The sequence below is a fragment of the Myotis myotis genome, unplaced genomic scaffold (assembly GCF_014108235.1).
Source record: "Myotis myotis isolate mMyoMyo1 unplaced genomic scaffold, mMyoMyo1.p scaffold_m19_p_6, whole genome shotgun sequence".
Classification (NCBI taxonomy): Eukaryota; Metazoa; Chordata; class Mammalia; order Chiroptera; family Vespertilionidae; genus Myotis; species Myotis myotis.
Genome location: NW_023416368.1, coordinates 2,830,001 through 2,944,287, shown reverse-complemented (window position 1 = coordinate 2,944,287; position 114,287 = coordinate 2,830,001). Strand labels below are relative to the sequence as shown.

The window sequence follows — 114,287 nt, the reverse complement described above, 5'->3', positions numbered from 1 at the left end:
ATCCCGGAAACGGCTGTCTGGCTTTGGGGCTCCTTAAAAATGTACACTCCCAAGTGACCTTTATCCAAGTTATCAACACACCACAAAACAGGAGCGACCTCAGGGAAATCTTAGCCAAGAGGCACCTCCATGCCTAGAAGCTGCAAGCCTGCCGCAGGCAAACACGAGGTGCCTCTCTGCCTGGTCTCAGGTGACGCTGCTAGGGTTCCCGGTGTGAGAAAGGGTTATTCTAAAGGTGAGCTTGATGTTGCAACTTTCACTGTAGGGCCTCCATTAAAATTTCATGTCAAGTGGGAGGAAAGGAAGGCGAGAAAAGAAATCAAATTTTTCTCCCGACCAAAATGATTCTACAAAATGCAGCAATGCTAACAGCACATCATCAACTCAGCAAGGCCTCGAGCAGGTGGAGGGCCCGACGTCACAAACACCCGCTTCCAGGAGATGGTCAGCCAGCCCGGGAGACAGCGTCCAGGACAGGAGCCCTTCGGATGGGTGATGGTGTGTAAGGGACTTTATGTTACATCTTTACGGTCTAATCTGACATTTATGCAGGTAATGATCGTGTTCTCCCCGAAACGGTCTCCCGATCCTGAACGGCTTTCAAGCACAATTTAAAACACGCTCAGAAATGTCCTTCCACGTCACCAGCTTTCCACGAGTTTCAGTCCCACTCGCTGAAGTCGGTCAGGACACAGAAACCAGGGCAGGAACCTCGTGGCTGCACTGTTCGCATCAGGCAGACTGGAAAGAAATCCTAGGACAACTTGTAAAGGAATCTCACTATTTTTATTGTGCAGCTTGTACCTTAACCGCGGCATAATGGCTTTGCTGCTTCAGAAGCCTGCACAGCCGAGGTGCCGGCGCTGCGGCAGGTCCGCGGAGGTCCGGGGTGCGCTCTGTCTGCTCGGGCAGTGCGGCGCCGAGTGGCCGGGAAACGCGCTGCCATCGCTGGGAGTACTTCGGGCCGCGCTGTGGACAGGACCGAATGCCGGCCAGAGCCTCGCCCCTCCAGAAGAGCCCTCGGTGCGCCCGCAGAGATGCCCATTCCTGACCGCAAGCCGCATGGCAGTCCTGCCCGCCCAGGCTCTCCTCTGCGGCACTGGCCTCTGTGGCTGTTGGTGGCCCTGGGCCCGCCTCCCAGCCAGTCCCTCACCAGGGCCGCCTCGACACCACAGGACACCCCAGCAAAACACTCCTCCGCAGGAGCAAAGAACAGATCCACAGTCTGGCCCCGAGCCGCCGTGGAAGCCGAATTTCTTCTTAATGATTCTTTCAAATATGCAAGCACTTTGGTGCCACTGTGAAGCCAGGCCTCACTCGGGTCACTTTTCATTTCCAATGATAATGTCTCATTTTGTAAATTTCCATGAACATCACCCGCAGGCTGCTTCGCCCAGGAAGGGACGCCTGGTGGGCGAGGGCTCTCCTGTGTTCGAAGGCTACACGGTCGCTTGGCCGAGTCCCCTGGCGGCACTTTCGCGAGGCAGGTGCCCAGAGTCCCTGTCCCGTCCCTCATGCTGCGTTTCTGCGGCGGGGGCCCCAGGACACGCCTGTGCCAGTCGGTGGAAGGTCGTCAATGGATCTCGATATGAACCTGGAACAGACAACCACATTGAAGTGTCACAGTGACGAGGAGTCCAGAGAGTCACACACAGCTATTTCCTAACAAACAGGAAGGCCTCTCGTACACGAGCCCTGCCTTTGATGGAAAACAGGACGACAACCTGCCAATGAAAGATTACGAGAAGAACAGCACTGCATTCACATAGCTTCCGAACGGCACTTTAAACATAACCCTGGGTTTGTTTTTGCACAGCAGCAGTTGTGTGTGTTGGTTTAATAAAGTGCCCTCCCTGTACCAGGATGGAACTGGACGAGGCCATGGCGCCGCCAAGGCCTTCCCTGCAGGGCCCCAATGAGATGACGCTCAGAGCTCCGCTGGGACGAGCCACTCCAAGGAGCGGAGGCGACTTTACTTTTGGGTCCGGTGTTGACCAAGCCCTCCCACTGCTGCGACACGGACAAAGCCCACGAGCGAACAGTCGAGAAGCAACACCACAAGCACCCAATTCAGAGATAAGGCTGTCCCTGCGAGAGAAGCGGCTGCAGTGAGAGGGGCCGGCTATGGGCACGGAGCAACCGAGGCAGGAAGCTAACGAACCCTGGGAACCAGGAGCCTCTTTGGGCTGTGAGGCTGCCTCCGTGTGCGAATGGTTTAGAAACGGAAGGAGAGCACAGTGAGAAGAAAACAGCCTCTTGTGGAGGCCGGAGTGGAAGGCACAGGCTAAGGATGGGAGCCAAGCGGGAAGGACAGCCACTGGCACCAGGAGCCTGGACGGCCTCTGCAGCGGGTGGGGAGACACAGGGTCCCTGCCGCGTGCTAGGTTGCGGTTAAGATGAATTACTCTGGCGGCAGTGCGGTGGGTAGACGGGAAAGGAACCGCATGAGGCCAATCGGGAGGCTATGCCAACAGCGCAGGGAAAACGACGGCGTAGGGCTGTGAGAGCAACGAGGAGAGAAAGTATTTCTTTCAAGGTAGTGGCTGACCCGACGTAGAAGAGGATGAGATAACCCAGAGGTTTCTTCTGACTTTCAATTCTGGGTCACGAGGGGCCATTAACTGAGAGTGGGGAGGTGTTCAGATAGGGACACACCGAGAGCTGGACTGGGGCTTCGCTGAGCACCTAGATTAAGAGACCTCATCTTCCCCTAGCAGGGTGGCCCAGTGGATAGAGTGTCGGCCTAAGGACCAAAGGGTCCCGGTTCGATTCCGGTCAAGGGCACGTAACTTGTTTGCAAGCTCCTCCCTGGCACAGGCCCTGGTCAGGGCTCGTGCAAGAGACAACCAATCAATGAGTTTCTCTCACGTCAATGTTTCTCTCTGTCTTTCCCTCTCTCTTCCACTCTCCCTAAAAATCAATGGAAAAATATCTTCAGGTGAGGATTAACAAAAATAAATAAATAACTACATACATCCTATCTTATTCTATATAATAAAAGGCTAATATGCAAATCAACCGAACGGTGGAACGACCAGTCATTATAACATACACTGACCACCAGGGGGCAGACGCTCAATGCAGGAGCTGCCCCCTGGTGGTTAGTGCGCTCCCCCAGGGGGAGCACTGCCCAGCCAGAAGCCAGCTCAAGGCTGGTGGTGCCTCCACAGCAGCGCTAAGAATGTCCGACTCCTTGGCGGGCCTAAGCTATCAGTGGACAAACCCTTAGGGCTCCTGGACTGCGAGAGGGCACAGGCCGGGCTGAGGGGGAATACCTCCCCCACAGTGCACAAATCTCGTGCACCAGGCCTCTAATAAATATATAATAAAATAAAGACCTCATCTCAGAGATGTCAGAGCTGGAGGATGGCACTCTGAGGCCAGCCTTGGGAAGCGGTATTGGACATGGACAGAACATGGTCATGCTGAGGGCACATGGCCAGGATCTCCGAGACCTAAAGACCATACAGACCAGGGCCACCAGGGAGGGAGACGCCAACTGCACTGAGTGATCGAAAAGAGAGGTTTTACATACATGTGTTCCCTGCACAAACAGCTTAGTGAGCTCCAGGTAAACCTCGAAAACTACACACAACCTTCCAGCCGTCATGGGGTGACCCCACCTCAAGGAGCATGGGAGACTATATCAGAACATCTCTGCCTAGTTCATTTCCATCTCACCCCCTTTTGACTTTTCCTATGCTTTATAATACATGCCATATTTTGGTAGAGCAAAATACATAGTTTATAAATAGTATATGTAAATAGGGTGTCCCCCAAAAAAGTATACACACCTAAATTGATGTTTCTTTTCAGATTTAACCCACTGGAATTACTAATGGGAGCCAGAGTGTATTTACATTTTTTGGAACACATTGTAACAGCTGACAGCTCAATTTTGAAAATGAGACATATTTTAACAAGCACTGCCTTTAACATTATGCAAAGTGTGTGTATACATTTCTTGGGGACACCCTATATAAATCTGTGGGGCATGCACAAAACTTTCTGCTAGCAGTGTGACCATTACTCTATATACAACTGGAAAATATAAAGCAATATACAAATGTAAGGTGCAATCTTTTTTAAGTTGAGATATAAATGACATAACATTCATTAGCTTCAGGTGTACAACATTCTGTATCTGTATATATTGCAAAATGATCACCATAATCAACATACATCACTGTAGTTATAGGTGTGTTTTTTTTGTTCTTGTGATGAGAACTTTTAAGAGGTGCAATCTTTTTTATTTTAATATATTTTTATTGATTTCAGAGAGGAAGGGAAAAGGAGAGAGCGCCATCGATCAGCTGACTCCTGCATGCCTCCCACTGGGGATCGAACCCGAAATTAGGGCATGTGCCCTGACCGGTGACCTCTTAATGCATGGGACGACACTCAACCACTGAGCAACACCAGCCAGGGCAAGAGGTGCAATTCTTTTTATTGTTTTAAATATATTTTTATTGATGTCAGAGAGGAAGGGAGAGAGAGACAGAGATAGAAACATCCATGATGAGCCGAAACCGGTTTGGCTCAGTGGATAGAGCGTCGGCCTGCGGACTGAAAGGTCCCAGGTTCGATTCCGGTCAAGGGCATGTACCTGGGTTGTGGGCACTTCCCCAGTGGGGGATGTGCAGGAGGCAGCTGATCGATGTTTCTCTCTCATCGATGTTTCTGACTATCTCTCTCTCTTCCTCTCTGTAAAAAATCAATAAAAAATATATTAAAAAAAAAAAAAAAGAAAGAAACATCCATGATGAGAGAGAATCATTGATTGGCTGCCTCCTGCACGCCCCCTATGGGGATCAAGCCCACAACCCAAGCATGTGCTCTTGACCAGAATCAAACCCGGGCCCCTTCAGTTTGTAGGCTGACTCTCTATCCACTGAGCCAAACCGGCTAGGGCAGGAGGTGCAATTCTTGTAAGTGTGAATTCTGTCTACAACTCAAAACAATATTTTCAAAATTTATCAAGTCAAATATAATTAACTTCTCTTGACAGACTCTCTCAAATTAACTTCCAAAGTATATTATGTCAAATCTTACATTTAGTTTACTAATTTGAAATACACTAAGACTGAACATTTTCCTGAAATGGAAGCATTCTCTAATATGCCTTTAATACATTTTAATATAGGTTTAAAAAATTCTTAAGAAAAGCAGGTCATTTAATATGGGCCAACTCCCAGGAAAATTAGTTTCTAACCACTTCTATTATGTCCTTGTACAAGGACTTAGTACTGTTCAGAAGATGAAATATTCCCAGAATTGTGTTAAAATGTTTTAAATAAGGCACCATTCCTTGAATCAATAAAGTAATGATGTATTTAATAAGGATAGAATAAATTTTTTGCTTTAGATCTTCTAGTTCTTCAGTAAGTTCAGTTATAAACTATGCACTTAATTCTATTAACAAAAGCTTCAGCTCAGTGAAGACATTTGGCTTTGAGCCCTCCACCAGCCAGCTCTTCTGACATTAGGCTGTTACACACACTACTTCTACCTTGAGAGACACGAATAACTTTCATACAATTTCCAGACAAGTCATTTGTAAAGCATTTTTTTGTGTTTATTTCACTATATTACACATATGTTGGTACATCGTGTTGTAGTAAGTAAAGCACACATGATCATGTAATGAACTCTCCTTGGCCCCAGCTATGCCATCATCTCTCACTCCCGTGTTACGCCTATCTATATATATAAAAGCCTAAGCAACCGAACGACCAGTCGACTGGTCGCTATGATGTGCACTGACCACCAGAAGGTAGACGCTCAATGCAGGAGCTGCACCCTGGTGGTCAGTAAGCTCCCACAGCCAACCTCCTATAGCCCCGATCAGCCCTGATCGCCGGCCAGACCTAGGGACCCCACCTGTGCACGAATTCGTGCACCAGGCCTCTAGTAACATAATAAGCAGCATAAATCATGGCACACAAACTTATCCCCCAAAACTGAGCCACTAGAATGAAGGGAGGAGTCTATTTTAAAGCTCAAGACAGTATGATTCAGGAAAATAAAGTGCTGGACTGTGAGGAGACTCCTGAACTAGTTCTCTCCCCCTCCTCCTCCCCCAAAATATATGGCAAAGGTTGAAAATGGAGCCACAGAAGCTGGAGTGGGTGAGGCGCACAGAAATCAAGACCGTCTGGTGTGTCCTGGATCCTCAGTGCAGCCATGAGAAGTCACCTTCCACAAAAATCCCTGCCAGCTAGAGGCAGTGGCCGCTGGTGACAATAGGCTGACCCACTTAGGCAGTTGCTGCCCTCTTGGACTGCCGTCACCTTCCTTTCCCTGACCTGAGCTATTAATGGCCTCAGGAACCTGATGGTCTGGATACTAAAAATATCCTGGCCTCGAAGCTTCTGAAATCCAGCCGGCAAGGCTGCTCCCAAAGGGGCCTGGGAGGAGGCACGGCCACACGACAGGGGCTGCTCAGCCAGGTCGGTGACAACGGGCTCGGAGCAGGGTCCCGCCTGTGATGGTGCGCAAACACACAGCAAGACCATCCCCGCCTCCTCAGCTTTCAGGCGTGACCATCATTCATTCACCTTAACACCCTTGAGCTCATGACTGAATGATCAGACCAGGGTGTGGCTGAACCGGATTCCTCCAACTGCTCCCAGCTTCGGGGCGAAGCAGGAAGGACTCTGTCCTGTCTACAGCAAGCTGAATCATGACCACAGGAAGCACTGCAGCACCGATTCCTGCCGCTCTAGACACTCAGCATCACACCGGCCCTCGAGGAGCCAGCTGTGCAGCCTCCTGAGCCACCACCCCGTTCCTCATTCTATCACCTGCTGCCAAAGGTACACGGCTCACACCTCCGAGGCCAGCTGGGGACTCCGGGCCACGCCCTTACCTCCAAACGTGGAGGACTCAGTGTGTGAAAGAGCACCCGCATCTTTTCTGACCGGCACCCCAGAGCATCCAATAAACAGCAGTGATTGTGGCCACCCCGAGTGCTAGGGAGGAGTGACAGATGCTGCTGAGGGGATCTGTAAGGCAGAGGACAGAGAGGTGACCACTGGATGAGGACATGGACGTGTCCGCCTTTTCGTGGGTAACTGGCCATCTGTAGCCGTTAATAGCTCAGGTTAGGGAAGGGAAAGTGAGAACTGTCTTTTCAAATCCTTTGCCGGTGTTTGAATTGGATTGTTTTCATTGTTGTTGAGCTGAGTTCTTTCTATATCCTGGATGTTAATTCTTATCAGATATATTGTTTGCAAATACTTTTTCCCATCTGTGAGTTGTCTTTTTCACTCTCTTGATAGTGTCCTTCGATGCACAAACATTTTTAATTTTGATGAAGTCTAATTTTTTTGTTGTTGCCTCTGCTTTTGGCAAGAAATCACTGCCAAATTCAGTATCATGCTTTCCCCCTATGTTTTCTTCCAGAAGAGTTTTACAGTTTTGGTTCTTACTGTTAGGTCTTTAATGCATTTTGAGTAAATTTTTATATAAGGTATAAGGTTAGGGCCCACTTTAAACTTGTTTTGCTTTTTAAAAAGTATGTATATATTTTTTATTGATTTAACAAAGGAAGGAAGAGGGAGAGAGATAGAAACATCAATAATGAGAGAAAATCATTGACCAGCTGCCGCCTGCACGCCTCACACTAGGGATTGAGCCCACAACCCAGGCATGTGCCCTGACCAGGAATTGAACCGTGACCTCCTGGTTCATAAGTAGACGCTCAACCACTGAACCACGCTGGCTGTGCTAAACGTGCTTTTCTTTACATATGGTGGATGTTTTAACATAAGCACATAATGATCTAACTCATACACTCTAATATCTGTCTGCACTTGTAAGACTTTAAAACCTGCCCTGACCGGGTAGCTCAGTTGGTTAGTGTTGTCCCGGCACACCAAAGTTGTAGGTTCGATCCCCGGTCAAGGCACATACAATAATCGACCAATGAATGCATAAATAAGTGGAACAACAAATCCATGTTTCTCTCTCTCTCTCTAAAATCAATTAAAAAACCCCAAACTTGTGCAGCTGGTGTGGCTCAGTGGTTGAGTGTCTACTATGAACCAGGAGGTCAGGGTTCAATTCCCAGTCAGGGCACATGCCTGGTTGCAGGCTCAATCCCCAGTGTGGGGCATGCAGGAGGCAGCCGATCAATGATTCTCTCTCATCATTGATGTTTCTATCGCTCTCTCCCCCACTTCCTTCCTCTCTGAAATCAATAAAAATATTATTTAAAAATAAATAAGCTTGAGTCAAGGATACAGGTGTTCACTGTAGCCCTCTTTCAAATGTTACAAGGTTGGAAGTGTTTCAGTTTATGAACTGTGCTTAAAGCATTCAGTTGACAGAAAAGATTCCATAGTATTTCTATGCTTCCTATACGTTTGGTATTTATCATCCCAAAGTATATAATTGTTCACTATCTCAGAAGCCAGAACAAACTATGTTTAACGGAGCTCCTGCTTTTGACTTGGTCGATTAAGCTTCTGTAAAGCTTTTAAGCTTTTATAATGTTTTCTTAATCGTCTATAATTTCCCCCAGTTCTCTTCTAGAAACCTGATGGAAATCGAGCAACAGAATAAAATTCATGTCAGACTGCAACTGACCCTGGGACGAGGGTTTGGGATCTTTACTAATTTTTGAAGTTGTTCAGTCCTCAGGTCATTTCATCAGAGTGGAAGCCAAAGTCCTTCAGTGCCTATAAGACACCACGTGAGCTTCCCCTAAACTTCAGTCTGAATCTCCTGCCACTTTTTAAAAAAACATATCTGTATTGGTTTCAGAGAGAAAGGGAGAGGAAGAGAGAGCTAGAAACATTGATCAGCTGCCTCCTGCACACCCCCCTACTGGGGATTGAACCTGAAACCCAGGCATGTGCCCTGACCGGGATTCAAACTATGACCTCCTCGTTCATATGTCGACACTAAACCACTGAGCAACACGATGCGGGTTCCTGCCACCTTCTTCCTCAATGGCCAACTGCCTACTGTTCCGGAACACGAGGCTTGCGCCAGCTAGAGGGCCTTCTCTGTGAAAGCGCAGTACCCTTCTAACCCTGACATTTCTGAGGCTAAGAGCCTCACCTCCTTCAAAGTTTTGCTCAAATGCCATCTTATCAATGAGGCTCCCTCTGACTGCTTCCCCATCCTCACCTGCCTTCCTGGACTATTTTCCTGACTAGAATGAATGAATGTGGTTTTCAAGTGATAGGTGAGCACTGAAACACATGAGCTATGGACTCAGACAGTCATTCAGAAAAAGAAGATATGAGGAGCAGTTAGAAACAGAATGAGAAGAGGGAGGGGCCGAAGGAAGGGGCGCAGGCCTGGTGAGCACAGGGCAGGGCGGCTGACGGTGGCATCGTAGGAGCACAAGGACACTTGACAATGCAGTTTGACAGCTATCATCAACCTCCACGTGCCTTCTGCTCTCCAACTGTTCCTCTTTATTCCCTCTCTTTTAGTAGTTTTAAGAATCTGGGTGAGCTGAGGCTAAGACACTTGATTCTTCCTGCAGGCCACATAACTGAGGTGTCGGCAGGGCTGATCAATTACCATAGGCTCTCAGTACAGTTTCCTACCTTGCCTTTACTACACTTAGTAGTTCGTATGAGTTCTCAGTTTTTTTACTGCCATGTATTTCAGATTCTGTACAAGTAAGCAGGATGCTAATGGCTCTAGACTAAGGCTGCTTACACACCGTATTGCAAGATCTTAACCCTTCCCGGTTTATAAGACCTTTTGCAACTGTTTTCTCGTTTAATCATCTTTCACAGTAAAGAGATGTCAACCTCCTTAAAATGTGCCGCTGCCCTCCAAATGAGTTGGGGGTTCTAAGTGAACATGGGGGAATGGAGTCCTTTGTTCCTTGTTGCTTGCAAAACAGATCCCAGCGCCCGGGGAACGGAGAGGACGGGTGCGGTGTTCTGAGTGAAAGGAAAGCGGTGAGCCAGGGCTGTCCCCTTTCCTCAGGTTCTATTTTCTGTTGCACTTCCCTTTAGCAGAGGCCAGAACAACTAAACCCTCAAATCAGGGACGTTAGTGATTTTCCGCAAATGAACAGAAACCCTAAACCTGCAGGGGAATTTAAAGTAGCAGATGTAGCTATTACAGTCAAAAAGAGACACCCCACTCCCACCGTCCCCCTCAGTACGTGACATGGCTGCTGCTGCACTTGATCAAACCGAGATCACACCTAAAATCCCCACCCTGTTCTTAGCCCTTCCCCAGGTCCCTGGCCACCACCTCGTGTGCACCCCCACCCCCACTCACCCCTGACCCGATGACAAAGGCCCACGGTGGACTCGGAGAGCGTTCAGCTCCCACGATTCACTAAAGCTGTGCGGCACCTGGACTATTACGTGGCCTCAAGTCCACCAAGTGACCTCCGATGGGCTTTGGGGACTGGTGCACCGAGCTCTCCTGACTGCCCACACCCCTGGAACCGAGCCAATCTCCCTCCTTCGAAACGCACTTACCCTCAATCATTAGCCTGTCGGTTCCTAGTTATGAAATGTGTACTGGAATAACCTTTGCAGATTATTTCCCTGCCCTACAAACAATGAGAGATTTGGATCCCTTATTGCATCTGAAACAAACAAGCCTGCAGCACTCTTGCAATGAAGAGCAAGATCCCATCAACAGGGTTGGTGATCACCAAGGTCCTCTCTGAGACGGGAACTGAAGAGGGAAAAGGTGCCAGCACTCAACAAGCCGGGAAGGAGCACTCGAGGTGGCAAAAAACTGCCAACGTCCTGGGGCCGGTGCGGGCCTGGTGCAGCCAGATGGTAGATGGTAGATGGCAAAGTGTGAAAAAGAACAGTAAGCAAGAAACAAGCTAGGTGATCGTCTAGAAAGAGGAAGCGAAGTCAGACCTGCATTCTGTGTGCAATGCAAAGTTCTGTGTGGGTTGTTTTTGTTTTTTTCTGTGAAGAATGACATGACCTTCCACCTGGAGGAACACAGACGGGAGGCGGAGTGATCGTCCAGGTGAGTGGCCACGGCGGCCCGGACTAGGCAGGTGGTCATAAACATACGGGCACGAGAGAGAAAGGTGACTTTTTTAATGGTACAAAACTAATTCTCAGCATCATGTACCGAGTTTTCTTTTACAGTCACGTATGACAACACACTTAGAAAGGAGTAATTCTCCATCTGACGACTTCTCCTCCCACTAGAACAGTGGTTCTCAACCTTGGCTGCACATTAGAATCACCTGGGGATCGTTTTAAAATCCTGATTTCTGGGCCTCATTCCCCCGCCCCCCCACCTCTCCGCGGGCCCGCGCCGCGGCAGCAGGCCCTTAGCCGAGGCCAGCGCTCCAGCCCCCACCCCCCCCGCCCGCACCCGCCCCCCGCCTGTTTGCAGAACGGGGACAACAATGCCCGCAGCGGGGCTTCCTCCCGCGGGTGGCAGGAGAAAGGCACGGCGCTAGGCACGCACTCCGCCGCATGCAGACCCGCAGCCGCGACGGCATCTCCGTCGCCCCGGGCGAGGGGGCGGACCGGCGCGCGGGGAGGGTCGGGGGCGAGGGGCCGGCGGGCGCGGCTCACCCACCTGCAGGCGGACGTTGAGCATCATGGAAGCCACGATGTAGAGGTAGGGGAAGTTGATGCGCAGCCGCCAGGCCAGGTCGAAGAAGATGAGCAGCGTGCGGGTCAGCCCCTTGCAGAAGACCCCATAGGAGCGGGCGGCGGCCGAGCGCGAGAGGCGGACAGCCAGGCCCGACAGAGCCGCCGCCATATAGACCCCGCGCCCGCCGCCGGCCCGCCGCGCACTGCCCGGCCGCGAACCCGAGCCGCCCGGCGCTCGGAAGCCCGCCGCCCGCCCTCGAACAGGCCCCGCGTCGCCCCCGGGCCTCCGCCCCGGCCGCTGGCCCGCGCTCGGCGCGCTGAGGGAGCGAGGGAGGCGGCGGCGAGGCGGCCGGCGGGCGGGCCGCGGGGAGGGGAGTCCGCGCGTCACCCTGTGGGAAGCGCCACCGGGAGACACCGCCCGCTCCGGGCCCGGCCGCCCCGCCTGACGTCACAATGCCCTGCCGCGCCTGCGCGCCACGGCCCCGCCCCCGGCCCCGCCCCCGGTCACCTTCCCGCAGGTGAGACGCGCATGCGCGGGCGGTGTCTCCGGGAGGGCGGCTGGTGCGCTGGCTGCGGCCGCCCCCTACTGGTGAGCCAGAGAATAAAAACAAAGGGAGGCGGGGACGCGTGAACTGGAATGGGAGAGGCACACAACCTGAACGCACTTAATGCCCTGTACGCTTAAAAAAGCACTAGAAGGGTAAATTTTGTGTTAGGTACGTCTTCACACAGCTATAAAAAGCAAACTAAGCGAAGCTTCTTGGGGCCAACGGACAGAACATTCGCCCCCCGTAGATCGCTTGTGGTCCCAGCCATTCCTGTTCAGTGTCCATTATATAAAGTTTGATTTTTCATCATTTTGATATTAGTTAAAGCCCCTGATGTGAAAAGTAAAAATATTGAAACTTCCAAAACGTCTGCTGTTCTGGGTCTTTGGGGAAGGGGTTGACAGTGAGTTTTTACATTCCAACTTAAGCACATAGGTTCCTAGCAAAGGTTTGTGTGGTGTGAAGGTAGATACCTTCCTTCTAGTTTCAGACAAAGTATTTTATGTCATTACTTCTGCCTACCCACGAGGAAGTCTGGGAATTTGGTACAGGAGGGACAAACGAGTTTCACTGATAATGAAATGCAAGTCTTAAGTCCGTTAAGGTGGCAAGAACAGAAAGCAAGTGTGAAAATGGATTTAAATGTCAAAATCCTTTGCCCCAAAATAAGTTTGCAATAATTTTTAAAAGTCATTTTAAAATTCTCTACCCTGAAATGAATTCACATTCAAAATCATTTTCTTAAAATCTTCATTTTATTCTTCTATAATCTATTCAGCATTATTGTTTCTCTTTTATCTTTTCTTTTTCTTTTTTTAAATATATTTTTATTGATTTCAGAGAGGAAGGAAGAGGGAGAGAGATAGAGACATCAATGATGAGAAACACCGATTGGCTGCTTTCTGCACGTCCCCCACTGGTGACCAAACCCACACAACCTGGGCATGTGCCCATGACCGGAACCGAACCCGGGACCCTTCAGTTCTCAGGCCAACGCTCTATCCACTGAGCCAAACCAGCCAGTGCTCTTTTTTCTTTTTTATGTATATTTTTATTGATTTCAGAGAGGAAGGGAGTGGGAGAGAGATATAGAAACATCAATGATGAGAGAAAGTCATGGATCAGCTGCCTTCTGCACACCCCCTACTGGGGATGGAGCCTGCAACCCGGGCATGTGCCCCTGACTGGACTCGAACCAGGGACCCTTCAGTCCTCAGGCCTATGCTCTATTCATTGGGCTACATCTACATTAGATGTCTAATGTATAAAAGAATTGTCCTCTTTAATGCTCAGCCATCCTATATTTCCTATCCATTGTATTTCAGGTCAAGACCATCTTAAATAAATATTTTAGAGTTTTTAGCCTTGGATTAGTTTTATTACTAAAGAAATATTTTTCAAAGGATTTGCACAAACTTTTAGTTTCCCTTATTTTTTAGCCTTATATTTTCCCACATGTGTTGTTGACACTGAAAAGCTCACTTCCCCTTTCTTGTGAGCTATTTTTGCCTTTCAGTGCACAGTGGATCCTGTCTTTGAGGACTGCAGAGCACATGCTGCTGAACTATTTATTATTTTTTCAAGCTACCCTTCCAAAAAAGCAAAATGAAAACTTCTTTATACAGTTTTTTAAAAAATATATTTGTATTGATTTCAGAGAGGAAGGGAGAGGGAGAGAGACAGAAACATCAATGATGAGAGAGAATCACTGATCAGCTGCTTCCTGCACGCCTCCCACTAGGGATCGAGCCTGCAACCCAGGCACGTGCCTCATGGTTCATAGGTCGATGCTCAACCACTAAGCCACACCATCCGGGCCTTTATACAGTTTTTAGGAAAATAATTGAAACATTTTAATGCCTAGAGTCTTCACGGAAAAATTGCCCCAATCAGTCTAACAATGAATAAACATGTTTGGAGATCAGCTAAATTTATTCTGAAGCCTGTAAAGCTTTTCACAGTGGAGAACTGGCTGTCCTATTTATTAGAATTATGCTGAGAGACCAGATGGGCTGTGGCAATGTGAGGTGTGTGTGTGTGTGTGTGTGTGTGTGTGTTCCCTGGCTACTCATTCCTTTGTCTCTAAATGCCATTGAGGCCATGAGGCATTTTTAACAAGCCGTTTAAGTGCCATGAACAATGACAAACAAAATTCCACAAAACTAAACTGAGCAAGGTGAGAAGCCTGTTGTAATTAGACATAGTGAGAGATCAAAGAGAACACAAAGGAAAGCGAACAAGATTTCCGGTTTAATATACAATCAAGGTTAACTAGTTCCAAGCTATTGAGTAAGCTGGTGAATCGGTCTAACCCTATCCGCTTCATGTAACATTTAACTCAGCCCCTCAACTTTCTGGCCTCTCTGGGAAGACCTTCTGCTAATTATAATTTGAAAAACTAACGGGCAGAACTAATTATAAGTCAGCGTGAAAAGTATGTCCCTACAGGGAGGAGAAAAGAGGTTGAGGCAAATAGGGAAATTTATTCACCTTTGACCAACAGGATCCAGGGGATTTGCCTACCATCATCTCTCCTGTGATCCGAGCCACAAAATGAATGAATGAATGAATGAATGAATGAATGAATGAATGAATGAATGAAAAGCCTTTTTCCTTTCAGGTTAACCCAGTAAGAAAAGCACGGGGAAGCCAGGTTCCAGTTCGTCAACTTCTCAGCTGGGTCTGTAAAATGAGGACCGGGACCCCCTCTTGCAGAGTTTTTGTGAGAAATAAGGGAGAGCAGGTCTGCACAGCATCCCGCACAGTCCCAGGTGGAGACGGCGCCCAGGAGGTGGTCGCTATTTTCCCAAGAGGAGCCCTCGAGCCCTTCGAATGCACGTTTCATGGAACCATTAATCATCGTTATAATTAATAATCTTTCACTGTGGACCACAAGCAACCCAAAGAATGAGACAACTTGATTATGCTGCTGGAAGAGAGGATGGACACAGTGATCCCGAATGTTGGTCAGAAGTTATTTATATGCCTTCGCTCATTCCCGTGGAGGCTTGGAAGGGTGGGGTGGATCTAAACAGGCGAGCTCAGTTTCCATTTTGAGAAAACGCAAGTTTCCAGTCTCCCACCCAAGGGCTCTTTCCAGGCACCTGGCGCGTTGTTTCAACAGATCAAGGTCAATGGGCGTCCTTGACACATTTACCAGTATGGGGTCGTTCTTACTGAAAGGAGTAAGGGGACAAAAAGTATGTATTGAAAGACATGCATACACATACACACATATATAGACACATACATATAGGTGCAAATATATATATTCATAGGGTCGTGGGGGTCTTTTGTTTGTTTTTTCTTTAAATAAAAGGATAAACCATAAATTTGTTTTAAAGTGGTTACAGGTAGTGAGGGAAGGAATGGGGTCAAGGATATAGACATAGAAACTATACTTCTCTATTTATAGAAGAATTTGAGTTTGGAGCCATGTAAATGTTTTACATATAAAACAAAATTTAAATCCCTAAAACCCCAAAGCCAAATGGAACCGATGAACCTGTATATCCAATCAGTGAGTAACACTCCGAGAGGAACCAGTCCAGGGAAAAGCTCAGCTGTGACTTAACTGTACAAGAAAGCCTGCAACACACATCTAAACTGTTCTCAGGGGTCACATTGTTGGTGGCGGCATAGGTGGTGGTATTCTGAAATATCTGTGTGTGTGTTCTGTAATGAGTATGACGTTGGTGTTATTGAAAAGGAGTTTTGGCACGGGAGAAAGGATTTTCCCTATAAGCTCGATGAAGTTAAACAAAAACGCTATCATCCTGAATTGTAATTGTAATTGTGGCATGAATTTATATGTATTTATCTTAAAAATATATGAGTGCGTGTGTATTTTCCAGTTCTATTCACTGAGAAGGCCTCGCTATGTGGGCCAACCTAATAGCTGTGAGCACCCCCAGAGCCCAGTGGAATCTCCAAATACCATTTCCCACGGAAAGGCAGAGAGCCCAACTGGGGCAGACAACATACAAGGTGAGCCTTGAACTTGTAGAGACGTTCTCATAGACTGAGTCCAAGAGACTCCGGAGCCAACTTCGAGAGGTTCCCACTGGCCAAAACTGAGACCATTTGAGCACCAGTAAGGAAAATGACTACAGTGGAATGAAACATAGCAAATATGGGCAAGTCCCTGAGTTTATTATGGTATTTTTAGTAGGTTCCTAGTGCTTCCATCATAAATTAACACAAACCAGATTAAAACAACAGAAATGTATTTTCTCAACGCTCTGGAAGCTACACGTACAAAATCAAGGTGTTGGCAGGACCACGCCCACTCCGAAGGCCATGTCCACTCTCCGAGAGAACCCTTCCTTGCCTTTCCCAGCGTCCAGCGGCTGCCAGCACTCCTCGGCGTCCCTTGGTCTGCAGCTGCGTCACTCCAATTTGCCTCTGTCTGCACATGGCCCCCTCGGTGTGCGTACCTGTGTGTCCTCTTCTCTGCCTGTAAGGACACCCGCTAGCCATTGGATTGAGGGCCCATCCTATTCCAGCATGACCTCGTCTTAACTAACTACATCTCCAAAGACCCTCTTTCCAAACAAAGTCACACTCTGAGGTTCCAGGTGGATACGGCTTTTCTGGAACACTATTCAACCCAGTACAGTACTCATTTCCTAAACCAAACAAAGAAAACCACCTCCCTGGGCACCTTTGGAAAATGCTTGGAGACAAACTCATTTTTGTAAAATAGTAAATAAAGGGGGGAAATGAAATATATATCCTATATTACTTGAATGAATTTGTACTAGAGGTAAGCAAGTAGTTGATAAGGGTATGTTTCTTTTTGCAGAGGGGCCCAGCCAGTGTGGCTCAGTGGTTGAGCATGGAACTATAAACCAGGAGATGAGGTTTGATTCCTGGTCAGGGCACATGCACAGGCTGTGGGCTCCATTGCCAGTGGGGGTTGTGCAGGAGGCAGCTGATCAATGATTCTCTCTCATCATGGATGTTTCTGTCTCTCTCGCCCACTCCCTTCCTCTCTGAAATCTATATATATATGATGTAAAACAGGGATGCTAGATTCAGAATACCACCATTTTGTAGCCCTTAATGAATTAATGAGTCTAGCCATGATCATCAATGACTGTTAACGTCACAGAATGAAACAACTAGGCATGTAACTCCGGATGAAATATAATTGGGGGGAGAAACTGAACCTGGATCTATCAGGCCTGTATATGTAATTACAGAGGAACATCCTGGACATCCACAATGATGCAGCCAGCAAAATCAAGATTGTGAAACTAAAAAAAAAAAATACTTAAAAAAAAAAGAGAGTGAAAGGGAACTGATACATTGTAAAAGAGACTGGAGACATTTACCTACATTTAAATGGCAACTGTAGACAAGGGGGTGGGAACTGGTCATTCTCCATGACGCTTTGTTATTTATTGTTGTTTTACACACCTTTAAACTTGGGAGTCATTTCTTACCCAGTAATAGGTGAAGATTTAAAAAGATACCAGAATCCCTTTAGGCTGGACCATGGAGGGCTCAGACCTTTGAGCAATGAAGTTGTGAGTGAAGAAATTAACTGACTTAGATGCTGGCCAAAGGCGAGGGGATGTCAGAAAGGGTAGTGAGAAGGGGAAGCGATGAATGTGGCCACAGGCTTGTGACTGGAAATGGGGAATGTACATAGTATCCATCTGCGTTGTCTTGCTTGCATATCATATTATTGTTATTTAAAATCTTTTAGATCTCTTTTCTTATCCTTTTCCTCATTAAAAAAAAAAAAATTTAAGTATTTTTATTGATGTCAGAGAGGAAGGGAGAGGGAGAGCAAGACAGAAACATCAATGATGAGAGAGAACCATTGACCGGCTGCCTCCTGCACGCCCCACACTGGGGATGGAGCCCTCAACCCGGGCCTGTGCCCTGATCGGGAATCAAACTGCAACCTCTTGGTTCACAGGTCAACACTCAACCACTGAGCATTGGCCAATGAACGGCCGGGCGTTTTCCTCCTTTTTAGTGTCAGAATTGAGTTGGCGCCAGTTAAACTTCGGTTTGGTCCTCGGCTCGCAAACATTGAGGTGGGGCTGAAGGAAGCCGCCCTGGACTTGGAGCCACGGCAGCACCTGGACCTGCTTCTGTGTCTGTCTCCTGAGGACGGTGCCTGTGTTCTCGCTGAGTGTGAGATGATGACGGTTACCCTATGATGGATGGGAACATTAAAAATACTAAGTGTGTGCATGTGAGTACCAGGCAGCCAGATGGCATGTGGTGGGTGTGGCAGGACCTGATCATTGTCCTTTGGGGTCCACTCTTCTCTTCCTTAGAGGGGTCATAGAATCTTCAGCAGGGCCTATATTTCCCAACCTGCATGCAGCTTTATGATCAGGTGACTAAGTTCCGGCCAATGGGATGCAAGAAGTGTTTCACCCCCTTTGCTGCCTTTCACCTTGGTTTCTGCGTCCTGTGCTTGGAACTTGCATGTGCTCCTGGAGCGCCATCCTGGAACATTAGGAAGCAGCTGGGCCCTGAGACTCTCCGGGTAACAAGAGCATACTGGCCCGAATTCCTTGCCTCTGGATTTTGACGCAGGAGGGGGAGATCAACTGATCTTGTTTAAGCCGCTGTCACTTAGGTCTCTGTCATGCGCACTGAGCCTAATCCTGATGAATTCAGCAGATAGCCTTTGGTTTTGCCTGCCCAGCCACAACTTCCCATTCTTTCGGGGGGACTTCCTCTACCCCGTTCCTGTGGTTCTGGTGGGCTGTGAGTCACCGGGCTCCTCCCTCCCTTTTTCCCCAACAGGATGGGTAGCTAACCAAACCGTACCAACCAGAATCCCCCTCCCTGTGCCAAGAAGGGAAACCTGAGTGGGGTGGCATCCTCAGGCAGGTGGGTCTGAGTTCATGTGACATCAGTGTCCCAGCGTGGGCTGGGCCCTCTCGTTTCTGAGTCCTCTTTACTCCGCTTCTCCTTTGATTCTGTGAGCTCACCAGTGTTCTTCACATTCCTCTCTCTCTCCCCCGAATCCAGAGGAGCTTTCCGTCCCCGTCAACCCGAGAACCACAGCGGAGGATGCCCCATCAGCATGCCCTTCGCCTTCCCATCCTTTCACCTCTGATTTTGGGGTGTCCCCCCCGGAATCCCTGATACTCCTTAGTTACCATGTTTCCATAACAGATCACCCCATAACCTAGTAAACGTATACATGCCGTCAAACAACAATTGTTTTGTTATCATCCCTCTGTTCCGGGGCTTGAGTGGGCTCGGCTAACGTGCGTCTCACGGGGGACGCTCGGGTTTTTGCATTCGGACGGCGGCTAGGGCTGCTGTCGTCTGGAAGGCTTCCTGAATTTTCCAGCACAGCCAACGGGACGTCCAACAGCTCAACTCAATTCTGACACTAACTACCCGGAGTTACCGTCAGAGTCCACAGGCTCATGCGCTCAGTCCCACAAGAGGGCCCCACTTCAGAGGCCAGCCACGAGTCATGGGGCCACTCAGGCTCTGGCAGCCTGGCTGTAAATTCAGGGGCTCCCTCAACCCCGGTTCAGGTTTGATAATTCACTGGAATGACTTACAGACTTAGGAAACCACCATACTTAGGACTACTGGTTTGTTATAAATGAACAGCCAGGTGAATAGGATACAATGGAATATTATTTAGCCTTAAGAAAGAAGGGAATGCCACCATTTGTGATACAGGTGCTGAGCGAAATAAGCTAGACACAGAGGGCAAATACTACATGACGACGCTTATATGATGTGGTTGAAAGGGGCCACATGCTGACCTGACAAGCTCAGGGGAGGCCTGCGTGGAGGTCTTGTAAACTCAGAGACCTAAAGTCACCACAAAGGATGGTCTGAAATGAAACTTTAACTAAAAGCAGTTATGCCCTAGCCAGCTTGGCTCAGTGGATAGAGCATCAGCCTGGGGACTGAAGGGTCCCAGGTTCAATTTCAGCCAAGGGCACATGCCTGGGTTGTGGGCTCAATCCCCAGTAAGGGGGTGTACAGGAGGCAGTGGATCCATGACTTTCTCTCATCATTGCTGTTTCTCTCTCTCCTTCTCCCTTCCTCTCTGAAATCAATAAAGAAATATATTTAAAAATAAAAATAGCCAAAATCGGTTTGGCTCGGTGGATAGAGCGTCAGCCTGCGGACTGAAAGGTCCCAGGTTCGATTCCGGTCAAGGGCATGTACCTGGGTTGTGGGCACATCCCCAGTGGGGGATGTGCAGGAGGCAGCTGATCGATGTTTCTCTCTCATCGATGTTTCTAACTCTCTATCTCTCTCCCTTCCTCACTGTAAAAAAAGTCAATAAAATATATTAAAAAAAATAATAAAACAATAAAAAAATAAAAATAAATAAAAGCAGTTATGGTGGGCAGTTATGTCCTAGGCCAGTATCTTCACTGACAAGGTCAACCTTTACCCTAACTGAGCCTATCTGTCTCTTTGCATCTATGATAACATACCCTTGAACTGTCTGGGTAACTTGTAACTTTCCTTTTTATGGACCCCCTGGGGCACAACGAAATGTGTTGGGCGCCAGGACAGAGACCATAAATTCCTTCATTGTTATCATGTGAATTGTCATCTCGCTATCTGGTTAAAAACTCAGTCTCGCAGGGGAGGCGACTTTCAGTCTCAGCTCTGCTTGAGGCTGCGTTACTTTGGTCAGTCTCTGGGCCATAATTTTCTCTGGACAAGAAGGCAGATTGGAGACACTAAGGCAGTGGTTCTCAACCTTGGCTCTACATTAGAATCACCTGGGAATCTTTTCAAAATCCTGATTTCTGGGCCTCATCCTCTAGAAATTCTGTTTCTTTGTTATGGGGTCAGGCCACAACATGAGTACCAAAGAAATAGAATTTCCGGAGGATGAGGCCCAGAAATCAGGATTTTAAAAAGATTCCCAGGTGATTCTAATGTGCAGCCAAGGTTGAGAACCACTGGCTAACCGCTATGCCGTACACCTGAAACTAATACAAAATAATACTGAATGTCAATTGTACTTGAAAAAATTTAAAAATGAAATTTTAAAAAACTGGAAAAAAATTTAAAACAACGAAGTATTAAAACACACACACACACACAAAGTGAAGGAGGCAGGAGGAAACTTTTGGGAGTGATGGGTATGCTCGTGACATAGATCGCGATAATGGCTTCCCCAGTGTACACTTATCTCCACACTCACCTCGTATCCATGACGTATGGACAGCTTTGGGCCCTGCCGGTAGCTCAGTTGGTTAGAGCGTTGTCTGGTTACGCTGAGGTCCTGGGTGCCATCCCCATCAGGATGCAACCAGTGAATGCATAAGTAAGCAGAACAACAAAGTGATGCTTCTCTCTCTTTTTTTTATGTCAGTTATACTTCAATCAATGCTGAAAAGACAAGGTCCGAGGTTGGGGAGAATGAGAATTAGAATTAGAGCTCCATGCCCTCTCTCTGTGAATTCTGGGCACACGGCCCTACCAGGACTAATGTTTACCAACCCGGAAGTTCCTGCAGCCTCACTGTTTCAGGGTTTTCCTATGGAGTTCCGTTTCACAGGTGGATTGATTAAATCACCGGTCACCTGGTTGACCTTCATCCTGTCTCTCTCCCCGAGGTGGGGGTTGGGGCGTGCTGCTGAAGGTTCCAGCCCTCATTTATCTGGCAACCGGCTTCCACCCTGAAGCTATTAGGGACCCGTATGAGTCACCTCATTAGCATAAACTCAGGTACAGTTGAAAAGGTCGTCTTGTCTTTGAGTCATATAAGACACTCCTATCACTCAGGAACTCCCAGGGGTATTAGGAGCTCCCTGCCGTGCCCGGACCTGGGGACAAAGACCAAGTATATTTCTTATTACCCTGCACTTCCTCGCTCCAGACTCCGGCAATTGAAGCTGGCTGTTGGCTGGCCCTCAGCTAGGCTGTCATTCAGAGCACCTGTATGTGGTCTTGTCACGTGGCCTGCCTTCCTCCCAACTTGATGACTAGGCTCCAATAGCAAGCTGCCAGGAGACCCCAGGTAGACCCCTGGCATACCAAGGCCCTACACACTTCTGCCCTAGACACAGTCCCGCCCAGCTGCAAGGGAAGGGACCACAGAGCTCATTTCTCAATGGGAGGATAGTCAATACCACTTTGTAGGAAGGACAGGTAGGATAGGAGACCTCGTTGGTTGTGGCCAACTTGGAAAATACCATTTGCCATGACTAGAGAAACCCAATCAATACCCGGCCTTCGCTCCAGGCCAAAGACCAGGTCCTCCTTTGGGCCAGTCTGAGTTATTTCACTTCTCTCTTCCAAACCAGGAATTGTTTGTTTTTGTGACAGCACTTGTGGCCTTACTATCCTGGAAGCTCCTTGAGGGCATGGACCAGCTCTTTCAAATTTTACAAGGAAGGAATGAATACATGGAGTAGTTAGTGTAGTGACTAAGACCGCAGGCTCTGGCATCAAACTACTTTCATTCAAAGTGCCATTTGCCAGAGACCTGACCTTTTGCAAGTTACTAAAAAGAGTGCAAAATAACCTATGTAGTACTTTAATCTATAAAAAAAAGAGTGCAAACTATCTCAATAATTTTACATTGATTACATGTTAAAATGAAAATATTCAGCTATCTTGAGTTTCATAAAACTTATTAGAATTAATCACATTATTCCAAACTCATCAAGTTGTACAGCTTTCTGTATGTCTATCACACCTCCATAAATTGGTTTGGAAAAATTAGTTGTGCCCTAGCAGGTTTGGCTCAGTGGATAGAGCATTGGCCTGTGGACTGAAAGGTCCCGGGCTGGATTCCAGGTAAGGTCCCAGGGCACATGCCCGGGTTGTGGGCTTGATCCCCAGTAGGGAGGCGTGCAGGAGGCAGCCCATCAATGATTTTCTCTCATCACTGATGTTTTTATCTTTCCCTCTCCTTGCTTCTCTGAAATCAATAAAAAATATATATATTTTAAAAATTAGTTGCATTTGTTTCCTTTTCCTTTTTTTTTTTTAATGCTGTGACTGGGACATTCTGTGTGGCCTGCATTATTTTTATTATTAATTTGCTTGTGTTATATTCTATCGGACATTTCCTGGTGTGACACACCACCCCCGCAAACTTTAGCAAACAAAGGAGCACGCAGCAGCTGGCTTTGGGTCTGGAGGGTGTGAGGTAATCTAACATCTCTCCTGCCTGATTCTGGGCACGACTCTCGACTCTTGCTGTCCAGACTCCAGCGACAAAACTGGTGGATCCGCAGGCTGGGGCCCAAGCCCACAGCCCGCCTTTGGGTCAGACTCACACACTGATGGTGCTAGGCTCTCTGTAGCTTCTTCTATCCTAAGCCCTTCCTTGTTTCATTGTACCCAGCTTTGGTAAACATATCCTCAAAATAAAAACATAAACATAAATAAAAATAAAGGTGCTTCTTTAAAAAAAAAAATAGGGCACGATTCATGTCTTCGAATCTTTGATTCAAAATGTTTTGTTTTACTTTTTCAGACTTTAAAGTTGGAAATACATCTGGATTCTTTAAAAAGAAAGAAAGAAGAGGTACTTCCCTAATCGTCTCAGGGTTCTTTCTCCCGTTATCACATCCCTGCCCGGCCACCTGCTGAGCGGGTCACCCTGAGGGTCGTAGCCGGGAGCAGGCCAGGTGTGGTTTATGGCTACAGAGGCTCGAGGTGGGCTGGTCCTACGAGGGTCGCCCTGGGCGGAGGAGAAGCCTTCCCCTCGGCTGCCGGGCCTCCCATTTCTGCCTCTTTTGGTTTATTTCCTCCTCCTGGAGGAGCCCCTGTGCCGGTAGCTTCCTGGGATACGGGGTGTGGGAGGTAAAACCGTTTTGAGAACTGACGTGGCTGAAATGTCCTCATTTTACCCGCCCACTTGATCAATGCTTTGGCAGTTACTGGTTGAAAATCAGTTTTGTTCAGAATCGTGAAGGCGTGGCTCCACTTTCTACTTTCTGTTTCCTTATGACTGTTCTTTCTGTGGAGCTTGTAGGATCTTATCGGGCCTGGCCTGCTGTTTCACAATGCGGGGTTGGGGATTGGGGGTTCGGGGGCTCAGTGCGTTTCCTTCCCTGCGCTGGCACTTTCCCGCCGCGAACTCCTGCCCTCCGCACCCACCGGGAAGTCTCCTCCTCTGCAGCCCCGTTGTTCTTTCTTTTCTGTTACAGGATCTTACTAAGAGGGCTGGTTCTCTCTCTCTCCAGGACTCCCAGGTCTCCTGAGAGGTTTCCTCACCGTGAGGTTCCAGCCTTTCTGGTTTTTTGTTTGGTTTTGCTAGCTTGCTTTGAATCTCTGAGTTCTTCTTTTTTAAATCATCTGAATGTTTCTTTTTTTAAAGTAGTGCTCCCTTCTTATTCCTGATGAATTATCAATGAAGCTATCAACAGCCTTACAAATAGTTTCCTTCTCCCTAAAGTATTTTTGTTTTTCCTCAAATTTCCTCTGTGTGTGTGTGTGTGTGTGTTATTTGATTTCGAGCTCCCATTCTGGACGCTTGGCTCATATAACCTTTAATCTATGTCTGCTGCCAATCGGAGGTGGGAAACTAAAAGTTAATGGGAAGCTCTAGGGGAGTTAGGAGGCTTTGTGGAGACTTTTCCCATGTTTGCTTGCTTTTTTTAAAAAAATATATTTCTATTGATTTCAGAGAGGAAAGGAGAGGAAGAGAGAGACAGAAACATCAATGATGAGAGGGAATCATTGATTGGCTGCCTCCTGCACGCCCCACACTAGGGATCGAGCCTGAAACCTGAGCGTGTGCCCTTGACCGGAATGGAACCCAGGACCCTTCAGTCCGCAGGCCGACGCTCTATCCCCTGAGCCAAACCAGCCCAGGACTCTCCCCATGTCGGTATCTGTTCCTGAGTAGAGCCCTCCAGGCTTCCTCCTCCTACTCTGAGGACAACTGCCTGAGGGAGGGGTTGGAGAGGTTCAGGACTCAGCCCAGGCTACGCAGTACTCCCTGGGTTTCCCTGCCTGGAGGGAACCTGCAGTCTTCTGCAGGGCAAGGGCAAGGGGAAGGAGAAGGGGGAGGCGGCCCCCTTGCCTGGTCCATGCTAGGAAGCCATGTGCACTGCCTGCTGCTGCTTCTCAGCTTCATCCCATCTCCCTCATCCCACTCTCCGTGCCCCCAGTCCCATAGGTGCCCGGGGCTGCGTCCCCAGCAAACGGTGTTGATCAGCTTTTCCCACGGCTGGTCTAGGTGGCTACATCAGTGTCCATCAGTCTGACCCCTCATTCCAGCTTCTGATATCTCTTGTCTTTTGTTCTATAATTTCTGTTCTAGGATTATGGGGCCTTTAAAAAAGAGATCCTTTTCCTGAAATTCTAGTGGTGCTTTGGGTTGAAGTGAAATTAGATACTTGCATGTAATTCCATCATGTTAACCTGGAAATGAATACTATATGTCCATTTACCTAGTAAGCATCTCCCCCACCAGAATGTAGGTTTTCTGTAGAATGATGGCAAGGTTTCGGTTCATTTCACGCTTCTAACACCTAGACAGGGATCGGAACATAATAACTGATTGACCTTGAATGAGGGACATGATTGCATACACAAAAGGCACTTGAGAAATAACTATATAGCACATGCAGAATTACACAGGGCCTCATATTTAGTTTTAACTATTTTGGACCATCTGTTGCCATGGAGAACATTACAAACAGACACTCAAAGCCAAACTTGGAGAAGTTTTAAATGAACTTGTTTTAAATGAAAGCTAATTTCCATATGTGGGTTGTACATTACTTTTGTTATTTTATGATAACGATCCAAACTCTTATATGGTGGGCGTTACTTTTGCTATTTTATAATAACGATCCAATCTCTTATATGGTGGGCATTCATCTTATCAATCTAGAGAAATAATGATCTGAGTGTGGCTGTGCCACGTATTGGCTCAAAAACTCATGTCCTGTCCAAAGACAGCCCATCCTCAAGGTGGTCTATAACCCAGCTGGCGGTTATCTCTGGATCTAAACCTGGAGCAACCCACATGCCTGGCTCTCCCAGTGTCACATCTGAGGACTCTAACGTCCAGGATTTTGTTCTCAGTGGAAAATTCCTTTCTTCTTGCTCCAAGACCCACCATAAACCTACCCAGACCCATCTCTCAACTCTTATCCCTCTGGGGAAAGCCCTTTTATTAGCGTGAATATAGTTTTTTGCCTCGTGATAAGCACTATATTTGTACCCCACTTACAGCACTTACCAGTGGGCCTGGTATCCTGGCAACGAGGTCGCTATCTGGTTCATTTGCTGTCCAGGCATAACACGCAGGCAGCCCTCAAATGTTTGTGCACTTGAATTAAATTACTGACCGGAGGCCCACACTTTTATTCGCTTCTGTCCTAAGGACATGGGGGTAATTACACTTAGTGGTTTAAGTTTGCCATAGATGTACTGGACATTTTTATCAGCTCTTGACATTTTACCTCCTTTTCAAGGGAGATCTTTATGAACAGAGCAAAAAGGAGATGTCCTCTGCCCTGGGAACATGTTTATTGTGAAATAATTACAAGACAAAAATGCTTAAAACAACTTGTGGAGAAAAGATCTGATTTCAAAAAACCACTATAGCCCTAGCTGGTTTGGCTCAGTGGATAGAGCGTCGGACTGCAGACTGAAGGGTCCCAGGTTCGATTCCAGTCAAGGGCACATGCCTGGGTTGTGGGCTCAATCCTGAGATGGGGGCATGCAGGAGGCAGCCGATCAATGATTCTCTCTCATCATTGATGTTTTTCTCTCCCTCTCCCTTCCTCTCTGAAATCAATAAAAATATTTTTTAAAAAAACAACCACTACAATACTGAGTAATAGTGAGTTATAGAAAGATGAGGCCTAAAACATGAAAATAGTAACTCCCCTTGAGGGTTCAGTCTCACACAGGGTTCGAAGGAGTGTGAACTTTGCACGGGGCAATGCAACAACTTGTAGCAAAGCTTTAAAAACATTCTCCCTGCCCTAACTGGTTTGGCTCAGTGGATAGAGCTGTGGCCTGCAGACTGAAGGGTCCCAGGTTCGATTCCAGACAAGGGCATGTACCTTGGTTGCGGGCACATCCCCAGCAGGGGATGTGCAGGAGGCAGCTGACTGATGTTTCTCATCAATGTTTCTAACTCTCTATCCCTCTCCCTTCTTCTCTGTAAAAAATCAATAAAATATATTTAAAAAAAATTCTCCCCTACTAACCCAGGAACTCCATTTTTGGGAACATAGATTAAAGAAGGAAACTTAATGCCCTGGCGGTTGCTCAGTGGTTAGAGCATCAGCCTGAGCACCAAAGGCTCACAGGTTCAATTCCTAGTCAAGGGCCTTACCTAGGTTTCGGGTTCCCTCCCACCCTGGTCAGTCAGTCAGGGTGTCCGGGAGGCAACCAATTGATGTGTCTCTCTCACATTGATGCTTCTCTCTCTCTCCCTCCCTCCCTTCCATTCTCTCTAAAAAGCAATGGGAAAAATATCCTCTGGTGAGGAGTTAACAAAAATAAATAAATAAATAAATAAATAAATAAATAAATAAATAAATACTATACAGATTCTTGCACATTTTCAGCCCAGCTCTGTTTAGCAAATGGGGCCAACTCAACTGTCCGGTGATAGAGGAGTGGCTAAGTTAAGGTGCATATGCATAACAGAATGAACAGTAAGCAGCCATTAAATAGGGTCTAATGATGATTCAGTATGACTTGTTTAAAACATGCTCATTATGTATATAAAAATAATAACTGAGCAGAAATACACCAAACTGCCCTGGTTGGTTTGGCTCCGTGGGTAGAGCCTCGGCCTGGGGACTGAAAGGTCCCCGGTTCGATTCTGGTCAAGGGCACATGCCCGAGTTGTGGGCTCAATCCCCGGTAGGGGGCGTGCAAGAGGCAGCCAATCAACCATTCTCATTGATGTTTCTATTGCTCCCTCTCCCTCTCTGAAAGCAATAAAAATATATTTAAAAAATATATACCAAACTATTGGCACTTGAATGGTCTGCTAACAGCACATTATCTCCAGGACTTGGTACAAAATGACAAGAGAAAAAAAATCCGAGATGTTCTGAATTAAATTACGGAGGGCCCGGCTGGTGTGTGGCTCAGTGATTGAAGTTGACCTACGAACCAGGAGGTCACAGTTGGATCCCCCGGCAGGTGCCCTGAGCTTTCGGTCCCCAGTGTGGGGCGTGCAGGAGGCAGCCAGTCAATGATTCTCTCTCATCATTGATGTTTCTCTCTCTCTCCCCCTCCCCCTTCCTCTTTGAAATTAATAAAAATTCCTTTTTAAAAAACTTACGGAGGGCTGAGTGAAAGGGCCAGCCAGGCTGTTAATAGCTGGGAGCCAGCTAGCGAGATTGGTCCCATTCCCGAGTGTGGGTGGGAACTTGGGATGGACGTCAGGTGGCTTTTCCGCCATTATCCAGGGAGGGAGCAGCCAGGTGCCATCAAACCCCCGGAGCTCCCGCTTCTTGTTTCCATGTGCACTTTCCGGACTGGCACCCACCACCCGTCTCAGGGAGCAAACACTTCCTGCAGACACTGCGCCTCCCCTACCCGCTTATCTGTAGCCAGTGCAAACTCTTTTAAAAAATATATTTTTAATTCATTTCAGAGAGGAAAGGAGAAGGCGAGAAAGAAACATCAATGATGAGAGAGAATCATGGATCGGCTGCCTCCTGCACCCGGGATGGAGCCCACAACCCGGGCACGTGCCCTGACCCGGAATCCAAGTGACCTGGGTCACAGGTCAGCCTGCAACCCCTGAGCCAGGCCGGCCGGGCCCATGTAAATTCTTCCACAACCTACATCTTTCTTCCCCAAACTGTTTCCATGAAAGAGCTGGTCAGCTCCAGGACTTCAAGTTGCCTTTTCCTCCCTCCTCCGGGCGCTGCTGCAGGTGGTTAGACTCCTCGCCCAGGCCCCGTCTTCTTTTCCCGCCGGAAATGGCCCCATAAGCCGTGCTTTTCCAAATACCTTCAGCCGTGGACGTTAGCATTTCTGTTCAACAAAAGCACAGGACAGTAAGATGCTCAACGCATTAAAAATCATCGAAAACGCATACGCAGGGGGACAAAGTTCAGCACCTTTTCGGTTGAACGAACCTATAATGTTTGAATAATGGTGCGATGTACGGTCTTCTTTATGATTTTGAGTTCCGAATTTTCTAGAAGGTGTTCCCATCACTTAAGTTACAGCTAACACACAGGATGGACAGACCGACGCCCTTCTGCAGGCCTCGAACAGGAGTGGGTCGGGGATAAAGAGACTGCCCTCCAAGCTGCTCTCCAGGCCCGATCCTGGCCTTCCGGGGCGGGGCAGGACCACGACCTCAGCGCGCAAAGATGGCGACCTGCGCGCCCCGCCCTCCGCCCCTGGCGCCCGGCCGGAGCCGAGCTCGCCCGAGCGGGCCCGAGCGTGCTCGGCCCGTGCCCGAGCGCTGCCGAACGTCGCCGAGTGCGCCCGAAGCCGAGAGGAGCTCCGGGAGCGCGCGGGCGGGAACGCCCCGCCCCTAGCCTGGGAGCGCCGGCGCCGGCGCGGGGAGGGACGGCCGGATATGAGTGGAGCGGCCATTTCCTGTTTCTCTGCAGTTTTCCCCAGCTTTGGGTGGTGGCCGCTGCTGGGCTTCGGCTTCCCGTTGGAGGAGGGCGAGGCGGCGTGGACAGCGGCCCCGGCACCCCACGCCCCGCCGCCTGCAGCCGCGCGCCCGCCCGCCCGCCGCGCCTCGAGCCCGCCGCTTCCCTCCTCAGCCCCCGGCCGCCGCTGCCGCGGCCCCCCGAGCGGCCCAGATGCAGGCCATCAAGTGTGTGGTGGTGGGAGACGGGTGAGTGCGCGGGCCGGGCCGCGGGTGGGAGCCGGGGGCAGGGGGCCGGGGGCCGGGGTGGGACGGGGCGGGCGCGCGCGGGGCCAGGGCTCCGGCCTCTCGGGGCGCGGGCCGCCCCCCTGCCCGGGACCCCGCGGCGCGGGCCTGGCTCCGGCCCTGTTCTCTCTCCGGTGGGGGAGGGAGTCGCCGACGGCGGCCGGAGGGAAAAGTGAACTCCACCCTCCGCTGTCTCCCCGCGCCCGCTGACCGCCCGGCCTCCGCCTCGCAGGCTGTGGGGGAGCTGATGGCCTTTCCTAGAAAGGGGCGCCGGCTTGGCTTCTCCACGAACCCCGTGGCCCCCTTGCGAGCCTCCGCGCGGCCCGGCGGTCGGTCCGTCGGTCACCACCGACGGGTACTGCCCGGCTGGTTTGGGGGACCCGAAACTGATTTACCGGGGTGTGCACTTCCGCCGCTTGGAGGGTTTGAGAAATGACTGCTTTTGCTCTTGGCGTGGAGAAACTTTTCCGATCCTGTCCGCGAGGAGCTGGGTGTGATGAAAACGGTTGTGTGTGTGGTTTTGTTTTTCCCGAGTGTGGTGTGGTCAGGACAAGACGGGCATTGGCCCCGGCTCCTTGCCTTGGGTTGGGGTGTAGCAGAGCCGCTGCCCCGGGGCGGGGGGGCCCGGGCTCCAGGCTTGGCTTGGCTTGGCTTTGCTTTCCTGTGGTGGTCACGGGCCTGGAACACAAGGCTTGTGTGATGCAGCCCTTGCCTCCCGTCGAGACAAGAACCCCAGTGTGATCCGAGCACAGGCGCGCGTCTCGGCGTCGGCCGAGCGGCGGGGCGCGGGCGGGGGAGCCGCGAGCTGGACGGCCGGCCCGGCTCGTCCAGCGCGGGACGCGCGGCGGGTTCCCGCTCGGACCCGGGCGGAATCGAAGGAAGCTGCTGGCCTCGCTCTTCCCCTCGATGGCGGCGCCCCCGGCTCGTCAGCAGGGCTGGGGCCGCCTGCTTTGCTGCCCCTCCGTGGGGCTAGCAGTTCCCGGCGCATTTCGTTGGAAATGGTTTCTCTGAGTTTAAAAAAAAGAAGTCCAATCGCCGGCGTCTGATTATAGTACCGCAGCGTGTAACATTCCCACTGGAAAATGTTGAAAACTACACCATAAGCTCGGCAGACAGGTTTCGTTGATTCCTTACAGAGTAAGTAGATCTGCTGTTGGCAGAGGACTTGTTGGATGCCTGGTTGGGGGTCGGTCGGTCCTTCAGACCCCGCCCCCCCCCCCTTAGGGGGAAGCCCCGGAGCGATCACTCATCCCCCAGGGCGGCCTCCGGGGGCAGTTGTGCGGGTTAAACCAGGTGCTGGGTGTTAAGCGCCTCCCAGATGCTCCGCACGGGCCCGCTGCTGCGGTCGCCGTTTCTCATGGCCCGGCGCCGCTGGGCTCTGGGCAGCGAGTGTTGGGCCTAAGACACAGATCCTAGCCTTGAGTTTTTGAGTTTTTTGAAAACTGCGTTTGACATGGATGTGGACGGGGGCCAAGTGATCGTGCAAGTGAAATGCACCTTCACAAAAAAACCTGAAGCTGTGTCTATTATTTAGCGGACAGCACGTGGGGAATATGACTTCCGAACAAAACTTAGATGCCAGTTTCCCATACCAAAAGTTATTTTCCTGCTTTTACCCAAATGAAATGTGTTCCTGGTGATAAAGCTGGAACGTTCTTTTATTCACAAATCGGTAAAGCTTTAAGTGTGGGCCTGCGTTTCACGGAGCTAAGGAGTCACTGAAGGTGTGGGATTTCAGGCAGTGAAGGCAAACAGGTGCCGCACATTTCAAGCTTCCTCACTTTCAGTATGTTCTTGGCGATTCTGGTTAGAAGCTGTGTCATAACCATGGGGTTTTTGTTTGTTTTTATTTTTATTTCCAGTGTTTAATTGGGTGTGCATGTAGACGTGACGTCGCTTTGGGTTCATTAAGTCCTATGTCATGACCATTTTATAACTTGGGTGAATTAACCCATATTCTTCTAACAGATTATTTCCTATATTGTGATTTTTAATTGCATTGACTCTAAACTATGAGATAAAATTTGATACGTTTTTATTAGAAGGCAGTCCTTCCTGAACACAGGGCCTGTCACTTTTATTTGGGGCACCTCTGCCCTAAGATGTTCGCTCAGCTTTACTTCTGTAAGACGGCATCTCACATTCAGATATTTACAAACCATTTTCAATAGTGTTGTGTTGGCTGTGGTTGACTAGAAGTCGGAGTGAACGACTTGAAGCCCTCATTTCACTCATTATACAAACTGGTGTCCAGATTGGGCCAGTAGCCTCTTCAGCCCAGCCTCTAATTTAGATATTGCTGCCCAGGGATTTTTTTTTTTTAATTGAGCATGAAAAATTCATGTATGTATCATGCCTCCCATGGAATCATCTTTTTCTTTTTAAGCTTCATGGAGTTAAGTATTTCGTTTTGAGGCATAGGGTGCCATGTGTTTGACCTGTTGTAGAGATGTTTGAAATCCTCACTGACTTCCAAATTCAGGTTTAGTATACGACTGATCTTGGTTGGTAAAATGACACATAATGCCTTTTTTTTTTTTTTTTTTTTGATGTGTCATCCTTTATTATAGCCATAGCTTATTCAGTCATTCTCCTATTGGATGATTAGGTCGTATATGATTAATTTTCTTTCTTTTGTGAACTAATTTTTTAAGTTGGATTTATTGGGGCGATGGTTAATGAAATACAGGTGTTCAACTCTATAATACATCATCTGTATATTACATTGTGTGTTCAGCCTCCCCCCAGCCCCACTTTTTTCTTCTGGTAATCACCATACTGTTGCTTGTGACTGAGTTTTTTGTTTTTTTTAAATATATTTTTATTGATTTCAGAGAGGAAGGGAGAGGGAGAGAGAGATAGAAACATCTATGATGAGAGAGACTCATTGATCGACTGCCTCCTGCACACCCCCACACTGGGTTTGAGCCCGAAACCCAGGCATGTGCCCTGACTGGGAATCAAACTATGACCTCTTGGTTCATAGGTTGATGCTCAACCACTGAACCACACTGGCTGAGCTGAGTTCTTTTAGTTTTAATTTTGAATTTTTTATTCTGCTTAATCCTTTTACTTTTTTCACCCAGCTTCCCAATAGCCCTCCCCTCTGACTGCTATTTCAAATTATAATCTCAGTAAAAATTTTATTTAGTGGAGGAGGGTCAGGAATCCATTTTTAAAAACCTTTAACCCACCCTTTATGATGTTCTGTCTTTGCATTAATCATCTACTGTTTTGGTACTTAACTGCTTTTCACCTCTGCATCGCCAGTAGCTCCGTCTGACTGTGGTCTTCCTAGAAAGGAGATGCTTTGTCAGGAACCCTGCTACCGGTTCCTGATCGGCAGTTAACAGATGTCATCAGAAGGAATATTATTCCTCCAGCATCTTTAATAGGGAACAATTCCAAACATATAGAAAAGTTGAAAGAATTGTCCAATGAACCACATGTATACATGGATACCCACCACTTGGATTCTGTAATCAACATTTTGCTGTTTGCTTTGTCACATGTCTTCCCATTATTGGAGGGAATGTTTAAAGATGACTTAATAGAGAAGTTGATTTTGAAGGAGACTGACTGAGGGTGATAGACAGTTAGATATAAATTCTTGTTTTGAGTGTAGCTGGTGTGGCTCAGTGGATTGAGCATTGTCCCCTGCACCAGGAGGTGTCACGGGTTCTATTCCCAGTCAGGGCACATGCTGGGCTTGCAGGCTCCATACCTGGTAGGGGGGATGCAGGAGGCAGCTGATTGATGTTTATCTCTCATCGATGTTTCTAAAATCAAAAACATATTTTTAAAAATTCTTGTTTGAACTCTATCTTCTGTTGACTCAAGTAACCCCAGGGTTAGGCTTGGTGGTTCTGGAAGGGCGGTCTGAGTAAAGGCTGCTTCAGACTTGAACTCTGCTATAGGTAGTGTCTTCAGCTTTGAATGTTCTAGAAACTACACAGAATATGATTTTTTTGAAGCCTCCAATGGTGATAATTGGTGGCTTTCTATAAGTTGGTTGTGATGTCTTGTTAATAGCAGAACATCAGAGTTTCTGTTTGGGTTTTGTGTTTTTGTATCATGAAATGACTATTAATTCATACATTTTCTGAACATATTCTGTGCATAGTTATGCATTTACTGAAGGCTTACTGTTAGAGTCCTCATTCCCATTTCCCAGTGCAAGTTGAGGCCTTTCAATTCAGGGTCTTTAAATTTTTTTTATCTACCTGGATACCTTACTTTTTTTTTTTTTTTAATATGAAGAAATTGCTGATGTTTCTAGATTATTGATCATTAAAAAAAAAGTTTTGGCCCTGGCCAGTGTACTCAGTGATTAGAGCGTCGGCCCGTGCATGAAAGGGTCTCAGGTTCGATAGATACCAGGGTTGCAGACTCAATCCCTATCCCTGGTCAGGGTGAGTTCTGGAGGCAATCAATTGATGTGTCTCTCTCACATCCATGTTTCTCACTCCCCCCCCCCCCCCCCACTTCCTGGTAATAAGTGGGAAAAAATACTCTCTTGTGAAAGTTCTGGTTTATAGATTTCAGGAATTAACACTGAAATTTGTCCAAAATATGTTTAAGTAAAGTTTCCTTAAATTCTAATGGAAAAATGAACATAATAGGAACAAGTTACTGGGTTTAATCTTAATTTCTCTTAGATGGGGCAGGAGCACAGGTAGGTTAAGAAAGTGCTCATGTGAAAGTCCTTCCAGTAGACTCACGTTCACTTTCTAGAGTTTAATCTTTCAAAGATTAAAAAGAGGTTGAACTGAGCAGTTAACACATAAAATTGGAAATTCCAAAGCAAATAGTAACTTCCTGAAATTCTGCAGCAGCGTCTGTCCGGGCTGTGACCAAGTACGGCTCCATCTTCCTGTGGGGAAAGCCAGTGTTGACTTTGGCTTTGGGCATTTATTTGTGGATGTGTTTAAAAGGAGTGAATAAATACACTAATAGGAGGTAAATAACTGTTTCCTTTTTCTTTTTATCTGTTTTAAAAAATTAAGTAAGTATTTAAATAAAAGGTTGGACATGTACTTATTTAAAAAGTTATAATTTCATAATTTAATGATTATCTTATAGAATGCAGATTTGTAGCAAATAACTGATTGCTAATAAAACTTCAGTCAACATCAGGTTATGTCCTTACCTTGAATTCCTTTATAGTTCAACCTTTCAAAAGATACTGTCTCAGCTGAAGACAAAGTTTCAGGAAAAGAAAGTTCAGAGTGCTTAAAGCACAGTTGGCCATCTTTACAGTAATGGCTCTGTTCCTCAGATATAGAGAAGAGACAGGCCAGGATCGATCTATCTATCTATCTATCTATCTATATTATTCATTCTCCACAGAGAGGAAGGGAGAGGGATAGTTAGAAACATCGATGAGAGAGAAACATCAATCAGTTGCCTCCTGCACACTCCCCACTGGGGATGTGCCCACAACTAAGGCACATGCCCTTGACCAGAATCGAACCTGGGACCCTTCAGTCCGCAGACCGATGCTCCATCCACTGAGCCAAACCGTCCGGGGCAGGCCAGGATCTTAAAGGAAGTGCTAGTACATTTTAACAGGGAAGTAAAATTTTATTTTTAGAATATATTTTTTATTGATTTTTAGTGAGGAAGGGAGAGTGTAGAGAGCGCCTGGGAAGGCACATGAGTTAATTATCTGCTGAGTCCACTGGTGTCGGCAGAGCCATGTCCTGGAAGACATACCGTGTCAGAGGCAGGTATGTTGTCAGCCTGACCCTTAGCTCAGGTGCCAGGGGTGGGTTTCATTATCTAAGTTCAGCCAGGCGCAAGGAACGGACGCAATTATCCAGGCTCAGCCAGGAGTGACAATTACAAAGAAGCCACAAGAATGAAGAATTGCAGCTTGATCTTTAACCATGATTTCACATAATTTCCTTTGTTTTAAACGCTAGTAAAACTTCCTGAAATTGCACTGTATGTAATAAACGCGCTGCACCAGCTCTGGGTCCATCAGAGGGCAGTGTCCCACCGGGTCCCAGCTTTCCCTACTGTCTCTTTCTTTTTCTCAATCCCCAGCCGCCCCTACTCAGGAACTCGTCTGCTCTCTAGCCCTGCTGGTCGCAGTAGAGAGAGAGCTTATAGGAGAGGGAGAGAGACATTGATTGTCTGCCTCCTACACGCCCCCTATGGGGATTGAGCCCGCAACCCAGGCATGTGCCCTGACTGGGAATCGAACCTGCAACCTTTCTGTGTACAGGACGACACCCAACAAACTGAGCCACATGGGCAAAGATGAAAGTTAAAATCTTTTTTTTTTTTTTATATATATATTTTATTGACTTTTTACAGAGCGGAAGGGAGAGAGATAGAGAGTTGGAAACATCGATGGGAGAGAAACATCGATCAGCTGCCTCCTGCACATCTCCTACTGGGGATGTGCCCACAACCAAGGTACATGCCCTTGACTGGAATCGAACCCGGGACCTTTCAGTCCACAGGCCGACGCTCTATCCACTGAGCCAAACCGGTTTCGGTGAAAGTTAAAATCTTAATAGCTGCTTATCCTGGTCAGTAAGTGACAATAACTATGAACATTTTTGCACAACATTTGTAATTTTGAAAAGAGGTTCATTTATCACAGCCTTAGACTCCGCTCTCTGCCTCAGCTGCCACATCCAACCCATGGCCGAGCCATGCTTGTCCTCCCTCAAGTCTAGGCAGCTCCTGAAATGCCCCCTCTTCACCCTGAAAGCCCCTCCTAGTCCAGATTACCAGGGGTAGTTACTGGAATAGAGCAGCTGCTGCTACTTCCTTATTTTCCTGCTTCTGGGCCCCAGCTTCCTCAGTCTTCTCTCCAAGCGCGTTCCAGAGTCTTCTAAAAATGCAAATCTAATGGTTTCTTGGCAACTAAAAAACCTCTATGACTTCCCAAGTAGGATAAAGTCCATGTTCCTAGCAAGAAGTTATTCTGGGCTTCCTTTAGTTCTGGGTCTCCTCTTATGCTGTTGCTTTTGTCTAGAATATTCCTCCCTATTGTGTCCCTCCTTCCCCTAAGTCTCCGCATACACTGCAGCCTCCTCTAACTGCCCCCCAAGACTAGGTTAGATCTCTTGCTGTTTCCAGAGCATCTTTGATAACACGTGTTGCACCTATAATTTTTTGTCATGACTGTATTCTTCATTTTTTAATTAGCTGCATAAATTCCATGGGGTCTTATTTGTTGCAGCACCGAATACACTTCCTGGCATAGCACACAATTTGTTGGTATAGGTTGAAATTGAATTAAGTAATGCTCACAATAGTTTTGTGATGGAGTGGTAGTTTTGCATCCATATTACAGTTGAGAAAACTGGAGGCATAAGGAAGTTGAAACTTACCCCAAAATTCCAGCCAGTAAGTGATAGAGTTGGCCATGGGTGGGTCTCAAATCCAGGGCAATGACTTCAAATCTTAGGCTCCTGCTCCTACAGGTTTATTTTGACATGCTAAGCTTTTAACAAATGTATGGCCAGTGAGTCATCTCTGTTTAGAAAGCCTTTAGGAGTTGGAAGCTACCTCCTGATGATATAATGTTTGACTCTGTGAGGTCTTTAGGGTGGGGAGTTCCAACTTTTGTTAAGCCCTACGTAATGTTACAAGTGAAACAAGTATTGGCACGACTGGATGGGCCTGTAATCGGGCCTGGTTGAGAGGTTTTTTGCCTTAAACTAAGAGTGCAGGGAAAATAGAAAAGCACCTAACTTCGTATGGTGATTCCTAATTTATACTAGTTGAGGTTGGACAGCAGATCTTACAACTCAGAATGCCATGTGTTCTCATGGTCAGCCTGCTGAGGACGGCAGGGAGGTGGGCATTTGCTAAACTATTAGGAGGCCAGGGACATGGGCTCTAGAAACCCTGAAGACATCCTATGAATGTACAAATTTGGCTAACAGTGCAGTAACTTTAAATTTTAGGTGATGTTCTCTTGAAAAAAATTTTTTTCAATTATTGGGAGACTTCCAGTCCCAGACTTCTGCTTGATGCACTGTACCTGTTACCAGCTCGGAGGTCTTCCTTCTGTGGAGTCTTTCTGCAGAGTCTCTTGCTTACTCCTCCCTGCAGCTGCTGGGAAGTTTACTCCAGCATCCCTGAGCTATTAATTAGTGTCTGGCTTATACTGTGTTAGCTGCTCTAAAAGCTTGTGGTGATGTGTGAGGACAGGGGGTGGGGAGGTGGCAGTGAATACAGATGAGTTGAAGTGAGAATAGTTCTGTGTGGTGGTTATGACTAAGCACTCTGTTAAGAGAGCAGTCATTGCTGATTGCCTGAGGGAGGCTTTAGGAAGGTGGTGGAATTTGAGCTGCCACTCAGAGGCAGCAAAGTCTATTACTTAGCAACAGATTAGAAGTTGCAGAGGAAAGCTGTGTTTGCAGATTAGTGTCATAAAAATAATGAAGATTCTTGGATGAAATATTCTCCAGATGGTCACCGTAAAGAATTTCAATTTTAAGATAGTGTTTCTCTTGAACCTTATTTAAGAGCTGTTTCCTGCCGAAACCGGTTTGGCTCAGTGGATAGAGCGTCGGCCTGCGGACTGAAAGGTCCCGGGTTCGATTCCGGTCAAGGGCATGTACCTTGGTTGTGGGCACATCCCCAGTGGGGAGTGTGCAGGAGGCAGCTGGTCGATGTTTCTCTCTCATCGATGTTTCTAACTCTCTATCTCTCTCCTTTCCTCTCTGTAAAAACTCAATAAAAATATATTAAAAAAAAAAAAAGCTGTTTCCTGACTATGAGTGCTGATATCGCGTACCTCACCAGAATGTGAAGGCTCCAACTCTGCCTTTCTGAAAAATTCTAGTTTGTTTACTTTAAATTTCAGGATAAAAATACATGTGTAATGTTAAATAAAAGGTTATAGAAACAGTTTTCTTTAATGCTAAGTACTGGTGTATACGCCTTGATTTTTCTATAAGTTATTTTAACAGAATAATGAAAACTAGGATTACATTCATGTTAACCAAGCAACTTACACCTTTTTTTTTCTCTCTCTCTCTAGAGCTGTAGGTAAAACTTGCCTGCTGATCAGTTATACTACCAATGCATTTCCCGGAGAATATATCCCCACTGTGTAAGTATTTAAGTTAAACTGGACATTAACTCATCTGTGATGTTTGCAGACACCTTTGATCTTTGTTTTGCTATTTACATGAACAGACATGATTGCTTTTCCTTTCAGACATTCACCAAAGTCTAGGTAAAAAAAAAATACTTAATAAAATGTAAAGTTTCGACACAGTGATGAAACACACAGCTTTCCTAATTGATTTTTAGACATTTAGGAAATACAAGAAATTTAAACTAACTGAAGTATGGAGGCTGGGTAATGTACGTTTCAGATAAATTTGGCCCTCTGGGCTCTGTGTGCAGGCTGACATACTCCGTTATGTTGTAATTGGCCTTTTCTGGCAAGTTCTCCGCTGGTTACATGTCACTGTTGAGTTAAGGGGCCTTGGAATTTAAACCAGGGTGTGTTTGGGGGTGAGCGTACAGGAGGGTGGAATTGGCTACTGGGCTGCTCATTCCCTGTTGGCAGCAGAATTGGGTGGAGATGGCGAAGTGCTTTTCTGCTGACGGGGTTACTAGGGAGCCCCACGTGCCTGCCCGGCCTCGCAGCACCTCCCTGTGGTCACGCTGAGCTCTGCTTTCCCGGCTTCCCTCCTGGGGGAGAGGAAGCACCTCCAGGGCCATCTCCGCGAGCGCAGCGCTCTCACTTAGGTGCTCCCTGACGTGTTTTGTTGCATATTTTAATGTCAGTGGAACTTATGGTAGGGACTGTCCTTATCCGCAAATGTAGATAGAGCTGAGTCGCTAACAGCTGGTAGGACTTGGAACTGCTATAGCTGATGAACCCTGGTCAGTTTTTTGGCTTTACACACAGTGCTGTGTTAAACATCATGCATGTGTGTTTGTGCACATGTGGAATTGTACCAAATTTTAAATTTTCATAGGCACTACCCATTTGCCGTCTCAAAGGCTATCACTTTGACCAGCTGTGATGGAAACAGGCCCTTAGTACATGTTGTGGTCCTCATAAATTGAAAAAGTTACCTCACCATTTGCATTTCTGATCATCAATGAGGTTAAAATCTTTTGAATGTTTACTGTCCATAGTCTTCTGTGAATTGCCTGTTGAAATTTTTGCTTATTTTTCTACTGAAATTTTTTCTTACCGGTGGTACTTCTGCATATAAGAAATATTAATCCCTGTCTCTTCATTTGTCTTTTAACTTTGTTACGGTGTCTCCTATGAGTGATGCAAAAATATTTAGGGTGTATTTTTAATGTTTATTTATTGATTGATTTTTAGAGGAAGCAACATACACACACACACACACACACCCCGATTTGTTGTCCCGCTTACTTATTCATTCATTTATTGCTTCTCTTAGGTGACCTGACCAGAGATTGAACAAGCAACCTTGGCATATTGGGATGACACCCTAACTAACTGAGCTACCCAGCCAGGGCCTAGAATGTATTTTTTATTTTAGTATGGGGCGGACGGCGGGGGTGGGGAAGTCACCATTCAGTGAATAATCTCTCCTTTTCTCATGAGGCAGAATTAGTACACATCAGACCTTCTATGAAAGCTAGTTTGGTCACTAAATTTTTTAGACCACATTAGCACTTTAGACCTTGACTTTGCTGCCCCAGTGTAGTAAGACCTTAAGTTCTAGTCTTCAAAGTATGTAAAGATGAATTCTGGAGTTCTATTGTTTCTATTTGGTACCTGCCCTGGTTTGAATTTCAATGCCAGGTTTTTATTTAATGAACTACTTACTCTATGATACTCGTAATTGCCGACCTTATTTTCCCCTGTTAGCCTGTAGGCTTTTTGGTCTTCCTTCTGTAGTTAACCAGTTTTTGTGTAGCAACTTCAAAGTAATTTAAACATGTGTAGTCCAGTACATTCACTTTGAAAACGTTATTCGATGGCTTCTCAGAACCCCTCTGCACGCCGGTTGCGGGCATGGATGATCAAGACTTGACTCAGCCCCAGCCTGCACGGCAGGTCTGTGGAGGCACAGCCCCCGCCCCAGCCCCGCCGTGTGCCGTCTTGTCAAGAGTGAGTCAGATGTCTGTGAAAAACTCAGCAGCGGGATTTGAAAGAGGGACCAGGTTCACACTCTATTTCTTCCCGGAGAGGAAGTATTCTCTTTAGTAAAGGCAAAGCTTTTTTATTGCTGACAGTAACTTCTTTCAGTTAAATTTGTAGCGTTCCTTTGTTTCGCAGGCATTTTCCCAAGCTGTGCATTATTTCCCTCACACTCCACCCTGTGTTCCCTCCGCTTCTTAGCTCACAGGTGTCTCCTTGTGCCTGCAGGAAGGGCATCTGCTGGCCTGGCGGCCTCCAGGCCCCCTCCTGGCCTTCTCAGCACCACTTCCTCTGGGACCCCAGCTGGGACAGCGACTTGGGTCCTGGACCTGGGCCTTATGCTCCAAGATTAGAGACTAACAATTTTTTCTCCATATTTTACAGCTTTGACAACTATTCTGCCAATGTTATGGTAGATGGAAAACCGGTGAATCTGGGCTTATGGGATACTGCTGGACAAGAAGATTATGACAGATTACGTCCCCTCTCCTATCCGCAGACAGTAAGGACCACAAGTGATTTTTTTCTTTTTTAAGATTTTTATTTGATTTTTAGAGAGAGGAAGGGAGAGGGAGAGAGCCACTTACTTGTCTTTAAATACACAAGTATCTTACTTGCATCATTTGCTTATCTTGTTACATTTTGTTCTTCCTTTTACAAGTGCATTTTAAAACAATCTTGGAAGCTTAGTGACTAACTGACAAACATGGTATAGAGGCAGTTGAACAGATTCCTTGGGTTCAAACCCTGCTCTCCCTCTTGCTGTGTAACCGGGGGCAGTGTTCTTCATCTCTGGTCTTTACCTCTTTCCTCGGAGGATTAGAGGAGTCAGTATCGTAAAGCATATGGAACAGTCCCAGGCACATCACAGCCGCTCCAGTGAGGCTGCTATTAGGCACCCCCTCCTTCTCGTGCGGGTCTGGAGACCTCAGTTCAAGTCATCCATTCTCCTAGCAAGCCAGATGGTCAGAGGGGTCAAGGGTCAGGGTCAGGGAGCCATCTGGAGAAGGAGGCTTTGATCTTTTGATTGGTTTATCCTTTGCTTGCTTTAACCATCACTTTTCCTTAGTGGTTAGTGTGGGTAAAAAGAACTAATCTGCTCCAGTCTACTCACATCTTGCTTTTTGTTTTTAAATGAACTTCCTGTTTAGTGGTGATAGTGTTAAAATTCTGAATACTGCTTTTTCCATGCAACAGTCATCGTCTCTTTGTTTCCCGCTGGAGAAATTGCCAAATACTGTTTCTTTGAGCTGTAGATTTTTGCTGATTGTTCTTGAGCTGGATTTTGGTAACAGACCAAAACTATAAAATGGAAGTTTGAATTGCATGATGCATGATTTCTTAGTTATCTACAACTAAAAATTAACAAAGTATTAAAAACCAGCCAAATCACCAAATGGTTTGGATTCTTCAATATGTTTAGGAATCTGTTCTATACCAGTGGGTGCTTAATAATTCTAGATTTTAAATGGGTTTGCAAACATACTGAGCTAGGAGTGTCCTGACCCACTGGACACATCTGGAAGGGTGGGCAGGGTGTCACTCTGCCTCCTGTGACTCAGGGTAGGGTGTGGTCTTTTTCTCAGAGAGTCACGGTGTGTCAAAGGTGACTTGGCAAGATTTCCGCTTTGTGTGCTAAAGAACACATAGATAGCAACAGATGGAATCAGGCTGCAGGGAGTTGGCTGAAATCCGAGGGGGCGCCGTCCTTCTGAGGGAGGGCTGGGACCTAAACCTTTTATGTCTCATTCCCTCGGAGGGGAAGAACTGTTTCCTATCAAATGCTTGGACAGCTGAAGGAGTAGGATGTGACTCTTGCCCTCAAGTAGCTCACAGATACCGTGTAATGTCGTGCGCCGTGTGTTGCACGGAGCGGGTGAGGGGCGGTACGTGGGAGCAGAGGGGGAGCGCCCCGCCAGCAGGCAGACACGCCCGCCTGGACTCCTTGCAGGTGAGGAAGGACGGCAGCCCTGGCGGCCGAGGGCGGGTCCGCGTGGAGGTGCCACCGCCTGGAAAGCCTCCTTCCTGTGAGCTGTACTGCGCTGTCAGGAGGAGCAGGCCTTGGACGGTCCAGGCTGGCACCTGGGTTCTTGTTGGTGCTAACGGAGCACAGTCTCCCGTTGTTGGCTCCTTGGCCTACAGGCCTATTCCTGTCGCTCATCCGTGCCCGCTCAGACCCACTCGGAAATGATCTTAGCTGTGGCGTCCTAATGAGCTGTTCTCTTTCCTGAGGCCACTGATGCCGGCACCTTCTCTGTTGGTCGCTCTGTGTAGCCAAGTTCAGTCTGCAAACCGTTGGGTTCTACTTTGTTCTCCAAAAGATGGTGAGCAAGTAGTCATCATTTTCAGTATAACTTGCTCTTCAAGTTTTTATTTTTTTCTAAACTAAGTAATCCTTAGGCTTTTCTCCCCTTCAATAAATTATCTTTACATTCTCCTTAAAAGTATTTTGTAACTTCTGCATATTCCCCTCACCTGGTATGCTCAGAATAGAGGTGGGATCATATAGCACTCAAGCCCAGTGTCTCACCTTGTGTCCACGCACCTGCATTTGCCTACCTGCCTGTTCCAGTATTTAGTGGTGTGAGTGGGAATAGGTGTGTCTTATCAGAGTCACAGGGCCCAACCCTGTGTGGGTCACCCAGGTGTGTCATGGCAGTGTTTGGGTTTTCTGTATGTGCCCTGACTTGAAAAGGGTTTATAAGTCCTGGCTAGAGTACTGCCACGTGAGATACAAAGAAGAGCCATGGTGTGGAGCTGAGCTGTTGTGATTTTCAAACGGCTTCGAGCTTGGCTAGGTTGGCTGTTGTGTCCTCCAGCCAGAGTCACTGGCACAGCTGTGGGTGGACACAGTGAGGCGGTCACTGTCCTGAGGGACACGCACACCTCGGGGACTGGGATGAGAGTTGGGCAAGGGCTCAGGGAAGCGGGCTCTGCTCTGGCTTGGATTCTGGCAAGAAGCAGGGTAGCTTTGTTGGGGATTTATTAAATTTATTAGAAGGTGAGGATGAAGTCAGGCTGGAGATGTGGGCTGGCAGTTCCTCTCCTCGGTGGGAGAGGGGACGTCAGGGGCTGTGATTTGCAGTCACCTCCTGTGCTTGTGCTTAGACACAATTGGGAAGTGAGTGGCCTTCATTTCCTTTGCGTTTGGCCTCCGGTTCAGCATGGCCGCACACCGACCGTGTCTGACGGCGGCGCTCTGGGTGATGCTTTATGCCGCACAAACTTGCCGTGGCGGGGCCGTGGGCGCCGGGCCTGCTCTCAGGCGGGGCTCCTCTGCTCTGCGTGTGGATGTGCCTGGTATTTTCCTGGTGCATAGAATGCCTGTGTTAAAAACAATACTCCAAGCTTGCAAGTAAAAACCAGGTGGAAAGCATTTGGAAGAGACTGAAGTGAGAGAGAGAAATTACAGTGCTTTGGAGCAGTGAGAGTCAGCCACCCAGAGGCCTGCCCACCTTGTTTTGTGGCTTATACCACTGACCGGGGGGAGGCAACAGGAGAAACTGCTGTGATGCTGACCAGTGAGGACGGGGTTAGCAGCACAGGGGTGGTCAAGTCACCGAGCGCCTCTGGGCCCGGCCGTGTGGTCAGAAGCCCTGTGATGTAAAGAAAGTAATGGTCAAGTCCAGCGGAAAGGTGGCCTGTGACCCAGGACAGCGCAGGTGGAATACAGAGGCTGCAGGACACACAGGTGACCTGTGAGGAAGGGAGAGTGTCGTGTGGCCGCGCCACAGGTGGCTGTGCTGAGGAGCTGCATGTCACAGGGACAGGCTTGTCACAGGGATGGGCCGTGAGAACATTGGGCATCAGGGTGGAGAGCAAAGGTCTGAACAGCCGGTGCCAGCACATGCGTCTCAGAAGCAGGCGAAGGAGTCCGCGAAGCCAGTCAGGCTGGGGAGGAACAGGCAGATGGTGTGACGGGAGCGTAGGTTGGAAAACATCTTTCTTCATCAAAAAAGATGTTCTTAAAAATGGAACAGGGCACGGTAGATGTGGGCGGAGGATATCTTGAAACTGCATTTTCGTGCCAGTCCCCAGGAGTCCCTGTGTCACAGTGGAGATCTGGCGTCACGCCAAGTCCTGGGGAGGACAGATCTTCACAAATAGCCACAGATGAAAGCAGGGGCTGACGGAAACTTTAATGGTCTCTTCAAACTGGAAATGAGAGCTCGAATGAGATGAAAGGAAAATCATTCCCTTCTCCGCCCGTCTGGAGAGTGCCAGGCTCTGTGTTGCTGGAAGAGCAAGCCTCTCCATTGGTATTGGGGCAAAGGAGGGGATGGGAAGCATTGTAATAAACACCCGAATGCTGTCACCCTGTCCAGATCCGTGGGGGCCGGGGGTTGAAGGTCTCTGTGCAGCAAGCTGTTCCCAGAGTCCGGCCCCAGCCCCATTCCCGGAAAGCCTTCCCCCCAGAGGCCTGTCCACAGATGGGGCTGCCCGAATGCTCCAGCCTCAGCCGGCCGTCTCATGAGTGGGACGGAGCCCTTTGAAAGGTGTGCCTGTCGCTGATGGATGCCAGTGGCAGGAAGGACACATTTAACACTTCCCTGCAGAGCACGGGCTTCCTGGCACATTGTCCATGTGCTGCCGTGGGGAGAAGGCGCGCCGTCTCCTCCCCGTGTTTGCCTGCCCTCTGGCTTCACCTGCCCCTCCCCCAGGTTGGTCAGCTGTGGCTCTGGCATCAGACCTGTTAGACCAGCAGTCGCTGACCCGTGCGTGGTCCGTCAGTTGGCGACCGTTGTATTAGACCATCGGCTGCTGTTAGCTCAAAACCTTGGGAGGGTGGAGACAGTTCTGATGAGGTATAAGTAGCAGGCTGTGTTGATTTTATTTTCCTCCATTTTTACTAAACTCAAACAAAGTTCTCATGCATTACTAGGTTGGAGAAACGTACGGTAAGGATATAACCTCCAGGGGCAAAGACAAGCCGATTGCCGTATGTAAAACTTTCAGTCGACTTCAGTTTCAGCTCTCTCTCCTCTCCTTTCTTAGTTTTCCTAGGATTTCCTCTTCAGCCTCACGTTTCTTGGGTCTGCTTGAACCGGGCTTCGCATAGGGTGTGACCCTTTACCCCTAGCTTGAATGGAAGCAGTCCTCCCGAGTGGAAGGGGAGGCTCTCCCCAGGCTGGTGGAGATGGAGACGGGGCTCCGCCAGGAACCCCACTGCGGGCCCAGAGCTCAGCCGGGTGAGACTAACCAGGGCTGCCAGGGCCTTCTGCTGGTGTCCTGGTGCGTGGTGTCCTGGGCCGGGGTGCGGCTGTGCGGGTGGTGAACTAACCCACTCTGCTTTGTCGTGTCATCAGCTGCGGTGATTCTTGGACAAGCTTGTGCATGTGCTGGCATAAAAATGTTGTTCATAAAAAGCTGTTTGTGGGGTGTTTCTTTCCCTTTCAGGTACAAGATAGCGGCTGGATGATTGAAAGTGTTAGCTTGGGACTCGGGAATTTCACCAAGTAACAGAATTGCCTCTTTCCAGGAAAATGTTTTATAAATTAGCGTTTTAGAAACTCGGTATTTTTTAATTCGAGTAAGTATTTAGACTTTTTACACAATGCAGGACGGGAGGAAAGCCCACATGCTTCACTTGTAGCCCCACGTTTTTCAGGCATTTCTTCTGCACCTACCCCGCCCGGGCACAAGCTTTCTGGAGGCCGCGTGCAGGCGTGGGGAGCTCCGACTCTCACACGCTCGGCCGGCCTCCCTCGTGGGAATGTGCTCAGTTAGCAAGGGCTGGAGCCCAGCGACCAGCTGAGGGTGTTTATGCTTACCACGCAGGCGCGGAGCTTCCTGAGAAGCATGCGCTTGTAGGTAATGCTTTGAGAAACTGGCCAGGTTTTACGGAATATTCTAGTGGTGCCTTGACACTTGATTTTGTCCCCGTTAGTCTCCCAGTGGGAGTTGGGAGTGATGGAAAGAGGCCTCCCAGGCTCTGACCTGATGCCTCCACAGCCTCAATAATGGGTGGCATGTTTCGCCTCCGCTCCCCTTCTCCCCGTGGCCGGTGCTTCAGCAGGGCCTTGTTTGGGAGCCGTCTGCCAGAAGCCAAGGTGTATCCAGGGAGCTTGCTCTCGACACAGGCTGCGGGGGTACAGTACGTGCCCCTGGTCCAACGGCTCGTCCCCAGCAGCATTTAGAAAGCAGAGTGCGTTCGTCACTGCGGGACCATCTTCTAAACGCCACCTGTGTTTCCTTTTTATAGGACGTCTTCTTAATTTGCTTCTCTCTTGTGAGTCCTGCGTCATTTGAGAATGTTCGTGCAAAGGTAAGTGGGGTTTTTTTTAGAAAACCTATTTTGTTACATAATGTCACTCTCAGGAAGAAACTTTAAGACATAAAATACCATTCACTGATTGACATTTTCAGTTACTTAAATTGGGTTTAGTAATTCTGTTAAAGCGCACCAGCAGTGTTCTAAGTGTCTGACTGCAGTGCCTGGAGTTGTAGCTTCCGGCTGACTCAGAGTGCTGAGTGCAACGTCCAAGAGTGAAGCCCAGCGCCGCCCCCACCCCTGCACCTCTCAGACCCGGCGAGAAGCACCCTTGCCGGGGCCCCTCAAGGCTCAGTGGGTGATGGCAGCGGAGCCGAGACCTTGGTTCAGATCTCTATTCTCATCCCTGAGTATATATACAGGGCAGGCAAAGTAGGTTGACAGTTGTGAGTACACTAAATACTGTTTGTTATTAATTATTACATTACTTATTTGTATTACATCTGTCAACGTACTTTGCCCACCCCTGTATGGAGTATTTTCTGAGATGACCTAAGAACTTGACTCGTCTTACTAAAAACGAAGTGGGTTTAGGGGGAACCATCCCTGTCTCTTCCCCTCTCTCTTGCTGATGAGTAGTGCCTGCCCGGTAGGGCCGCGAGTTGACCATGCTTACTGTGGGTTTAATCTTGGAGTCCTGCTTGCTGTCAGATATCCAAGGCAGTCCCCTGGTCCAGGCCGCCCTGGTCCTCGAAGGAGTGAGTGGAATGTGAGCACAGCTGGGAGCAGGTGGCTTCTGCGTGAAGGCTGTCGGGACACAGTGACTCAAGGGCAGGTGGCATTTTGGCCACTGAGTATATGACTTAGGTGAAGGACGCTCAAAAAGGAGGGTCATAACTCTCGTCCTTTCTTCCCATCCAGTGGTACCCTGAAGTTCGACACCATTGTCCCAACACTCCCATCATCCTGGTGGGGACCAAGCTTGATCTTAGGGATGATAAAGACACGATTGAGAAACTGAAGGAGAAGAAGCTGACACCCATCACCTACCCGCAGGGTTTAGCCATGGCCAAGGAGATCGGTATGAGCAGCTGCGTTTCTCGTGTTTGCTTTGTACGTGCTTTCGTTTTCCTGATGGAGACTGAAGTGCAGCCTGGGAAGTGGAGCGTGTGCTCCTCCAGCTCAGGGACTGGCTGACTGTTGGGGAACCAGTTAGGTGACCCCGCCCATAGTGTTGAGGAGAAGCAGTGGGGTTAGGGGTTGCTGTGCTGTGTCTTGGGGGGCGGCCTCCCCTTGTTCTGATCAGAACCGTGGCCGAGTGGCTGTAAGAGGCTGTGTCTCTCGGCAGGTGCTGTAAAATACCTGGAGTGCTCAGCTCTCACACAGCGAGGCCTCAAGACAGTGTTCGATGAAGCTATCCGAGCCGTTCTCTGCCCGCCGCCCGTCAAGAAGAGGAAGAGAAAATGCCTGCTGTTGTAAATGTCTGGGCCTCGCCCCGTGCCCTGGCCCTGCGAACCTTTGTATGCTTTGCTCAAAAAACGATGGAGCCTTCGCACTCAATGCCAAGTTTTTGTTACAAATTAGCTTTTCCATAAAACCATTTTGAACCAATCAGTAATTTTTAGGTTTTATTTAAATAAGTGTAAGGATTCAAACTTTCACATTCTATTAAAATTTAGCCCTAAAATGACAAGCTTTCTTAAAGCCTTATTTTTCAAAAGCCCCTATTTTTGCTCAGATAAAGAGTTGCCAAAATTCCTTGTGAACTAAGTTGCATTGTTGTGCTAAGAACACTAAGCACTAAACTGTTCAAAGGCCTTTGTCTTGGAGAAGACTAGCTTCTGAAGTTAGGGAAGGCAGGCACTTGCTAATGAGTCTCACACGCAGCAGCCTCCTTTACGAAATGTTGCCATTCATAATTTATCAACCCACGCTCCTTACCTAACATTGTACTGTATATCAACTCAACTCTTCGGATTGATCTTTATTTCGTAGTGAGATTTTTAAAAATTAGTATATTAGCTTTTGCTGGATCGTGAGCAGACCCTTCCTCACGTGTTCCTCTGATGAAGTATTCTGCTCTCACGGGCACACTGGGGTGGAGTGTAGGGAACACTTGATGTGATCAAAGGATGAAGACAGTATTTGACAAAATATGAAGTGGAGATTAATTTACACTACATTGTACGCGTAACAAACTGAATAAGTGTCTTGGGTAAGATTTGAAAAAGGTTAGTTTCTGTCAAATGCAGTTGATGGTGAAAGTTGGTATTAATCAGTAAGTGTTTTCTTAAGATTTTACTTTTTCTTTAAACTTGTAATCCCTCCCACAATTGGGCATTTAATTCATCTTGGAACTGGTCATTCCCATAGTTGCTAACTTAGTGCTTTTCTTATAGACCCCTTCTCAATGAGCAATATGCCTCCTTGTATAAAATCTTTCTTGATAATGCATTAGTTTTTCTGTAGGTTAGTCAAAGTGCATTCCTGTTTTCACGTTCTTTTATTCAAAGCTAGTAAGTGCTTTCCTTAGTTTTCTAGAAACTAGATGTAAAAATCACGTGTTGCATCTCTACAGTTTTTTAAGTATTTTAGATATTCTTAAACTACGAGCCTTCTTACCACCACTGTCTTGCCAGACCCCAGCACTGTACCTTGGCCGCGGCTGGCCCCTCCGCCTCCCTGTGTGGACACGCTTCCTGTTGCTCTGCCTAACCATGTTCCTTTGGGTGGGAGGTTGTGACCTTGTGCTTGTGCTAACGACGTTCTGTATAGCTTACCCACTGGCAAGAACACAAATTGGACCTTTCAACCACTAGAACAACATTTTTTAAATTGACATTTGCAGACTTGTGGAGTGTTTTTACATTGATCTTTGCTAATGCGGTTAGCAGTATGTTTGCATGTATGACTTAATAAATCCTTGAATCCTATGAGTGGTCATACTTGAGTTCTTGAGAGCTCGGGGAACGACCCCCTGGCGTGTCCGTTTTCACTTGCCTTTAAATTCCTAGGCTGTGGAAGACCTTCATTTTCAATCCCCTTTTCATGCGGGGACAGGGAGGGCCCTCCAGCAGAGACGAGACATGGGTGAGTCAGCAGATGGGGGTGGTTGGTTTCGGACCTATGAGATACTCCCGTGATGCCCACCGTGGGGCACCCGTGTGCGCACTGCATGTGCATCTCAGGCCAGGGCTCTGGGCTGAAATGAGATGCTGGGATCACAGTTGGCACGGTGGTGGGGCAGAAACACTGCCTTCAAGACCCTGTCTGGAGCCTGGAGCTGTGCCATCAGTAGTTAACACTGGAATCCGGTTCCTGGATATTCTTGTTTATTGCTTTGGAAGACTTTTATTTTTGAGTTTCTTTTTAACCAAAGATAAATATGCTGTTTAAAGGCCAAATAGTTCTAGAAGCTTGCTACAGAAATAGCCGTCTTCCCCTTTTATACCCTCCCCAGAGGCAACTACTTTGAGTACTTTTAACAGATTTTTTATATTTGCCTTCACAATCTAAGTCCTTCTAAATGCTTTCTTTTTTTGTTCACCAGATTACCGGCTTATTAGAGAAGGCTATGCCTCAGCCAGACGGAGGAGATGCATGGGACGAGGTATGGGGAGAGAGTTCGGGGTTCCCATGCCTCCTTCCAGGGCCACTCTCCCCAAATAGCTACATGTTCACCAGCCCGGAAGCTCTCAGGACCATCCTCTGGGTTTTTATGGAGGCCTCATCGCACGGCAGGACTGATAAAACCCTCTCCGGAGGTCAGCCTAAATCCTGTGCTTTTGTTGGTGGTTGAATTCTTCCGTTTCAGCCATTACCAGCGACATTCCCACCGTGGGAGATCTGAGGGCTTTGTTTCCAGCTATACCTCCGGCCCAGCACCTTTCCCATTCCCTCAGTATTGTTATTGTGGTTGGTGCTCATTATTTAGTGTCTGTATTATTACTGTGTAAATATAGCTGAGCCTCCTGTATGTGCCTTGACTGGGAATTGAACCGGTGACCTCTTGGTGCATGGGACAATGCTCAAGCAGCTGAGCCACACCAGTCAGGGCAAGCTTGTTTTTTTGTTGTTAATCCTCACCTGAGGGTACTTTTCCATTGCTTTTTAGGGAGAGTGGAAGAGAGAGGAAAAGACAAAGAGAAACACATCGATTGGTTGCCTCCTGCACAAGCCCGGGCCAGGGAGGAGTCTAATACCAAGGTACATGCCCTTGACCGGAATTGAACCCAGGACCCTTTGGTCTGCAGGCTGATGCTCTACCCACTGAGCCAAACGAGCTAGGGTCAGGCTTATGCTTTTTAAAGAAATCCCTCTACCGTCATTTTATGGGCTTTGTGGGTTGGAGTGAAATCAGATGTCCATGCAATCTTCAGTCTAGCCACAGGGCCAAGAAGACTCCATTTTGTTACAGTGGACAGAAAAAAAACTTGAAGGATGATTGCTTAAAGCCACCTGGGAAAACAGCCGTGGAAGCGTCCAGTAGGCGAGCACATCATTGTACACACACCAGTGACAGTGTAAGCGCTTTATTAATGCCCTGGCCGACTCCGAGAGCCAGCGGGATGTTCACATCAACTGGGTTGATGAAACAAGGTGAGCGAGTAAACAAGGAAGGGCTGTGGCCGTGGGGCAGGAGCTGTCTCCCCTCACTTTCCTGACCTGGTTTTGTCTTGATTCCCAACAGGAGCTCAGGGCTAATCCTTAGTCCTTAGTGCCACCAGGAGTAAACCCCAGTCTCTACCCTCCCAGCTGAGAACTGTGTGTAGCCAGGAGAACCTGTTTGCTAAATAAACTGCACACCTGTGTGCCCAGCTCAGGCTCCTCTGAACAGGGACAAGACCCTGCCAGTGGGAAGTGGCGGGGGTGGGGGTATAGACCAGACCTGGCTGCCCAAGTCCCACGCTGTCCTGGGCCATTCTCAGGTGGAATCCGCAGGTCCCGGGGACAGGCTCCTGCGAAGCTTTGTGCATGTTCAGCCTGCTGTGCTGATCATCTGATAAAGTGGTATCTCAGACCGTTCAGTCATTAGACTCGTTCAGTGCCTGTCAAACTCCTACCATTGCATTGGCATCATGGGATTCACTTGGATGTGAAGTCTAAGAATAACGGTCCGCGTCTGCAGTCCTGGAAATCTCCAGTAGCTGTGGTCACACCACGTCCCCATTACGCAGAGCCTCCTGGGGTGGGACAGGAAATGCAGGCATCCCTGTTGGACACCCTGTCCAAGGCTCTGATCAGGACGTCCGGCATGTGGTCTGTGAGCATCTTTCCGCCGATGAGTATTTCACTGAATTCTGATTCATGTGCCCACTTTGCAGTATACTGAGCAGTGTAACAGGAACACCTGAAAAAGACAGGACTCAATTGGCAAAGCATCACTTCGAGTTAAACTCCACAGACGTGTTTCATTATGGATGGTGTGTGGACTGAGCCAGGTCAGGGTCCCAGCCCCCAGCTCACCTCCCTGAAGGACCCTCTTCTTCCAGGTGGATGATCCTGCCAGGAGGGTAGAGAGGGGGGTACTTGGTGGGGGACCCTAAGGGGGAGTCGTTGGGTCTGTATCCTGGGGACTTGTGTGTCAGCAGGCTCTGCTCCCCGAGAAGTGGCAGTGTCAGGTCTCTGTGGTCGTCCCCGTCCAGCTCTGTTGGAAGGTCATCGGGGCTCCCTCCAAACAGCCCATACCAGCAGCCGTGCAGCAGAATCTTGTACTAGAGGGCGAGACCGAGAAGCAGCAGCACTGTTACTCCAGGCTTCACGGCCCGGAGCTGGGGGAGGTGGCAGCAGCTCTCGGAGCGCGGACAGATGCCTCGCTGCCTATTAGTCGGATCTTAGGAGTGGAGGCCAGTGGGCCCAAACTCAGGTGTCTCTTAGGCAAAGAAGCCATCATATAGAAGCAATATTTAAAAACCAAATCATGCAGATTTTGAGGCAAAATTATCCTTCTTTTCAGGTAACTCTGCAAACCAGTTTTACTCTTCCCTCAAAAATGTTAGATACGAATAGTTTTAAATTGGGGGTGGGGAATAGCTAATAAGGAGAAAGTTTATTTTAAATTCTTAGTATTTTTTCTGATTAGCAACAAAAAAATGTCAGAAAACAAAGGTTAAAGGGAGATTAAAAATTTTTTCATCGAACCTCATATCTGTTATTTATATCCTGTTTGTTTTTTAACGTTTCAATACATCATGGATAGCTTTCGCTATTGGTAAATATAAGCTCACATCACCATTCTTTTTTTTTTTTTTTTTTTTTTTTAATCCTCACTAGAGGATACTTTTCCCATTGCTTTTCAGAGCGAGTGGGAGGGAGAGAGGCATAGACTGGTTGCCTCACACATGTGCCCCAACCTGGGGTGGGAAGCGAACCCACAACCCAGGTATGTATGTGCCCTTGACTGGAAATTGAACCCACAGCCCTTTGGTGTGCAGGCCGGTGCTCTAACCACTGAGCTCATCAGCTAGTGCTCATGTCACCATTCTTAAAGGCTGCCTAATATTCCACAGGACAGTCCTACCGTTGTGCCATAAATTCTAGCTGGTAGCCTTGTTTTCTGAGCTTTGGGACCAAAGGCATCAGGATATCGTGGGTCACAAGAAGGGCTAAGAAGTACAACAGCAAATCACAACGAAGTCTGAGAAGTCTGCCCAGGGTAGCGTCACCTGCACTGGCTGAGGCTTCGAATTTAGAAACATCCTCCCCAGGTCACACAGGCACACATTACCTTGGGCTTGTTACAATGGGCAATCAGCCGCAAGATTTTCTTCTTCAAATCCTCCATGTTGGTCACACTTAGCCTGTTTATCGAAAGATGAGATTGATGCTCAGTACTCAGTCTTTTCAGCTACCCCAACCCCAGACGAAGCACCAGCGGACTGACCTGGGAACCACATCCTTGCCCACGACAAGTGACACAGTGAAGTCCTTAGAGTATTCATAAAGGGATTTGCTGAAATTTCAAAAAAAAAGAAAAAATAACGTTTCCCTTCTCTACCCTAACTCGAAAAGATGATACGCACCCACACGTTCGGTGCAGCACTAGTTACAGTAGCCACGACACGGAGACAACTGAAGTGTCCACTGACAAATAAAAATAGTGAAATTTTGCCACTTGATAAAATATGGATAGGCCTGGGGGCATTGTATTAGGTGGAATAATTCAGACAGAAAGACAACTACCACATGACCTCACTTATATGTGGAATCTAAAAAACAAGTTCACAGAGAACAGACTGATGGTGGCCCGGGGCGGGGTTGGTGGCAGAGGTGGGCAAAATGCATGAAGAGACTCAAAGGGTAGAAACATCTATGTAATAACAGCCTAAGCGACCATTACAGCAGAATAACCAGAACAACCAGTCGCTATGATGCGCACTGACCATCGGGGTAGACGCCCAATGCAGGAGCTGCTCCCTGGCAGGCAGTGCACTCCCATGGGCGCTCAGCCAGAAGCTGGGCTCACAGCTGGTGAGTGCAGCAGCAGTGGCAGGAGCCTTTTCCACCTCTGCAGCAGCGCTAAGTGAGCCACGTGGTAAGGAGCAGCAAGCAGGCGAGCAATAAGAAGTGAGGGCTCCCCGATGCGAGAGGGGACAGTTTGGGTTGAGGGATGTCTCCCCCCACCCCCACCTCTGTGCACAAATTTCATGCACTGGGCCTCTAGTCCAGTTTTAAACAAGTCCACTATAGTTAACACTGTATTGCATATTTGAAAGTTGCTAACAGTAATCAAAGTTGTCATCACAAGAAAAAAATGCATGGTAACAGATGTTAACTAGACACCGTGGAGATTATTTTGCAATATATGTAAATACTGGATCATTGTGTTGTGTGCCTGAAATGAATAAAATATTGCATGCCATTTGGCATTACATCGTTTAGGAAATCAAAGCCATGGTCAGACAGACCTATGAAAGGCTATGTAGGCCCTGCTGCGGTGGCTCAGTGGTTGAGCATCAACCTATGAACCAGGAGGTCACATTCGATTCCCAGTCAGGGCACATGCCTAGGTTGTGGGCTCCATCCTTGATTGTGTAGGAGGCAGCGATCAATGATTCTCATCATTGATGTTTCCATCTCTCTCAAATCAATAAAACTTTTTTTTTAAAAGAAAGGCTAGTCTTTCTTCAACTAAATAGTATTTGAAAACACTTCTGAGAACGAAAAATTAAATCACCAACAAAAGACCAGTCTTAACTCCATGACTTATGCGTAGCGCCTTGTTACACTCATGAAAATGAAGCAGTACCTCAGCAGCCCCCTGGGCGGCGAGAAGGCGTAGCACCGGACGTGGGGGTAGGCGCCTCTGAGCATCAAGGCCAGCAGGGCTGCAGCGCCCGCTCCCAGGCTGTGCCCTATAATGACCAGCCGGTATTCCTAAAGGACAGAAGAATGAGGTGAGGCCACAGAACCAAACAGCTAATGACGGAAAATGAAAGAAAAGGAAAAGGACAATCTCACAGGAGCGACGCTGAAGGCCTGGCTCAGAATCCCATCGGTGACGAGGCGTCGGTACAAGTACTTGGCAGCTTGAGAAATCCCCTGAAAACAGAGGCGGCAGCTAGTGATGGCCAGGCAGGGCCGGCTCCGTCGCGACAGGGTGCTTTGCACTTGCTTGTGACCCTGCCCCAGCGAGAGCAGCGTCTCGGACAGTGGCCGTGCCCACTGCTCTTGTATTCCTGGCACCAGGTGCGGAGGTGGGCACGTGAACAAGCGGGTGACATCAGGAACCTCTTGCCTTATCGGTGGGTATTTCTATGGCATTTTCTGTAGCTGCGTAGTGTTTGCAATGTGGATGTACCAGTCTAGTCTGGTCAAGTCCCTGTGGTTGGTCAGATTTAGATCATGAATGACAGGTTTCAAAATGGCATTAAAGTTCTGAATCAGTGACACTGATTAAGTGTCCACTGTTCCTGCAAAGGCAAAACTTAGACCATCAGAAGTGAATTTTAGGGAGGTCAGGCTTTGATTTAATTTTAAAAAATAAAATGTAAAACTTCCTAATAAATACAGCTACCTCACCGCGTCTTGAAAAGCAAGCAGCTCCGACGGGGAGACAATGCTCCCACAGACAGGCCGGCCGCCGCCTCGTAAGGAGAAGCCTGGGGAAGGCTGATAGCACTTGCTGACAAACCACCCGGCCCCCTTCCCCCAACAAGTACGAGTGCAGTCAGCTTCCTCCTCGCTTACGGGGCACCTGTCATGTGTCTGGTTCTGGGCAGTCAGAGCCAAACCACTGGGCCACACCTGCTGCTGGTGTCTCCCGGGCACATGCCTCACAGACAAGGTGCCAAGGGTGTTTGAGGCGCAGAGCTTCCCACTCCAGTTACTGTGGGCAGTGCCAGAGCCAACGCTGGCACAGACGAGCCAAGAGCGGAGGGCAGGTCGTGCCTTGTGCCTGGAGCAGTTGTCTTCCCACCAGAGGGGAAGGGCTGCCGCCAGAGGAGCCGGAGCCGGAGGCCTCAGGTAGTAACAGCCAGGCCCAAGTGCCACAGCTGTGGTCACACGGCCTTGACTGTAGGCGAGTCCTGCGGGAACCAAGCCGCAGCCAAGCCCAGACTCTGGCTTAAACTTTCTTCATACACACCCAACGGTGCTTCAACTAGACTCTCATGAATCAGGGCACAAACAAATAGCCAAGGGTTAAAGGAAAGTAATTCACACTCCCAGCACCACCCAGCTCTAATGGTGACAGACGAAAGCCTCCACTGCCCCCTTACTGACCGCCGTCCAGCCGGCGGCCACACTCCTGCTGGAACACGTATCTGTAAAAGCCAGGCATCTGGTTTTTAAAATGATGACTACTGAAGCGTGTGAAACAGCACAAGCCCACTGCCCTGCACCCCTGACATCCTGGTATCGTTTCGAACTCCCCTCAAGTGTTAAAACCCTCTGCTTCGCAGCCTCACTTGTCACCAGGGAAACGCACATGGAACCACGTGAGAGGCCACCACACCCACAGGAGGTGGCCACAACAGAACAAGAAGCGCAGAGGTGGAGAAACAGGAACTCCCACACATTGCTGGTGGGTGTAAAATAGTGCATCTTTTGGAAAACTGTTCAGGTTCCTCAAAAAGTTAAATACCCAGCAATCCCACTTCTGACCTACACCCAAAAGAAAAAGCCGGGACTTGAGCAGACCCCTGTACATCCACGGGCACAGCAACATTACTGTAGTCAGATGCCCATCTCTGAATAAATGGATGAGCCAGAGGAGTATCTGTATGTGCAGTGGAATATTATTCGGCCTTGAAAAGGAAAGGAATTCTGGCACATGCTACAGTGTGGACGGACCCTGAAAACATGGTGCACAGGGAAACAAACCCGTCATGAAAGGAACAACGATTCCTCTGACAGGAGGTCCCAAGAGCAACCAAATTCATAGACAGTGGATGGTGGGGGCCAGGGGCTGGGGGAGGGGCGTTGGGACTCAGTGGCACCAGGGTTGATGGGATGACGAGAAGTTCGGGCCATAGAGGGGTGATGGCCACAGCGCTCTGAACGTCTAATGCACTGAACGACGCTTCCAGACAGTTCAAATGAAAAGTGACATCTGGGCATCAAAAGCTTCAGGGCCGCGGACAAGCCTGGCGGCAGCTGCACAAGAAGCATACACTACAGTGAGGTGCCCACCCTGAGAGAGCACCCCTCTGAGGACAAGGGAGGACTCCCACACTCATCCCAGGAACTGGGGGGCTCCTGGCAAGTCACCCCTGGCTCTGAGCCTGCCTCTTACAAATACTGTCCCGCCAGCCGCTGACAGGCTGCCCAGAGAACCTGCACTGTGAGCACAAAAGCACCCACTGTGCGCAGCCCCTGGCGTGAGCAGCTGTTAGGCGGTTAACAGGAGACTCAGAGTTGGGAAGTCCTGACCCTCCACCTGAACAGAACCTTCCAGAGCAGACCCCGGGCTTCTACCTTATGTGCCAAGCAGTCCTGCACCTCACACCCCAGGTCCAGGTTCTCGCTCTCCGCCGACAGGTCTGTGAGGATGTCCTGTAAGGGCGTGGGGAGAGGGGCGTCAGCTGGGGTGTCGCACTGTCAGGCTGGGCGGCGGGTCCCTGAGGGACAGTGGGGACAGCAGTCCCCTGGGTCAAAAGCAGGTGGTGGGCCTGGCTCAGGAGTGCCCAGCAATGGACACGTCAAGGGAATCAGGCAGAGAGGGGGCCTGTGTGAGGCGGGTGTGTCCCTAGGACCCAGGGAGCCCAACCACTGGGCGAGGGGCCCCACATCTGCATGTCCCATGCTGCACAGGTGACCGACCGAGGCTGCGGGGCTCGGAGCTGAGGGCCCCTGAGCTCCCGGCGCCCAGGAGCTGGAAAGGCAGCTGGGTCAGGTCGGAAAGCACCAGCGAGCTGTAACCAGAAACATGAACTTCGCTGGGGCTTCCCGAGAAGGAGGGGAGGTCTGACCAGGTCCTGGAGAGAGGGTCTGAGGACAGCACTCAGGACAGAGTGGGACGGTGAGAGACTAGAGGCAGGGACCACGGTGGGACACCATGCCGCAGCCCAGGAGGCCTGGGCCAGAGACGAGGGCCGTGCGCTGGGAACGTAGAGGAGATGGGCAGAGACGCCCGGCAGAAAGTGAGGAGACGCTGCAGGCCAGCGGGAGGACACCACGTTGTTAGTAGAAAGGGGGGTCCACGGGAAGCAGGCGGAGGAGGGAAGGCTCTGGACTCTGGGCCACGTCCTGGCCACCAGCCGAGCTGCAAGCCGCGCCCCAAGAGCCGGGCAGAGGGCAGAGGAAGGGGCTGGGGTTCTGGAGTCTCCTGCGTTCAGTGCATTTTCTGGGCCAGCAGAGCAGACGCGGGCCAGGCAATGAGGCAGAACGGCCAAGAGACCAACAAAGGGAGAGGTTGCCCGCGTGTCCACAGGGCAGAGGTCGGCACGGCCGGATGCTGGGGCTGGGGACAAAGGGAGGTTCTCGCAGCTCCCACATCCGAACAGGAACTCAGGGCCGCAAGGGCGTGCGGACAGTGTGTGCAACTTGGGCCAGTGCTGCTGAGCCGACTGTCCCATGCTGGCGTTGGGAGTAGACATTTCGAGGGGTCACCAGGTTGGGGGCCAGGCCAGGCACACCAGGGGAGCCAAGCAGGCATGCCTGCAGGAGCTCCTCGCGCGGGGACCCACCCACTGGTGTCCGTTTCTGAATTTCTCAACGAAAAGGAACTAACTTGGTCTGTTTGTCAAAGGGAGTATTTCACAAGCCGGGACTCGCTTCCCCTTTTCCCTCCCGGGGTTTTCCTGTCCGAGGGGAACAGGACTGCTGCTCCTGGGGTGTCACTGCGGGGCTCCCGGCATCCGCGCCCCTTGTTCCCGGGCCTCAGGCCGGCTCCTCACCTGCAGAGACATGGTTCCCCGCACAGCCACCACCACGCTCTCCTTCTTGTGATCCAGAACCACCAGGAAGGGCAGCTCGTAGACCTGCGGGAGGCCAGGCATGAGGCCCACACCGCCCCCCCCTGCCCCCCCGCGCCCCCCGGCCCCGCCCAATGCTGTTCTGGATGCAGAAGCTTTTGTGAACCTGCGGTTGCTCCGGTGAACCAGCTCCCGTTTCCTTCCCCGCCTCTGACCCGCCATGTGCTGCCTGGTGTGGGGCCTCCCTCCTGCAGCCCGGCACCAGCTCCGCACTAACCAACTAGAGGGCGTCTCTCTGGGCCTGGCCCGACAGCTGCTGTTCGCCAATGACTTCAGCTGCCCGGGCGGGAGGGGGACGCCTCGGCGGGCAGGACAGAGCCCCCCTCCCTGACGTGCGAGCAGATAGAGGTCTGGGCCAGGCAAGCCTCCCTTTCGCCAACACCAAGCACAGGTGAAGCTGGGACTCTGGCCCCTGCCAGGACACAGGGCGCGCCCAGTCCTCTGGGTCTGCTGCTGCTGCTTCCCGAGGAGACCAGCCTGACCCCGGGCTGGAGTGCAGACACAGCGCCGGCTCGCACGGCATCGGCCAATGACAGCAATACTGTGAGGACGGCCCTGGCTTACAGTGTCTGGAGCAAGCAGGACAGACAGACTGCCGTCTTTATTTCCCTGGTTCCCAGGAGAGGAACACGCCGACCCGGGGGCTCCTGAGCTGCGTCCCACTGCCAGGGACTCGGAGTTCCCTGACCCTGTGGCCTGGACCCCCGGGGGTTGGAAAGCTCCAGGAGACCCTATACGGCAGCACACCTGAGAGCCACCGCACTGGACCACACGACGGTCACCTGCAGAGCTGCGAGCCACAGCAAGTGCAGGTCACAGAAGCTGGCAGAGCAGGCTTCTGCAGAGTCCCCAATGTCCAGGGCTCCCGGTCCCCTCTGACTGCACGCCACCACTGTGGTTGGGCTGAGGCCCAGAAACCAGGGTTAACTAGCTCCAGACACCGCACAGGACTAACCCACTCACTGCTGTTCACTGACCGGTGGGTCGGTCGACACAGCAGAGCTCTGCTGAAGGCTTCCTGCTCCACCTCAGGCTAACCCTGTGTGGGCTTTAGGGGCTCAAAAGCCCCTGAAACGACATGAAAAACCTGGGAAGAGTGTGCGGTAGGGGCGTCTACACACATTTTTTTGGGGGGGGGGGAATCCTATATAATAAAAGCCTAATATGCTAAGTGTCTGACCATTTGTTTGACTGTTCGACCAGTTGCTATGACGTGCACTAACCACCAGGGGGCAGATGCTCTGACTGGTAGGTTAGCTTGCTGCTGGGGTCTGGGTGAGATGGACTGGGTGAGATGGGCTGAGCACGCCCTGGAGCCCTCCCGTGGTCCCTCCCCAGACCTGATCATGCACTGGTGGGGTCCCTTGGCCTGGCCTGCGCCCCCTCGCAATCCAGGACCCCTCTGGGGATGTCAAAGAGCTGGTTTCAGCCCAATCCCCACAGGCCAGGCCAAGGACCCCATGGTGCACGAATCTGTGCACCGAGCCTCTAGTAATTTATAACTTCCATCAGCATTCAGAGGGCTCTGGACCCTGAGATGCTGTGCACTCTACCTTGTCGTGGAAGCTTATGTGAATGAAGTCCCTGTGCTGCAGCCCTGTCATCCGCAGGATGGAGCCAAAATGGCAGTGGAGCTGATCGCCTCCAACCACGTCATACTCTGTTGTCCTGCTTCTGCAACTAAAAACACAGACAACCTGAGCCACTCCCCAAGGGGTCTCAACCCGTCTTGTTTTTCGAGCAAACTCGAGGACCAAAGTTTACAATTTTCAGGACTGTTTGACGAACGTAGAATGGCCCTTAGGAAGTAATATATTTTTGCCTAGCCAGCTCAGCTCAGTGGTTGAGTGTCAACCTGTGAACCAGGAGATCACGATTCGATTCTGGGTCAGGGCACAGGCCCGGGTTTCAGGCTCGATCCCCAGTGTGGGGCGTGCAGGAGGCAGCCGATCCATGATTCTCTCTCATCATTGATAATTCTATCTCCCTCTCTCTTCCTCTCTGAAATCAATAAAAATATATTTTTAAAAATGTCATTGGGACAATTGGAAAAATCTGAATACAAGTTGTAAATGAGCTAATGATGAATGGTAAATTTTCTGAGTTTTATCACTGCACTAAAGTTACATAAAAGAATGCTCTTGTTCTTAGGAAATCCAGGCAGAGGTACCTGGAGATGAAGGGACGTGGTGTCTGCAACTGTATCTCCAATGCTCAGGGAAACCATGCAGAGCCACAGCACACGTGACAAAAATGAGTGCAACTGGTGGCTCCCATCACCGACCCGGCAACTCAGTGCTGCTCTTGCAGTTTTCAAAGATTTCAAAACAGAAAGCTTTTTTAAAGGGAAGGAAGGTTATTTTTAGAAAACAACGTATGGGAGCCTCAGCGACATCGAGGAGGGTGGAGGTCACCCCTGCCGACCTACCAGTCACCCCCGATCCTGCACAGCCCCGTGAACGGGTTTCTGTAAATGTAGAGGGGCCAGCCGTAGGCAGCGGCTGCGATCGGCATGTAATGGCGGCAGTTCTCTAGCTCTGCGTCCAGGTCATCTTTCTACAGGAGGAGAGAAGCAGCTGTTGGTTTAGGGGCCCCACTCCAGAGGTCCACACACTGACTCCTCCCCTTCCTCGCCGAGGCCGTCCACAGGGAGAACAGCCCTTAAATGCGGCCGGAGCCGGGCCCTCATTTTATAGGAAGACAGCAAGCGCAGTGCAGCGGACAGCAAAGCCCCTGAGGCCTTTCCTGGCGCCGGTGCAAGGGGCCATCGACTTCCTGCCCGATGCAGGCGAAGACCCGCGGAGTTTCACGCCACTGGGACCAACCAGCTGAGAACTAGGTGCCGGATGAGGTGCCGAGAAACCATGTGTTTACGTGGGAAGTTCTCTTTCAAAAGCATAAAATCCGCGGCAGGAAAACTCTCATCAGGCAAAGCTGAGCGGTTCCTGCTCCCCAGGCCCAGAACAGAGAGCAACACGTAACCCAGGGGAGTCAGGCCCCAGCCCAGGAGGAATGTGTGCAATGCAGGCTCACGGCCAACTTCCCAGCAGAGAATGCTTCCAAATGACAGGGGACGCGCAGGGACCGGCAATGGCTCCCTCTACCTGCCTCCAGGTGACTAGGAGCTGCCGCACCTGACAGGTGCCAAGTCACAAGCAGCACAAGGCACAGGTCTGACTCCCAGCCAAATGCTGGGACTGCTGCTGGCTAGGTTTTTGTGTGTTTTGTTTTTTAAAAAGGGTTACCAATGGGTGTCAGTGTCATAACTACCACCCAGCAGGCGTGGGCTCACCTGGGAGGGCCCTGGGGAATGGCTGACCACCTCCGTCGGCGCCTGGTTTCTCCTGACACTGTCCTGCTGCTGGTGGAGGAGGGTGAGGCCCGCCACGAGGTCACTGGGCACCAGGTCTGTGTCCTGGTCGGGAGCCACAGGGCCTGTCAGAAAGCTCAGCAGGATGGCCTGTGAGTTCCTCACACCCAGTTCCCACGGTCCCCACGCACACAAACACACACAGCACAGTCACATGTAAAAAGGTGCTTTAAAAAGTGTTTCCTCCCGGGACTCCTCCTATATGTGAGCTCAGTGCTTTATTCTCCTGCCCTCGGACAACTCTGCTGGAGAACATAAGTAGTGTGTGGTTCTCTCTCCGTTTTAAAATGTCTCTTCAAGTGACTTTGCTATTTTTAATCTACTTCCCATCATTGATGAAGGGGGAGTAAGTGGGTAGATCTGCCACTTTTGCAGTGACGGTCAATGTTAGCCCAGGGTTAAACTCTCAAAGCTGAAGATGCTGCTTTTGTGGCAGGTCCGTGGGAGGGGTGTATGCGAATGGACTGACACCTCCCAGGTACAGCAGCCTCAGGAAGAGCCGTCCACTGGGGAAGCAGCAGAGTGGTCTAAGCCCGCCCTTCCCCGAGGGCCGGGAGCAGGAGGGACCCACCAGGCGCTGGCCCCTCAGCTCTCAGCTCTGCCCGTGATGCAGGCACCGCCTCCTCTAAGAAGACCTGATCCTCTCCTTCCTCCCTCCACCTGTCTCAGACGAGGCTGGAGCACTCCTCTCAGATGACTTAGGGGACACACTTCTGATCCCCACACAGAGGCTGGACAGGGCCGTCAGCCCACACGGAGAGCCGAGAAAAGGCCCCAGGCGTGCGATGTCAAGAGAACTCTCCCTGACGTGGTCTCAGGAGTGAACATAAGAGCAGCTTATCGGATCTTTTTATGAAAAGACACTCATTAAGTGTGAAAGCAAAACGAACATATCCAAGACACTGAGAAACCAGTCCCGGGTGGTGACACCCTTCCTTTGGAAGCAGAAAAACCGATGTTTGTACCACGCTGTACAGAGCGAGAAGCCAGTGTCCCCTGGTGTCTGCTCAGACCAGCTGGCTGAGGGGGTAAAAAGCAATTGGCAAGTCACTCGCAACAAGTGAAGGCCCTTAAAAACGTATTCAGTTCATTAAAAACTAATTCAAAATCTTGACAGAGTCACGAACAGGTGTCAACACCAGGAGCGCTGACCAGAGGCAGGTCTGCACACGCAGGGCCCCCGGCTGGCGCCGAGTCCTCTGTCCTCGCTCCAGGGAGCAGTGCCCCCCGCCCCCATCGCCTCCAGTGCCCATTTGTGTGTGCGCGGGGGTGGGGGGCCCAAGTGCAGAGCACTCGTCTTAACGTCAGGAGCACCGGCTCCCCAGGGGCCGGGCCGAGCCTGCGGCTTACGGAGAAGTAGGTGGAGAAGAGCTCCGCGGTGCTGGAGAAGGCCATGTGGGCCTGGTCGTCCCGCTCCACGCAGCAGCACAGCAGCTTCATCCTCTTTTCCCACACGCTCGTCGCCGCTGTCTTGAGGCCCCCGACGAACTGGCTGGCCTCGGGGTTAAACGCGAGGGAGGGGCCCGCAGAGGAGTATCGCGCCACCTTCCCCCCCAGCGGGTCGAAGACAACCATGATGATGACCACCGTGAAGCCGATGATAACCCAGCTGCAAAACAGAGAGGACCAGGCAATGAGGGCCCCCAGCAGCTCGGCCAGAACCTGCTGAGGAAGTTCCTGACGAGGCCCAGGAAGATCAGAGCCGACAGTGAAGACCACAAAGGAAAAAGGGGCTGCTGTGGGCAGAGGTGCAGCCCCGACCAGGACCCGCCCTTACTCCTCAGGGCCTCAGGGTTCCTCTCGGTAAAACCAAAAGAATTCTGCCAAAGCGCCGCACTGACAGGCCTTTTGTTCGGTGTTTAAATGGTTGCAGGCTGTCCCCACGCACAAGGCTCGGTTCCCAACGCGCTCTACCGGAGATGGCCCTGAGGGGCTCTGCTGCCCCCGGTGGCGAGGCCAGGAAAGGCACCGTCAGCACGGCTGTCCACTCCTTATTTATAACACAAGGGATAAAGCAAGACCCTTCACAACATTTTAGCCTGGGAAATGCAGCAGTCTTATTCGAGTGCATTACACTCTGGGTAATGTGTTTCTTCTCATCCTGCCTTTAGTGCCTGCCCCGTTTCGGCCTTCAGACTCTTCCTTCTTGTATGAGAAGGGAGGGTATAGAAAAATGAGAACCGGTAAGAAAGAAAACTCCATCAATAGACGCATAAGCCCGGCTGGTGTGGCTCAGGGGTTGAGCGTCGACTTATAAACCAGGAGGTCATGGTTCGATTCCCGATCAGGGCACATGCCCGGGTTGCCGGCACATACCCAGGGTGGGGCATGCAGGAGGCAGCCAATCACTGATGCTTCTCTCTCCCTCCCTTCATCTCTGAAATCAATAAAAATCGATTTTAAAACTGCATAATGGAAGATGAACTGTTTCTCGTGTATAAACAGGTGCCTCTGAATGTTTACCATTTCCTCAACACGGTCGTTTCTAGCCGTTTGGGAGCCGGAGTGACGCCAGGCTGTCTGCAGTCACTCAGGAAAGTCTGCTGACCTACGTCTCACATGCACTGTGACAAGAAGCTGGAGATGACAGGAGCGCTCACCTGACGACGACGGTCGCGATGATGGCGCTCACCACTACCTTGTCGCACTGGGTGCCCTCTGCTACCCACATGGCCCCCAGGGAGGCCCAGACGATCTCGGGCAGAAAGAGCGCCAGGCGGATGTACAGCAGCGTAGACATGGACTTCCGTGGCCCAGGGTTGCAAATGGTTCCTAAGACAGAAGACACTCAAGCTGGTCACCTGCTCCCTCGGAGATGCAGGGCTTCCTTTCTACAGCAGCACAGGCGGCAGAGCATCCACACTGCGCGCGCACCCCCACCTGCTGTTTCTATTCGTAACTGATCAATGCCTGAGATTGAGAGCACGTGACAACGTAAGGGGGGGACGTGACAGGCAGAGGCAGCCTCAGGTTCGCTTCTGAGACTCACCAGAGTTTAAGAACGCTTCGGGGTCCTAACCAGGGTCCAAATTGGGATACTTCTGAGAGCAGAAGGTGCTGTTGATACTTATGCTGGGACGAGTGTAAACAGAACGATTCCAGGCAAACACAGCTAAGCAGTCCCCGCGTTCTGACAGACAAGAAACAGCTGCACCTGTACCACCTCTCGGAGCCTCCGTGGCCACAGGCACCATCGGCGCTTTATTCTTTATCAAGATGACTGAGAAGCCACCAACCCAGCTACAGATGACAAACCTGAGGCTCTGAGCTTGACGCTACTTTCTAAAATATAACCCGTGACTATGACCCTGGCTCTCTGCCCCCCTTCTGGGAAGAAGGAATTCCGATGTTAGAGACCACGCAGAGAAGCCTGGCATTTGGACACATTTTTACGGAGTTTGTGAAACACATCCAAGCATCAATAGAGGCCTGCGTGCATCATCAATCCTCTCCCTTTGAGAAAATGTTACAATAAACACTAATTTAAGTGCCATCAAAATACCATATGATTAAAACAAATACAATAAATCTAAATTCTAAAGAATGATTTGGTAAGGAAATCACTTTTAAAATCCAAAAATTATCTTCCATTAGAATGATTTATGTAGAGTCACATTTTATTTTATTTTAAATATGTTTTTATTGATTTCCGAGAGGAAGAAAGATGGAGAGAGGAAAAGAAACACCAATGATGACAGAGAATCACTGATCGGCTGCCTCCTGCACGCCCCTACTGGGGATCAAGCCCGCAACCCGGGCATGTGCCCTGACCAGGAACCATGACCTCTTGGTTCATCGGTCGATGCTCAACCACTGAGCCACACCAGCCGGGCTAAAGTCACCTTTAATATATTAGGCTCCATCGGGTCTCATTTTGGGCACAAAGACCAATCTTACAAGGGAACTGGATCGGCATCTCTCCGAGGGGCGGTGGATGCAGCATGAAAAAATCAGTTCTGTATTTGGAGCCTGATACTGTAGAACAACAGCCGATCGCCGAGGAGAAAACAGGAAGTTAGTATCTGCACACACCCACGGCTTCCAGGGAACTGGGGTCCCAAATAAGGGAGTAGTGCCTGACACCCAGCAGCCCCAGATCTGCAAGGCAACCTGTGGCTGCTGCGCGAATAAAACAAATCCATGAACAAGGAACCAGTAAATGGAGTTCTGGTTAAGGTTCCAGAAAAGCAATGAGACACTGAGAAAGTCCCCTGTAGTCATGCCTGCCCAGAAAAACATCTTTATCTTACTGAGATGTTTATTTTCTTCTCAAGAAAAAGCATAGCTGGTGTGGCCCTGGCTGCTGCAGAGGCCGCGTGAGGCAATGCCTCGAGAGGCAACGCGTCATGGTTAACAAGAAAGCTACGCCCCTGAATGTTATGTCCCCAGCAGTCTTGGTGAAGTGACCCTATCACCCTTCACAGGCACAAATCTTTGGATTCAACACGGCTACCCCCTGTAGCAGTCTTCTCTGGCACGAGGTAAGCAATGAGCTTTGGAGATGCAAACGCAGAGATGCTCAATGTCCGAGAATCAAAGTCAGACACAGTGAATGGCAGAACTCTTCCATTGAGGGTGTCCTATCAAAAACGTGGTAGTCAAGCCCGGCCGGTGTGGCTCAGTGGTTGAGCATCAACCCATGAACCAGGAGGTCACGGTTCGATTCCTGGTCAGGGCACAGGCCTGGGTTGTGGGCTCCATCCGCAGTGGGGGGCGTGCAGGAGGCAGCTGATCAATGATTCTCTCTCATCATTGATGTTTCTATCTCTCTCTCCCTCTCCCTTCCTTTCTGAAATCAATAAAAATACATTAAAAATATATATACCTAAACTTTACAATTTGTAAAACACCTGCTTTTGTGGAGGTAATGCAGGTAAAGGTACAAAGTGCAAACAGTTCAAATAGGTATAAAGTACCTGCCTCCACCGATGGTCCGAAGTCAGTGAACTTCCTGAAAGTGAACCAGGGACTTGCGTAGCCTCCCAGAACCCGCAGGTGAACAAGACATGAGTGTATCCATCCGCGTTAGGAAACAGCAGCAAACACATTGTATGCGGGAAACGTGTTTATACGTTTTACGTATTTATACATTCTACCAGTGTAGTAGAGCGCGGACACGTATTAATACGTTTTTTATAGACTAGCGGTAGAATGCGGGTAACGTATAAATACGTGAACTAAAGTTATGTAATTTTACTGAACGTTGCTATTTGCGCAAAAAATTAGCAAAAATGGCCTGCGCCACCTGCTAGCGCGCGATAAAAACTACCCACAAACAATGTGTTAACACAACGTCCTGTCCCTTAGCCGAGTGGAGACTTCCCTTATGTCCGAGCCGTTCTCAGCCTTCCCATCAGGTGCACAGCAGACACACAGACACGGACTACCCTTTACCTGCCCGGGGCCCCGCCAGGCAGAGCGTGTTCCGACCTTTCGTCCCTGTGAACGACCTGCAGTGACCATCCCCACAGGCACCTGCGCCTTTACGTACAGGAAGGCACAGACACACACAGCCAGACTGGGTTTCCAAGAGGTTCAGCCAAACGACATCCCACCAGCACAATGAGCTGCAGGCCTCGCCCACGCCAGGTTTTATCCACGCGAACTTTTCTTCTGTGATGGAGGCTGAACGATGTAAGAGTTACTTATGTTTACTTAACTGTTCATGATCTTTGCCCATGTTCCTACCAACTACTGGTCTTTTCCTTGTCACAAAAGCGCTTATAATGAAAGAATCTGTCCTTTTTTGTTGTTGTTTGTTTGTTTGTTTTTGTTTTTATTGATTTTTTACAGAGAGGAAGAGAGAGGAATAGAGAGTTAGAAACATCGATCAGCTGCCTCCTGCACCAAGGTACATGCCCTTGACCGGAATTGAACCTGGGACCCTTCAGTCCACAGGCCGAAGCTCTATCCACTGAGCCAAACCAGTCAGGGCTCATTTGTCCTTTTTTTAAAAATTTCTGTGTGGTATGTTTCACTAAAGTTACATATTTATACTACGGCATATGATGGTAATAATCTGGAACAAATTGGCAACTGAACTAGCATGTTTTTATAAAATACACACTGTTTTCAGCTCAGCTGTGATGTTTCTCAACACAAGTACCAGAAAATCCAACTCAAGGAGGCTACAAACCAGGAAGTTTGTACTGCGGACGGGCATCGTGCGCCCTGCCCTCCCGACCACGCTGCCTCCCCACTGCGCTGTCCTTCCTGGGTGCTGGCTCATCCCTGGCCTGACCGCAGAAGGAATGCAGTAGCTCATCCATGCACAGCATCATCCAGTAGGGGTGACAGTCCTAGGGGACAAGGAAGGGCTTCTCCAGAAATTCCCAGTAAATTCCCCAAATGTCATGACCCCAATCAGGTCACATGTCAATTCCTGAAGCAATCACTGACACATGGACATCGTTCCTGAGCCGGGCAGAGGGCCAGGCTCTGTGACACGCCCACTGGATGTGCAGGGGCGGGGGGATGTCCTGAATGAAACTGGGTTTTGTCTGGAGGAGGCTGCTGGGTAGGCGACCCTCCCATGATGTGACGGTGCCGTTGTGCCAGTGCCTAGGAGGGGCCGGGGGAGATGAGGCCATTCATCACCGGGGTGTGAATGGGCCCTGACTCCCCAAGAACTACCCGAAGGAAAACATTTCTGGGGAAAAAACTTATATTTATTGCTTTAAATCTGAACTCATGATTACAGCTGTAAACATGGTGTATTAATCAGAGTGTGACCTGAACAGAAAGGGCAAAGCGGTTAGGTAATGGTATCTGAAATGAGAACAATCTCAATACTTCATCGCCCAGAAATGCTGGCTCACTGACTTCATGGTGCCGCTCGAGCCAGTGCACACACTCACTCAGCTCCTCCTCTCCAGCTCAGCACCACGGACAGCCAGGCGCGGACTGACAGCCAGGCGCGGACTGACAGCCAGGCGCGGACTGCTGGCCATAGGACCAGCCTGCTTTGAGGCACCGCACGCTTCCGTCCTCTGAGCCCTATTTTCTGCCGCCTGCCCCCGGCAGCGGGCACATGCCATGCTTCCTGGTCACCCAAACCCCAAGACTTTCCCCGTGAAACACGCTGCCACTAACACTTCTCTCCGTGTCCTCATCGTGAACTACCATTTTGTAAGTTTCAATCTATCATTCCAAAATGCCAGTATCTCGCCACTGTGTTAGCTACGCCTCCCGGTTTCACCATCTGCAAGCTGCAAGCATCCTGATGCAAGCAGAGATAAAACCTGGGCGACGAGCAGTTTACTGACGCCCCAGAGCACTCGGCTCCTCCTGTGCCCGGAGCAATGGACAGGGGAGGTTTCCACCACCTCAGCCGAGTGTCTGTCTGCCGCGAACGGTGACAGGGAGGGGGAAGCTATCATTAAGAATAGATGTGACTCATTAATGAGAGGACAAATACCCCAATTTAAAATTGGACAAAGCATCTAAATAGCGTTTCTCCAAAAATGATAGCAGATGGTCAATAAGCATCTGAAGACATGCTCACTATCGTTCCTCATCAGGGATGCACATCAAAACCAGTGAGGTACTATTTCACACCCACCAGGATGGCGATGACCAGGAGGCACATAGCTCTGGCTGGTGTGGCTCAGTTTGTTGGCGCGTCACCCCATGGACCAACAGGTCACTGGTTCCATTCCCAGGCAGGACACTTGCCCAGGTTTGGGGCTCCATACCTGGGGGGGGGAGGGGGGTCCCAGTAGAGGTACATGAGGGAGGTAACCTATGGACGTTTTCCTCTCTCATTGATGTTTCTCTTTCTCTCTCTCAAAATCAATAAAAACTTTTTTTAAAAAAATAAGTCATATAAGAACAAGTGTTGAAAATTGGAACCTTACAAACTGCTGGTGGGAAAGAAAAGTGGTGCAGGTGCTGGGAAAACAGCCCGGCAGTTCTCAGCAGCAATCCCACCCTCGGCACATGCCCAGGAGAACTCCCAGTCAACTCCCTGAACGGCATGGCCCAACGTCTACACAAAAACATGTTTGTGAGTGTTCACCGCAGCATTATCTGCAACAGCCAAAAAATGGGAACCAGCCAATGTTGCTGCCTGAGGAATGGATCAGTAAAATGAGGTATATCCATACCAGGTAATAGTACTCAGCCACGAAAAGGAATGAAGTACTGACACCCGCTACAGCCGGGTGTGTGCCCTGATGGGAACTGAACCTGCGCCTTCCCGTGTACAGGACCGCGCCCCCCGGCCACACAGGCGGCTTTCTTACCTCTCATGCTGACGCACACGATGGCCAGCATGGTACACACGATCACCGCCAGGAGGACCAGGAGCACGACCATGTAATTGCCGAGCAGCACCCCCCGAGCACAGTCCAGCTTCCCTCGGTACCGGAGATACAAGGCCAGGATGCCAAGCCACCTGTCGAGGAACAAGGAGGGTCAGAGGTCCATCCAAGGAGCTGCTTTGCCGAACACGATAGAAAGAAATAAAGGAGTGGGTCGTTCCCGTAAACGGGGTGAGGTTCGCCCTGAAACACAACGTTCACCAATAAACGATCTACAAAGTCAACCAAGCCTATGACTTTTTAAAATGAGTTTTATACTTCCCCTGCTTACACGACTTCTTTTTCTGTGCCGGCTGTAAGGCATGACAGGCTTTTACAGCCGTAAGCAAGCAAATATCACGGCTCAGAAACACACAACTGGTAAACCAACACACTGCGTGCGTGCGAAATTATTAACAAGAGAAATGTTACTTCTGTGGATCAACAGGAAACGGATACGCACACACTGTAAGCTCCTGTGTCTAATACAAAAGGCTAAGCGGGAAGACAGCAAACCTGCAGAGGCGCTGGTGGTGAACACTGATGAACGTGAAAGGAGAACACTGTGGACTCACCAATGTTCTGCCATTCAGGGCACCACAACGCAAGGTGGCACTGAGCGACTGCCACTGGGGCTATCGCGGCAGAGGGCACCGCCCGCCGGGCAAGAACACGGTGTTAGGATTCAAGCCCAAGGATTCCAGTCCCAGTGGAAACGGACGGGTCACTTCCTATGCTTGTCAGTTCTGTGATAGGATGACCCCGTGTCTAGAGAAAGTGGGAACTGAACTCCGAAAGGCTTAGCTTTGAAAACTATAAAACTACGCAGTAGCAGGTCCCAACGTTTTGTGTTTTTCTTTCTTTCCCCTCGAGAATCTACGTTTTTAAAAAAATAACAACGGTATTATTATTCCTTGCTCAGACCCTCTGAGAACAGCCCTCAGGGCTCCGATCCACTTCCTCCCGATCCCACGCAGGAAAGACAAGGGAGGCTCCGCCAAGCCTGTCTGCAGGCGGCGGAACGCGGCCACGGGGCTCAGGGAGGCGCTGAGCCGTGCAATTGCGCATCTCACGGGGCAGGTGCGCCTCGAGGTGCTGGGCGTGCCCGCGCGGCGTGCGGGGAGGATGCAGGGTGCAGGCGGCCCCCTCGGATCGAGGAAGCAGATCCCCAGGCCATGGCTTTCGGGAGGCGAGGGCGTCCCGGCGGCTCTCGGCCAGGGCTCGCGCCGCAGGGGCCGGGGGGCTGGGGGGCTGCAGGTGCCCCGCAGCGCCAGTACCCACCTGGCGCCCCGGCACGCCTACCTCCTCCGCCCGCAGTTTGGCGGCTGTAAAATGGGGGGAATAACAGCACCTCCCTCCGCGGGCGGTGGGGAGGACTAGACCAGGGAACGCACGGCACACCCTGGGCACCGGGGACCTGCCGACACGGACACGGCCTCTCCTCCCGGACGGCGCGCCAGCCCCGACCCCCGCCCGCCCTCTGCCTCCGCGGCGGAGCCCGGCGCCCTCACCACAGCACCCGCAGGAACAGCTCGAACAGCCCCGGGAAGAACAAGTCGTCGCTGGCGATGGCCCAGCGCCGGCCGAAGAGCACCATGCCGGCCATGGCGAAGGTCGCGCCGCCCGGCCCCGGACAGCCCGCCGCGCCGGTCACCACTCTGTGCCCCACGCCCTCCCGGCTTCACAACTAAACTGACCACGACTCGGCGCAGGCGCACGGGAGCCAGGCCGGGCGCATGCGCACGGGGAGGCCGAGCCGGGCGCGCGCGGCGGGGAACCTCTGCGCCTGCGCAGTGCGCTGATCCGGAAGATGCCGGCCGACTCCAGGGCAGGTGTGCTGGCGGGTGAAGTCCGTCCTGCTCATACTTTCTAGGTAAGGACTCCGCCGGCCCGGAGGGATCGGCTCGGAGACCCTGGGCGGTTAATGCGGATCTAGGCTCATCCCGGGCCCGCAGGGCTCCAGGCCTGTGGCGCCGTTGCCCGCTCTGTGCATCCCGCGGGCGGGAGGAGGGGACAGGTGGCCCTTCTCGAGTTGAGGACCTGGAACCACCTGGCAGCTGGGGGCGGGGGGCGGGGGCAGAGCCTCCCGGGCAGTCCGGCTCAGCGCCTCGGGTCCTGACCGTCTCAGCACCTCCACTCTCCTCCTCCCGGGTCCGAGCCCCTGCATCTGGAGCCCGGCCTGGACGCACACTCCCTTCCTTCTGCCCTGCCTCCCCCGCAGCGACCCTGTCGCACCGTCGGACCGAGCCCATCCTCCGCTTGGATCCTGCAGGGCTTCGCTTTGTGTGTTAAATGGGCGCCGACCCCCAGCCCGAGGCCTTTCCCTAGTATCGCACATCACACGTCTGTGAGTGTTTACCGTCTCCCCGAGGTGGGGTTACTCCTCTCTCCCGCCATCACCCCACTACCTGCCTCCTGGTATCCCTCCCTGAAACTCGTTCTCGCCCGAGGGCTTCTTACATTCTCTGTCTCCTCTGCCTGGGATGCTCCTCCCGCAGGCATTTCCATGTCACTTCATTCAGGCTCCTGTCGCTGCCTCAGACAGCCCTCCCCGCCTCCCTCTCTCAACAGCACACCCAGGTCCCATTCCCTCCCCACGCCTCGGCTTTCTTCATAGCACTTTGCCACTCCCTGTCTTTCATGTTTATTCCCTCCCTCCTCCCACCCTCCAGTGTCTGTGGTATGAGCATGGGGCACCCTGTCCATTGCTCTTCACATAATGGAACACATTGAATATTCCATAAATGAATAAACAGACTTATTAAAGCTTTCCGAGTAGTAAGTTCTTTCAGGGTTCTTCTAAAGGGCATAATTTCAGGGCTAAAAATAATATTGAAATTGTACTGATGGTTGTCAGAATGATTCAGGGAATTGTAAACAGGGAAGTTACGAGATTTTTATAGAAAAAAGCCATTCATCCATTCACAAAATTAATATTTACTGGGCACTTGATTAAACAATGAGAGGTCAGGGAAGGTATCCCTGAAGAAGATATTGAAATAAGATCTGAAGGAAAAGTAGGAATTGCACGGGTCCTCAAACTACGGCCCGCGGGCCACATGCAAATACAAATATTGTATTTGTTCCCGTTTTGTTTTTTTACTTCAAAATAAGATATGTGCAGTGTGCATAGGAATTTGTTCATAGTGTTTTTTTTAAACTATAGTCCGGCCCTCCAACAGTCTGAGGGACAGTGAACTGGCCCCCTATTTAAAAAGTTTGAGGACCCCTGAATTAAGGTGAGAGAGTGATTCAGAAGTTAGAAGGTTACACCTGTGATCACACATATTCTTAAATATAATTGTTCCCTTTTGAAAACAGGATTTGTAAGGCTTAGCAATAAGCTAATGCTTCTACATAAACTTTTGTTAGTAGATGCACATGTGAAAAGCATATTATTCCCTTATTTTAAACACAGGTTTTTCAATTTCCTGCTATTAAAAACAGATATTTTAGCCCTAGCTGGTTTGGCTCAGTGGATAGAGTGTCAGCATGGTGACTGAAGGGTCCCTGGTTCGATTCCGGTCAAGGGCATATACCTGGGTTACAGGCTAGATCCCCAGTAGGGGGCATGGAGGCAGCCAATCAATGATTCTCTCTCATCATTGATGTTTCTATTTCTCCCTCTCCCTTCGTCTCTGAAATCAATAAAAAATATATTTAAAAAAAGATTATTTTAAAGTAGACTTATTAAAAAGGATCTATTTTAAAAATAACTTTATTTCCAAAATGAAGCTCCACGGCAAAGCACAGCTCTTGAAAGGGGAAGTGACCGTCCTGACTTTTTTTTTTAATGAAATGTTTACATACAGAGATGCGGGACACCGAAGGCCCCAGCATCCAGATTCAATGAGGGGTAACATCTGCCGTATTTGCTCCATCTTGAATTTTGGGAGAAAAAAACGTTTGGTATCCTTCTCTGCTGCTGTTTCAGATTAATTTCACCATTTAATTGCAAACTATAAGTATTTTCCAGAGATTTTTTGTCGTTAATCCTCACCTGAGGATATTTTTCCATTGATCCCTAGAGTGAGTGGAAGGGAGGGAGGGAGGAACATGGATGTGCAATGTGAGAAAGACACATCAATTGACTGCTTGCCGCACGCACCGGGGTGGGGATCCTGCAATCTAGGTTTGTGCCCTTGACCGGGAATCAAACCTGAGACCCCTTGGTCCGTGGGCCGACGCACTAATCACTGAGCAAAACTGGTCAGGGCTGTTCAGAGACTTTCTTGGCATTTCATATCCTCTCCATATTAACTTGGAGAAACTCTTTGCTCTCACTTTCCTAAATCACTGGTTCATCTTCTACTCTGTTTCTCCCTTTAGGACTTGGTTTTCTTGGAGTAAATCTCTATGTCCAGGGTAAAATGAATACCCTGCATTTAAGGTTTGCTGCTGCTGTTAGCTGCGGGCGGGCAGCTTTAGCCAGGCAAGCTTTCCCTGGATCGTTGCTTCTAAGCAATTCTTTACAATCCCGAGATCTTCAGTTTTCATAACTTTAAAGTCACTTTTTTTTAGTTTCAGGGCACACCAGTTTCCCTGTTACAGAACCACTTCTTGTCTTAGAAACCTTATGAGTAAATAGGTTTTGTATTTTCATTCTGTTTTGGTAATGGAGTCAAATGTCATGAAGTGTTTGCCTAAAGACCTCGCCTTTTGCCCAGCTGGGTGTGTCTCAGCCTTTGGATATCCACCCCGGAATCAAGAGGTCACCGGTTTGGCCCTAACTGGTTTGGCTCAGTGGATATAGCGTCGGCCTGCGGACTCAAGGGTCCCAGATTCAATTCCAGTCAAGGGCATGTACCTTGGTTGCAGGCACATCCCCAGTAGGGAGTGTGCAGGAGGCAGCTGATTGATGTTTCTCACTCATTGATGCTTCTAACTCTCTATTCCTCTCCCTTCCTCTCTGTAGAAAATCAATAAAATATATTTTTTTAAAAAAAGTGGTCACTGGTTTAATTCCTGGTCAGAGCATATGCCCAGGTTGCCCTGGGCTGCGGGCTTAATCCCCAGTAGAGGGTGTGCAGAAGGCAGCCAATGATGATTCTCTCTCATCATTGATGTTTCTATCTCTCCCTCTCCCTACCTCTCTAAAATCAATAAAAAATATTTTTTTTTAAAAAGGACCTCACCCTTTAAGTGCCCAGAGTGAAACTGGAAGTAGAGATCTAGAGTAATCTAGTGTTATAAGAAATAGTACCCTTGTCATTGTTGAAAAGGAATAGTGCTATGTTATGCTTCAATTTACTGTTAAATTGCATGGATAGGAGACACCCCCGCAGCACCTGTGAAGACCATGCTGCAGAGGCCAACCCAAATCAGGTGTGTTGGGGGGAGAGAACGCTGTGGTACCTACTGGGCGGAGCACAGGTGCCTTGGGAATGCCACACTTAGCTCTAGAGCAGTGGTTCTCGGCCTGTGGGTCGCGACCCCTTTGGTGGTCGAACGACCCTTTCACAGGGGTCACCTAAGACCATCCTGCATATCAGATATTTACATGACGATTCATAACAGTAGCAACATTACAGTTATGAAGTAGCAACGAAAATAATTTTATGGTTGGGTCACAGCATGAGGAACTGTATTTAAAGGGCCTGAAGGTTGAGAACCACTGCTCTAGAGGGCGAGCCCCACTGGGATGGGTAGTTTGGGAAAGTACCTAGGAGTCATTTCTTTTAGATGCACTGCTCTCCCAACAAGGGCAGAGCTGACCAATACTATGGAATGGGCCAGAGGGACTCCTGACCAAACAGGTTCCACCAGCTTTGGAGGCAGCTGCCCCAGCTCAGCACAGAGGGAGGGCAAGGGGTCGCCTTGATGCCGAGCACCCACAGCGCACCAAGCTGTGTCCTGAGCTCCCCGCACACAGACATCGGAGCCTCTAACTGACCGGGGCGAGGCGCATGTTCAACCCAGGCTCCCAGAGCCGAGTGGGGACCCGAGGCTCTCACACAGGCTGACCCCTAAGCTTGTGCTGCTCTTACTCAGGTTTCCCCACGAGTCACTTCTATTGAAACGAAGCTGTCCAACCCAGTGGCTTCTCCGGAAAGGCCGGCTCTTCTTGCAAGGCCTTCCACCGGCACCTTTTTTTTGGCCACCTGTCTCTCTACCTTCTCTATTGACCAGACTGTAAAGAAGCAGGAAATGTCACTCCAAGACGGACTGAACTGGCCAGGGCACGGACTGGTATTTGTAAGCAGCCAATGGCCAGCAGCTTTTCAGAGTTATCCTTAGTGGGCAATGTGTTAACTTGGCTTTATTTCTTTATGCTCACATTTTTAAAAGTCCACACAAACAAAACAGCTCAATAAAAGAGATTAGTTACCTGCCAACCTTTATTCAGGAAGTGAGAGTTACTCTGAAACAGTGCTTCAAACGGCGAGGCACCCCAGGCTTTTGTTCTGCCGTGTGCGGGCGCTGCCCGAGTCCTGCACTCCCACGTAGGCAGCCTGTTTATTAAGGTGTCATTCTGGTTGGCACAACATGGTGGTCACATCTCAGCTGGCTTTATTTTTACTTGGGCAGTGGCCAGAGAACGCAGGTACTTCATCAATCAGGCGGCGTGCTGGGGTCCTAGGCCAAGGTCTAAGTGCTGTGCTGTCCGTAGTCAAGCCCCCCCTGGGGTCTGGGTTACATGCACGAAAGCCTTCGAGATCCCCCACCCGTCCCCAGTCAGGCAGCAAACAGTCTGCTCCACTAATGACAGAATTTCCTCCCCTTCCTCCAGAATCTTCTGAGGAGGATGAAAACAGAAACTAAATCCAGACTAGGATGCTGGAAAGAGATACTGATACACAAAGGCAAAACCATGACACACCCCCAGCACCTGTGAAGCAGGGGGGAAGCGAAATGAGAGGTAACGACAGGAGGTTAAACCATGCAGTCACAGCCAACTGAGAAAGCTGCTAAGAGACACATCGGATAAAAACAAAATCCACCCAGCTCCCTTCCTCCACAAGGTATTGTAATGCAGCAAACCTGTGACACTCCTTTTGTAGTAAGTACTGTTAGTATTCAGTACTTTAACAGTCATGGTGCATTCATATGCTTTTGCATAAATCAAAAAGAAACATAGCAATCAACCCACTGGCAAAATCAGGATGAAAAAGTCCAATTTTCCACAAAATACAGAGTTTCAGATTATTAAGTGGACAATAAATGTTTGCAGCCCTGTATAGAGCTTTGGTTGCCAAATGAAAAACAAAAAAATAATCCTGACACAGGATGTTCCAAAAGCCTAATTCATGAAAAAGAGACAATTTATTCTATGTTTAATAAAATGTTTATTAAGGTGGTAACACAAGATAAATCATGCAGGAGCTCAGTAAAAACAAAAAATTAATATAAGGAATGGTAATTGGTGCTGCTAATTTAAAAATATGTCAATCATTTTACTACCCAAAGTGATTTGAAGAAGTTGGAATCTGAGCATGGACATGGTTGCAGCAATCTTGCGGACTGTAAACTAAAGTGATAGGTGACTCCTTGTGTTCTAGTCCTCAGAGGAGTCGAGTCATAGATCCAAAATCATCAGCAATATCCCTCGCATCCTGCACTCAGATGGCAGCCCAGAACCCCTGCCCACCGAGTCCTTCGACACCCAGGGGACAGTCTCAAACCGACACTTCTTAGCAGGGGAGGGGAGCAGGCACCTTTGGTGACTCTCAAATGAGACTCCGTCCACATTCAGAATCTTAACATCTGTGGTGATGAAAACCATAGACTTGCATGTCATCCTTACCAGCCTTAAATGTAGTGTTGTGATGTCCAAGGGAGGGTTTTCATATCCGGTGGAAGAAATTTGAACAGATACACCAAATTGAACATAGTGTCTCAGATTTCAAACAAATATGACTCATCTTTTGGCAAAAATAAATATAGTGGAATGCAAGTTTGATAGATGAAAGAATATATAATCTACCAACTGTCAAGGAGTACGATTTCACTGCAGACACAAAGAATCAAAAGTTTCAAAGAATTTTTTAAAAAAAGAAGTTTGCACTATTTCTCACAAAATCTTCACTTTTGGAACTACCCCAATAGAAGCTACACACTGAATTTATTAATACAGCATTAAGTTTCTTTGTGTAAAAAAATCTTTGTACAGAGTAATAAAAAAAGATAAGGCAAGATGCATTAAACAGAAACCTTCTGGTTCTTTTCCTCTGGTTCTTCCAGAGCCACTGATGTATCTGCAACGAGAGTGAAGTTTCTGATTTTCCGTGCGAGCATCTTGTGCCTTGCTGTGGTAAGGGTTCTGTCCGAGCCCCTGAAGGACAGGTGCTGGTGATGGTCTGTGGCACTTACGCTGGCAGACTGAGCTTCTTTCCCTTGAGCACTGGAATTGAGAGAGGAAACAAGATTACTGGCACTGACATGCTTGCGCTTTCCTTCCTCCCCTTCCCAGAGGTCAAGATACCACATAATCAGGTTCAAGGAAATAAGCTTTTGGCAACCAACAGGCATTGGATTTTGGTGTCAATAAACAAAGCCCGCTCAACTATGAAAATGTCAGGCACACATATACTGGAATTTTCATGTACCTGGATGCCATAGCAATGACAGTTAAGAAATACAAACCTGACTGAAATTGCTGCTTCATTCACAGCAGTTGTTATCATGACTTTCTTCCCTAATCAACATACATTAAGATGTAACTGTCACTATGCCTATAACATTTGGACGTTAAAAAAGGGATAAGCCTGGCCGGTGTGGTTCAGTGGTTGAAGTCAAGCCAGGAAACCGAACTCACGGTTTGATCCCTGATCAAGATACATGCCCGGGTTGAGGACTAATCCCCAGTACGGGGGGCCTGCCAGAGGCAGCCAATTGATGGCTGATGTGCATTGATGTTTCTCTCTCTCTCTCCTCTTCCCTTCATCTCTCTCTAAAATCAATAAAAACATATTTAACAAAAAAGGGGGGATAAGATACCTATGCCCTGGTATCAGCAATAACACCACCATTAGGAACTTACTGTATAGTAACAGTTCTTAGCCTGGGGTCTACAGCTGGGTTCAGAGGCTCCTGAACCCCCTAAAACTATATGCATAAATATGCATACGCACTTTTTTCCTGAGCAAGGACGATAGCTTTCACCTGAGTTTTGTGAAGTTCACATTCCTCCATTCACATAAATGCAAAAATGTACATATATAGGGATGCTGACTTAAGCACTGGATTTTAATAGCAGCAAAATAGCAGAGATAGTGTGAATATCCATGAACTGGCTGAGTAAGGAAATTATGGTAATACACATAATGTTGAAAATCACATAGATTCTATTTACTGACATGAACAACTGTGAATGGGGAAAAGGTAGATTAGGTGTAGTTAACCATGTATCTGTGTATACGCACAGAGAGATCTGGAATTCCATTTACTGAAACAGTAACAAAGATCTCTGAGTGGTAGGATTTCAGGCGACTGTTTTCAGAATTATTAGTTCTGACTGAATTTTTGACAATGAAAATATGCCATTGTAAAAAATACTACTACAGCCAAAAGAAGAAAGACTCAAAACCGGATCCAGAATTGAACTGGACAGTCTGTCAAATGCTTTTCCGCAGCCAGTTCTGCTCATCAAGCTAGTGCCAGAGCAAAAGCGTGCGGCTCAGGGGCCCCTGAAGGGACAGGCGGGCCCAGCGGCGTACCTTTTGTGATGTACAAGTAGAAGAAGTCGCAGTAGAGGATGGTCTGGACAACGCCGGCCACCACAGCGATGAGGTCAAAGAAGCCCTCAAAGTAGAAGCGCCAGATCCAGTTGACGAGATAGAGCGCCCGGTAGAGGCCCAGGAAGAACAGGTAGTGGGTGGTGATGGTCTCCGCCTCCCCGGTCTTGCTGATCATGAAGAGCTGCGGGAGGATGGCCACGGACTCCAGGTAGATGGAGAAGGTCCACAGAATCTGAAGGAAAGCACAGGCTTTCAGCACTAGCGCCCGCCATGGGGTCACAGGAAACACCTGGCTTCCCTGTGAAGAGCACAGGAAGCGCGGAGTCTGGCGCCTGAGCCCAGGACAGAGCAGCTGAGCAATTTCCTAAGCCACAGACCCTCCCAATGACAAGCTGGCTCACCCTGGACACCTCTACCTCTTTGAATGCTCATCACCTCGTCTCTCCAGCGTCGCATTCTTCCCTGTTCAAATCTCCGTGAATCATCACAGAGGATGTTTCTCCTGGGTAAGCTTGTCCCAGTCTGAATCTAGTGTCCCGAGTCAACCCTGCTTTCTGCCAGGGTGGACCACACTGACAACCAGGCCCCTTCCATTCCCTCACTGCCAATGTTCCTCCCCAACTGGTCTCCTTTCCAGACTACCCAACGAGTCTATTTTTCTTTTCTTTTTTTAAAAAATATATTCTATTGATTTTTCACAGAGAGGAAGAGAGAGGAATAGAGAGTTAGAAACATCGATGAGAGAGAAACATCGATCAGCTGCCTCCTGCACACCCCCCACTGGGGATGTGCCCGCAACCAAGGCACATGCCCTTGACCGGAATCAAACCCAGGATCCTTGAGTCCACAGGCCGACGCTCCATCCACTGAGCCAAAACGATCAAGGCTATTTTTCTTAATTTTTAGGCTTTTTGGTGGGGTTACACCAGAGGAGGAAAGAAATTGGAGTTGCCATCATGCAAACTCTGCCCAACATGGTACTTTATTCATGCTGACGGCAGGACTTGGGAGCACTCCTTGGAGTGATCACCAGCCCAGGCCTCCCGCACCCACCAGAGAACCAGGAGCAGCGCAGTAACTGAATCCCAGGTGCTGAGGGAAGGACTCGGCACTGAGGGGCAGCCACACCTCACAGTGCCAGGGCACCATGCACACCACTTCTAAAGTTGAGGAGCATAGCAGCAGTGCTGCTTAGGGGTCACAGACAGAATCGACATGTACATTCAGGGGAAACAAAGCTGGCTAGAGTGGGGAGAAGATCCTGTTCAGCAAACACGCAGACAGGCAGAGCACCGTGTCTGGTACCACAGCAGCCGAGTTCATGTTCTAAAGGGGTCAGGCAATAACCTGTCAGCTGACACCCAACTACCTGGGGCTTAACTTCTGCCCACCATTTATGTACACCAATTAGTTTCTGTTGCACCAGAAGCTTGCCAAACTGAAAAAGCACACCAAAACAAAGCAACCCCACATTATCTACAAACAGGCCTATTTCCCTCGGGAGCCAGACGTGTGCACTAAATAACCTCTTAACTAACCTCAAGAGGAGAGAAATCATGATTGACTAGAAACGAGAGTCCTCCCACAGGGACCACCAGAAATTCCACTCGGAAGGTATCATGGTTTCCGTCGTAAGTTGCCTTAAACTTCATGTAGATCAGGTACACTGTGGCGTAGGAGCAGGCAATGTAGATGACCTAAAGCAAAAGAAAAACACCAGGTCATCAATGCATCCAACTCCCTTGGTTTTCTACGTCATTCATTCATACACATACACACACACACACACACACACACACACACACACACACACTAGAGGCAGGGTGCAAGAAATTCGTCCATGGTGGGGGGCGTGTCCCTCAGCCCAGCCTGCGCCCTCAGGGGATGCCAGCAGACCAACATCCCTCGCACTCCGGGACGCTGCGTGCACCAGTGACCATACTTTTCATACAGGTAAAAGGCATCTTGCTGTTGTATGGACAGCTACACTTTTTTGCCCTGATTATAAAAAGTAGTACATAACATGATCCTTCTGAGGCAGCAGTACCATTTTCCCCGTCTTATGGGTGGAAAAACTGAAGCAGAGAGAAGTTTAAGTAATTGGCTTTGTCACAGTTATGTGTCAGAATCAGGGCTGACCACAAAATGTGCAAGTCCGAGTCCATACATGTCATCGCTGCATCATCCTGTTTTTTCAGTGTTAGAGTAGCCTTGCCAGGTTTTAATTTTTAAGTTTAAGAGACTGTTCCCAATATATAGGGTAGGGTCCCTGGGCCTGGCCGGCGATCAGGGCTGATCTGTGGGGCGATAGGCGAGTGATACAATGGAGGCACCACCACCTGCCCCCCCACCCTGCACTTGCCTTGGCTGGAGGCCTGGCACTGCCTGCTCGCCAACCCCACCCCCCACTCGCTGCTGCTGGTCACCTCCCTCTGTGCGTCTGCCCCCTGGTGGTCAGTGTACATCATAGCGACCAGTCAGTCCACCATTTGTTCAGCTGTTCGATCGATTTGCATATTAGGCTTTTATTATATAGGATTTTTGTTGTTGTTGTTTATTTTTTTAATATATATTTTATTGATTTTTTACAGAGAGGAAGGGAGAGGGAGAGTTAGAAACATCGATGAGTGAGAAACATCGATCAGCTGTCTCCTGCACACCCCCTACTGGGGATGTGCCCGCAACCAAGGTACATGCCCTTGACCGGAATCCAACCTGGGACCCTTTGGTCCGCAGGATGACACTCTATCCACTGAGCCAAACCAGCCAGGGCTAGGATTGTTTTAATTTAAAAATTTAAATATAGCCCAGCCAGTGTGGCTCCGTTGGTTGAGTGTGGTCCCATGCACCAAGAGGCTGCAGGTTCAATTCCCATCAGGGCACATGCCTGGTTTGCTGGCTCGGTGATTCTTCCTCATTGATATTTCTCTCCCTCTCCCTTTTCTCTCTATAAAATCAATAAAAACATATTTTTAAAAATTTAAGTATAGTAAAAATCACTTTAGGGGGTGTATATAGTTCTATGAGTCATATAACCACCACCATAATCAAGAAACAGATCAGTACTGTCACCCCACAAAATTCCCCCAGGCCTGACCTCTGGCAATCTCTGATCTGTCCTTGGTCTCTGTAGTTTTGAGTTTTCTAGAATGCTGACTTTAAGACCAGCTTCTTTCAGTTAGCATTATGCATCTGAGATCCATCCATGTTGTTGGTATATTAATAAAACAAGTGACTCCTTTCTGCTGTTCAGTAGCAGCGGCAGCCTACTGTGTGAGTTACCAGTCTGTTCATCCACTCACCAGTTAAGGACAGGTGGACTGTTTCCAGCTTCGGGGATAAAAGCTGCTATAAACATTTGTGTACAGGCTTTTGTGTGATTTTTCATTTCCCTTGGGTAAATACCTAGGAATGGGATTGCTGGATCATATCTTAAATATAAGTGTGAAATGCCAGAGAATGTATTTTTTTTAAATATTTTATTGATTTTTTTACAGAGAGGAAGGGAGAGGGATAGAGAGTTAGAAACATCGATGAGAGAGAAACATCGATCAGCTGCCTCCTGCACACTCCCCACTGGGGATGTGCCCACAACCAAGGTATATGCCCTTGACCGGAATCGAATCTGGGACCCTTGAGTCCACAGGGTGACGCTCTATCCATTGAGCCAAACCGGTTAGGGCCAGAGAATGTATTTTTAATACCATTTTGAACTATTAGAATGTAGCTTAAGAAAAAAAAAAAAAAGCAAAGTTCAATGCAGTTCAAAACCAATGTACTTTCTTTCAGCATCATGATATTTCTTAGTACTGCTTTTTAAAGATAAATTAATGTAACTCATCTTAAACTTTATAAAATGATGGTTTTTACTTAAATTATGTTACTTTAACACTGAACTTCAGATTGTTGCTATGAAACTTTGGTAACCTAACAAAACCAAAACCAAAAGTAAGTGTAGGCAGTAAAACACCGCTGCCTAAGATAAAAAGTGATTTCACCTGCATAGCAGTATAGCTGTTCAAGGTTTATAATTACGTAATACTAGGGGCCCGATGCACGAAATTCATACAAGACTAAGCCTTCCTTCCCCCAGCTGCCAGCACTGGCTTCCCTCTGGTACCCGGGACCTGGGCTTCCCTCCGGCCGCTGGCAGGCACTCAGGACCCGGGCTTCCCTCTGGCCACCAGCAGACACCCGGGAACCGGACTTCCCTCACAGCCCTGGCTTCGTCAGGAAGGTCATCCGGAAGGGCATCCAGAAGGACGTCTGGTCTAATTAGCATGTTATGCTTTTATTATTATAGATGTTTCTGCACATTCATCCAACCCAAAAAACACCATATATTCATCCAACCCCAAAGAAAAGTCTGACATTCTGAAATGACACCAATTTTCAGACACTAGAATTTTAGGCTCAGAAACCAAACAGCAGGTTTAGCCTGTGAGTAAAGACAACTGGATACCAGCTACTCCTCAGGAAGAGCACCTTGCACAACTTAATTAGGGGCAGCATTTAGGCAAATGATTTAACAGGACAATGAAAGCAATCACCAAGACCTTTTGTTTTGCTTCAAAACAAAACGAAAACACTAAACTGTCCCTGGCACCTCAACACGAGTTGTATTTGCAAATAGTAAGGTATTAAAATTGTTGATCATACCCATCCAAACACCAAAGAACTACCAAAGAAAAATCAAGATTAATCTTATACTGTTGGAGTTCTCTCCACACACAAATATATGTATACATGTATATGAATAAAATAACATAATCTACATGTATAAACAAAATCAATGTACACAGAGTCCCCACCAGCAGAACATCTGGCCGAGGAACACATTGCCAGGGTTCCCGGCCAGCATCCAGGTTATGGCCTGACCAGATTATGTCCATAAGGGAGAGCAGCCGCTGGGGAGAGCAGCCCCTTTTCTCTACTCATCAGTGCTTTGGCGTTTAAAGTAAAAAGCTATGAGCACATAAAACTCGACTGTACTCGTCTGATTCTTAGGATATGCTTGGAAACTAGAACCAAGCAGGATTCTCCTGAAAGCTAGGTACCCTGAGGGGGAGGGGGAGGGTTCTTGCTCACACACTTCAAATACCTGCAGTTTTAACTTGCATGGACAAGCAGGGACACAGGCATTTGTAAGTAAGCCCATTTCCCAAGGACTAAGCTCCCATCACTTAGTAGTAAAGAATGGAATGATTACAGGCAGCTCAAATTTACTTTTTAGTAAAGATGACAGACTCAAATATTGCTCTGTCTGCTTTGACCTGTGCTTATTAAAATGCTTTTGGACACAAAGTGTTGGGGAGTTGTTTCAAATACCACACCAAGCCCTAGCCGGTTTGGCTCAGTCTCAGCCTGAGGACTGAAGGGTCCTGGATTCAATTCCGGTCAAGGGCCTGTACCTCAGTTGCAGGCTTGATCCCCAGCCCTGGTCGGGGCTTGTGTGGAGGCAACCAATCGATGTGTCTCTCTCACATCCATGTTCCTCTCTCTGTCTCTACCCCTTCCCTTCCACTCTCTCTAAAAATCAATGGAAAAATATCCTCAGGTGAGGATTAACAAAAATAACAACAAAAAACCCAAAACATAAATACTACACCAATAAGCTTCAGCTTAAACATTACTTTCTTGGCTGTTCCAATAACCAAATGCCTACAACAGTGCCTGGCACACAAACACTCACTAAGCACTTGAATGAATGAATGAATGAATGAATGAATGAATGAATGAAATTAGACTCCTTTTCACATCCTGAGAGCCCCCTACTTTTCCTCTATAGCACCCATCACAAATCACAGCCATTCATTTAGCACTGGGATGACTGTCTACTCCAGCGGTCGCCAATCAGTGGTCCGCGGACCACTGGTAGTATGTGAGGTCCAAAAGGTTGGTGCCCGCTGGTGTAAAGAAACCTCTGCTACAGTTCTCGGAGAGAATCTGCTGGTCTTGATTCACTGGCGTGGGCAGTAAGTGCCCCCGGTAGTGCCCAGAGCAGAAACATAGGCTAAAAATAAGAGAAACCTTTGGAGCAATGGTCGCCACCCGGTGGTCTGCAGACCACTGGTGATCCGTGAGGTCCAAAAGGTTGGCGAGCGCTGGTCTCTTCTCCCCACCAGATCAGGACTTGCTTCCTGCCCTGTCCTCAGTGCTAGGAAATGCCCAACCCTGCGGGCACTCTGTTAGAATGAGTTCAATACTGCTTCTCCTAGTGTGGAGTGTGAGCCACCAGTGCTACACAGAATGTTAGGTATATGCAAACATTTTGTGTTTTAATAGTTATACATTTGTTTTAATGTGAATTGGGGAAAATATACAGACACTAAAGGTAGCACTGATACTAATGTTGAGGATAAATCAAAAGGTTTAAATACATATTTAGTAAATTATGGCACAGACATCATTTAAGCTTGGCAAAAATAATAAAGATGGCACATACAGCAAAAGCTTATGAAACATGGACTTAGTGGGGGAAATAAAAGTGGTAGAAGGTTAACATAGTCCCTCAGCAGCAAAATAAGGCATTGCAGCGAGGAGCCTGTGCTTTCATTCCTTGTCCTGAACCAACTTGCTGGGTTTCCCAGGAGTCTAATTTCCCTCTGCTTAAAAACATAAAAGTTACCCTCTCTCTCTCTCTCTTTTTTCCTAAAGAGTAATTTATTGATTTTTAGAGAGAAAGGAAAGAAGAGGGGGAGAGAGAGAAACACTGATGTGAGAGCACATCATCAATCGGCTGCCTCCTGCACACCCGCTGCCAGTGATGGAGCCCGCAGCCCAGGCATGTGCCCTGACCAGGAATCAAACTGGCAACACCTTGGAGATGATGCCCAACCAACTGAGCCAGCCGGCCAGGGCTTACCCGTCCTTCTTGTAGGGTTGTCAAGAGCATCAGAGATCTGTCATACTCAAGGAGCTTAAGATTTAAAAATGTCTAAGTTCAAAACATTCAATTAGCCGAAACCGGTGTGGCTCAGTGGATGGAGCGTCGGCCTGCGGACTGAAGGGTCCCGGGTTCGATTCCGGTCGGGGGCATGTGCCTGGGTTGCGGGCACATCCCCAGTGGGGGATGTGCAGGAGGCGGCTGATCGATGTTTCTCTCTCATCGATATTTCTAGCTCTCTATCTCTCTCTCTTCCACTCTGTAAAAAAATCAATAAAAATATATTTAAAAAAAACAAAACATTTAATTAAATCGAACTGCCCTGAAATGGAAAAAATAATATACTCAATGATGTTTCCATAGGTCCGTGAATTATGGATGAAATACAATCCACTGGATGCCATACCTACCTTCATAGATGTGTTATATAGTGAAATGAATGAAGTAAAAAGATCCAGGTATCGAGTTGTGAAGACCAGTGCAAAGAGAAGCTGGCTTTTTCCGGAAATACCTAAAGAAATGAAAGGGAAGTGTTAGAAAAGCCCGAAGAGCTCTGATGCATGTAGGTAACACTGTGCGGAAAGCAGATCTGGAAAATGGGACACCAGGGGCCAAAGGCTAACGTCTGGGATGACTAAATAAATGAGATTTCCCTTTTCTTTCCCTTCACATTCTTGAACATGCTCCTCTGGGGAGGTTCTAGCAACTGTTGTCTTAGTATGATGGGGCGACCCAGGAAAGTGTCTTAATTAGGCCAGAGCCAACATACCAGGGCGCACATTGTCCAAATGAACATTTATTTCTCTAATATGTCACTTTAGGTAGGAACAGATTTATTTCAAAAAGTCTGCTGTTATTTAGTGTTGTAACTTTTCTGTCACCTTTAGCACCTCTTTCCATTAGGAAACAGGACCTCGTGGTGACAAATCTTTCAAGGATGGAGCTAGAGTCAGACTCTCTGGTTGAGGCGATGAGGAACACTGCTTCACGTAAGAGTCTGAGCATCAGCCCCCTGGTATGGCCTCCAAGGCCACTTCTTTTGTGAGGGCAGCACTTACTTGGACACATTACAATGTTTTAAAATTCCATCTCTTAGCTTCATCATACAGCCAACCTCACACTCACACAGCCAGTCTTCCAAAGCAGCAGTCTTTTTTTTTTAACCCCGTGAAACTGTTTCCACCTCCTACCACCAACCCACCTCCAGAGTACTGCTGTGGTACAACTGGAGTCAGCTGGGGAAGTCGGCGTCACACACACAGCATGCACTGGGCTTCTCCGATATCTACATTTGGCCAGATATTTGTGATGAAGGATGTGCACTAAGGGATTCAGATGTTGAAGACTGAGTGAGTTAATTAAGGAAACAGAACCCATCCACCTTCATCAACACTGCAAACCTCACACCATTAGACTTATTTAAGCATGTGCAGATATGTTACTGCACGCAAATTAGCAATACACCTACAGAACGTAAAATCCACGTTTTTAAAATCCTTGCCCAAGGATAGGTTTATTGATTTTAGAGACAGAGGGAGAAAGAGAGAGAAACATCAATTGGTTGCCTCCTGCATGCGTCCCAACCGGGATTGAACCTGCAGCCTAGGTACGTGTCCTGACAGGGAATCACACCCACAACCCCAACCAACTGAGCCACCTATCCACGGCAAAATCTCATGTTAAAAAGTAGTATTTTACCGAACAATTTTGCAGCTTGTTGAAATTAAATGCCTGGATCTAAGGATGTTACTTTCTATGTTTGAATAACTGCAGTTCTAGCCTATTCACAAAAACACCTAAATAGAAGTGAATCCAGACCCATCAATAGTAACCAACCTCAAGGCTAAGAGTGGAGCTACAGACAGTAAGACTGCTCTTTTTGGCTTTTTCTCCTGGAAATGAGAAACTTTATTTTCCTACTAAAGTTCAATGTTCCAAAGGGGAGGAGAACCAACAACGCTGCCGCTGCCGCAGAATATGAGAGAAGACAAGATGGGAAGGGGGAGAACAGGGGCTTTGTGATTCACATTTGGTGTCTGTTGGAGCCTTGAAAGATAAATGTTAGTGAACTTCCTATATGGTTCACTCCAGTATTTTAAATAAAAAAATTATAGGATACATATGGGCAAATTTTGCTGCAAAATGTTTATTCAAATGGAAATTTGAAAGCCATTCAGACTTGAAATTTTGTCCTCCAGGTTCAACATTCCTACACTAAAAACCAGGGACTGTCATGTTGCTTTTTCCCACTCCCCTTTGCAACCCAACTTACTATCACTTCCTCTGGAAGTCATCTTTGAAGACCCCCTCCTCAGTGCTGTTTATTACATAATGGGAACTGCTTCACGCCAGCTGCTACCCCAGCTCCTATTACAGTACTTATCAAATACAGGGTGATGGCCTGGTCACCTGTCTCCCCTCTCCCCTAAGCCCCTACTAGACACGGACATCTTCAAAGGCCCAGGATGTGCCTTGTTCCATTTGGTATTATCTGTGTTGGGCACTAAGCCTGACACACAGCAGGCTAAGGAAATATTTGCTAAATCAATGAACAAATAGACAAAAGAAAATGGAATTCATTTTACTTTCATGTCATGGGGTAAATTCTCATTCTGTGGTATTTTGGGATAATACTTCCAAAGAGTTTCTAAGTGATACTGTCTCTGTGACTGTAAATAGGCAATATGCTCTGGGCTCTGCCCTAATTTACTGCCACCCAGAGGGTGGGGGAGCCTCCTGAGCAGAGCATGGGGCAGAGACAGGGACGGGCAGCATGTGGCTGGAGCTGGTCCCGTTGTGCAGAATCCAAGCAGGAACTGCTTTTGTGTAATTTGAGGACACTCACACAGTTCTTCTTTATTCTTTCTGGCCTGGGATCCTGATTAGGAAATAGCAGCTTTGTATTTATTAGGTGCAACAAACATCTTTATAATTATATAAAGTTTATTCACACACATTACAATTTTTGTTGTTCAGATGCCCTAGAATTGCTGGGATAAAATGTATGCAACTTGAAGTGTGGCACACTGTCGAACTCCCCCTAGAAAGGCTGTGCCACCTTACACATTCACTAACACTGGATGAGAGTCCCCTTTATTTCACACCCTGCCTACATTAGATGTTGTCAACCCTGCCTTTCCCTTCTGTGAACTGCCAACTTTGTCCATTTTTCTAGCAGTTTTTTTTTTAATTGTAGGAGTATCTTATGGGTTTTAACCCTCTGTCACTTTGATATCTTGCAGATTATTTCCCTCAGTTCACTGTCTTTTAACTTTGATGATATTATGAATAAGTTAATCTGGGGAGACGTATCTTCTTGCTTCCTCACCAGCCTGATTGGTCCCATCCAGAAGTAGGGTTTGAACATACATTCAGGTCATCTATGTCCATCAGCAAAGTCCTATACCTTTCTTCATAGAGGTTTTTTTTTTTTTTTTTTTTTTTTTTAAATATATTTTATTGATTTTTTACAGAGAGGAAGGGAGAGAGATAGAGAGTTAGAAACATCGATGAGAGAGAAACATCGATCAGCTGCCTCCTGCACATCTCCCACTGGGGATGTGCCCGCAACCCAGGTACATGCCCTTGACCGGAATCGAACCTGGGACCTTTCAGTCCGCAGGCCGACGCTCTATCCACTGAGCCAAACCGGTTTTGGCCTTCATAGAGGTTTTATACACTGCTTGTTGGGAAGTCAGGGATCCTTCCCCAAATCCTTCCTACAACTTCACATTCACAGGATTGATTGCTTATATGGCTTAATACCCTATATTTTTATCTTTAAATATATATATGTATGTACACACATCTATACTAGTATATTATTTCAACTAAATTGCAGCTTTCTTGAGCAGAAACTTTGATAGCTATAAGCTGCTGCTCTGAGTTGTGTCCCGGGTGCCTTGCACATAGTGGGTGGTCAATAAATGTTTAAGAGCAATGAATACTCAAGAGACTGGCTGGGAATGTGAGGCAAAAGCTTCTAGAAGTACTCAATGACAACAATAAAAGATGAGGTGTTTCCCATTTACTTCAAAAATAAACTGAGATTATGAGAAATGCAGGGACTCAGTACATTCCTGGCATGTTTGGTAGGATGAAAAGTCTACAACCCACAATCAAAGCAGTAGGTGGAGGAGGGCAGGGAGAGGCCAGGGGAGGATGGCTGGGGCACGTGGATCTCAGAAGGATTCCACTAATAATTTAAGTAAAACAGACACAGGACTACGAATAACTATCAGCCTACAGGAAAATGTAGCTACAAACCCAGGCTTGTTCTCCGGAGGCTATGCCGGTCAGTGTTTAGGACAAGAATAAAGTGAGAACTTGAGCAAACTGTGGATCCAGTTGCAACGATTGTTCAGGAATATGAGAAACCCACATTTCATGGGGGCACCCCTCTGTAATGACCATGGCAGACACAGACAAGGACAAGCCAATTCAAACAGAGCTAGACCAAGATCAAGTCCTCTGCCCCCCCTTTAAGATAGGTCCTTTAAACAGCTGCTCTCCAATTAGCCGGTCAGGAAAACAATCCCCCACTTCCTTACTAGCCTGCCTCATCCCTTACCTAAGAGAAACCCTCTGGTTTGTAACTGCAGGCATGTTCACAACAGGTGCCAAATTCCTAAAGTGAGCCCCAATACCAGTATTTTCAAAGTGAGAAACACAACCTGGATGTGCATGTCTCCTATTCCAGTTATTTGAGAAACTCATATCAAATTCTTACTCTTTCAAAAGTCTCTAAACAACTTTTATAATTTAGGATGGAAAAACCAAGCAGCTAGTCAAATTTAGCATTTAATTCTGAAAAAATAATCCTCACAATTTTGATTTTTAAAAGGTTAGGAAATCTCAAGTATAAGAACTAAAATGATCCTAAGTCCGACAAGGAAAATAGTTTAATAATGCCCTATAACTACAGGCTTAACTGTAGGAATACTTGACAAACACACACGAATGGAACTCACCTATTTATCTCCCTAATTATTTTGGCTGAAGTATTTTATATTTTCCTAAATGCTCCTAAATCTCCCAAATGAAAATAGTGAATATTAAAAACAAACAAAAGAACAAACTCATTTTTTCTTTATTACTCAAGGTTCCCTTAAGAATTTCCTAGCCCTGGCCAGTTTGGCTCAGTGGATAGTGTCGGCCTTCGGACTGAAGGGTCCCGGGTTTGATTCTGATCAAGGGCACATACCTTGGTTGCAGGCTCCTCCCCAGCCTGGGCCCTGATCAGGGCGCATGTGAGAGGCAACCAATCGATGTCTCTCTCCTATCTTTTTCACATGATGTTTCTCTCTGTCTCTCCCCCTCCCTTCCTAAAAATCAATGGAAAACTGTCCTGGGGTGGATTAAAACAGAATTTTCTATCTGGGGTTGTCCAACATCTTAGTTTACATACACGTTTAGGAGACATCATGCTTCAACTTCATGACTTGACAGAGGCAGGGATTCTGAGAAACATGTGAAAGAAAATGAAGAGACTCATCCAAAAAATTTGGAGTAAAAATAAAGATTAAAAGTAACATTTGCTGGGTGTGTGTGGGAGGGATGTGCAAAACGGGAGGTGTTCTAAAGGTAGAAATTTCCAGTCATAAGGTAAGTAAGTCCCAGAGTGTAATGTCTCCTAAATGTGTATGTAAACTAAGATGTTGGACAACCCCAGAGTGTAATGCACAGCATGTCTATAGTTAACAAAACTGTGCTGTGTATCTGAAAGTTGCTAAGACAGCAGATCTTAAAAGTTCTCATCACAAGAAAAAAAACTGTAACTACCTGTGGTGGGTGATGTTAACTAAACTTACTGTGATAATTACTTTGCAAAATACACATATATCAAATGTTGTACACAAAAAACTAAGACAATATGTCAATTACATCTCAAAAAGCAGGAAAAATAATTTTCTGAGTGCAACGAAAAATGACCTAAGTAACTGGTCTGGCATCAAACATTTACACTGAAATGACTTAGGACAAAATACACAGATATTTCAAAATCCTTAATTGCGTGTTACTGATTGCCTGTTTAATCCTGGCTCTACCACTGAGTGTCTCACCTCCCTAGGTTCAGTTCCTCCTCCACAGAACGGAAGCAATAGCACCTGCGTCAGGTTATTGTAAGCCTTAAAGCCTTAGGTGGTTCTCAACCTTCCTGATGCCGGGACCCTCTAATACAGTTCCTCATGCTGTGGTGACCCCCAACCATAAAATTATTTTCGTTGCTGCTTCATAACTGTAATGTTGCTATTGTTATGAATCGTCATGTAAATATCTGATAGGCAGGATGTATTTTCATTGTTACAAATTGAACATCATTAAAGCATAGTGATGAATCACAAAAACAACATGTAATTATATATGTGTTTTCCAATGGTCTTAGGCGACCCCTGTGAAAGGGTCGTTCGACCCCCAGAGGGATCACGACCCACAGGTTGAGAACCGCTGCTTTAAGGCTGCAGGGATGAGCCACCTAAGGCACTCAGCTCACCGCCCAGCAGGCAAGTGCTCAAGTGTCCGCCCTCGCAGCGATTACTCTGCTGTCATCGGAAATCACACAGCGGACCCCTCGGAACTACGCACAAATGGAGAGATCACCTCCAGCCTGGCACACTGGCTTCAGGACGCGGACTTTGTCACATCCATCTGGGTCGCTCAAAGGTCTTTTTGGTGTTTGCTGACTTCCTGGATCTCAGCCTTGCTCCCGGGAGAGAGGTGAGGCCCGAGGACAGCGATCAAACGTGGGGGGTGACTTTAGATGGGGACATCTTTTAGGAATCAATGCGGTAAGTGGAATCTCCGCCACCCGGGTCCTTGAGGACTCCGTCTTTTACTGCCTCCGCGACAGTTAAGTTCTAGAATCCATCAAAAGTGACTTCACGGAGGCCGTGGCGCCAAAAGCAAGCACCAAGTAATGTAAAAAGCGGCCATTGTGGAACGTCTGGGGCTGGGAAAGCGCCGGGGTCCCAGCGAGAAGGGCTGTCTCTGCCCCGGCACCGCAGGGGGTGGGCACCGGGAGGGAGCCGCCAACTCCCTGGTGACGTGGAGCGAGGATCGCAGCGACCACAGCGACCCGGGCGGCCCCCAAGCCCGTCATTAGATGGAGGCCCTCGAGTCTGACAAACCAGCCCATTCCTCAAAGCGGCAGGAATGCTCCCCAAGAAAGGCGTGGGGGCCTCCCCCGCTCCCAGGCCAGGCAGGACTCGACCCCCGCGCCCAGAGGCCGGCCCTCCCGGGGGCAGGGTGCGGGGCCGGGTGACCTCCCTCCACGCCCGCGCCCGCGCCCGCGCCCGCACCGACCCGGCTGCCACGTCAGGCCCCGCCGGCCGCGGTCCTGCCCATCCTCCTCCCGCCCGTCCCAGGGACTCGCGGGGTCCCCGCACCCCCGGACGCCCGCCCAGGCCCCCGGAGAGGCGCCCCTGGAAGCTGGGGGCGAGGGACACGCCTGCCGGACTCCCCCCGCCCCACCCGCCAAACTTTTCAGGCAGAACAGGGACGCGCGCGGCCGGGGTGACGCCTCCTCCGCCCCAAAGGCTCGGGTTCAAGTTCGGGAGCGGACCCGGCGCGGAGCGGGGCCCGGCACGACGCCGCCCGCCCCGGCCGCAGCGCCCACCGAGAGGGGTCGCAGGCCGCCCGGGGTCCGCCGCCCGCCAGGCCGGCCGAGGGGGGCGTGTCGGGCCGGCGTCGGCCCCGCGAGCCGTGGGGCGGCCGAGGTCGGCGGGTCCTCCGGGGCACCCGGCCCCGCGCCCGAGCCTGCCCGGGGCCTCGCCCGCCGCTCACCGGCGCAGGAGCGCGTCTTCCAGATCTTCAGCAGCAGGATGACGATGGCCGCCAGGTGGGACAGGTCCCCGGTCAGCCGGAAGATGTTCATGGCGGCGGCGGTCGGCGCGGCGCCCGGGGGCTCGGCGGCTCAGGCGGCGGCGGCGGCCCCTGAGAGGAAGCGGCGAAGATGGCGAGAGCGGGCGCGACGTGGCCGGGGACGTGGCCAAACTGCCGGCGCGCGCGCGGGGCAGCCTGGGAAAGCCGGCCGCCGCCAGGCCCCGCCCCGGCCCCGGCCCTTAAAGGGGACGCTCCGGAACGCGGGCCGGGCGGGGAGCACCCGCTCCCGGGCTCGCGGCGGAGGACCTCGGCTTCTCGCCAACTCTCTGCTGCTGGTTTCCGGCTTCTCCTCGGGTGCCAGCGATTTCCTTTAGTTTTTGAAATGACACTCCCCTGTGAGCGATTTTCCCCTCCCGCTTATAGTAAGAGCTCTCGGGCTTACTGTATGAGAAAGTGTAACAGCGGTTCTCAACCTGTGGGTCGCGACCCCTTTGGCGGTCGAACGACCCTTTCCCAGGGGTCGCCTAAGACCACCCTGCATATCAGGTATTTACATGACGATTCATAACAGTAGCAACATGACAGTTATGAAGTAGCCACAAAAATAATTGTATGGTTGGCTCACAACATGAGGAACTGTATTTAAAGGGCCAGAAGGTTGAGAACCACAATAAAAATGAATCCGTGGTGGCGTCACAGAGGGTAAGGCCGATTTTGGGGGGTGTCTGGGGAGGGAGTCGCCAGCTCACTGAAGAGGAGGTCTGAAGGTTTTATCATTCTGGGGGTCCCTTTGAGGAAGAGTGCAAAGTTAGGTAGAAAAGTGAACAACTGCAGGATGAGAGAATAAATCACAAGAAATTACCGACGGAATGAAGCTGACAAACAGAATCTCCTGCATAATTTGCGGGTCCCCGGGGGGAAAGCATGGGGAAATGCTGTTAAAGAGACTAAAATATAAGCTTTCCCCTGTCTTGCGGTCTCTCCCAACTTGGGGTGTTTCCTGTTTGCTATTTACTGCCATTCATTCTAAGTAAAGAAAAACTATCTAAATTGTGATGGTGAATTTTACCGTTTGTCTGTATGTCGGGCAACGTCAGTTTCGAAATCAAGGATCAGAGCATTCAGCACGGATGCGGGATCCCTGAGAGCACACAATCCGTACGGCCTGGCTTGTCCTTGGATGTCCGCGGGCCCGGCTGGAAGAGATGGACACAGGACAGAAGCCCGAAGGTCGGAAGGAGAAGAGGGGCCCCCCAGGTGCAGTGCAGGCCGAGGGAGCACACTGTTGGGGATCCCGGGTGGGCCAGCGCTGTTGCTCCAGGGAGCCCGGGCCCGCCGTGGACTTGGGTGGAGTATGCACGGGGCCTGGTAGCTGCTGGTTCCCTCTCCCTCCACTGGCCTTGCTGGGGCGAGGCATCTCCTCTGTCCACACCACCACCTCAACCCCTGGCAGCGGGCACCCTCAAAGGTATGACCGACTCGGTGCCAGGATGTCCCTGGATCAGGGATGGGTGAGAGTCTTGACCACCCAATAGTGGGGTGGCCACTGCCATGCCCTGCTCATATAGGCCATAGGGCACACACGGTCAACCAGACCCCTGCCACACCTACACCCAGGCCCCCACCTCAGTGGAAGGTGGCAGTGGTCACTGGGCAGGAGCAGAGAGGAGGAGGCCGGGTTGCCAGGGAGACAAGAGAGCCGAGAACCCATCCTGATGAGGGGAGAAGGCGGCAACAGTGGAACCATGCAGGGGCCACAGCTCTGTAACCCACTCTATTGTCTCACTGGACGTCACATGCAAAACACAAATTCAAAGATAAAACTATTAAGAATTTGAAGACGGTGACCCTGGAGCTTTAAGCCTTGAGTGTGGGGCCCTCTGTCCCTGAGAAAGTGGTCGCTTACCATGAAGCCAGACCCGCTGACAGATGCCACAAACAGCACAGAAGCCAGAAAATAACACAATACTTTTATTTGTTTTTAAACACTGGTATCATTTATTTAAAATACTAGAGGCCTGGTGCACGAAATCCATGCACGGGTAGGATCCCTAGGTCTGGCCAGTGATCAGGGCTGATCTGTGGGGCAACCAGCAGGGAGATGGCCACCCCCCCCCCCCCCCCCCCACTGCTGGCACCTACCTTGGCTGGCCTGAGGCCTTAGGGCTGGGGGCAGCTCCTGCATTGAGCGTCTACCCCCTGGTGGTCAGTATGTATCATAACGACCGGTTGTTACCCCCCTCATTCTACCATTCGGTCAATTTGCATATTAGGCTTTTATTATATAGGATTTACTCCAAGAAATATACATATTAAAAAAATAAGGTAATTACAGCACTAAACCAGGCACCTTCGCCAAAATCACAGCCTCTTCTTAGAGTCCCCTTCACTCTAAGCCTCTTCCAAATTCTCCGTCCTGGGCTGAAGACATGGCAAGCGCCCCGAGGGTCAGCGCCAAGCATGCTCAGCGCCGGTCACTTTGTCCCTCTGTCTTGGAGTGCAGGCCCGTCCTTGTTCTACAGGGGTTTCCCCATCAGGAAGTTCATTTTAAACCTAAGCCAAAGGAGCGACTGTGGGCGAAGACAGGGCCGTCTTCACGGGGACGGTACATCGCTTTCCTGTTCCAGCTCCCGGCAAGGGGCTCTAGAATCCACCGGCTGGTGGCTGGCGGTGGCTTCAGCTTAGTCCCATGGATGATCAAAACACTGCTTGGCCAAGGGCAGCTCCTGCAACGGCCGGGACACAGGTCCCGCTCCCGCCGCTGCCTCTGTGACTGCGCGGCTCAAGGGAGGCCATGTGGGGCCAAGCAGCACAGGCACCTCACCCCGTTCCAGGAAAGACACTTGCCCAGGGAAACAGGTTCCCACGTGGAAGCTGGAGTGAGAGACGGCGGTGTTGGGTGATTTGGACAAATCAGGCTAGTTTGGCAGAAGCTGTGACGTGCCCGAAGCGCCTCCGCTGGACTGTTGACGGCCACAGGCCCGCAGAGATGAGCGTGCAGTCAGACCGGCTCTTCGAAACAGGCTGGCCTCTGGCGCAAGGCCTCACGGTGCTTTTATTAATTGACCACCTCGCACACGTATGAAATACTCTTTTTTCCTACAGTTTTGTCCCTGCACACTCTTTGGTCACCTCTTCACATGATACTGATTGTGTGTGTGTGTGTGTGTGTGTGTCTGTGTATTGGGATTAACAGCTTTAATAATTCAGAACATTGTGATTTTCCCAGTTTTGTTGAGATCCAGTGATATTAGCTCTAGGGCTGCAGCATAGTGACTCGATACTTGTATGGTGAGGGCGTGTCCCGGCGCCACGGGCTTGCCGGCTCCCCGGGACAGTTTTCCCCCCAGCGTGGGAAGGCCCTGCCCAAATGCACCCTGACTGCTCCACCTGGGGTCCCTCATGACTCAGCAGTTCAGCTCCTCAGTCGGCATTGGCAGCATCCGTTGACACAGCATTATTCAGAAACATCACTTGGTGCTTCGTCTAAGGAAAGACTAACCAAGGCTGTGTGTGTGTCGGGGGGGGGGGGGGGGTATTTCCTGAGCAAGTGAGACATGGCTCTTCACTCCGGCGCCAGGTGTAAATCTCATTTATGCTGGGGCTGCGCATGGGCAAGCATTGCCAAACAAATGGCTTTGTGTGGTGAGATGTTGCCAGATTGTATAAATATTTACATGCAGCCTATACCTGTGTGTTTCAGTAATGGGACTGGGGGCTTGCCACTGTGTGTGTGTGTGTGTGTGTGTGTGTGTGTGTGTGTGTGTGTGTAAGTGAAAAGGGATTCAGAGCCCTCAGCCACTTTCCATTCCTGGGAATAGATGCACAGAACAACCGGTGAGGACAATGCAAAGTTAAACACTGAAAGGGTCCAAGAACTTAGGAAAAGCTGCCTCTTCCTCGCCCCTCCACTTAGGGCAGCGGTTCCCAACCTGTGGGTGCGGCCCCTTTGGCGGTCGAACGACCCTTTCACAGGGGTCGCCTAAGACCATCCTGCATGTCAGATATTTACATGACGATTCATAACAGTAGCAACATGACAGTTCTGGAGTAGCAACAAAAATAATGTTATGGTAGGCTCACAACATGAGGAGCTGTATTTAAAGGGCCAGAAGGTTGAGAACCACTGACTTAGGGGATAGTATGTGCTTATCTTTTTTGGTATAGAAGAGGCTTTCTGAGCTTTTTTTGTTTTTAATCCTTATCCAAGGATATTTTTTTCCATTGAATTTTAGAGAGAGTGGAAGGAAGGGAGGAGGAAGGGAGGGAGAGAGGGAAGGAGGGAGGGAAGGAGAGAGAGAGAGAGAGAGAGAGAGAGAGAGAGAGAGAGAGAACCTGCAACAGAGGTAAGTGCCCTTGACTGGGAATCTCACTCACACCCCTTTGGTGGTCTGGGCCAACACTCCAACCACTGAGCCAGACCGGACAGGGCTTTTTTTTTTATTTTGGTAAAAAATTACAGCATGTTGGCTCATATCAACCTAGTCACACCTAAGAGAGTGGTCACTTCTTTCCACTCTTTCTAGAGCTGACGAGGTGAGTTTCAGCCTGAGCACCATCAAGCCTTCGGAAATGACCTGATATAAAACTACACTCCGTTGTCTCTCCCCGTTTCTTTTTCCATGTAAGTTTGCTGGGAAGATGTCAGTCTCAATGTGTGAGGTTATATCTGAGATTTAGTTCTGCATGTCTGTGTCTGAGTCTATGATGTCCTCAGGAGGACTATGAATTATTCCGTGTGTGTACACGTATGCACATATGTGTATATTCCTCAATACACACACACACACACACACACACACACACACACACAGGTTTGAGTACTATGCAATTATTTAAAGAGAACCACTTTCTGCAGATTTCTTCGCTAGTCAGAATTACATCAGTCATTCTTTAAAGACTTGACCATCTGAGGTTGATTTTCTCATGAAGCAGATTGGATGGCTGATAGCAGATGCTTAGAAATGGCCACAGAGATGACCTGTACCTCGCTCTCCTCTCTTCGCTTCTCTGGCCCACAGGCAAGTCCACATCTCTTTGCTCTGGAGAGCAGTCCCAGCAAGGCTGGAATCTCTAGGTATTATTTAAAACCTCATGTGGCAGGATTCCGACTGGCCCGCTCAGGCCGGGGACCCACTCAGATTCCAGCAAACTAGCCAACTGGGCAAGGACACTTGGTGGACGATGGCAGCCCAGGGTCCCTTGGGTTTCCTGGGGAGACAGGCACTGGGGGGCCTGTGCAGATGAGGGAGACAGCGGTCAGTCCGCACACTCCGTGCCCTGGGCACTCTCACTCACTCCACTGAGGACATCGCAGGCGCCTCGGGCCTCGGGATTTGGGCCAGAAACACGATCTTCTTCAGTCCAGCCCACAGCTGGCTCTCTGAGTCCTCGTGTCAGGCCCTGAGGGTCCCCTTCTCCCAGGATGACGGGGAGGATGGTGTCTATTTCCACAGGAGACAGTACCCACAGGGCTGATCACACAGCCGTCAGCACCAGTACCGCCCCAGCACTGTTCAGCTCTGAGTGATCACAGTCCGGGCCAGTCCAAGTCGGGATGCTCCGCTCAGCCCTGTCTCACTTAGAAAGGTTCCTAAAGTCCCGTGAGCCAGGCCTCGTGGCTCAGGGTTGAGCATCGACCTCTGAACCAGGAGGTCACAGTTCAGTTCCTGCTTAGGGCCCATGCCTGGGTTGGGGGCTTAATCCCCAGTGGGGTGTGTGCAGGAGGCAGCCAATCAGTGATTCTCTCTCATCTCTTTGTACTTGTTGTGTGCAAAGTCTAGAAACAGCTGGGCCAATGGGAAAAAGATATATTTAAAAGAAAAAAGGATTATTAAAAAAAAAAAAAAAGCCCTGTTGCACTCAAGGTCATCTGGTCCCATCCATTTTATTATTATTTTATATATATATATATATATATATATATATATATATATATATATATATATATACATATTTCTTTTTTGATTTCCCACTGGGGATGAGCCTGCAGCCCTTGACCGGAATCGAACCCGGGACCCTTCAGTCCACAGGCCGACGCTCTATCCACTGAGCAACACCAGCTAGGGCCCATCCATTTTGTATTTTTTACTTACTACATCATAAGCGTCCTCCCATGACCTTAACCACTCCTCACCATTCTAATCGCTGTCATGCTCCAACCTATGGCTCTTGGGGAATCGTTCCTCTGATCCCCAAGCTTTTGGACATCCTGGTGGCTTCTGATGGACTCCACAAGGAACCACCACGTGCCTCAGTGCCTCTTTGCACTTCTATTTCTGTGGGGTCATTTCCAGTCTGGTCTTTCTCCTGGGGCCCCCTCTTCAGGGGGTTTCTGGGGGATGGCTGAGGGGTGTCGCTCTGCGATTGATGCTTTGGCCAGCTGCTGAGCTCAGAGCCACCACGTCTGCCCAAGCCATTTGCATTCCACGTTAGGAGGGAAGTGGTTCAGGGACCAACTAAGGCCACTTCGTGGAGACAGCCCCGCGCACTGTGGGGTGGACAGTGATAGCTCTCACAGGGCAGAACCCAGCTCACCTCCGCTGTGGGGAGTCCCCACCTCCAGCCAGGAGGGCTCCCCCTTCCGCACCCTACCCAGTCCTTCCTGCTCCTGGACACTCCGCCTCCTTTTGTGGACACCCTCACACCAACCCCCACATGGTCCAAGATCACGCAATCACCGCGTTCATCCAGCGCTGGGACATCCAGAATCCAGGCAAAGTCTCTTCAGAGATTTCGGGGCCAACCACTCTCAAGGCAAAGAGGTAGTTCACAACTAGATAGACCCTGACCCCGCTGGCCTGTGGAACAGCATTTGGTTTCGTGGTGACTTCACTGTCCCCCAGAACACCGCGGGGGTCCCGCCTTCTGTGACTAAGCGGCCCATCCGGTGACTTTCCAGAACAAGGCCATCTTCAGAGAGGGCCACCAGCACCTTCCACCCGGAACTGCAGCGAGCCCCCAGCACGCTCCCTGGCTGACACTGGAAACCCACCAAGCCCCTTTGTGGGAGCCCCCCCGACCCCCACCCTCCACCCCCGTACCCAGGAAGCATGAACGCAGCCATTGACACAGATGTTTTATTCCAGGGCTTGCAAACCCCCCGCTGGGCTCCCCTGGCCACGGAAACCTTTTCTTTGGTTCAGACTGAGCATCTTTTTTAAAGCTTTGAATTGGTTGCCAACATTTCAAATAAAAATCTGGGTTTCTGGCTTCCTCTGAGAAAGCCCGAAGCGTGGGCACCACAGGGCGTGTCTTCCCACGTGGAGGCCCGCGGCCGGAGGGACGGAGGGCAGGAGGATGCGAGTCCCCTGCAGCCGGCATCCACTCTCCAGCTCCGGGGCCCAGCCCTCCCTGTCCGCATGTCAGTGACTTCCCATCCTTGTCCTTGTTTCCTTACACCCGCCCAGGCCATGTTTGCACTGCTCGTCTGGCATCGGTAGACTTTCTTTTTTTTTTTTTTTAATATATTTTATTGAGTTTTTACAGAGAGGAAAGGAGATAGAGAGTTAGAAACATCGATGAGAAACATCGACCAGCTGCCTCCTGCACACTCCCCACTGGGGATGTGCCCGCAACCAAGGTATATACCCTTGACCGGAATCGAACCTGGGACCTTTCAGTCCGCAGGCTGACGCTCTATCCACTGAGCCAAACCGGTTTCGGCTGGCATCGGTAGACTTTCACACTGCAGGCCTGGTTTTAAGGGTCCGGATACAGGCGGCCAAACTGTTTAGTAGGAAGGGGGCGGTAATCTTGGTAGCTCCCTGCCTTGAGGGTATTCGGTTTGATTTAATGGGCAGTTATTGAGCACTTCCTGTGTGCAAAGTCTAGGAACAACTGAGCTCATGGGAAACAAGCTGAGGACAGGGTTATCGGGGAGTAGACAGCTGGCCCCTGAAGCCTGGGTGTGTGAGGATTTGCCAAGGGAGGGTAAACAGTGCCCGCGGGGCTGTAACAGAGGTCAGTTAAGATAAGGACAGCAGGCCCTTCCGGCAGCTCCTTGTCAGATGCCATAGCAGGTTCAGGGAGATGAAGAGAGAGAGAAAGGCAGACTGCCCGGTGCTGGAGGTGAGTGGATGGTGAAGAGGCAGAGGCAGCCGGTATAGACAACAGTCTGAACAATTTGGCTCCAGAGGGCACCAGCCAAGACTGTTCTAGAGGGGGCGGCGGGAGGAGGGGTGTTGGCAGGGAACGGGGAGAGTTAGTGGGGAGTGAGCTGTGGTCACGGGTGCACTCAGATGCCTGGAGCTCGGGAGGCAGGAACACAGCACAGCCAGAAAATGAGCTCTGAACTGGAGTAACGGGCAAGGCCTGAACAGCGTGGGAGGGAGGTGAGGGCAGGAGCGTGGCGATGTGCGGGCGGAGAAGTGAGGAAATCCTGCCTCACGGAATCCTTTCCCTCAGGAGCTCAGTCCAGTGATCTCTGAGGCCTCCTCGAAACCAGGACTATTCTACCCTTGGCCCCTGATAAGGGAGTGTGATGGGCTGAGTCGTGTCCCCTCCCCAAATTCAAATGTTGAAGTTCTAACCCACAGCACCTCAGAATGTGACTGCATTTGGAGATGGGGTCTTTAAGGTGGTAATCAAGGGTAGGTGAGGTCACATGGGTGAGGCCCTAAACCAATGTAATTAGTGCCCTTAGAAGAGGAAGACACACAGGGATGCACACACACGGAGAAAAGGTCATGTGAGGGCTCTAGGAGGAGGGGGCCATCTGCAAGCCTTGGAGAACAGCCTCAGGAAAAACCAAGCCTGCCTCCAGCTTGATCATGGACGTCCAGCCTCCAGCACAAGGAGAACATAGATTCCCACCATGTTGTTGGGTGAGGAGTTGGTGGGGGATAGGGTGCACAGATTGGCTTTGTGCTGACTTGGTGTAGAACCACCATGAAGTACAACCCTAGGAAACCAAACTCCGAGAGGCTGACCCCTAAGACGTGTGTACCCAGCATTACCCCCGGCACACAGGAGGCAGCCCAAAGGTATTGGCAAATGTGTTTATGAAGGAAGAGAATTCGCTGAGAACATTAAAAGGCTGAATATCTACAACCACCTGCTGGCGGGTGTATTAGTCAACACTCTGTGTTGCAAGGGACAGGACCCATTCACACCAGCCTAAGCCAGAAACTTAAAATAAAAGTTAAGAATTTACAAATGGAGGGGGTGGGGGAGGTTTACAAATTGTCTTGGAAACGAACAAGTCCAGACCTGCTTCAGGCATGGTTGGATCCAGCGACAAAGAGATGTATGGCGTGATCTCTCTTCTGCTCTCCGGCCTTGGCTTTCCACCCGGGCAGGTGCACTGCAGGGGTAGGTCCTGAATGCTCCCCCCAGGCTTCCACCCTCTCTGCGCCCAGCGGTTCACCCCGAAGACAGGAACCCTCCCTTCCAAACAGTTCTAACTTCAGTCTTGAATTGGCCCTGAGCCACTGGGCCAGAGTCACGAGACCATCCTTATCCGATTGGCACTGCTCCAGGGCATGGAGAGGGGGAGGGGTCATTTCCCAAAGGAAAACCAGGGCGCTCCCCCCAGCAGAGGGGACACTGGTTTCCAGGCAGGCGCGGGCCACTGCTGCCCCCTGGGCTGAGTGTGTGTGGAGAGGAGACAGGGCACGCAGGGTGACTAGGTAAGTGGGAGTGGGAAGCATGCCACCTGGAGGACACAGATAGAGGGGTCACGAGAGCCGTGTTGGGTCCAGGCGGGACCAGGGGCGCAGAGGAGTTAAGGAGGCTGGGATCTGAAGCAGGTGTCCGGCCAAGGGGGCGTGCGGTGCATCAATTGCAAAAATGGCCCTGCTTCTTACCCTCCCTGGGTCCCCTCAATGTGCCTTTACAGCATCTCTCACCAAGCATGGAGTGTCCTTCCCTTCCCCCAGGCCCTGGGCTGGCTTTGTCACTTGCTTTGAGGAGACTGTGGTAGGAGGGACAGTATGCCAGTCCTGAGCTCAGGCCACCAGGGGGCATCTGGGCCTTTGCTTGTCGCGTGGACCGCTGCCTCCACCCTGGGAACCATCCTGGCCATCTGGCTGGAGGACCCAGCTGTCCCAGGAACGCCCTGGGCCTGGGAGGGAGCCCTGTGGGGCTGCCAAGCTGACCCCAGATGAATGCACACACACGAGTGAGCCCACGGCCCAGCTCAGAGCAGTAAGTGGCTGCTGTTTTAAGCGACTGAGGTTTTTGTTTTGTTGTTGATCCTCAGCTGAGGATACTTTCCCATTGATTTTTAGAGGGAGTGGAAGGGAGAGCCAGAGAGAGAGAAACATGGATGTGAGAGACACATGAATTGGTTGCCTCCTGCACATGCCCAGACCAGGGCCGGGGAGGAGCCTGCAACCAAGGTATGGGCCTTTGACCAGATGGAACCCAGGACCCTCGGTCCACAGACCGACACTCTACCCACTGAGCCAAACCGGCCAGGGCAGCAGCTGAGTTTCAGGACAGCTGGTTCCATGGCATGTGTGGCCAATAGGTGACCAATGGCGGCAGGCGAAGCTGTGCTCCCTGGCCTGGGGCTGCATCTGCCACACGTTTCTAACTCGCGGGGAAATGCCACACGGGCTCCGGAGCTGCGGGTCGCCCTGTGCCTGGCCTGGGGGAGTCTCTGTTCTCTGCGATCTCCTGTGGGCCTGCACTGGCCTCCTGCCACGCTTCCCAGACGCAGCTGTGGGAAGGCGTGGAAGTCACCCAGCGCGAGCAGCTGGGGAGAATGCGCCACTGGCCACCTCTGGCTCCATCCGCCCGCCCTGGGATATGCCTTTTGGTTTAGTGATTCCTATGTGGTGGCTACCGAAGGGGAACCAAACGAAGAAAAGAACACCCATGGCCTCAGAGGGGCTGGGAGCCTGGCAGGACGGGAAGAGTAACGCGGCTGGTTGGCCTCAGCGGGGGACCGGGGCGGGGGGGGGGGGGGGGGGGGGGGGAGGGTGGGCCTCCGAGGGACGGGCCTAGAGCCCGGATCAGAGTCCCTGGGAGAAGGTTGAGGAGAGAGGCGACAGGGAGCTGCCCGAGGCCAGGGCCTGCCACCTGGAGCCCGGACAGAAGTCAACGCGCCCTCCCGCCCGTGCACCCCTGCGCCCCGGTAGCTCCAGACACAAGTACAGCTGCTGGGATCGCGGAAAGTCCGAGATGGTGTCCCTCCCCCCGAAGCCTGCTTTTCTCAAGGACCCGTTCCAGGGACCATCACAGACCCATCCGGCAGCCACCACGTCCTGTCCAGGCGGCACCCGGTCGTCTCCGTCTCTCCGGCCTGCCTCTGACGCCCATCCCGCTGCCTGACTGCTTGGAAACTGAGAGATGTCCGCCCCCCAGATAAAGCCTCAATGCTGCCGCCCAGCATAGCGGATCTTCCTTGCCCAGCCCTTGGCTGTTTCTCCCTGCTCTCTCCTCCCTCCCTCCCGCCCCCCGCCCGCCTCTGGGCACCGCCAAGTGCTTTTCCCTCCAGCTCCCAGCAGCCCTGAGGCCCGGCTGGGAGAGGGGCCTGCAGCTCACAGTGCCCGGGGTGGCGTGCTCAAGGGCCTCTGCCTCCCGCTCCAGGGTTCGGGTCCAGGAGGTCTGTGCCCCCCGATGACGACCCCCAGGGCCCGGTGGGAGCCAAGCCATGGAGGAGCAGACAGCAGAGGCCGCCAGGGCCCCGGCCACTCGCAATTCACCTGCAGGTCGCAGCCCCCCACCCGAGTCCCCTCCGTCCCGAGGGTTCGGGCGGCAGCCCTTGCTGGCCTGCCTGGGGGTCAGGTGGCGTGAGGTGCAGGGGGCCCGCGGAACCGGGGCACAGCCAGGCCAGGGAGCGATGGCGGCCCTCCCGGGGGGTCACCTTCCCTGCGAGTGCACGGTGGCTCCTGCACCCCGGCACTCAGGCCTGGGGCTCGGCCGGGAGATGGGGTCCCGCAGAACCCCGACCTTCGCAGTGGCTGACGTTCAGTGCTGAGGTAGCTGGAGACGTGGGCTCCGTGGGCATAGCAGCCCGGGGTCCCAGGCAGGAGGGTCCAAGGGGTGGGCGAGGCCCCAACCTAGGTGGCCCCGGGCCGAGGCCGCAGCCTCTGGTGTTCCTCTCCACACCCAGGCCGAAGGGGGCGCGGTCGCGCTGTCACCAGGCCAGGGGCGAAGCCATGCCCGAGCTGCGCGCACCCTCCCCGGCCTGCAGGTCGCCGAGGGCCCGCTGCGGGGGAGGAGCAGGGGGAGGGTTTGTCAGTGGTTCCGGGAGCCCCCAGCCCTTCACCCAACACCTGTCTGGCCAACTTCAGCACCTAGCAAAGCAGAGGCCTACACCCCTCCCCGGGGGGTGGGGGCACTCACTGGGGGGCTTTCCCAACACCCCGCTTCACAGAAGACCCCTCCCTCTGTCGACCGCGGGCCCTGCCCCTCCCCGGGGCCGGCAGTCTCCCGGGGGCCGGGGGCCGGCTCACCTCGAACTTGCTCATGAACTCCGCGAAGATGCCGAAGAAGGCCTCGGAGGTGGTGGCTTTGGAGTCCTCTCCGAAGAAGGCCAGCGCCTTGCCCAGCTCCTCCACGGCCTCTCGCTGCAGCCCGTCCAGCGCCCGCAGCGCCGGCTGCGCCGTCTCCAGGAAGGACTGGGGGCCTCTGCTCAGGAAACTGCCCACCTGCTGGGCCCCCAGACAGCCCGGCCGCCCGTCCCGCGCTCCAGGCCTGTGCCCCTGAACGAGTCCTGAGCCCTGTCCTGCCGGGGCCTTTCCCTCGGTCCTCTGTCCAGCAGCTCTCTCCCCCCGGCCCTCCACAGCTCTGCTCAGGTGCCACCACCCCCCTTTCCAGCCATTCCCAGGAGTGGCCCCCTGCCCTCTCCAGGCCTGCCCCGCTCCGTCTCTTTCTATGGCATTTGTCACTCTGTGCCCAGTGGGAATGTCCCTCTCTCCCGACTGCCTTGGGCTGGCCCGGGCCTGACAAGCCTCTTTCTGTATCTGGTAACTTAGGTCCGGGCTCTCCTGGGGACCAGGACCTGGAACAAGAGCCTAGGACAAGGGGCGCACAGCCTTGGCCCACGTGCTTGGCTTCTAAACAGCCCAGGATGGACCCTCTTCCAGCACCCGGGACACACAGCAGCCTCTGCCAGAACCTCTGTGGGGAGACGGTGGTCACCGGAGCCGGAGCCAGCTCCCCCCGAGGGCCCCCCACCACCCTGGGTCCCCTGGGCCACTGGGCCAGGCTGCCCGGAGGATACCGTCATGACGGCGGCAAACTTGTCCTCACTGGAGGGGGCCGTGCTCTGGCAGGCAGCCTGGATCTCGCGGATGGTGCCGTGCAGGTCGTCCAGGTCGCCGGTCAGAGCCCGCTGGTTCACTGCAGGGAGTGTCAGGGCCTCGTGGGGCCACACGCCCGCCCAGCGGCAGGGCCCGCCTCCCACCCACCGCCCAGCCTACCTTTGGCCGCCAGGGGCACCGTGGGCAGGTCCTGCGCAAAGCCCAGTAGCTCGGGGAAGTGCTGGCTCAGCGATTTGGCGAGGATGTGCAGGAAGGTGAGCTTCCCGTCCACTGTCTTGGTGGAGTTCAGCTGCGAGTGACCCCAACACACACCCTCCTCAGGCCCGTCAGCTTGCTGACCACACGGGACCAGGCGTCCCAGCCCGGCTTCTCTCAGACCCGCCTCAGTCCCTGCCCTCAGCGCGACTCCGACACTCAGAACCCCACTGCTGTGTTCCGTCCTCCGGGGTCTTACCTGCTGGGGTGCCACAGGCCCCCCGGGAGCCTGGAGTTCCCTGCCCAGCTCTCTGGGGTCCCGGGAACCAGGCAGGGAGAGGCAGGCCCCAGGTTTCTCTGTCCTTGAGCGTTTGCCTTGTCAGCAGGCAGAGCCCAAGCCTCCCTGACTCCCCGGGTTGGGGGGGGGGGCGAGTGGGGGGGGAGCATCACTCCCAGGCCTGCCCTCTTGTGGTTTTCCGAAGCGTCTGTGGCCCTGCTGAGCCTCAGACATCCTAAACCAGTGGCTGGCAAACCGCGGCTCGAGAGCCACATGCGGCTCTTTGGCCCCTTGAGTGTGGCCACGAAGTCTCAGTCGCACTGTACGTGCGTGCCCACACGTGGTATTTTGTGGAAGAGCCACACTCAGGGGCCGCAGTTTGCCGACCGCTGGCCTAAACCATTTCTACCTGCAAGTGGAGTTTTCTTCCTCTTTTGTTAAACGACGAAAGGCTCCCTGGGGAGACGTCCCAGGAACACTGGGGGGAGGGCTGGGTACTCATGTTTCTGATCCCAGATCTTGGGGTGGGGGTGGCTGGACTGACAGTGTGGGAGCTGTTGGGGGTACAGAACCTGCCAGGTGGGCGCTCCCCTTCCACTTGGAGTCTCCCCTCCATGATCCCCACCCCCATAGTTCCAGACCCAGAGGCTTGGCGTGGAGCAGCACCCTCCCTCCCCCCAACCTTTGCCTTGGTCACATCCTGGCCCCTGGGCAGCCGCTGCTCCTCCTGGGGAAGGCCCCCTGGGTGGTGATGTTCCCTCCTCTGCTCTGCCGCCCCCCGCCCACCCCCCCCCCCCCCCACCTCAACGGCAGAGCAAGGCAAGCTCCTCACCTCCGTCAGGAAGTTGATTTTGAAGCCCGTGGTCTTGTTGGTTTTGGGCTGTCCGTCATTGAGATAGTTGCCCATGGCCAACACGAACTGTGGAAAGGAAGGTGGGCGGGCAGGTACTCCTCCACCCCTCACCCCCTGGCCCTCACCCCCTGGTCCATGGCGGGAGCCCCAGGGGGCAGAGGGGCAGGTTGGTGACGGAGTGGGGGGGGGTGCGCGCTGACCTCCAGGATCTTGGCGAGCTTCCGGCTGTTCTTGAGCTCCAGGGAGGCCTGGCGCAGGCACTCCAGGCTGGCCTGGATCTCCTCCGTCTTCTCCTGCAGCGTGGCCTGGAAGTGGAGGCTGCGCAGGCGGGTTTTGTAATCCGGAACCGACAGCATCTGCCGCAAAGGCCGGGCCGGAGTCATCCATCCGCCAGCACCACCAGGAGACCCACCGCCCCATCGCAGCCTGGGGTCCCGGCTGGCTGCGGGGCCAGGTGTTCCCTTAGGACAATAAGCCGGGCCCCTAGGGCCACGGGCATCCCATCTAGCTGGATCCCAATGGAGCTGGCTCATAAAGGTGTAAATGGGCTGCTTGTGCGGCGACCTATGAATCAGGAGGTCACGGTCAGGGCACATGCCCGGGTTGCGGGCTCGATCCCCCCTTCGTGCATGAGGCAGCTGATCAATGCTTCTCTCTCATCATTGATGTTTCTCTCTCTCTCTCTCTCCCTTCCTCTCAATAAAGATATTTTTTAAAAGAGAAAGGTGTAAACTGGTACTCAGAGGTGTGAGTGTGGGGGCGCATGTGGAGCAGGACCGACGGCCCCCCGGACTTCGGGAAGCCGGGATGGAGCGGGCGGCGCACCTGCAGGACGAACTGGTCGGGCTCGCTGAGGCGGCCGGGCGCCTCTCGGAAGGCCTGGTAGCGCAGCTCCTCGTCGGCGTCGGGCGCGAAGAGCAGCAGCTGCGCCAGGTGCGCGGGCTCCAGCCGCCCCGGCTCCATGCTCATCAGCACCTGCCGCAGCTCGGCCGGGCTCAGCTTCAGGTGCGCCAGCAGGATGGCTGCGGGGCGCTAGGGTGAGCCGGGGGGGCCTGGACATCCGCCTGAGCTGCTGGGTGGGCCCGGGGGTAGGGGGAGGACCAGGGCGGGCAGGAGCCGGGAGAGGTGGGCAAGGCGGGGTTCTCTGGGAGAGAGATCTGGAGCTGAGCGGGGACTGGCGATGGGGCCAAGGAACCTAGGAAGGGGCCTGGAAGCGGGACCAGAACCCGGCCAACAAGAAGGCGGGACCTATGGGGGGGCCGGTCCGTACCTACCCAGGGGGGACCTGGCAGGATGTGGGAGCAGGGAGGGGCCTCTGCCCCGCTGGATGGCAGGTGTATAGCGGGGGAGGGGGGGGCTGGGAGGGGGTTACAGCCTAATTTCTGTTTCCCATCAGGGCGGCCGCCCCCTGCCCCCCGCAGCCCCGGGACCCCCTGCCCCTCACAGGTGTTGTAGGCCTTCTTGTGGGACAGGATCTCCACCACCTCCTTCTTCCTGAAGGGCTCGGGCCTGGGCACGGGCTCTGGGAGGGAAATGATGGTTGAGCGAGGGAGGCCAGGTGAGGCTGCTGTGAGAGGACCCGGGCGTGGCGGGGGGGGTGGCCACCCCCACAGCCCAGGCGCCCCCTTTCCGTGGCCGAGATCGAATCAGCTCTGGGCCCCACTCGTGCACTCTCGGGCCCAGCCTAGCACTCAGCATGCACGGCGCGTCCCTCCCCGTCCCCCCGTCCTCTCTCCCCCGGCTGTCTGTCGGGACTGAGCTGCCCGGGTGAGGGGACCAACCCCTCTGGGCCTTGCAGATGCCTCCTGGGTGGACACGGCCTTTCTCTTCCATCCGGGGACCACTGTCCACACAGGATCCTTGGATACCTGCAACCCCCTCCCCACCCCCCCCAACAACTACAGGGAGGGGCACAGAGAGGGCGAGGGGAGGGGCCTGGGAGGGCATGGTGGACGCCTCCTGTCAGCCTCGTTGGGGCTGTGACTGAGGTCACCCAGCCCCCCTGTGCTTTCTCATCAGGAAGTCATCAGTGTCTCGGGTTGGATTTGAAATGGGGGTGCAGGGTGTCTGGCGTGCAGTAACTATGCCATAGACGCCAGCTGTCAGTCTCTCCGTCCTGAGGCGGGAAACTGAGCTCTGAGGCCTTAACTCAGGGACGCAGTGAGTGAACGGGGGTCAGTGCAGCCCTCGGGGGCTCTGAGCCCTGGGCTGTCCCCGAGGGCAGTGGGTGGGTTGCCACTGCGACCCTGGGATGGGGTCCCCCGGGGCCCTCAGGCCACTCACTAGCCGGTTTCTGGGTGCCAAAGTGGAGCTCCAGGTCAAGGTATTTCACCATGTCACTCAGCTTATCATAGTCAGAGTCCTCCCCCAACTGCAAGGGAGGGCGGCTCGCAGTGAGGAGGAGCCCCCCCCCGCCCCCCTCCCCCCACCGCAGGGAGAGCCCCCTTGGGCGCTGGGATAAACCCAGGGCGGCCTGCAGAGGAGCCACATCACCCGCTCTCAGGTGCGAGCCGCTCCTCTGCTGGCCAATCACACGCTCGCCTGGAACCCCCAGCAGAGGCCAGCACTGTGTGGGGAGGGGCTGCAGGGCTGCAAAGGGGCTGGAGCCCCCAGGGGGCCTTCGAGGTGGCCGAGGGGTCTGGCCCTGCTTTGAGGTGTCCTTTGCAGGGAGTGAGCTGCCCCGTGTCCCTGATGCCGGGAAACAGAGCCAGGGAAATGTGTGTGGGGGGGGTGGCTAGACGCTGGACAGGGCCTCGTCCTCAATGCTGCTGCCCAGGCCACCCCCCTGCGCAGGGCCCCGGGGCCTCAGGCCGCCTACCTGACCCCAGATGGTGCCCTCCGAGTTCTCCACCTGCTCCCACCGAAGGCGCTTGACGCTCATGTGGCTGGTCTCGCTGCGGCGGTGGCCCAGGCCCCGGGACAGCATGGGGGGGGCACAGGGCACGGGTGGGGGCAGGGGTGGCGGGGGCGGGGGCGGGACCGGGTGGCTGAGTTGGGTGAGGGGCTTGGCTAGAGTCTGAGTGGGACCCCGGGGACCGTCCGGGGTGCGGGAGCTGGGCTTGGGGTCGTGGAAGGGCAGGGGTGGCGGCGGCGGGGGGCTGAGCGGGGGCGGGGGGACGTGGTCGGACATGGAGGAGTAGGTGAGGGAGCTGCCCTCCTCGCTGCTGCTGATGCACTCGCTGGCGCTGCTCCGCTCGTTGGTGACAAAGCTGCCCTGGTCGTCCTCATGGAAGCTCATCTGACGGGGACAGAGCAGGTGAGGGGGCACCGGGCTGGGCCAGGGACAGCGGAGCAAGGGGCAAGGGGCGTGGGCAGCCTGGGCAGGGGATGGGACAGCCCTGGGACAAGGATGGGCTGGGCTGGTGGGAAGCCTGAGGCGGAGGGAGGGGTGGCCTGACAGTGTGTGTGTTGGGGGGAGCCTAGCACAGGAGGAGGTAACCTGAGACCAGGCCTATGTGTAGCCTCGGGTAAGTACTGAGTGTCATACTTGAGTCAAAGGGTGGGATAGCCCTGGCTCGTTTGGCTCAGGGGTCCCGGGTTCAAGTCCAGTCAGGGCACATGCCCGGGACTCGGGCTCGATGCCCAGTGTGGGGCGTGCAGGAGGCAGCCCATCCATGATTCGCTCATCATTGATGTTCTAGCTCTCTCTCTCCCTCTCCCTTCCTCTCTGAAATCAATTAAAATGTGTTTGTTTGTTTCTTAAGTGTGGCCTAGCTCAAGCCAGGGCGGGGGGTGAGGGGGGGGGTGGCTTGGGACAGGACCCAGGGCAGCGGCCTCTTGCAGGCCTCAGGGACCCTGCTCCCCTTGGAGACACCACTTCACACCCGTCCCGGGGCCTCCACCCGCTGCCTCCACGCTCACCTCCTCGTAGTCGTTCTCGGGGCTCAGGAAATCGTCCACCATGGTGACCCGCGGGCCCAGCTGCTCGCTCAGGGCGTCCAGGAAGCGGTCGGTGTCCCGGCTCCGCGCGGGCCCGGAGGCGGTGAAGAGCTTCCTGCGACTGGGCTGGCGGCCCAGGTCCGGGCTCGGGGGGCTGTCGGGGTGCAGG

General features: G+C 50.6%; 5 protein-coding genes, 1 long non-coding RNA gene and 1 pseudogene across 11 annotated transcripts in view; 3 read left to right on the top strand and 4 right to left on the bottom strand.

Moving 5' to 3' along the window:
• Positions 1–1,432: 1,432 nt before the first annotated feature.
• On the bottom strand, positions 1,433–12,003 carry LOC118657831 (translation initiation factor IF-2-like; the record flags this gene model as incomplete). Its single annotated transcript, XM_036312482.1, has 2 exons — positions 1,433–1,594; positions 11,539–12,003. Coding segments are annotated over 2 exons (486 nt in total), but the record flags the coding sequence as incomplete, so codon positions are not given.
• Positions 12,004–29,615: 17,612 nt separating this feature from the next.
• On the top strand, positions 29,616–50,163 carry RAC1 (Rac family small GTPase 1). Of its 2 annotated transcripts, XM_036312061.1 has the most exons (7): positions 29,616–29,873; positions 38,920–38,991; positions 41,404–41,521; positions 45,902–45,958; positions 47,222–47,284; positions 48,152–48,311; positions 48,579–50,163. In XM_036312061.1, the coding sequence occupies exons 1-7, from the start codon at positions 29,839–29,841 to the stop codon at positions 48,707–48,709; spliced, it is 636 nt and encodes a 211-aa protein (XP_036167954.1). In that variant the 5' UTR covers positions 29,616–29,838; the 3' UTR covers positions 48,710–50,163. The 2 variants fall into 2 exon arrangements, with proteins under 2 accessions (XP_036167954.1, XP_036167955.1); XM_036312062.1 differs by lacking the exon at positions 45,902–45,958 and having other exon boundaries at positions 29,621–29,873.
• A 1,583-nt stretch (positions 50,164–51,746) lies between these two features.
• DAGLB (diacylglycerol lipase beta) lies at positions 51,747–73,883 on the bottom strand. 4 transcript variants are annotated; one of them, XM_036312057.1, is made up of 15 exons: positions 73,777–73,883; positions 71,260–71,411; positions 65,617–65,788; positions 64,367–64,625; positions 62,939–63,061; positions 62,075–62,202; positions 61,200–61,326; positions 59,569–59,652; positions 58,148–58,225; positions 55,691–55,771; positions 55,479–55,606; positions 54,114–54,182; positions 53,958–54,030; positions 52,697–52,944; positions 51,747–52,580 (listed from the first exon to the last, which is right to left on the bottom strand). In XM_036312057.1, coding segments are annotated over exons 1-15 (1,905 nt in total). In that variant the 5' UTR covers positions 73,779–73,883; the 3' UTR covers positions 51,747–52,399. The 4 variants fall into 4 exon arrangements, with proteins under 4 accessions (XP_036167950.1, XP_036167949.1, XP_036167951.1 ...); XM_036312056.1 differs by lacking the exon at positions 73,777–73,883 and adding an exon at positions 72,828–72,960; XM_036312058.1 differs by lacking the exons at positions 62,939–63,061; positions 73,777–73,883 and adding an exon at positions 72,828–72,960.
• Positions 67,735–74,082, top strand: LOC118657697. Its single transcript, XR_004968088.1, has 3 exons — positions 67,735–68,650; positions 69,093–73,189; positions 73,538–74,082. It is a non-coding gene; the product is annotated as an uncharacterized LOC118657697 (long non-coding RNA).
• A 5,356-nt stretch (positions 74,083–79,438) lies between these two features.
• On the bottom strand, positions 79,439–95,874 carry KDELR2 (KDEL endoplasmic reticulum protein retention receptor 2). The gene is made up of 5 exons (XM_036312060.1): positions 95,662–95,874; positions 88,290–88,390; positions 82,532–82,690; positions 80,973–81,225; positions 79,439–79,657 (listed from the first exon to the last, which is right to left on the bottom strand). Exons 1-5 carry the CDS (start codon positions 95,750–95,752, stop codon positions 79,623–79,625), a joined length of 639 nt encoding a protein of 212 aa, XP_036167953.1. The 5' UTR covers positions 95,753–95,874; the 3' UTR covers positions 79,439–79,622.
• LOC118659465 lies at positions 86,896–87,005 on the top strand (annotated as a pseudogene).
• Positions 95,875–106,622: 10,748 nt separating the features above from the next.
• The window catches only part of LOC118658917 (Grid2 interacting protein), a 25,814-nt gene continuing 18,149 nt past the window's right edge, over positions 106,623–114,287 (bottom strand). For both annotated transcript variants that reach the window (XM_036314733.1, XM_036314732.1), the window contains exons 11-21: positions 114,101–114,287; positions 113,058–113,477; positions 112,523–112,610; positions 111,684–111,761; positions 111,065–111,261; positions 110,440–110,595; positions 110,219–110,305; positions 109,074–109,203; positions 108,875–108,993; positions 108,105–108,269; positions 106,623–107,857 (exon numbers count right to left, since the gene is read on the bottom strand). The exon at positions 114,101–114,287 is cut by the window's right edge and continues 169 nt beyond it. In XM_036314733.1, coding sequence (XP_036170626.1) covers positions 107,786–107,857; positions 108,105–108,269; positions 108,875–108,993; positions 109,074–109,203; positions 110,219–110,305; positions 110,440–110,595; positions 111,065–111,261; positions 111,684–111,761; positions 112,523–112,610; positions 113,058–113,477; positions 114,101–114,287 — 1,699 coding nt within the window. In that variant the 3' untranslated portion in view covers positions 106,623–107,785. The remainder of the gene's footprint in view (positions 107,858–108,104; positions 108,270–108,874; positions 108,994–109,073; positions 109,204–110,218; positions 110,306–110,439; positions 110,596–111,064; positions 111,262–111,683; positions 111,762–112,522; positions 112,611–113,057; positions 113,478–114,100) is intronic.

What these genes read in the sequence shown, in the direction of transcription:
- RAC1 (XM_036312061.1), top strand. Translation starts at nt 29,839, where the DNA reads ATGCAGGCCATCAAGTGTGTGGTGGTGGGAGACGG. An exon ending in TGTGTGGTGGTGGGAGACGG is followed by an intron (nt 29,874 to 38,919) that starts GTGAGTGCGCGG and finishes CTCTCTCTCTAG; the next exon opens with AGCTGTAGGTAAAACTTGCC. An exon ending in TTGAGAATGTTCGTGCAAAG is followed by an intron (nt 47,285 to 48,151) that starts GTAAGTGGGGTT and finishes CTTCCCATCCAG; the next exon opens with TGGTACCCTGAAGTTCGACA.
- DAGLB (XM_036312056.1), bottom strand. Translation starts at nt 72,922, where the DNA reads ATGGCCGGCATGGTGCTCTTCGGCCGGCGCTGGGCCATCGCCAGCGAC. An exon ending in ATCGCGACCGTCGTCGTCAG is followed by an intron (nt 64,626 to 65,616) that starts GTGAGCGCTCCT and finishes TCTGTTTTGCAG; the next exon opens with CTGGGTTATCATCGGCTTCA. An exon ending in TGCAGGATCGGGGGTGACTG is followed by an intron (nt 61,327 to 62,074) that starts GTAGGTCGGCAG and finishes CTGTGTTTTTAG; the next exon opens with TTGCAGAAGCAGGACAACAG.
- KDELR2 (XM_036312060.1), bottom strand. Translation starts at nt 95,752, where the DNA reads ATGAACATCTTCCGGCTGACCGGGGACCTGTCCCACCTGGCGGCCATC. An exon ending in GAAGACGCGCTCCTGCGCCG is followed by an intron (nt 88,391 to 95,661) that starts GTGAGCGGCGGG and finishes TCATTTCTTTAG; the next exon opens with GTATTTCCGGAAAAAGCCAG. An exon ending in ATGATTTCTCTCCTCTTGAG is followed by an intron (nt 81,226 to 82,531) that starts GTTAGTTAAGAG and finishes GCTTTCCTTCAG; the next exon opens with ATTCTGTGGACCTTCTCCAT.